General features: G+C 40.9%; 1 protein-coding gene and 1 non-coding gene across 4 annotated transcripts; one reads left to right on the top strand and one right to left on the bottom strand.

Moving 5' to 3' along the window:
* Positions 1-10,201: 10,201 nt before the first annotated feature.
* Positions 10,202-84,536, bottom strand: PPP1R21 (protein phosphatase 1 regulatory subunit 21). Of its 3 annotated transcripts, XM_003822685.4 has the most exons (22): positions 84,405-84,536; positions 74,366-74,434; positions 70,703-70,849; positions 67,216-67,317; positions 65,506-65,670; positions 65,271-65,329; positions 64,181-64,275; positions 60,428-60,480; positions 59,775-59,924; positions 54,303-54,404; positions 54,124-54,212; positions 50,676-50,812; positions 45,481-45,573; positions 38,793-38,920; positions 34,385-34,537; positions 29,819-29,911; positions 26,857-27,099; positions 19,994-20,026; positions 18,204-18,320; positions 15,476-15,574; positions 14,121-14,249; positions 10,202-10,881 (listed from the first exon to the last, which is right to left on the bottom strand). In XM_003822685.4, the coding sequence occupies exons 1-22, from the start codon at positions 84,459-84,461 to the stop codon at positions 10,852-10,854; spliced, it is 2,343 nt and encodes a 780-aa protein (XP_003822733.3). In that variant the 5' UTR covers positions 84,462-84,536; the 3' UTR covers positions 10,202-10,851. The 3 variants fall into 3 exon arrangements, with proteins under 3 accessions (XP_003822733.3, XP_003822734.3, XP_063450681.1); XM_003822686.4 differs by lacking the exon at positions 19,994-20,026; XM_063594611.1 differs by lacking the exons at positions 10,202-10,881; positions 14,121-14,249; positions 15,476-15,574; ... (1 more) ...; positions 19,994-20,026; positions 26,857-27,099 and having other exon boundaries at positions 29,819-31,138.
* On the top strand, positions 23,560-23,662 carry LOC112438929 (U6 spliceosomal RNA). Its single transcript, XR_003027247.1, has one exon. It is a non-coding gene; the product is annotated as a U6 spliceosomal RNA (small nuclear RNA).
* Positions 84,537-144,179: the final 59,643 nt, after the last annotated feature.

A 144,179-nucleotide genomic window follows, 5' to 3' on the forward strand; every position in this document is an offset into this window, starting at 1 on the left:
CAGTTAATTTCCTAATTTGGAGCTAACTACTAAACTGCTTAAAAATTTAAGACAAAGAGGCAACCACTTACTGACAAGCTTTCCATTTATTGCCATGGTATCTGAGGACATGGCTCTTAGCCGAGAACAGAAGCTTCCTCTTCTGTCGTAAAACAAACTATTCCCTTGTTAATATGGCTGTGCCAGATGTTTTCTTAGCCATCATCAACCAAATACGTTGCTATCTTCATATGTAAAAGTAACAGAAGAATTTGAAGACTTTTAAGATCTGAGAGCAACTTCCAGGGTTAATGCTATATAAAACTATAAACTGCACGTTTTTCTTTCTGAATTCATATGTTCTTTATGAATTATAAAGGCTTAAATTCATAGCCATTTGGAGAGAGCCTTTTGTTCCAACTCTTTTAGTGGCTTCCTTAGCTAAGTGGATCTTCAATTTTTTTTTTACACCTTTGTTTAGAAATGGTGTAGCTGAGTTTTGTTTTGTTTTGTTTCAAAGGGTAATGAACTTAGAAAGTGGTCATGTTGTTAAAAAGTATCTGTGTTAGCATGCACACGTATGTTTATTGTGGCACTATTCACAATAGCAAAGACTTGGAACCAAGCCAAATGTCCAACAATGACAGACTAGATTAAGAAAATGTGGCACATATACACCATGGAATACTATGCAGCCATAAAAAATGATGAGTTCATGTCCTTTGTAGGGACATGGATGAAGCTGGAAACCATCATTCTCAGCAAACTATCGCAAGGACCAAAAACCAAACAACGCATGTTCTCACTCATAGGTGGGAACTGAACAATGAGAACACATGGACACAGGAAGGGGAACATCACACACTGGGGCCTGTTGTGGGGTGGGGGGCGGGGGTAGGGATAGCATTAGGAGATATACCTAATGTTAAATGACAAGTTAATGGGTGCAGCACACCAACATGGCACATGTATACATATGTAACTAACCTGCACGTTGTGCACATGTACCCTAAAAGTATTAAAAAAAAAAAAAAGTATCTGTGTTAGTTAAGCCGGGCCTGGTGGCTCATGCCTGTAATCCTACACTTTGGGAGGCCAAGGCGGGTGGATTGGGCAGATTGCCTGAGCTCAGGAGTTCGAGACCAGCCTGGGCAACACGGTGAAACTCCGTCTCTACTAAAATACAAAAAATTAGCCAGGCATGATGGCACCCGCCTGTAGTCCCAGCTACTCGAGAGGCTGAGGCATGAGAATCCTTGAACCCAGAAGGTGGAGGTTGAAGTGAGCTGAGATTGTACCACTGCACTCCAGCCTGGGTGACAGCACAAGACTCTGCCTCCAAAAAAAAAAGTATCTGTGTTAGTTGAACTGATAGTTTCTTACCAAAAACAGTGGAGAATCCAGTTGTATTAGCTTTGCAAATTGAGTAGTATTGCATGTAACAACTAAATGGGGGGGGGGGGGAATGGTGGCCACGAAGGATATGACAAAACAAAGGCTTTTTATCAGTTTCTTAAACTGTGCCTGGAGGCTCTTACCCCTTCAACCCAGGATCGCTGGGTTTGCTACTGAACACAGTGTGAATGGTGCCCTCCAGAGCTGTGCAACCAGGTAATTTACTCCCCCTCTTCCTATTAAATAACTTTTTTCCTCATTTGAAATTTTTCTTTTTTTTGAGATGCAGTCTCCTTCTGTTGCCCAGGCGATCTCGGCTCACTGCAACCTCCGCCTCCTGGGGTCAAGCAATTCTCCTGCCTCAGCCTCCTGAGTAGCTGGGATTACAGGCATGTGCAACCACACCCAGCTAATTTTTGCATTTTTAGTAGAGACAGGGTTTCACCATGTTGGCCAGGCTGGTCTTGAACTCCTGACCTCAAGTGATCCACCTGCCTCAGCCTCCCAAAGTGCTGAGATTACAGGCATGAGCCACTGAGCCAGGCCTCATCTGAAATTTCTTATAACACAATTCCAACTTTTTTCTCACTTGGAATTTGTTGTAACATAAGCCCAACTTTAATTAAAAACACATTTATATATGCATGAAATAAAAAGCAGGAACAAGCAAAAATGTTAATAGCTAAATCTCTGCTCCTGATTCTTTTCCTCATTTTCCAAATTTTTCAAAATTTTAATATATATTTTTTAACAGAGATGGGATCTCCCTATGTTGCCCAGGCTGGTCTCAAACTCCTGGGCTCAAGCGATCCTCCTGCTTCGGCCTCCTAAAGTGCTGGGATTATAGGTGTAAGCTACCGCACCTGACCCAATATTCCAGATTTTCAACAATGGGCATGTAATATATAATCAGGAAAAAGCAGGAAGTTTTGCTTCAGGCAATTTTGAAAATTCCATCTTCTCCAGAAAGCAATGAATGATTTTTTTTTTTTTTTTTTTTTTCAGACATAGTCTCACTCTGTCACCCAGGCTTGAGTGCAGTGGTGTGATCTTGGCTCACTGCAACCTCTGTCTCCTGGGTTCAAGCAATTCTCATACCTCAACCTCCTGAGTAGCTGGGATTACAGGAGTGCACAAGCAAGCCTGGCTAATTTTTATATTTTTAGTAGAGACAGGGTTTCACCATGTTGGCCAGGCTGGTCTTGAACTCCCGACCTCAGGTGATCCACCTGCTTTGGCCTCCCAAAGTGCTGGGATTACAGGCATGAGCCACTGCTCCTGGCCTGCAATGAATGATTAATTAAAAGAAAAGTCCTTCTTTCTTTTTTTTTTTCTGGTTTTCACTCCTATGCAGATTTCAATCCCTACTCTGTGCATGGACTGAGAATCTCCTCTTTTTTAGGGGGTTGGGGGGGACAGAGTCTCACTCTGTCACCTATGCTGGAGTGCAGTGGCATGGTCTCGGCTCACTGCAACCTCCACCTCCCGGGTTCAAACGATTCTCCTGTCTCAGCCTCCCGAGTAGCTGGGACTACAAGTGTGTGCCACCACACCCAGCTAATTTTTGTATTTTTAGTAGAGATAGGGTTTCACTATGTTGGCCAGGCTGGTCTCGAACTCCTGACTTCGTGACCCGCCTGCCTCAGCCTCCCAAATTGCTGGGATTACAGGCGTGAGCCACCACACCCAGTCTCTTGTTTTTGGTTTTTTGGGTTTTTTTGGAACGGAGTTTTGCTCTTGTTGCCCTGGCTGGAGCGCAATGGTGCGATCTCAGCTCACTGTAACCTCCACCTCCCAGGTTCAAGCAATTCTCCTGTCTCAGCCTCCTGAGTAGCTGGGATTACAGGTGCCAGCCACTACGCCAAGCTAATTTTTTGTATTTTTAGTATAGACAGGATTTCACCATGTTGGCCAGGCTGGTCTCGAACTCCTGACCTCAGGTGATACACCCACCTCAGCCTCCCAAAGTGCTGGGATTACAGGCATGCACCACTGCGCCTGGCCAGATCTCCTCTTTCACTTCCCATGTCACAAGAGGCCCAGACAAGAGAGAGAATTCTTTCAAGGGGTAGGCTGTAAACACAAGTAGAGGGACAGGGCAGTCACTAGAAGGACTCATGGAGTTGAGCAAGGGTTGTTTTAAGGATGAGAGACACTTGATGCCCAGAATATTGAGGAAGGCAGATCCCAAGACAACATCAGTGCTGCCAGCCCAGAGATCAAATGAGACAGCCTGGAGCAGGTCAGATGGTTCTGGGAGAGAATTCCTGAAGAAGATGGAAGTTGGCTGAACACCCAACTGAATTTGACCACACTGTAAGGAGCCTTATACACTTGGGAGTGAAGTTAGGAATAAACTAGTGATAAGTACCATAGAAAACATAGCAAATAATTTTTTTTTTTTTTTTTTTTTTTGAGACGGAGTCTCACTCTGTCCCTCAGGCTGGAGTGCAATGGCGCGATCTCAGCTTATTGCAAGCTCCGCCTTCCGGGTTCACCCCATTCTCCTGCCTCAGCCGCCCGAGTACCTGGGACTACAGGCGCCTGCCAGCAGGCCCGGCTAATTTTTTGTATTTTTTTAGTAGAGACGGGGTTTCACCGTGTTAGCCAGGATGGTCTCGATCTCCTGACCTCGTGATCCACCCACCTCAGCCTCCCAAAGTGCTAGGATTACAGGCGTGAGCCACTGCGCCCAGCAGTAAATAATTTTTTAAAAAAAGACTCCAGGGAAAACAGAGTTGTACAAGAAAGGAAAAATAATCACAGTACGTTATATGACTCAACTATCACCAGTATTTGAATACTCATAATGAAGTATATGGTGAATACTGAGCCAGTCCAAATGTTTTTGGCTTTTTGAGATGGAATCTTGCTCTGTTGCCCAGGCTGCAGTGAAGTGGCAAGATCTTGGCCCACTGCAACCTCCGCCTCCCAGATTCAGGTGGCTCTCCTGCCTCAGCCTCCCAAGCAACTGGGATTACAGACACACGCCACCATGCCCGGCTAATTTTTGTATTTTTAGTAGAGACGGGGTTTCACTGTGTTGGCCAGGCTGGTCTTGAACTCCGGACTTCAAGTGATCTGCCCATCTCGGCCTCTCAAAGTGCTGGGATTACAGGTGTGAGCCACCGCACCTGGCCTTTAGTTTTATTTTTTTAGAGACTGGGTCTCACTCTGTTGCACAGGCTGGAGTGCAGTAGCACAATCACGGCTCACTGCAGCCTTCGAACTCCTGGGCTCAGGCAATCATCCCGCCTCAGCCTCCTAAGTACCTAGGAGTACAGGCATGAGCCACAAGGCTAGACCCAAATGTCAATATAACTAGTTTAAACAGTGAGTATATGTATGTGTATGTGAGTGATGCAAAGGGGAGGCAGATGAAACAGACAAATACTCATCTTCCAACTGTAAATTCAATTAATAATGCCTAACAAGAAGAGCAAAGGTAGCATGCCATTTGGAAATATAGATAACAAAATAGTGAATGAAAGTGGTTTTTCTGTGGGGAGCATGAAATGGCGGGAGGATCAGGGGTCTGTTTGGTTTTGCCTTATTTTATCTTAGTAATAACTGTTTAAGAGCAGCCTAACTCAAACTAAGTTCAAAACTTAATTAAAAATACAGATACGGGCTGGACGCAGTGGCTCACGCCTGTAATCCCAGCACGTTGGGAGGTCAAGGCGGGTGGATCACCTGAGGTCGGGAGTTTGAGACCAGTCTGACCAACATGGTGAAACGCCGTCTCTACTAAAAATACAAAAATTAGCCGGGCGTGGTGGTAGGCGCCTGTAATCCCAGCTACTTAGGAAGCTGAGGCACGAGAATCACTTGAACGCAGGAAGCGGGGGTGCCACCAGAGATGGCACCACTGAACTCCAGCCAGGGCGACAGAGTGAGTCCCTGTCAAAACAACAACAACAAAAATACACACACACACATATATTTATACAGATACTACTTTAAAAAGAAAAGCCTCCATTTTTTTTTGTTTGTTTGTTTTTCAGATGGAGGCGCACTCTGTCGCCCAGGCTAGAGTGCAGTGGCATGATTTCGACTCACTGCAACCTCTGCTTCCCAGGTTCAAGCAATTCTCCTGTCTCAGCTTCCCGAGTAGTTGGGACTACAGGCGGCCACCACACCCAGCAAATTTTTGTGTTTTTAGTAGAGACGGGGTTTCACCATATTGGTCAGGCTGGTCTCGAACTCCTGACCAGTGCTCTGCCTGCCTTTGCCTCCCAAAGTTCTGGTATTACAGGCGTGAGCCACCATGCCCTGCCAAAAAGCCTCCATGTATTATCTCTTCCTTATTGCTCTGAAATAATCGCAGGACAGGATGAATAAATGAGTTCGTGGTTCTAATTTGCGTGTTCACTTCCTTGTCTCACTAAAAACAGGCTGTAAGCTCTTCTCAAGGGCAGCCAGCACGTCTGGTGTGCGTGCCACAGTCTGCTCAGCACTAAGCACGCAGCAGGCACTCGGCACACACTTGCCAAATGAATGATGATATGGGTAAGACAGGCTCCCATCTTTACAAACACCCGCAGAACTGAAGTATTTATAGACGAAATGACCCAGTGTCCGAGAATGGCCTTAAAATATGCCAGAAAAAAAGAAGTGTGGAAAAAAGATAAAACAAGATTGGCAAAATGTTCATAAGGAGTGATGGGGACACAGGGCTTGTATGAGTCTACTTTTGTGCATGTTAGAAAATTCTCATAATAAAACAGCAACAACAAGAACGTTTACACAGAAAGAGGACCAGAATGAAGGGATGGCATCATGGCATAAATATATAAAGTTCAGAATCTGGTGTTCCGCAAGGCTGGTGTAACAAGGAATATGTAAATAAAAATGAGGGATCAGGGGAAGAAAAAATTATGTCAAAGGCAAACCATATGCCAGGGACTTTAAATTAGCTCAAGAAGTTCACTAAAAGCTGACTGAAAGGAGGCACAGGGGTACTTAGTGAAGATGTAGAAAGGGGATGTTGAATGAAATACTGCTGGAGTTGCTAAGAAATTTAGTATTTTTTTCCTTGTTTTTTTCTTTTTTTCTTTTTTTGAGACAGGGTCTTGCTCTGTCACTCAGGATGGAGTGCACTGGTGTGAACATGGCTCACTGCAGCCTTGACTTCCTGGGCTCAGAAAATCCTCCTGCCTCAGCCCCTCATGTAGCTGGGACCACAGCTGTGCACCAACACCCCCAGCTAATTTTTAAAAAAAATTTGTAGAGATGAGGTCTCACTCTGTTACCCAGGCTGGTCTCAAACTCCTGGGCTGAAGTGATCCTCCTGACCCAGCCTCTGAAAGTGCTGGGATTACAGGCATGAGCCACTACACCCGGCCAAAATTTAATATTTTGTCTTCCAAATATACAGTACCTGAAGGAGTTGAAAGCCCCCAATTTAAAAGGCTCATAGCACAGTAGTGAATAATCCAAGCTGAGTCAGGCTAGACTGGGTTTGAATCCTGGCTCCAGCAGGTACTGTGTGACTGTGGAAAAGTTACTTAGTCCCTCTAAGCCTTGGCTTTCCATCTGTAAACTGGGGATAGTAATCGTATGTATGAGATATGGTTGCTGGGAAGTCTAAATGAAGTAATACATGTCAAGTCATACCTATACCTAACTTATGGTAAGTGATTAATAAACAGTGGTTATTATATGCCTTGGGAGATGACCGCCAAGAGAGCAAAGATCTAAGTTAAGTCAGAAGAGCACAATTTTGCCAGGGATCCAACTGTGCCCTCTACAGTCCTGCCCTATCCCTCAGCCCTAGGAAAGCTCCCACGGAAACTGTCCCCTACAAAATGGCCAGGCAGTCCACAAGCACTGCCTCAGAACCTATAGGGCCACACACCATGCAAGACAATGGAGGTGGCTGGTCTGGGAGCTCTTTTGACAGCTGTCACAGATGGTGGGAGATACAAGTCTCAGCCACCAAAGCAAAGAGGGAAACAATCCCAAGATTCACATTGTCTCTAAGGGAAAAACAGGCTCATTGCTCAGGAGACATGAAACTTTCCTGATCCAGAGGTCTGAGAGTTTTTACTGTAAGCAGTTAAAGTAGAGGGAGGGTACACTGTGTATATGGAAGAGAATGAGGAGAAAGTGAGCTAAGCAAGTGTCACATACACACTACTACTAGATCTTGCCCAGCAGACAACAAGGAGCCATTGTGAAGGCTTTCCATCTGGAGAATGGCTATGGCAGAGATATGTTTTAGAAAGATGGCCTAGCTGGGTGCGGTGGCTCACGCCTGTAATCCCAGCACTTTGGGAGGCTGAGGCGGGTGGATCACCTGAGGTCAGGAGTTCAACACCAGCCTTGCCAACATGATGAAACCCCATCTCTACTAAAAATACAAAAATTACCCGGGCATGGTGGCGGGAGCCTGTAATCCCAGCTACTTGGGAGGCTGAGGCAGGAGAATCGCTTGAACCTGGGAGGCAGAGGTTGCAGTGAGCTGAGATTGCACCATTGCACTCCAGCCTGGGCAACAAGAGTGAAACTCCGTCTCAAAAAAAAAAGAAAGAAAGAAAGAAAGAAAGACGGCCTCGCAGAAGGGGTGGAAGGACTGGAGTACAGAAAGACAAGCAGTCCAGACAACTGGTATTCAGGGCTCAATTTAAGATACTGAATAAGGAGAGATCAGAAGTGCATGGGATTGCAAAGGCAGGAAGATTCAATAAGATGACCAATGAGATGTGCCAGGTGAGGAGGAATCAAAAGTGATTCCAGGTCTCCGGCTTCCTTTACAAACAGGTGGAAGCTACTTGCTCCTCCCTCAATCCTCCTGCTCAGTCAAGTTTGTTCAGGCCAAAGCCTTTGGCTTCATCTTTGACTCCTCTCTTTCGCTCACACCCCACATCCGGTCCAATCAACATTCATTCAACAAATATTAACTGATGCCAGACAGTATTCTAAGTACAGGGAACGCAGCAAGACAAAAACACCTGCCTTCCTGAAGCTGCATCTAGTGAGAGAAACAGGTAATAAATAAGATAAATAAGCAAAATATATCATATGTTAGATTATAAATACTAAGGAGTAAAATAAAGCAGAGTAGTAATAGAAGTGTAGGGGAAAGCAGTTGCAATCTTAGATAAATCTGTCAGCAAACTGTATCAATGGTGGCACAAACATATAGTCCTAGATACTTGGGAGGCTGAGGCAGGAAGATCGCTTGAGCCCAGGAGGTCGAGGCTGCAGTGAGTGTGAGCACACCACTGCACTCCAGCCTGGGTGACAGAGTGTGACCCTGTCTCAAAAAAATTAAATTGATAAAAAAAGTATGGGCTAAGTTCAGTCTATTTGGAAGCTGAGGGAGAGGACATCAGTAGAATGAGAAATTGAAGATCTAAAAGTGAAAAAACAAGCACCAGAAAAGGTATGGCATTAAAAGCATCAGAAATACCCTACCTTTAAGGGTAGCAGAGATGCCTCTGCCTCTGAAGCAGGGGAGAACGGGAAGCATGGGTAAATATATGAAGCAGTGGGGCAGTTGAGAAGTGTTTTTGATGGTACAGATGGTACAAATCCTAAGAGTGAAGGGGGCAGACCTTAAGGAGAGAAGTGGTGTAGCCATTATTGAAATTTAGAATAAAAATGGACTAAAAATACCCAAGGACTGTCCTAGAACAATGAAAGGCTGGCAGGGGCTCAAAACCCTAAGTTCTTGACAGAGCTAGTTAGAATGGCTCTTTTTTTTTTTTTTTTTTTAAGACAGAGTCTCATTCACTCTGTCGCTCAGGCTGGAGTGCATTGGTGCTATCTCAGCTCACTGCAACCTCCATCTCCCGGGTTCAAGTGATTCTCCTGCCTCAGCCTCCCAAGTAGCCGGGATTACAGGCACATGCCACCACGCCTGGCTAATTTTTTGTAGTCTTAGTAGACATGGGGTTTCACCATGTTGACCAGGCTGGTTTTGAACTCCTGGCCTCAAGTGATCCACCTGCCTCAGCCTCCCAAAGTGCTGGGATTACATGTGTGAGCCACTGTGCCAGGCCCAGCATGGCTCTTTGATGTTTCCCTCGCAGTGTTTGGGGGCCTACTCACAGCTGCAGTGAAAACAACTGGCTGAGTAGATAGAAAACTGACAATGGACAGGGCAGAGAAAACAGAAAGGGCAAGGGGGCTAGGGACTTGAAGGGCTGGGAAAAATGGAACTGAACCAACCAACCCAGAGATCCCCCAACTCAGGATCTGAACGCTTTCACTGTGGTGAGGACTGGGCCTAACAACCAGAGTCTCTCTGTATGGCAGGCAGCTGAGGACTTAGGGCAGAGGCCAAGGAGTTGGCTTTTGTGCTGAGCACAGAGAGAAGCCGGTGATGGGCTCTCAGGTAAACTCCGGAATAAAGCATTTTAGAGGGTGACTCACAACTGTCTAGAGAGTAGACTCGAGAGATGGTGCCACAGGTGGAGAGGTAAGGAGAAGTGGGTTTCAGGAACTCCTCAGCTAATCTGGAGGCCTGGACACGGTTGAAATGGGCCTGTGAAAGCAGTTCAGAAAGGAGTAATATATTTAGTGCCTCGGGAGTAGGGGTGGAGAGTTCTGCCAGAGCCACTCCTGACACTAATACAACACAATGTTTATGATATCAGCCAAGGGGAGCCTTAAAGGGCTCAGGCTCTTTGCTTGAAGTGTGGTTTAAAGTAGCTTTCAAGGCAAAACTCAAGAGCCTTACTAAAGGATTAACTGTAGAATTATTCCAATTTGAGGAATCCGAGGATTACACCTAAGTCAGTTGGCATTTGATATGTTTTGTAAAAGCCCACTTTAATAGGGTTCAGTTTCCTTTATCAAATTTTCATAGAGAGACTGAAAGTGTGATATAAGTATGAATTTATTGACATGAACTTCCTTTAGCTATTACTCTAACACAGGGTATCAAAGAGCTGAAGATAATGATACTAAACCCACAGGATCTGAAGTTTGGAGGGCTCCCTCCCCCTCAGAGAGAAAGAAGAGAGAGAGAGAGAGAGAAATAGAGAGAGAGAGAGAGAAATATGAACAAATCTTTTAAAAAGAATCTGGAGAATGCCTTCAACTATAGTAAGAAGTAATGACAGTTTGACAATTTAAGCATTTTTTTCCAGAAACATATATCTATTCCATAGATACCAAATCGATTACCATATAATTGAGTTTGAAAGTATATAAAATATTTGTTCTTACATACTGAAATTAAAACCTAATTTTAAAAAGTGCACAGTAAAAACAGCATAAGGAAACCTACAATATCCATGACATACGTATTGTTTTCCATTTACTGCCGACATCAACTTCTGTATTTGCCTCACTGGTTACAAATATGTTTTAAATATTTCAAGGCCGTTTCCAACACTGACTAGTTTACTAGGTCCAACAATACTTTAGCTTCCTGAAGGCAGCCAGCATGGACGTGGTCTCAGCCCTGCGGCTCTGTGCAGCAGGAGCAGGTCTGGAAAGAACAGTCGCCAACCAGCTATTTCAAAACTATCGACTCTTGTTCTTTTTAGAATTCCCCTGTGCAAAGAAAAATATCAACAATAAGAACATAAACATAAAAAAAAAATAACTCACATAGTTTATAAACCAAGCTGTCTGAAAGCCATATTTCACTTTGGAACACTAGCTTCCAAAAAGGAGAATAGCTGATAACCTTGCATTGTTAACTTTTATTCAATAATCGCAAAGCAGTTTGTTATACTCTCTCTCCTCTCTGCTTCCACAGGCCCTATCCCTCTCGGGGCTGAGGACAGGAAATAAAGAAAGAAAAGAAAGCTACTATCTTGGATTTATCAAAACTACAAACATTCATTTTGTTCCAAAGACAAGAGAGTCTAAGATTTCAAGAAGCTGAATAAAAAAATGTTAGCCTAAACCCCAGCACTTTGGGAGGCCGAGGCGGGTGGATCACGAGGTCAGGAGATCGAGACCATCCCAGCTAACATGGTGAAACCCCGTCTCTATTAAAAATACAAAAAAATTAGCCGGGCATGGTGGCGGGTGCCTGTAGTCCCAGCTGCTTGGGAGGCTGAGGCAGGAGAATGGCATGAACCCGGGAGGCGGAGCTTGCAGTGAGCCGAGATGGCGCCGGGAGAATGGCATGAACCCGGGAAATGGAGCAAGATTGTCTCAAAAAAAAAAAAAAAAAAAAAAAAAAGAACATGTCTCGTCATTGTTTAAATAAACACCTTTTCTTTTAAAGGTCTTAATAGGTAATAACTCTGAATATGTGCTAACTAACACCCAAACGGCACTGATTATCTGTCAAAAGTCAGCTTGGATACTGGCTGAGAACAAATCAGAGAGAAGATAACTTATTCCATTTCCTCAAATACGGAGATTTGGATTTTCTAGTTTTGTATAATTTTTCTTCTTTCTGGAGAGGCTCCCTTCTTGGGAATACATTTTAATTAAATTCCTGTATTTAACTCTTAGGCATAAATACATTTTCTTCATGGAAGAAATGCTTGCAGAATATAAACACTAAGAGCAAGATCATAGCAAACAAATGGTTGAGGATGTTTACTTTGTATCCAATGGAGACAATGTCAGCCATAAGATGATGCTATAGCAATGTAAATTACTAAATGGGGGAAAAGCAAAATACAGGATTACAGAATGATCAAAGACAGGTTAATGACATAAATTCAAATTGAAGAAGGGTCTCTTAGAGTTTTATTAATGGCTGGTATTTTAAGGAAAAGATCAACAAGCTCTAAGATGCTGTGTGCTGTGATTCACGCCTGTAATCCCAGCACTTTGGGAAGCTGCAGCCAGCTTATCACTTGGGCCTGGGAGTTTGAGACCAGCCTGAGCAACATGGTGAAACCCTGTTGCAAAAATACAAAAAAAAAAAAATTAGCCAGGCATGGTGGTGCATGCCTGTAGTCCCAGTTACTAGGTAGGCTGAGGTGGGAAAATCTCTTGAACCTGGGAGGTGGAGGTTGCAGTGAGCCAAGATCTCACCACTGCACTCCAGCCTGGGTGACAGAGCAAGACTCCAACAAAGAAAAAAAAAAAGTCAGAGGAAACTTGAAAATTCCCTAACTTCTGAAGTAGGTGCAATCCAATTACCTTCAGGACAATGAGCTTTGCTGTACTCAACATGTACCTTTCTCAATTCAAAACCAAATACTTCTGAAGTTCCAGAGATTGAAAAGTTTTCAAAAATTATTGCTACTTCTTTTCAAATTTTAGGTGCTAAAACAGGCTTTCTCATACTACTACACTAAAACAAATTATACATACCATGAGAAAACCCAAAACACGACCTCTTCAATGTGTGTATTTTCTACCACTACTAAGAATATAACTTGTGAATTAGATATTGCTCTGCTGGAATATGGAATAACAAGAAACCAAAAGGTTAAGGGAGGCTTTCCTTAAAAGGACCAGCCCCCGATCGCCAACTCCCTTACCCCCAAGCTCAAGTTTCCTGAACCACAAGTAACTGGAGAACCATAATGAGAACCATATTGGGTGATTACGATAATCACAGAAACAGCCCAGAAAAGCATCAGAGACAGCCTCCAAAGCAGCAAGCAATCAATGAATATCACGCAATTATGTTGATAAACAAAATCATATATAATGCAGATTCCAATGCATTAACATGACATATTTTCCAAGAAGACCCTAAATGAACAGAATCCTGTCCTTAACACCAACAGCAGATGCTAAAATAAAGCCATGGTTTCTTCATCTCTATTTCTCCCCAGTATACACAGCAGGAACTCAATAAATGCCTGCTGAATCACAAAGGGGCAGCAGCAGATCTCAAAGACTGCAGGCTGGAGATGGTAAATCCCAGCTGATGGTGGTATAATACTGAGTTATGAAAATGGGCTAAGCACATGAGATGATGCCAACTAAGTGAGCCCCTGGCCTCCCAAAGTTTACCTTTCATGGCAAAACAGTACATACGTTGTTACAGTAATAAAGACACGGTATGTGGATATGCATTTCAGCCTAAACATATTGCCCAACATCTACTATCTCAGTCTGGGCAAGCAGAAGGATTATGGGAAAGGAAATCTAGTTAAAAGGGTAAGACATTCCAAGGTTATATTAACATTTATGAGAATAAATTTTCTAACGTTTACTCTTCAACAGTACCATTTTAGGTCTTACATAAATAAAGAGCAATCCCTTTCCTAAAGCCCTTTGTGAGTCCCCCTAACTTTTCTGCAACAGTAGGAGAAATGCCAAAAACGCCAAAAAGCAGCTGATACAGTATTAAAGCCTTAGAGGCCAGACTTTCTCAGCTTTTAATTCAGCCAAAGACATTTAATACTTTTGGAAAAAAGGACAAATGATATTAAGGAAAATTATTTATACATGCTTTTTTTTTTCTTTTTTAGAGACAGAGTCTCACTCTGTCGCACAGGCTGGAGTGCCGTGGCACAATCATAGCTTGCTGTAACCTCAAACTCCTAGGTTCAAGCAATCTTCCCACCTCAGCCTCCCAACTAGCTGGGACTACAGGCACAGGCCCTCATGCTTGGCTTATTTTTTCATTTTTTTTTTGTAGAGATGAAGTATCACTATATTGCCCACTCTGCTCTCCAACTCCTGGCCTCAAGGGATCCTCCCACCTCAGCCTCCCAAAGTACTGGGATTACAGGCTTAAGCCACTGCCCCTGGCCCTTACAAACACTTTAAATCTTATGTCCTCTTGCTCCTGAAATGCCTAACAATAAAATACCTCACATTAATTATTATATTGCAGAGAGACTACCTCACCTCACCTCACATACCTTACTGGACATCTTTAGTGTGTCAATCTCTTCTCTCTGTTTAGATAATGTCTCATTCATGCTGCACAGGTGGTCACTCATCATACTTAACTGATCCTCGTAACTCCTCTTGGTAGTTGTCAGCTCATCCTAAATAGCAAAGAAAAAGAGAAAAATCAACATCCCACAAGTCGTACCACTCTGAAGCTTTTTTAACTCACAAAAGAAAAATGTGGAGTAGGGAAATTATAGTTTCCCAATAATTTACTGTATATTTCAAAATAGCTACAAAAGAAGAATTATTATGTTCCCAACACAAAGATAAATGTTTGAGGTGGTGGACCTCCAAATGACCCTGATTTGATCATTACACACTGTACAAAGGTATCAAAATAATCAAAATACCACGTCCCCCCCAAACATGTACAACTATTTACATCAATTTTTTAAAAAAATTCTTTTACTTGTAAAAGCAACCTATAAAGATGGTCTATCTGATCAATTCACATGCAGGTTAAGGCCCAGGCCTAACAAGAGAACAAAGTTAAAAGAAATGGCAACAAGTTTTTCTGAGCCTTCAAAGTAGGTTCATAATTTCTTTGCAAAAATTTAAGGGTTTCTTTCTATGCCAGGTATAAAATTATAAGAAAAGCCATATGGCCTCATTATCTTTCCAAATTCCCTCAGGTTTTGCTGAGCCATAGGTAAGGCCTACAACACATTGCCTCCATCCTATGCCTCGATGGCCTACAGCCCTCCCGGCAGCACCGTCCCTGAAAGAAGCACCCTTCATCTCTCTTCCCATTTCTCATGCTCTCTTCTGCTGCCTAAAATCTAATCCTGTGTGCCTAATTAATCTGATAAATGAATCTAAAGCAAAGAGGAAGTGGGTGTTGCTGTAGTGCTGTGTTTTTTCCTTGCCTGGCATCATGTTTTTATTAGCAGAGGCTTTCTGAAAACAAAGATTTAAAACCAGGCAGTGAGTAAGAAGGAATGTTATAGCCCCACCTTTCAGTTTAGATCCGTTTTATGAAACAGGAAAGAAAAGGAACAGACTAATATGTACAGAACAAGCCTACAGCTCACCATGATGGGTATGTACAAGGAAGGGGAAAGAAAGATTCTGGGTAAATAAGTATTATTTAAGCAAAAGCCGACTATAAAATGATTTACAATTAGAATCAAGTCAGAGAAACAATACAACTACTTTTTGCCTAACATAAGTAAGATGTTATTTTTAAATGAATCAGAAATACAGTGGTTAACTTAAAAAGCATATCTAGAGATCAAATGCCTTTGGAAAAGAAATGCTGCTTTGCTACCAAAGAACTTTCAATGAAAAAACATTAAAACCATTTAGGTAACACTTAACTCACCTGAAGTCTGCTGATGTTCTGACTGGCAAGTTTCATTTCTTCTGTCAATGCTTCCTTAGACTTTTCAGCCAAGGCCAGTCTTTTAGAGAGTGCTCGGCACTGTAAAATCCGAAAACATTCCATTACTAGAGGGAGCATTTTCTAAAACCAAATTTGCTTCGGGAAAGTTTGTTAAAAACACTTCTCAAAGCCAAAGCTACTCATTCATTCCACAAATAATCTGTTGAATACCTATAGGCATTGTGTCACACATTAGAGTACACCTAAGAAAGAAGTGGCCCCCCGCTTTGCCATTTCAGTAAGGGGAAAAAAGTCTACCAACTTAAGATCAATGTTTTTTTCTTCCCTCTAGCCTGATGACCAGTGGTTATATATAATACATAAGAACTTTCTTTTTTTTCTTTTTTTGAGACGGAGTCTTGCTCTGTTGCCCAGGCTGGGGTGCAGTGGCATGATCTTGGCTCACTGCAACCTCCATCTCCCGGGTTCAAGTGATCCTCCTGCCTCAGCTTCCCGAGTAGCTGGGATTACAGGCATGCACCACCACACCCAGCTAAGTTTTGTATTTTTAGTAGAGAAGGGTTTCACTATGTTGTCCAGGCTGGTCTCAAACCCCTGACCTCAAGTGATCTGCCCACCTCAGCCTCCCAAAGTGCTGGGATTACAGGTGTAAGCCACAGTGCCTGTTCTTTACATAAGAACTTTCTAGATTTATGTAGAATTCATTTATATTTATACTAGATAAAAAGAAAAGTGATTATTACAAAAGTTATCAGGAGCTTCTGACCACACACTATGGATCCTAAGGTACTTTTATTGTGTTTTAAGTCCTTCATTAGACACCACATTATAGGAGCAATAAAAGCTTTACCATCCTACCCTACAGATTACGCGCTACTTACAAGGGAAAAAATGAGCACAAGATTGCAAAAATTCCAGGCTGCTTTCTTTAGGGGTTCTACCAATCCTACTCTATCCAGAGAGTGTGTAGATCAAAACGATAAAAGAAAAATCCTATTTCACAATATTGTTCAAAGAGGGTATGAGATTAAAAGGCTCACTAAACTTTCTGATAAGGTTACTGACAACGGGGATCTGTTGAGACACATGCAAATGCTATGTCAACATAAGGCGCTCAGAGCAGTAAAGTCATGTTGGAGGGGGGAGGTCACCACTTCCTGTTTACCAATAAGGAAAAAGTAGGACAATTTAAAAATTCTTGAATCACAATTGCACAGAAGATATTTACTAAAATAACCAAATGTCTTGGAAATCAAACAGCCTAAAAAAAATTCCTCAGCTACTCATTTCATTTCTCACAAAATTTTAGGGCAGTTCAGCCAACCAAGTCAACCGCCTCCTATTAACCAAACATCTACTCTGTGCTCAGCAATGAACCTGACAAAGAGGAATATAGGCATGCAAGGCACAGGTCCTTGTGAAAAGTACAATCAAGTCTGAGACACTAACTCAGAACCAAACAATGAGGATCCATGCCTGCTGGACTGCCGGCTTAGTGATTCAGCATTTCCACTGCTAGCCATTCAGTTTGCTGTCCTCCCCCTTTCCTGCATTCCAACAAGCTGTCACTACTGATCAGCTTATCAAACATGTATTCGATGGCTGCTTGTGAACAACACTGAGCTAAGCACACGATTTATTTTAGCAGGAAAAAGATGCAAAGCCCCTCTTCACTTTTAGCAACTGGCCTCCTATCAACCTCTTCAACTCTAGTATAAGAGAAAATCAAAAAGTCAGGTCTCAATAAAGGGTTTATCTTTCCTTTTACAATTTAACAACTTTAAGCATTATAATCATCTATCTGCCATCCATAACTGACTTTTTAATATAAAGTTTCAAGTCAGAGATCTTGAAGGCATTCTTTTATGTTGAGCAGCATCCATTCTACCTTACCATTTGTTTTTCCTACTCCTTGGTATCTCTACTTTCTCTCTTCATTTGCCCCCTTAATTCTATGAATTGTGTATAATTTTATAGATGATATTGCATAGTGCAATAACTTTTTTTTTTTTTTTTTTTTAAAGGCAGAGTTGTGGCTGGGGGTGGTGGCTCATGCCTGTAATCCCAGCACTTTGGGAGGCTGAGGCAGGCAGATCACCTGAGGTCAGGAGTTCAAGACCAGCCTGGCCAACATGGTGAAACTCCATCTCTACAAAAATACAAAAATTAGCCAGGCATGATGGCGGGTGCCTGTAATCCCAGCTACTCAGGAGGCTGGGGCGGGAGAATCGCTCGAACCCAGGAGGCGGAGGTTGTACTGAGCCAAGACCGTGCCACTGCACTGTAGCCTGAGCAACATAGCAAGACTCCATCTCAAAAAAAAAAAAAAAAAAAAAAAAAAAAGGCAGAGCCTCACTCAAATCAGTCCTATATTTATTGAAATAAAGATTTTTAGTTGGTATACAGACTAGTCAATATGAACTCCGGGCCAGGCGAGGTGGCTCACACCTGTAATCCCAGCACTTTGGGAGGTCGAGGCCAGCGGATCATGAGATCAGAAGATCGAGACCATTCTGGCTAACACGGTGAAACCCCATCTCTACTAAAAATACAAAAAATTAGCTGGGCGTGGTGGTACACACCCATAGTCCCAGCTACTTGGGACACTGACTTCTCTCTTACAGTGAACAGCAGGAAAACAGGACAGTGTCCTAATTCCTGCAGGGGTTAGGAAAAAAACCACCAATCTAATTAAATCTACACTCACCTCGGCATAAAAATGCACTGACTTACTGTCAGCCAGCTGCAACTGAGACGTAAGTTCCACTATCCTTGCCATGTAGTGATTTTTAATTAAGTCTTCACGAGATTCCACATCTGGAACCTAAATAGAACACAAATACACATAAATAAACAAGTACCAGTGAGATGAAGCATTTCTAGAAAAAAAAAAAAAAAGACAACATTTTGTACATTCTCACTTGAACTTTGATGGGGAATCACTGTTTTCCTACCCCCTCAAAGAAACTTCAGACATAGCAGGGAAGTGTATATTCCAAATTTCTTTTATTTAGCATCTTTCTATTTCAGAATGAAGTTATGGCTTCAAGAAAACAGAACTGAAGTAATGGGAAGCCCACTGGAACCATGCCCCTCCATCCAGCTTTTATTAGCCACAAAACTGACTTTCTTTTTTTTTTTTTTTTTTTGAGGCAGAGTCTCACTCCGTCACCAGGCTGGAGTGCAGTGGCGCAGTCTTGGCTCACTGCAAGCTCCGCCTCCCAGGTTCACGCCATTCTCCTGCCTCAGCCTCCTGCGTAGCTGGGACCACAGGCGCCCGCCACCACGCCCAGCTAATTTTTTATATTTGTTAGTAGAGACGGGGTTTCACCGTGTTAGGCAGGATGGTCTCGATCTCCTGATCTTGTGATCCGCCCGCCTCGGCCTCCCAAAGTGCTGGGATTACAGGCGTGAGCCACCACGCCCGCCCAACATACTAATAAATTAAACTATTTCTATATTGAACAGTTTGTGGCCTTTGTCCCAGACTGGTATTTCTACTAGTTACTCAAACAATGACACCCTGTTGAGTTTAGTTTAAAAATACACGCAGAAGTTCATGATTATCTATATTACAAGAATAAATACAGAAATCAAAGAATCTACCAGCTTACTTGAACTATATTAACCAGTTTGCCATACTGAGTGGTAAGTTGGATGACTTCAATGTTTATTTATTTATAAAGTTACATCTTAAAGTGGCCAGTCACAGTGGCTCACGCCTGTAATCCCAGCACTTTGGGAGGCCGAGGCAGGTGGATCACCTGCACTCAGGAGTTTGAGACCAGCCTGGCCAACATGGCGAAACCCTGTCTCTACTAGAAGTACAAAAATTAGCTGGACATGGTGACATGCACCTGAAGTCCCAGCTACCTGCGAGGCTCAGGCAGGAGAATAACTTGTACCCGGAGGCAGAGGTTGCAGTGAGCTGAGATCATGCCACTGCACTTCAGTATGGGCAATATAATGAGACTCTGTCTCTAAATAAATAAATAAATAAAGTTACATCTTAGAATATTTCAAAATTCAAAAGTGCAAACCTATCTGACAGGCCAAATCTGACCTGGGTTCACTTGCTTTGTGGGCAAGAAACAGCTACCAAGTACACTGTACTTGGTCAAGGCCCTAGATAGCCCTTGCTAAGCCCTGCTTTCCTGGCTGCCCACTGCGAGGACTAACACGGCTCTCAGCCTCATGTAGTATGCCAGCAAATGAAGGCCCAAGCAGGAGCCACACCTTGTCAAATCTCCATGGCAAGTCACTCAATAAGGCAATTACAAAAACAGGCTATAATTTGTTGGTGACCATCAAAACAGAACCAGAGAAAAGCTACATGGATCCATACACGAAGGTGGAAAACACTGGCTCCACATTTGCTAGAAGTGTCAGGAAAAAACAACAACAACAATTAGACAAAGATGGCTTTTGCAGGACTTTGTTAACAAACATGCTGCCAGATATTTACTAACAAACAACATGATGACAAGCACATGTTACCTCACTGTCAGATGTCCTGGTTAAAGTCCCAATCTAGAACATAAGGGGAAAAATCTTTTAGAACAGAATGTGTACATTTCAAGCACAATAGATCAAACGCTTGTAATATTTTCTCCTCTCCGTTCACAGAGCATTGAGGGTACAGAACTAGAAGATCATCCTTGGACTGTCTTTTACTACAAGGACATGAAGATAGGTAGCTGCATTTACTATTTCTGCCATGAGGCAGTAACCAATAATGATCATCACCAAATCTTCTATCAAAATGCTGATTAGCCATTCTCACTGAAACCCAACAAATCATCTAGGAGAGAAGGGAAGATCAGCTTTTAACCACAACTTGCCATTTCTACACCTATTCCCAAAGCAGTAGCCAAGAAGGGGTAAAGACGGTTTTACGGTGACCATAATAATTAAACATTCCAAACAGAAAATGCAAATAATAAACACTCTAGTTGAAAGCTCAAAAGGAGAATATACTTTTGATATAGTTATTATGACATGAGTAAGCATAAATTTCAGATTTAAATTAATGAAAACAAAAATGTAATTTTAAACACATTAAAATGCTACTAAATTTTTTTCTTTCTAATTTTTTTTTAGACACAAGGTCTCCCTCTGTCACCCAGGCTGCATTACATTGGTGCAATCATAGCTTACTGCAGCGTCAAATTCCTGGGCTCAAGAGATCCTCCGTCTCCAGCCTCCTGAGTAGCTGAGATTATAGGCATGAGTCACCACGCCTGGCTGCTGCTAGATTTTTTAAAAGTTTGTTTCTACAGTTTAAGATTTCAAAAACAGATGGTCATGATTTCTGAATTCTGGTTATTGTTCAAGGTGGAGGGGCATGTGCTTGGGCACAATGACAAGGAAACTACTGGAAACTCAGTGTCAATGGATTCTGTCAATAAGATATTACACTCAATGAACAGTTTTTGTTTGTTTGTTTGTTTCTGAGACAGAGTCTCACCCTGTTGCCCAGGCTGGAGTGCAATGGTGCGACCTAGGCTCACTGCAACCTCCACCTCCCGGGTTCAAGCAATTCTCCCGCCTCAGCCTCCCGAGTAGTGGGGATTACAGGTGCACGCCACCACGCCCAGCTAATTTTTTGTATCTTTAGTAGAGGCAGGTTTCACCATGTTGGCCAGGCTGGTCTTGAACTCCTGACCTCGTGATCTGCCTGCCTCAGCCCCCCAAAGTGCTGGGATTACAGGCAAGAGCCACCGCGCCCAGTCAATAGACAGTTTTAATGTATTCTAAATAATTTCCTCTGGAGTATTGTTCTGAACACTGAGAGTATATCAGCTGAATGTGTACTAATGAATGTTATGCCCACCTGGCTGTAAAAGAGTCTTTGATAAGAACTTTTAAAATAGAAGAGCCATAATTTTTCTACTTTATGAAGTAGAAGTAGCAATTACTCTCTTTTAGTGAAAACTTGCTTGGAATAATACTCCAATCATTTAATTTTACATATTCAAATATGACTGCAGTTTATAAAATAAACTGCGAGGAAACATCTATTCCACCTGCTCATCCTCACCCCCTTACTCCCGGGTTATGATTTGAAAATGGGTACAGCACCAAGTCCTTCAAAGGAATGGTACTGTATAAATGCAAGGAAAACTTTTTTTTTTTTTTTTTTTGAGACATAGTCTCGCCCTTTCGCCCAGGCTGGAGTACAATGGTGCGATCTTGACTCACTGCAACCTCCGCCTCCTGGGTTCAAGCAATTCTCTTGCCTCAGCCTCCCGAGTAGATGGGATTACAGGTGCCCACCACCACGCCCAGCTAATTTTTTTTTTTTTTAATCTTTAGTAGAGATGGGGTTTCACCATGTTGGCCAGGCTGGTTTCGAACTCTTGACCTCGTGATCCACCCGCCTTGGCCTCCCAAAGTGCTGGGATTACAGGCGTGAGCCACCGCGCCCGACAATGCAAGGAAAGCCTTTAACACAGATTACTTTAACATTTTCTCATATGATACTAACAATAGTATAAACTGATACAGTCCTTTTAAAAAATAATTTGGTAATAAAGATCAAGGAATTTGAAAATATTCATGCCTTCTGAAGTAGTAATTCCAACTCTGAGAATACATCCTGAGGTAATCATTTAACATGAAGAAATAACCTTATACATAAAAATGAGACATTATTTAAAATAGCATAAGTTATAACCAATATCTAATCATAGGTAAACTAAGGTATAATAGATATGGAATACTATGAAATCAGTAAGTTTCTACTGAGTTTCTTATAACAGGATGTTTATGTTTTAACATTATGCTAAAAGATTTGAAATTTTATGTAGTACAGTGTCAACTATATATGAAATTTAGTAGAAAAAAACGATAACATTGGTGGCTTGATTATTCAGGATAATGTCATTTTTATACTTAAAATATATGTTTAAAAATTCTATTAATTTAAGCAATGCTTTTCCATTCCGGCAAAAAACAGAAATGTATATTGTTCTGTGCTTTTACTTTAAGGCTACTGCTATCTTTTTTTATAATATATAATAGGTGGCTGAATATTCAAATTATAATACTAGGTATCTTGCTAAAAATAACAAGCATTTAACTCTTGAAATGTTACAGAGTTAGAAATAAGTTTCTAGGCCGGGCGCGGCAGCTCACGCCTGTAATCCCAGCACTTTGGGAGGCCGAGGTGGGCGGATCACAAGGTCAGGAGATTGAGACCATCCTGGCTAACACAGTGAAACCCCGTCTCTACTAAAAATACAAAAAATTAGCCGGGCGTGGTGGCAGGCGCCTGTAGTCCCAGCTACTTGGGAGCCTGAGGCAGGAGAATGGCGTGGAACCCGGGAAGCAGAGCTTGCAGTGAGTGGAGATCGCACCACTGCACTCCAGCCTGGGCCACAGAGCGAGACTCCGTCTCAAAAAAAAAAAAGAAAAGTTTCTATCTGAGGTTACTTTTTCTGCCTCAAAGTGACTGAATCAAAGTAATCTCCCTGTAGGATGAGCTTCCTTTGTTAATCAATTAACACTGAAATGGGCACATACTTGCTCCCAACACCCAAGAGGAAGAAGACAGAAAAGACACAAAGATACACACACATACACAGCCACACAATTAGTTCCCTTAAGGTCACTTAAAGGGCATGGGGGTAAAAAGAAAGGCTGAAAGTAGAAACATCAAGGAAAGCAGAAAACTCCATCTCTTTTTATTTCTATTGTGCACTGTGTGCAAGGCAAGACTCCAGGTTATTTTCGGCAGAAATCTGCTGTTAGCAGTTAACCTGTCTTTTGTTATAGGAGTGCTGGCTGTGACCCTCATGATGGAGAGAAAAGGTATCAGGTCCTTTCCACCCCTACACTAACTAGTTGATTTAAATAGCAACTTCTAAAGTCACCAAACCCAACTAAGGTCATTATCACTCATGGCCCAATAGTGTTCAGTACTAAAGATTTTTCGTGTCCCTCCCTAGAAATTTTTTTCACTTACATATGTAAGAATAGCGTTTTCCATTGAAAATGTTCAAATAAAAAGATAATCCAAAACTTTCAGCAACTGACATTAACAACTCAAATATACCAGCATTGTGCTTCTTCAGCAGCACATGTACTAAAATTGGAACGATACAGAAATTAGCATGGTCCCTGCTCAAAGATGACATGAAAATTCATGAAGCATTCCACGTTTTAAAATTATTAATTTATAAAGAAATATATATGCCAGTGTTACCAATTCCAGCACCTCAGTAAGGCAAGCAGTAAGCAAATGAGTTTATCTGATTTTTATTTGTTTTTTTTTTTTTACAGTCAAGGCCTCAATCTGTTGTCCAGGCTGGAGTACAGTGGCACAATGATAGCCCACTGCAGCCTCAGACTCCTGGACTCAAAAATCCTCCTGCTTCATCCTCTGGAGTAGCTGGGACAACAGGCGTGGGCTACCACACCTGGCTAACAAATGAGTTTATGTCGGCTAATCTGTTTTCTGACATGGATCAGACACAAGGCCATCTTGGTTAAGAGGGCAGGGCTTGGGATGAGACATCCCATCACTTATCAAGTGTGTGACTTCATGTGAGTTATTTCTCTTTGGTCCTTGGTTTCCTCAACTATGAAATGGAGTTATGACAGTACCTACAATCCTGTGTGAGGACTGACTGACTGACTAATACTTTGGAAAGTCCTTAGACCTGTGTCAGGCACACGATTTCTATAATTACAATGTCATTGTCAGCAGCACCCTCCCTGGTCTAGTCTGGACACCACCAACTCTAAGAAGAAGGAAGGAATGGATACAGGCAATGGAGCTGGGGAGAAGAAATCAGACATAATGAACGGTCTGACCCCATCATTTGAGACAGACACTGAAGGAAAAATCTAAAGGCAAGGGAGTGGGGGCAGTTCTTAAATGCTATTTGGATGGATGTTGGAATTCTTTTGTTTGTTGAATGTCCCTCTCTTTACCTCATTTATACACCGTAGCTAAATGCTAAACCACTGATATGGAGGTAAAAACAGTCATCTTGTCCCATCAGAGGCAACACGCAGGACTTGTGACTGGAACAAAGACTTGCCTTTGGTGAACACTACAGGATTGTCCTGTGAGTGTGGCGACCATTCAAGGTCACCATGACCATTGGTCATGAACATTCATGGTCAACAAACTAGGAAGGTATTCTTTTTGTTTCTTTGGGTTTTTTTTTGTAGAGACAGAGTCTGGCTCTGGTGCCCAGGCTGGCGTGCAGTGGCATGATCTCAGCTCACTGTGACCTCCGCCTCCCAGGTTCAAGCAATTCTCCTGTCTCAGCCTCCCGAGTAGCTGAGACTACAGGCGCAGGCCGCCACGCCTGGCTAATTTCTTCTGTATTTTAGTAGAGATGGAGTTTCACCTTGTTGCCCAGGTCTCGAACTCCTGAGCTCAGGCAATCCACCCGCCTCCGCCTTCCAAAGTGCTAGGATTACAGGCATAAGCCACGCACCCAGCCCAAACTAGGAAGTTTTTATTTATTTATTGCATTTCTAAAAATTTTAATTGTTGTTGTTGTTTTTAGGTTTTATTTTTATTTTTAAATTGTTATTATTTTCTATTTGTTGCTTTTCTAAAAATTTTAATTCTTGGGTTTTTTCCCCCCATACCTCCCAGAACAAACAATGATTCTTTTTTCTCTTCTATATTTTATTATGAAAAATGTCAAACATGCAGAAAGGTTAGCGGTAAAAAGTATAGTAAACATCTGTATATCTAGTATCTAGATTCAATAATTGCTAGCATGCCTATTTTGCTTTATTGATCTGTGCAGATATATTTTTTTGTAAACATGTGAGCGTAAGTTGCAGACATTTTGATACCTTACTCTAAGTACACGGAAATCCATCTCTAAAAAGTAAAGATATTCTCCTAAATAATAATATCATTACCATACCTAGGAAAATTCACAATCATCTGAGGTTCTGACACTGTTTAGATGCAATAAGGTCTGAAGATAAAATCTGGTTTGTATATTTAACTAGCGGGTATGCTCTGAATGAGGTGGAAGAACCATGACTTGCTCTTCAATAGCATCAGTGAGCTTCAGGAGTAAAGTCAGCAGAAAAGCACACACCTTAGGGTCTTCAAGAAGCACCATGGCTTTCAAGCTCATCAAGCTTGTAAAAAAAATGTTTGTTAAAAAAAATACACCTAAAAGACTCCTTTGATTATTAGGGTTTTTCCTTCCTGATTTCTTTTTCTAGATTTTCCTAATTTTTTACAGTGAACAGAATAGTGTAATTAGAAAACATTTTTTAAAGTAACTTTAAATTCTATAACAGCAATATAAATGTTTTTCACTTTCTAAATCACTGTAATTATCAATAAGGCAAGAAATACAAAGTTGCAAGATAATGTGCCAACAATCTGCCTCATAAAAAAGAACCTGATGGGTTTCTACAGTATGTGTATATTATAAAGCTTTATAATACACATATAATTCTCTAGGAATAGATCATAGAAAATTGGGTTAAAATTGTATTTGTGGTTATTTCTTTTTTATTATTACTTGTTTTTGTTTTATTTTACTTTTGGTAGAGACAGGGTCTCACTATGTTGCCCAGGCTGGTCTCAAAGTCCTGGGTTCAAGTGATTCACCCACCTCAGCTTCCCAAAGTGTTGGAGTTACAGGCATAAGCCATCACTCTCGGCTTCCTGTGGTTATTTCTATTAAAGAATTAGGCATTTGGTCCTTTGTTAGAAACATAATAACCCCACATTACAAATGTTTTTATGGAAAAACAGAATCATCTTAAATTTAACTTACTATATCTTTTCCAGGAACATAGTCCTCACCATGAGGAAGTCTCATGTAAAATCACAGGGAATTTAATGGTTACTTTTTGAAGGAGATATCCTGCTTACTAACCAGCTTTCTTCTAGAGTACACGGATCACTCCTGTTATGAACTGATGTATAATTAAGATGGTTACTGTGGCCTGCGTGTTTGTGTCCCCCCCAACCCCCAATATCCTATGTTGAAACTCTAACCCCCAAGGTGATGGTATTAGGAGGTAGGGCTTTTGGGAAATAACCTAATAGGATTAATACCCTTACAAAAGAGACCCCAGAGAGCTCACCTGACCCTTCTGCCATGTGAGAACACCATGAAAATGCTGCTGTCTATGAACCAGGAAACAGACCCTAACCAGACAGTGAATCTCCCAGCACCTTAATCCTGAACGTCCCAGCCTCAAGAACTGGGAGAAATAAATTTCTGTGATTTACAAGATGCTCAGCTTATGGTATTTTGATATAGCAGCCTGAATGAACTAAGACAATGGTTAATGTTGAACATTAGATACTTACCAATTAGCCTTTAAAAAAGAAAACTGAGGACAACCAAGAAGACACTTACTAGACTGGTGCTCTGAATGGGCTCCAACACAGCCTTAGCTGTGGCTTCATCCTGGCCAGCAGTATTTGACACAGCAGCATTTTCCTGGGCCAGCCCAACCAGCTGGGCACTACCTGTATTCTTCAGCTTATCTGCAATTCGCTGGTTTTCTTTCTCTAGCTTGATTTTGGCTAATTGTGCTTCCAACATCCAATGTTCTTTTTCCTGCTCCAGTTTAGAAATCTTTTCCAAACTCTGTTGAACCTTGAAAAGTAACAGAGTGTTGCATCTTAGAGACTAATACAGATAAACCTTAGTGGCCCAAAAACTATTTTACAGAATGTAAACCAAAACTACCCCACAGAGGTAAAAATATAATAATAAAGTTTGACCCTCGAATAGGAAGAGATTTATTAGACATGATACAAAAAGCACAACCATAAATCGAGAAATTAAACTATAGTGAGATAAAAAAAAAAAACTCTACTCATTGAAAAACATCAAGAGTGAAAAGAAAACTCAGAATCGAATTAGAATCTGTAAAGCATTTATCCAACAGAGACCCAATAACTAGAACATACAAGGAATTCTTGCAAACCAATAAGATAGACAACTCAATAGAGAAGAAGGCAAAGAAAAAAAAACCCAACAAAAAACTTGAACAAGACTATAAACAAATTAAAAGGTATGCAATGCCACTAATTATCAAAGCACAGCAACTTAAACCATCCACTTAATTAAAATATAAAAAGCAGAGAATACAAAAATGGACATGTTTGTAAACAATTAGAACTATAGGTTGGTGCAGGCCGGGCACGGTGGCTCATGACTGTAATCCCAGCACTTTAGGAGGCCGAGGCGGGCTGATCACGAGGTCAGGAGATCGAGACCATCCTGGCTAACACAGTGAAACCCCATCTCTATTAAAAATACAAAAAATTAGCCAGGCGTGGTGGCGGGCGCCTGTAGTCCCAGCTACTCGGGAGGCTGAGGCAGAAGAATGGCGTGAACCCAGGAGGCGGAGTTTGCAGTGAGCCAAGATAGCGCCACTGCACTCCAGCCTGGGCGACAGAGTAAGACTCCATCTCCAAAAAAAAAAAAAAAATAGAACTATAGGTTGGTGCAAAAGTAATTTTGTAGTTTTGCCATTTATTTAAAAGTAATATCAACAACCACAATTACTTTTGCACCAACCTAATACCATATACTGTGCTGAACACAAAAAGCCAGACCTGAAAAAGCATAATTGCATTTAATAAAAAGTTCAGTATCAGGGAAAAAAACTAATCTATAGTGCTAGAAGGCAGGAGAATGGTTACCTTTGGGGGAGAGGAGAGCAGTAACTGGAAATGGGCACGAGGAAGGCTTCTAAGGTCCTAATAATTTTTAAGGTAAACCTTTGCTATGAAAAACTCTCAAATCGTTTTTTCTCTGTTCTCACACTTTAACAATCAATACAGAAGACTTCTGTGACCCCAAAATATGTGGGGTATTTCCCCATCAACAAACAAGTAGTCAGTTTTGTTGTGGACATCAGCTGGATGTCCTCCCATTTAATTCCACCACTATCTACATGGAGATAGTGTGAGATCGCACAGATTGTGAGCTCAGTTCCCAAAAATGCCTCCCCTGCAGACGGCAGTCACAAGTCTGGACCTTGAGAACTTGTGACTAACCGGCTTTAAATTGAGGTTCCCATGACTCCCTTTTTGAGTTTGATTAATTTGCTGGAGTGGCTCACAGAAGTCAGGGAAACATGTTTACTGGCTTATTACCAAGGATACAGATGAAGAGATTTAGAGTGAAGCAGAGGAAGGGGTGCAGACTTTCCATGTCCTCCCTGGGCATGCCACCCTCCAAGAGCCTCTATGTGTTCAGCTATTCAGAAGCTCCCAAACCCTGCCCTCTTGGGCTTTTCATGGAGACTGCACTGGATAGGCATGATTGACAACCATGAAGAAATGTGACTGGACCTAAATCCAACAAGCTCCACTGGGCACAATGGCTCACAACTGTAATCCCAGCACTTTGGGAGGCCAAGGCAGGGGGATCACTTGAGGTCAGGAGTTCAAGACCAGCCCGGCCAATGTGGCGAAACCCTGTCTATACTAAAAATACAAAAACTAGCCGGGCATGGTGGTATGCACCTGTAATCCCAGCTACTCTGGAGGCTGAGGCAGGACAATCGCTTGAACCCAGGAGGCAGAGGTTGCAGCAAGCTGAGATCACGACACTGCACTCCAGCCTAGGTGACACAGTGAGACTCCATCTCGGAAAAAAAAAAACCCAAAACCCAATAAGCCCTGTCTTGTTTAGATTCTTCTCTGTACAGCAGCATTTCTTTCTCTAGGGTATGGGGCAACACCTCTAGAATGAGGGTCTTATGCCCTATAATGCTGTGAAGTCAGATTAGAGTCCTGCCTTAGGCAAGTTAAAAGAGGGCAAGAGAAGATCAGAGACAGAGATTCCATTTACTGTAACAAGGACTATGGGAGTTACCAGCCACCAACTGTGGACAAATATATACATATTTTTTTTTCCTTTTTTTCTGAAAAAGACAGTGCCTCCCACTCCCACCCACTCCCTAAACTCAACTGACCACTAAATATTGCACATTTTTCATTCTTGCTCCTTTAAGAAATAAAAATAACTCAGAGTCACTAGCTCTTGCCCCCTCTTATACTTTAGTATTTCAGACATTTAAATCTAGTACCTAAAAAGAAAGAATTAATCATCATGGCCAAAGTGTGTTGATATTACTTTAGTTCCAATTATACCACCAACTGAATCAAGATGACTTAGAGTGTCAACACATGTTTTTCAACAAATTATGTCTATTTGCTTTTTAGTATGTATTAAACAATTCATTTCACATGTTTATTTATGCAGACTTTTGAATCATTCTACGTATCTTAAAAACTTTCTATGGGGGATTTAACATTTCTGTTCTTTAACAATTTCCATAATTTTCCCAGTGCCATACTTGCTGTGCAAGGCCTTCTCGACTTTCAGTAGAGCTGAGAAGGATGCGGCGGTTTGCCAGTGCTTCTTCATAAGGCACAGACTCCAAGAGGGGCTATGATAAAAGCATCATAAGAATTAAAGAAAAAATATTGTATCACCCCTCCCCTGCATCCAACATACACAAAGAATGCTAAATGAGGTGTGACAATAAATTCAGATGTATGTCAAAGCAGACTATTTTCTTTAATACACGTGAAAAGGAAGATAATTTTTTAAAAGAAAAATAATAGCCTGGGCGCGGTGGCTCACACCTATAATCCCAGCACTTTGGGAGGTTGAGGCGAGCGGATCACAAGGTCAGGAATTCAAGACCAGCCTGGCCAATATGGTGAAACCCCATCTCTACTAAAAATACAAAAATTAGCCGGGTATGGTGGCACGCGCCTGTAGTCCCAGCTACTAGGGAAGCTGAGGCACGAGAATCACTTGAACCTGGGAGGCGGAGGTTGCAGTGAGCAGAGATTGTGCCATTGCACTCTAGCCTGGACAACAGAGCGAGACTCCGTCTCAAAAAGAAAAAAAAAAGAAAAACAATAAAGAACTTAAAGCAATTATAAATGGTCACTGACTTACCTTGGTTCGACTGATGACTTTACGATGGTGCAAAAGCAATGCATTCAGTAGAAATCATATTTTTGAGTACTTATACATACAACCATTCTGTTTTTCACTTTCAGTACAGTATTCAGTAAGTTACATGAGATATTCAACACTATTATAAAATTGGCCGGGAGTGGTGGCTCACCCCTGTAATCTTAGCACTTTGGGACACCGAGGTGATGGATTGCTTGAGGTCAGGAGTTCGAGACCAGCCGGGCCAAAATGGTGCTACTAAAAATACAAAAATTAGCCAGGCGTGGTGGCACACACCTGTAATCCAAGCTACTCAGGAGGCTGAGGCAGGAGGCTCCTTTGAACCCCGGAGGCAGAGGTTGCGGTGAGCAGAGATTGCATCACTGCACTCCAGCCTGGGCGACAGAGTGAGTAAGACTCCATCTCAAAAATAAATAAATAAGGCCGGGCACGGTATCTCACGCCTGTAATCCCAGCACTTTGGAAGGCCGAGGCGGGTGGACTTCCTAAGGTCAGGAGTTCGAGACCAGCCTGACCAACATGGTGAAACCCCGTTTCTACTAAAAATACAAAAACAATTAGCCGGGGGAGGTGGCAGGATCCTGTGGGAGGCTGAGGCAGGAGAATCGCTTGAACCCAGGAGGCAGAGGTTGTGGTGAGCCGAGATCGCGCCATTGCACTCCAGCCTGGGCGACAGAGCAAGACTCTGATTCAAAAATAAATAAATAAATAAATAAATAAATAAATAAAATAAAATACGCTTTATGTTAGATGACTTGCCCAAGTGTAGGCTAATGTAAGTGTTTTGAGCACATTTAAGGCAGGCTAGGCTAAGCTATGACGGTTGGTAGGTTAGGCACATTAAATGCATTTTTGACATGACCTTTTTTTTTTTTTTTTGAGACAAGGTCTCACTTTGTCGCCCTGGGCTGGAGTGCAGTAGCGTGATCACGACTCACTGCAGCCTTGACCTCCCAGACTCAAGGGCTCCTCCTGCCTCAGCCCAGCCTCCCATGCATGCACCTGGGACTACAGGCATGCACCACCATGCCAGGCTATTTTTTTTTTTTTTTTTTTGTAGAGACGAGGTCTCCCTATGTTGCCCAGGCTGATCTCGAACTCCTGGACTCAAGTGATCCTCCCACCCTGACATCCCAAAGTGTCGGGATTACAGGCATGAGCCACTGCACCCGGCTGCAATATTTTCAACATACAATGGGCTTATCAGGACGTAATCCCATCATAAGTCAAGGAGCATCAGTATAAACTACACTAACTAAAACCATATGGACTTGCACCAAAATAGATGAAGAACAGAATAAAATATCCAGAAACGAACAAAAGCATACATAAAAATTTATTATGTGGCAAATATTGCATTTCTAACTGAATGGAGAAAAGATGGACTAAATAAACGGTACAAGGACAATCAGCTAATTATTGAAAAAAATAATTATTTAGATCCTTCTTTGACATCTTATATCAGAATAAATTCTGGATGAATTAAAGATCCAAATCTAAAAATTTATTTATTTATGTATTTTTTTCCAGCTACTACAGGCTGCCTGTCCAAATGTAAAACTTTAGACTGTAAAAATGCTGGAAGAAAATACAGGTGAATGTTTCTACCTTGGAAATCAACCCTGGCTAAGAATGATCACCATGAAGAAAAAGACCTATTTGATGATACAAAAATAAAAACTTCTATTTTGAAAAACTATTACAGCAAACTAGGGAAAAATATTTCCCACATAAACACAAAATTAACATTCTTAACATAGAGAGAGCTCTTTCAACCCTAATTAGAAACATTTATTTAAAAGTAGGTAAGGCCGGGCGCAGTGGCTCACGCCTGTAATCCCAGCACTTTGGTAGGCCGAGGCAGGTGGATCAGGAGGTCAGGAGATCAAGACCATCCTGGCTAATATGGTGAAACCCCGTCTCTACTAAAAGTACAAAAAATTAGCCGGGTGTGGTGGCAGGCACCTGTAGTGCCAGCTACTTGGGAGGCTGAGGCAGGAGAATGGTGTGAACCTGGGAGGCGGAGCCGAGATCATGCCACTGCACTCCAGCCTGGGCGATAGTGCAAGACTCCATCTCAAAAAAAAAAGGTAAATGACCTAAAGAGAGAATTTATACAGTAAACACAAGTGGTAACTATGAAAGGATGTTCCACCTCATTAACAAGCAAATATATACATATGAACCAAAACAACAGCAAGAAACCTCTCCTGAGATTGATGAATATTAAATGCCTGGGTTAAATTCATATTTCTACTACTGGCAAACTATAAATAGGTAACCTTCCTGAAGTATAGTCTGGAAAAACATGCCAAAATTTGAAACACTCACAGACTTTGAACCAGCAATTCACATAGGGAGATAGGTAGCTTTTATACCGTGGGAAGTATCCTTCAGAGTGCCCATTTTGAAGGACAACTGGCAACTACTATTAAAACTTAAAATGTACAAGCCACATGGCCTACAACATTCTACTTCTCATATTCCACCCATGTGCCCAAGGAAACATTTACAAGGCTATCCATTGCAGTATTATTGTAACAGTAAAAAAGTGGAATTAACCTAAATGCCTACCAATTAAGGGAAACCTAAACAAACTATGGAACATCCATATTATAGAATTCTATGCCGTATCTAAAAGGAATATAGTGAGTTCCACATGAAATGACATAGACAGTCTCTAAGTCATTATTTTAAATTAAAAAAAGCAAATTGCAAAATGAAACATGCATTTGGGAAGAAAAAAGGACAAGAAAAGAAAAAAGGAGAAAAGAACAAAAGAAAAGTGAAGGAAGGAAGGAAGAAAAATTCTTTGTTTATAGATTGCATGCTTATAAATGCTCAAAGAGCCTGAAAGGTTACACATCAAACTGATAATTATGGTTACCTCTAGAGAGGAACTGGAATTAGGGATTATAATTTACCTGTAATGATCTAATTTAATATAAGAACGTGTTTATGCACTGCATAGTTAAAACGTTTAAAGAAGAGAAAAAAGTAAAATGCACAAATTGCAGGTGCAAGAATATCCACTGTAGCACTCCACTGTAACAGTGAAAAACAGGCAACAACTTAAATATCTACCAGCAATGAATTAAATTATAAATTTACAGAAGCAAACACTATAAATAAATGATGACAGCTGGCAGCTCTGGGTGCACTGTCTATAAGTTAGTCCTGCTCCCCAAGGAGCAGCTAAAATATAAAAAAATAGTAATTTATATTTTATATTTTATTATTCCTATTTCCTTCATTCTTTTTTAATGATGTCCCTTGAGTCACGTATTTTATAGATACAATTTTTGAGATATATATAAATATATCCTCAATGCATTAAGAGAAAAAAATATTCTAAAACAGTACATGCACCTAAATACATTCTGCTTTTTATAGTATGAGTGTGCATGTGCACTCAAACATATAATAACATTTTTTGGATATAAATATATTGTTTTCTAAAAAAGTCAATTATAGCTACATTTGGGTGGTAGGATTACAGGTGACCACAATTTTCTTCTTAATATACTGCAGTATCTTCTCTCTTTTTTTTTCTTTTTTTTTTGCAACAACTGCATATTCTTATTCAGAAAAAAATCATACACATATTTCTTTTTTTTCTGTTTCTACAAGTTTAAGAGTTTCTGAAGTTCAATATTTACTGTTTGGCTGGCTACCTCACCCCAGGCGCTCTATCAGGCACTTGGGACATGAGTCCAACATGGCCTACGAATATAGGCAAAGCTGCTTCTCAGGTAAAGTCTGGGTCCTGTCACCTCCTCTTCCCCACAGCCCTCCCCCAACACCCACCAACAACCTGTACCCCAATATCGTATAAAAAGTCAACAATATAAACTGCAGAAAAACTCTTGCCATTCTCTAGAATGACTCCTGATGTTTCCTCTGATTTAAATATTAACAGCAGCTAACAAACCTTTCTCAAAGACTTCATATAGGCAGCAGCTTTTTTCTTATACTGTAGCATGCATTCAGCTGAAAGAGGACTAATGAATCCACTCGCTGCCTTAGGTCCATAGCTCAGTGAAGCAATGAAGTAGTCCAAATTGTTGCTGAAGAAGGATGCAATCTAAACAAAGTATGACAAGGAAATAGATTTTGTTTTCCAACAATATATCTAAAATATATATCTAATAGTTTTTGCAGCAAAGTTTAAAGATGTTGAGAATGGAAATGGAAATGAAATTTCAACACCTGCCCCAAAGTCCACATTTATTTATTTGAGAATACCTAGGCAATGGTTTATAATAAAAAGAGGACACCAGTATAAATAGTCAGAACAAATTTCTGACATGTCCTTTTCTAGACAATTTCTATTCTTCCTGAAAACCAAGACTGATACTCATTTATTCTGTAGGTGACTTTCATGAGCTCTTTACCTCATTGATTTCTGCCACTGTTCTCAAAATATCCATGTTTGGATTTCTAGATTCCATATTTTAACTTTGAATATTTCATATTCTAACAGAAGATATAACATAGTATCTTGAATATGTAACTTCCATTTAAATTTAATTCTATAAATCTCAATTTAAAAAGTACAAATATAGAAAAAAAAGACTGAAAATTCAGTGGACTGTTATTTACAGATTTAACATTTGTTAACTCTATGTAAGCAGCCACAAAGATCTATCACTTTCAAAGCCATGATTTTGAATCTGTGGCGTTTGGTAATATTTGTGATAATGCTACCTCTGTGGTTTTGTATCTTAACAAGTACTTTAAAGTGACTTCAACATGTGTCTTTTCATTGAAACTTTAATAGTAGGTCATGATCATCTGGATCATTAAATACTTAATTTCACTGCAAACTGACCAAAGTGCAGTTTCTTTTTTTCTTTTCTTTCTTTTTTTTTTTTTTTTTTTTGAGTCGGCGTCTCACTCTGTTGCCCAGGCTGGAGTGGAGTGGCACGATCTCAGCTCACTGCCACCTCTGCCTCCTGGGTTTAACCAATTCTCCTGCCTCAGCCACCTGAGTAGCTGGGATTACAGGTGCCCGCCACCACATCCGGGTAATTTTTGTATTTTTGTTCGTTTGTTTGAAACAGAGTCTTGCTCTGTCACCCAGGCTGGAGGGTGGTGGCACGATCTCGGCTCACTGCAACCTCCGCCTCCTGGGTTCAAGCCACTCTCCTGGCTCAGCTGTCCCAGTAGCTGGGATTACAGTTGTGCACCACCACGCCCAGCTAATTTTTGTACTTTTAGTAGAGACGGGGTTTCACCATGTTGGCCAGGCTGGTCTCAAACTCCTGACCTCATGATCCTCCCGCCTCAGCCTCCCAAAGTGCTGGAATTACAGGTGTGAGCCACCACACCCAGCCTAATTTTTGTATGTTTAGTAGAGACAGGGTTTCAACATGTTGGCCAGGCTGGTCTCAAACTCGTGACCTCAGGTGAGCTACCGTGCCCAGCCCAAAGTGCAGTTTCTTTAAGAATCCTTTGATAAGCCAGGTGCAGTGGCTCACACCTGTAATCCCAACACTTTGAGAGGCTGAGGCAGGGGTACTGCTTGAGCCCAGAGTTCAAGACCAGCCTGGGCGATATGGCAAGACCTCATCTTTTCAAAATTGAAAAATTAGCCAGGCATGGTGGTGTGCGTCTGTGGTCCCAGCTACTTGGGAGACCGAGGTAGGAGGACTCACTGCAGCCTCAACCTCCTGGGCTCAAATAATCCTCTTACCTGAGCCTCCCAAGTAGTTGAGACCACAGACGCACACCACCATGTGTGGCTGATTTTTTAATTTTGTAGAGATGAGGTCCTGCCATGTTGCCCAGGCTGGTCTTGAACTCCTGGGCTCAAGCAATAAATACTCCCACCTCAGCCTCTTCAGTGCTGTATGAAATGCTAATATAAATAAAAATGTCTGGCTAAATGCTTTAGCCAGAAAAGTTACAGTCTTGTATACATTAAAGAATATTGTATTTTGATAAATTTTAAAAAGTAATCTGTAAAACAGAGTATTCTACTTTGGCAAAAATTGGTCAAAAGTTAATCACTAATGGTCTGAAAGGTTATATTTTTCACTGATATTTTACTATATCAAATGAAATTCAATGTTAGGTAGTATTCAATAAAGTAAGGATTCCAAAAATCTTGAGCTATATAGTCCTTGTGAATGACATGGATTCACACAGTGTTTGCATTTGGATCATGGTAGTACACTGTGAGGTTTATTTTCTTTTTTCTAATATTTCTACATTTTCCAAACTTTCCTTAATATGAATATACTACACTTTCCTACTGGGTTCTTAACGGAAATTACAAACTGTAAAATTAGGTTAATCAAATCATATCAGCTAAGTATTTAATATTAAGCTGATACCAACTAACATTAGTTCAAATATTTTGGTTGAAAACCATTTATTAAAATTCCAGAGTGAAGATCAGATATCTTTCCTTGAGATGACATTTTACGGTTTCAGGCAAAGTAAAGCTAAAATAAACTATGATGTATGCAAGTATTTAATTATTTCAGAGTTCTCAGGAGATTGAGACCATCCTGACTAACATGGTGAAATCCCGTCTCTACTAAAAATACAAAAACAAAATTAGCCAGGCATGGTGGCGGGCGCCTTTAGTCCCAGCTACTCGGGAGGCTGAGGTGGCAGAATGGTGTGAACCTGGGAGGTGGAGCTTGCAGTGAGCTGAGATCATGCCACTGCACTCCAACCTGGGCAACAGAGCAAGACTCCGTCTCAAAAAAAAAAAAAAGTTGGCAAATACAGAGACTCATAAAATACCAACATTCTCTCTTTTCAGAATTTTTCTTAACTGAATCAGTTAGGATTATCCTCCAAAAGCATCTGGCATGCCGTGGATGAAGGAGGTGAAAGGGGAGGCAGTGGGGATGGTCCTCTGGCTCAGGAATCCTTTGCACATAGATCTGTAAGCTGACAGAACCTAAAGATAACACGTTTTAATCATGACCCCAAGCTATGGCAAGTGGTCACAAAGCCAGTCCAACTTTGGAAATATGACACTGAAATGTCTAACATGATCTATGATCATTTCTGACTACTGCAAATCACTTGAAGAATATTTGTTCCTATTATGGTTAACCTGTCAGAAGCAGAATAGTATATAAAGACAGACACAGAGATAAGCATTTCCTTTGGAAGTCATGCTGAGTCTGCTGCAATAAATGGGCTAAGATAGTTCTGAATACAGTCCTTTTGGTTTTATACATGTAGGATGTTCTCAGAAAAATCTTAATCATTAAAGTTGTTGATGACAGCCACATGAACGCACACTCTGAGAATATAACTTCTGCTGAAACAGGAATATCCATGATCAAAACATTCTTTTTTTTTTTTTTTTTTTTGAGATAGGGTCTTGCTCTGTCACCCAGGATAGGGTGCAGTGGCTCACACACGGCTCACTGCAGCCTCAACCTCCTGGGCTCAAGCAATCCTCCTACCTCAGCCTCCCAAGTAGCTGGGACCACAGACGCACATCACCATGCCTGGCTAATTTTTTAATTTTGTAGGGATGAGGTCTTGACATGTTGCCGAGGCTGGTCTTGAACTCCTGGGCTCAAGCAATACTCTCGCCTCAGCCTCTCAAAGTGCTGGGATTACAGGTGTGAGCCACAGCACCTGGCTTATCAAAGGATTCTTAAAGAAACTGCACTTTAGTTAGTTTATAGTGAAAATTAAGTATTTAATGATCCAGATGATCATGACCTACTATTAAAGGTTCAACGAAAAGACACATGTTGAAGTCCTTTAAAGTACTTGTTTAGATACAAAAACACAGAGGTAGTATTATCACAAGTATTACCAAAAAAGAAACATACAAAAACACTAGAAGGAAAAAACCCAAAATATTAATGGAACGTATATTGTGGTGGGTTTGTTTTCTTTTTTTGTATGTTCCCAGTGTTCTATATGGCAGACCCTTCATATACACAAGGCTCTATATTGAGACTACCTAGAATCTTCTAATCATCCAATATTGCATTAAAACATAAACAGGGAGTGATATACACATCCAAGACAAATGCTAAACAGTCACTGTCACATTGCTTTAAACATTAGGTAGGAAAGCAGCATGCAGTGCATGTGCCTATAGTCCCCGCCACCCAGGAGACTCCCCTGAGTCCAGGAGTTTGAGTCAAGCCTGGCAACACAGCGAGAGATTCCTCTCTTAAAATAATAAGTCAGAGTAAATACTGGGTAAGAAGCAGAGGAAAGAGAGACAACTTTATTTTACAGTAAACCCTTATATTACAAAAATCCTTTTACAGATCCATTTTCCTATGTCCCTCAGAAAAAAAGCACATATTTAAGAGTTTTAACATCAATATACGCCAGAAGAGAATTACCTTTCCTGCTCCATTTGTTAATGCCACTACTGATGACAGGATACAGTCGTTAGTTGTTATCAGCTTCTGTGTTGCTGTTGGAAGTTCATGCTCTATTGCAGCTTTTTGACTATAATGTTTGGAAATATCTATAAAAGCAATTACATGAAAATTCATTATTATCTATATATAAGTCACATACAGATAACCAGCCCATTCACTTCTCCTATCTATTCTTCTAAATTTATAAAGTAAATTTGACAAAGAATGGTCTCAAGTGTCAGGATTGCACTGAATATCAATTAGGTCACAAATCTACATGGAAAGAACAGAGAGAAGTAAGGATCTCTGAACACCATCTTGGCTATCTTTACTACAGCCACCAAGATTTCCTCATCGGAGTATTAATTCTAACATTGGGTAAATGATCCTGTATTTACCAGTTAAAAACCACTATTTACCAGTTAAAAACCACTATTTTGATAGTGTAACAGGCATTAAGGAGAAATTATCTTGTATTTATATAAACAACCCACCAGGCTGGAAAGGAATAGCCAACACAACCACACTGTCTCACAATCCTTACTGGGCTATAGCTAGTTTTCTAGTGCACACCCTAACTAGCAATGAGAAGTATCTGCACAGCCAAATACGGATTGGACACTCCAGTGCCTGACTTCCTATGCAACTGTCTCCAGTCCAAGAATAGTACAATAAAGGCCTCTGGTTAGGAAAGCATAGAAGAGGTATACATATATACACATATGTATTAATTATATTATATATAATTGTATATATTAATATAATATATAAAACTATATATAATATAATTATATATAGTATATACAATTGTATATATTAGTTAATATATACAATTATATTTATATATGTCAATCACAAAACATGAAAATTTTTATAGCAATTCTGTACAAACAATTTCATTAATTTAGAATCAAGAAATTTTGTTGATTGTTTTAGACTATAGATAATTAATGGAGGAAATAAGACTATTTGAAAAGAAATAGTATTTGAGATTTAACCTGAAGTGATCATGATGTTTTAACTCAAAATTACTATGGTCCATGAATGAGATTATTTTCACTAACATTTTAAAACTAGGGAATTTAAAAATTATTAATATATTCCTATATTTATATACACTTGTAATAAATACGTCTTTGATTTAGGATAGTTTTAGACTTATAGAAAAGGTATGGAGTTTCATTACACCCTTTAGCCAATTTTTCCTACTGTTAACATATTACTATGGTACAGTTGTCACAGAAAAGGAACCAACCAATTGGCAAATTACTATTACATTCAATATATTTTTGAAAAGAAATGATTATGCTCTACATAGTCATAAGATGTCCAAGTGTATAAAAATTCAATTAGGATGCTGAATGCTTTTTGTTTTTTTTTACATTTTATTTTAGAGGCAGGGAGTTTATGTGCAGGTTTGTTATGCGGGCACATTGTGTAATACTGGGGTTTGGGCTTCTATTGAGCCCATCACCCAAATGGTGAACATAGTAGTGGGATTGTTAATACCCAGTAGTGGGTATTGCTGGGTCGAATGGTAATTCTATTTTCAGAACTCTAAAAATGAGAGAAATCTCCATACTGCTTTCCATAGGGGTTGAACTAATTTACATTCCCACCAACAGTCTGTAAGTACTGAATGCTTTTTGTATACTGAACTTGCTCATCCCTAACAGACATTTTCTTTCTACACATCACAGACAGTTTTACTCAATATTTTATTGGAAGTATATACAATGTTATAATAATACAATTTGGTTGGTAAGCAATCTTGGTTGATGGTAATTGACGTACTCATGAAAAAAGTACAATACTAAGAACAATGCTATTGTAGCTTGATTATAGTCATTCTCACAATCAAAATGTTTACTCTTGGCAGGATGCAGTGGCTCATGCCTGTAATCTAGCACTTTGGGAGACCGACGTGGGCAGATCACTGGAGGCCAGGAGTTCAAGACCAGCCTGGCCAACATGGCGAAACCCCGTGTCTACTAAAAATACAAAAATTGCTGGGTGTAGTGGCATGTGCCTGTAATCCCAGCTACTCAGGTGCTAGAGGCATAAGAATTGCTTAAACCCAAGAGTGGGAGGTTGCAGTGAGCCAAGATCATGCCACTGCAGTCCAGCCTGGGCAACAGAGCAAGAATCAGTCCAGAAAAAAAAAAAAAAAAAGTTTATTCTTTATTTAGTCCAAAGATTTTAATTATTTAGAGTGTTTCTTGACATTAAATTTTAACTCCAAAACGTACAAAAGAATCATGTGACTTAGACCATAGATTTATTTTTCCTTTTATGTTTCCCATGAGTCTACCAACTTCAGACCTCTGAGACTAAAGATCAAACAATTCTCACTTAGAATATGTTCCTTGAAAGGGCTGTATTTGCAACACGACCCCCAAATGCTGAAGGAGCCAAGAAATCAAAGAAGGAAGCAGGCAAATCCAGTTTATTGGTATAGGATGATTTATTAGGAGGAACTTACAGACACAAGCATGGTCTTGGGTGGCTGCAAAACAGATCTCTGCATGGCAAACCCCCAAACGCAGGGCTTATATCTTGGGGAAGAAGTATGCGTGTTCTGAAAGGAATGTGTGGGTGGCTACAGGAGTCACAGCCTATGATTTTTGTTATAGCGTCAAAGTTTGTTTTGAAGGAATCTTACAGTGAATAGGTATTCCTATATAAAGAGTAATACATTAGGCTGGGCACGGTAGTTCATGCATGTAATCCCAGCACTTTGGGAGACCGAAGAAGAAGGATCACTTGAGTCCAGGAGTTTGAGACCAGCCTGGGAAATATAGAAGGACCCCACCTCTATAAAATAGAAATTAAAAAAATTAAAAATAAGAAAGAGTAATACACTAAATTGACATTTTGGAGGCATTCCCAGACTCAGGGTTAGTCAGAAGTTACATGGTGGATTAGCATTTAAAATAAAGACACTCTTGGCCAGGCGCGGTACCTCACGCTTGTAATCCCAGCACTCTGGGTTGGAACAATGTGTACTCTGTTCTGTTTCTCATTGTGCATTACAAGGAACAGGGTAGAGAAGGGTAAAATACTATGTGCACTACTTTGCTAAATGAGCTTATAAAGCAGTACAAGTCAGTTAACGTGATGCCTCTAGCTTTATGCTTTGTGCTGTTTGCTTTGGCTATTCAGGCCCCTTTTATGGTTTCCTGTGAATTTTAGGATTTTGACATTGGGCCAGGTGCAGTGGCTCACGCCTATAATCCCAAAACTTTGAGAGGCCGAGGCAGGTGGATCACTTGAGGTCAGGAGTTCGAGACCAGCCTGGCCAACATGGCGAAACCCTGTCTCTATTTAAAATACAAAAAAATTAGCCGGCATGGTGACGCACACCTGTAGTCCCAGCTACTCAGGAGGCTGAGGCAGGAGAATCGCTTGAACCTGGGAGGCAAAGGTTGCACTGCACTCCAGCCTGGGTGACAGAGTGAGACTTGTCTCAAAAAAAAAAAAAAAAAAAAGGAAAAAAAAGTATCTTTATTTTATAGAAAATGTAGTACGTATACGTCATAGAACACTATGCAGCCATAAAAAGGAACGAGATCATGTCCTTTGCAGGTACATGGATGGAGCCAGAAGCCATTATCTTCAGCAAACTAACGCAGAAACAGAAAATCAAATACTGCATGTTCTCACTTGTCAATGGAAGCTGAATGATGAGAACACATGGACACATGCCAAGGAACAAGACACACTGGAGCCTGATGGAGGGTGGGGGATGGGAGGAGGGATAGCATCAGGAAGAATGGCAAATGGATGCTGGGCTTACTATCTAGTTGATGGGATGATCTGTGCAGCTAATCACTATGGCACACATTTAACTATGTAACAAACCTGCACATCCTGCACATTTACCCCTGAACTTAAAAGTTGGGGGGAAAAAAAGTCATCTGATGATGTGCATACACACTAAACTTTGGGAAACGTTGGTCTATATATTTTCATAATTACAACTACAGACTATAGTCACTTTAGAATAAAGTAGACATCCTAAAAAAAAAAAATAACAGTGCCTTTATTTTAAATGCTAATCTGCCATGTAACTTCTGGCTGACCCTGAATCTGGGAATACCTCCAAAATGTCTAGTTGATATATTACTCTTTATATAAAAACATGTATTCACAATAAGTTTCCTTCAAAACAACCCTTGATACTGTTATAAAAAATCATAGGCTGTGATGCTATACCCACTTACACATTCCTTCCAGAGCACATGTACTTTTCCCTCAAGATATAAGCTCTGGGTCTGGGAGGTTGCAGTACTAAGACCTTCCTGTCTTTTGACTGCCCCAAGACCATTCTTCTGTCTATAAGATACCACAACAAATCACCCTATACCAACAAAGTGGATTTGTCTGCCTCCTTCTTTGGTTTCTCAGCTCCTTTAACATTTGGAGGTGACTTTACATATACTCCTCTTTTACAAAACAAAATGCCACTTGTTAAGTAATTGAGTCACTCCCGTTTTAATTCCATGTAGGATACATATTTTTATAAATCCCTCTGTTTACACTGAGACCAACCCATCAACCAATAGATTAAGAATCCTTTATCCAAAAAGCTTAGGACCAGCAGTGTTTTGGACTTCAGATTTCTTCAGATTTTGGAATATTTGCATATACATAAGAAGGTATCTTGGGGACAGGATCCAAGTCTAAATAAGAAATTCATTTATGTTTCATATATACCTTATACATATAGCCTGAAGGTAATTTTGTACGATACTTTTAATAATTTTGTGCATGAAACTAAGTTTTGACTGCAACTTTATCATGTCACGTGAGGGCAAGTGTGGAATTTTCCACTTATGGTGTCATGATGGCACTTGAAAAGCTTAAGATTTTGAAGCATTTTGGATTTCAGATTACCGTATTAAGAATGCTCAACCTGTATTAGCATAAGAAAATTTATTTTTTTTTATTTTATTGTTTCATTTTGTAGAGACAGGGTCTCCCTATGTTGCCCAGGCTAGTCTCAAATTCTTGGGCTCAAGTGATCTTCCCACTCAGCTTCCCAAAATGCTGGGATTATAAGCGTCAGCTATTGCACCCAGCCAGCAGAGGAAAAATTTTAAAACAAAACCAAAAAACTTGTAGCCACAGAGGTACTTGTGGTTTCAAACTGGTTCTAGGTTAAGTAAAGTTCTGGAAGAGAGGACTACGACTAAGTCTTAGCTCCTCAAACCAAAAGCCGCACAGGAAAAAAGCACCATCTCTTGGATTTTTCTATAGACCAAACTAAATTCTGCAGGACTGGAGTTGAATATTGTTAACTGCCACCCATACTGCCTATACAAGTTGTGATTTCTGAAACCAAGGCTAATTCTGTAAGTACAGTGACTTTCAAAGTTCCTTATAATTGGGGCCAGGCCCAGTGGCTCACGCCTGTAGTCCCAGCACTTTGGGAGGCCACGGCAGGTGGGTCACCTGATGTCAGGAGTTCAAGACCAGCCTGGCCAACATGGCGAAACCCCATCTCTACTAAAAATACAAAAATTAGCCAGGCATGGTGGTGTGTACCTGTAATCCCAGCTACTTGGGAGGCTGAGGCAGAAGAATCACTTGAACCCAGGAGGCAAAGGCTGCAGTGAGCGGAGATCACACCACTGCACTCCAGCCTGGGCAATAAAGCGAAACTGAACCTCAGAAAAAATTATAAAGTTCCTTATAATTGAATACAAGCCACAGAAAGGCCCATACTCTAGACTGAATGGTAAACTGGTGCTTGGTAACACTGCTGAGACTAAGAATGAATCCCAGTGCCACAGATTAGGTCCCCCAATATATCCCTCTTATCCATGTTATGAAACACAGCTTTAGGTTTTTAAAAATTATTCTCTGTGCAATTAGTAATTGGTCACTAATTGTTAACTAAAAACAATGAATCATCCAGGCACCTGGACTATTTCCAATAGTCCTTAATAGATTGCTCCTGCCCCTCTCCTCCTTCCCCTGCTTTCCCTACCCCAACAGTCTCTAAAAGGAAAAGAAAGGGAAAAAAAACCTAGAAGCAACTGCAAAGTTGTAGATTAGTCAGGACTCAGAATCACACGCTAAGAAGCATATGAAATGCTTTAAAAGGTTCCCCTCGGCCTTTCAGCAGACTACATTTTTAGGAGCACAGATGCAATTGAAAACTGACCAAAATGCAAAACCAGACTTTCATTTCTTAAGGCTATGCCCAACAAGACAGGACTTTAAAAGGCATTTAAAATATTAAAATGCACAGGATGGTGGAAAGTTAGCGTATTCCTTCTGGGGACTTGAAGCCTTGGTTTCCTCAATTCCTTTGTGCTTGGGCTCTAAGAAGCGCAACGTATTTTGCAAAAGGCCTCTGAATAGCATGTCTGGTTTTGTACAATTCACACACCTGCCTAAAGTCAGTGTAACATATTTCTGGCTAAAGTACTGTACACAAGGACTGTACACAAGGATTTCTCTTCAGCACTTTGTTTACCTCCAGAAATAAAACAGATGGGAAAAGCAGAAGGCAGTGAGCTGTGCACTCAACATAAGCCAAATGCTAATAAGCCTTTATCTGGGGTCTATTACCCTTGGCAGTGTTTGTTTAAATCTTATTCAGGCAGATCGAAGAAAGTGGGGCAAAGGTTTTAAGCTTACGTTCTTTTTCAAGGCCTACCTTTCATAACGTCATGAAATCCATGCAGAGCAGCACCAACATTTGTTAACACAGAACTGTAGTTTGTCCGAAGGAGTCCATCTGGCTCTGTACCTAGGAAATCAAAATCACAAATCTAAGCATTTTCCTGAAAAATGGACTGCCCATTGTATCCCTCTACTTTTGGGAAGATAGAGAATGAAGATTGGTTGTAATGTGCTAGAAATAATGGCTTTTAAAATCTTGGCAGATACATTCACACATAATGGTGATACACATAAGCACATCTAAATGATCTGCATCTCCTATGTCCACAAATATTTTTTAATGGTTGAGAAACAAAATTCAGTTGTTAAGCAGGATTAAGTCTGTCATGATTCTTTGTAAAACGAAAGTCTTTGTGAATGTTTACCTTGTTATTATATAATGCATTTTTCATTCCCTACATATTATTTGCTGAACATCACTAAAACACTCTTACCCAAATATCACAGAGTTCTGCTTCTGCCATGTCACCATGAGGAGCTCTGTGGACCTGCTTGCCCTCTGCAAAACTGGTAAAATTTGCAAAAAGGACAATCACTTAAAGTCTCTGGAGACGGTTCTAAGGGCAACACAGCACATGATTTACTCAAGAAAATCTGTAATAACTCAGTAATAACAGTGAGAGGCTACGGTATTTAAACCAAGAATCACTACCTCCCTCCCACAGCTCAGGGAGACAGAAATTCCATTCCCAATAGGTATAGCCAAGAACACGGGACTTCGTCTCTCCCAACTCCTAAAGAGGTCTGGATTTCTCCTCTTGCTCCCAGCTACCTGTTGCTGAAGCTAAATTCTGAGCAAGTGTGGACAGAGGCGGGGAACGTTCCCCTTCTTTCACCCAGCCCCTACTCCTAAGATGGAGGCTCTACCTTGGGCATGGTGCTGCCAAGAAAAGTGGGGCCCTGATCACCCTTGCCCCAGCTCATCAACAGGAGTTCCACCCTGAAAAAGGCAGACCAAGGAGACCAGGGGCTGCTGCCTACCCCCTCCACTAAGTGCTCAGTTTCTAACAAGGGGGTGTCACTTAGAGAAAAGTATGACCACTGTCCCTAGCCCACAGAGATTTAGCCCAGGAGATAAGCAAGCCTTAAAACAAGAGCTCTTAATCTCTTCTTAAGGAACTGACTTAATTTGTAATACAGTGTGGAGAAGTTCAAGCCTAAGGGTGTACTCTAAAAAATTATGGCTGTGGTAAAAGCAATGAAGAAGAAATTGGTAGATTAGCGATATAAGTTAAACTGTGGGCTGCCTGGTTTACCAGAGAGAACAGGAAACAGAAATAGCTAAGAAGAGCCCTCCTGGGATCAGAATGAAGCCCAAACACTGATCTCAAAAAACTCTACCTGCTAGGTGTACACTAGGTCTATAACTATACCCGTAAAAGAGCCCAAACTAGATTGATTCTCTGAATAGACAATTGATGCCCCACGACATTTTGAAAATGAGAGCAATCAATCAGCAATCAGCGGAGCTTAAACCTGGGTGTGATCAGTGAAAGAGACAGTGAAGAAGAGCTCTGCCACCATCGTCATCTCAGGGTGACTGTATGCATGCCCAAGGCTGAATCCTTGAGAAGCAACATCATGGCACAAAACTTACATGCTAAAAACTAGAAGATGTGTTTAAAGAAATTAAAGAGCTACATAAATGGAAAAACATACTATGTTCATGAATCAGATGACTAAGCTTAGATGGCAATACTCCCTGTATTAATTTCCTAGTGCTGCTGTAATGAAGTACCACAAACAAGGTGGCTTAACACAACAGAAATTTATTTTCTCACAGTTCTAGAGGCCAGAAGTCCAAAATCAAGGTGTTGGCAGGGTCACACTCTCCCCAAAGGCCCTAAGGGAGAATTCTTCCTTGCCTCTTCCAGCTTCTGTTGGCCCTAGGTGTTACTTGCCTGTGGCAGCATAACTCCAATCCCTGCATCTGTCTTCATATGGCCTTCCCCCTTGTGTCTCTGTCTCCAGATTCTGTGTGTCTCTGTCTCGAAATCTCTCTCTCCTTATAAGGATCCCATTCATTGGATTTAGGACTCTCTTTAATCCAGTATGACCTCATCTTAATTTGATGACATCTGCAGAGATCCCATCTCCACAGGAGATCACACATACAGGTACTGACAGTTAGAATTTCACATATTATTTTGGGGGACACAATTCAACTCACAACCCTCTCCAAAATGACCTACAAGTTCAATGCAATCCCTATCAGAATCCCAACTGACTTCTTTGTAGACATCAACACAAGCTGATTCTAAAATTCATACGGGATTGCAAGGGACCTCAAATAACCAAAACAATCTTGAAAAAAAAAAAAAACAAAGTAGGAGGGCTCACGCTTCCTGATCTCGAAATTTGCTATAAAGCAACAATCATCAAGATATTATGGTACTGGTGTGGACAGATCAATGAAATAGACCTGAGAATCCAGAAATAAATCCATATATCTACAGTCAACTGATTCTCCACAAGGGTACCCAGACCATTCAATAAGGAAAGAATAGGCTTTTCAGCAAATGGTGCAGGGACAACTGCATAGGCACAGGCACCATATACAAAAATTAAAATGAGGTTGGGTGTGGTGGCTTATGCCTGTAATCCCAGCATTTTGGGAGGCCGAGATGGGCAGATCACCTGAGGCTAGGAGTTCGAGACCAGCCTGGCCAACATGGTGAGACCCCCATCTCTACTAAAAAATGCAAAAATTAGCCAAGTGCAGTGGCGCACACCCGTAGTCCCAGCTACTCGGGAGGCTGAAGCAGGAGATCACTTAAATCCGGGAGGCAGTTTGCACCGAGCTGAGAGTGTGACACTGCACTCCAGACTGGGTGATAGAGTGAGACTCTAAAAAAAAAAAAAAAAAAAAATTAATTCAAAATTAATCATAAACCTAAGTGTAACTAAGAGTTAAAACTATAAAACGCTTAGAAGAAAACATAGGGTAAGTCTTCATAACCTCAGATTTGACAGCAGATTCTTAGATATGACATCAAAAGCATCAGCAACAACAACAACAAAAATAGGAAACTGGACTTCATCAAAGTTGAACATTTTTGTTCCTCAAAGGACACTATTCAAGAAAGTTAAAAGACAACCTATAAAATGGAAGAAAATATTGCAAATCATATATCCAATAAGTGACTTGTATGTATAATACATAAAGAACTCTTACAACTCAATAATAAACAGACAACCTAACTGAAAAATGGAGAAAAGATCTCAATAAATATTTCTCCAAGAAGATATACAAATGGCCAGTAAGTACATTAAAAGATAGTCAACATCACTCGCAATCAGGAAAATGCAAGTAAAAACTACAATGAGATACCAGTTAATACCCACCAGAATAGCTAAAAATAAAAAAACCAAGTAATAACACTGAAGAGGATGTGGAGAAATTAGAACCCTCATACACTGCTAGTAGGAATGTAAAATGGTACAGCACTTTGTAAAACACTCCAGCAGCTCCTCAAACAGTTAAGCAGAGTTGCCACATGACCCAGGAATTCCATTCCTAGGTATACACCCCAAAGAAATGAAAAGAGATGTCTACAAAGAAACTTGTACATGAATGTCAATAGCATCATTATTCGTAATAGCCAAAAGGTAGAAACAACCCAAATGTCCACTACATGACAAACGGGTAAGTAAAATGTGATACATCCATAAAATATAATATCATTCTGCAATAAAAATTGAGTAATTATACATGCTACAACTTTTATGAATCTTAAAAAGCATGATGCTAAGTGAAAGAAGTCAGAAAAGACCACATACCATATTATTCCATTTAAATGAAATGGGTAGAATTGGCAAATATATAGCCAGAATGTAAATTACTAGGGTTTACGGGCTAGGGAGGGGTGGAACAGGGGAATAGGAGGGCAATAGCTAAAATACACAGGGTTTCTTCTATGGGTGATAAAAGTGTTCCAAAATTTACTGTAGTGACAATGCACATTCCTGTGAATATACTAAAAACCACTGAATTGTAAACTTTTAATTAATACATTGTATGGTATATAAATTATACCACAATAATGCTGTTAAAAAAAACCATAGTACCAGAAAAATTACGGCATTCTTAAAAATGTCATTTAAAATGAGGTCCATTCAGTTACCCAAAAATACTTTTTTTTTTTTTGAGACAGTTTCGCTATTGCTGCCCAGGCTGGAGCGCAATGGCACGATCTCAGCTCACTGCATCCTCTGCCTCCCAGGCTCATGCGATTCTCCTGCCTCACCCTCCCAAGTAGCTGGGATTACAGGCACGCACCACCACACCCAGCTGATTTTGTATTTTTAGTAGAGATGAGGTTTCTCCATGTCAGTCAGGCTGGTCTCGAACTTCCAACCTCAGGTCATCTGCCCACCTCAGCCTCCCAAAGTGCTGGGATTACAGGCGTGAGCCACCGTGCCCGGCCCTGAAAATACTTTTTTTGAAGTTAGGCCAAAGGGGAACAAATGGCATTTTTACTACTAAAGCTCCCCTATGCTACTTGTTGGAAAGCTGCTACAAATTCTTATGATGTGTTCCTTTCCATACAAAAAACAGGAAGGAAGGGAAAGGAATATTTAATGCACGCTCAATGCCTGATATTTTACATAATTTATTTTTATTACTTATTTATTTCAGAAGCAGTGTTGCTTTGTCACCCAGGCTGGAGTGCAGTGGTGTGATCATAGCTCACTGCAGCCTTAACCTCCTTGGCTCAAGTGATCCTCCCACCTCAGCCTCCAGAGTAGCTGGGACTACAGGGAAGTGATGCCACATCTGGATAATTTTTAAATTTTTTGTAGAAATGGGGCCTCCCTGTGCTGCCCAGGATGGTCTTGAACTCCTGACCTCAAGCAATCCTCCCACCTCAGCCTCCCAACGTGCTGGGATGACAGGTGTGAGTCACCCAGCCTGGCCGTACGTTCTTAATTTAACTCAATAATCACAACATTTAACTCCATTATATAAATAGAAAACCAGAAGTCCAGAGAGGTCAAGAGCTTTGCCCAAGGTCATAAATGTATAAGGGGCTAGAGAATTTGAATTCAAGTTTTCCTGATGCCAGATCCTATGCTCCTCTCACTCTACTTAGCTAAACCATCTCCCTTTTCCAGCTTCTTGTACTCTTAAGTCCTTGAAGTTGACCCCTAAGCAACAAACATACTTACTTGGCAAGGCAAGAAGAGCTATGTAAGTCTGCAGCTTCTCAAACACAGCTGTCATTTTTTTCATGTCCTGGGACAGCTCTAGATTCCTGGCTCTTAACGCAGATGTGCAAAGAGAGGATTCACATTCTTCTTCTAAACTAGGAATAGGCAGATTTTTAAGAAGTGAGCATCCCAAACGATTTTCAATTAGCTATTAGCAGCCAACCAAGTTCTCAAATAACTATATCCAAAGAGAGATATTGCAGAAAAAAGAATTTGATCTCATTTGCATGGCTCCATTTTTTTACATCATGATACATACACTGCTTGCTGCAAATACCAATGGAATATAAGATGATTAAATGGAATAACAGATAAAGGCATATGTCCATTATCTTTCCATCCTGAGAGCAACACAAAACATTAGAATATTTCTGATTTTCTTTTTCTTTTTTGTTTGAGACGGAGTCTCTCACTGTCGCCAGGTTCGAGTACAGTGGTGCAATCTCGGCTCACTGTAACCTCCGCATCCCAGGTTCAAGCCATTCTCGTGCCTCAGCCTCCTGAGTTGCTGGGATTACAGGCACCCACCACCACGCCCGGCTAATTTTTGTACTTTCAGTAGAGACAAGGTTTCACTGTGTTGGTCAGGCTGGTCTCGAACTCCTGGCCTCGGGTGATCCGCCTGCCTCAGCTTCCCAAAGTGCTGGGATTACAGGCATGAACCACCACGCCCGGCCATATTTTTAAATATTCTAAATGTTAAAAATCGTTAAAATATTTACAGGAAAAAATTTTCACAGACTAAATTCCTAAAGAAAATGAATTAAACAGGAACTGGTATTATTAACACTGACACCAGCAAGAGAATCTAGAAAATCTTTTCCAGTACACATAGTTTTTCCAAAGCCAAACAGATTTACAATCTAGAGGCTCAAATTTAAAAGTAAACGCTTAACATTCATAAAATGCATTTTAACCATTTTTAATTTTAAATAGTTACTTGGGAAAACTTAATTACAAGGTTTTTTAAAAATGTAGTGTCTTAACTATTCATTTTGAAATGTGGAGGTAATCAAGCAAAAAAAAAGGTTTTTAGACAAAGCCAGAAAAGGTGGCATAGGAATCATAATCATTTCCATTCTCTCTCCATTGCAACTTCTCTTCTACTTTATTTATAGGAGACAGCTTCATTCCATTCTAAGCCCATTTACTACTAAACAACAGGTCATCTTGTCAATTAAAGTGGTATTTAAACCAATGCCCCCAAAATTGCTGAAAAATATTAATAACTCATGAAGCAGGGCTGAAAGCATATGGGACAGAACATTCCAAAAGTAGAAATCTTAGCTTAAGAAAGAATTCATCCAGTGTTTTACAAAACATAATCATGGAAAAAATGAAGCAAGATAAAATTCATAACTCTTTCAAGTAGTAAATACTTGTGCAATGGTTCTTAAACAGATTCTTCTTAAACATAAGCCAAATCAAAGTTACATTCTACTTTAATGTTAAACTTCTAGAGTCGATTTTCAAAAAATCTTTATACAGAACTATAACATATAACGATCTAAAATAAAACTACTAGTTCATAATAATTAGTTTAAGCCATAATTATCTGATTTCCAGTATTTCCTAATATCCTATCATATGCACAAATCACAGAATTTTGTTACTGAAATATCTTGTAAGGATAGAATTAGGAAAGAAGATGTCTCTTAATATATATTAATTTTTTTAATAATAAAATTGTATATTTCTTAAATGTCAAACTTACTACTTTAGTTTTACAAGGACTTATAATTACTTATATATTCTTTTCTTTTTTTTTTTTTTAAGAGACAGGGACTCTATCACCCAGGCTGATATAATTACTTATATATTCTTTTCTTTTTTTTTTTTTTAAGAGACAGGAACTCTATCACCCAGGCTGCAGTAACAGCTCACTGCAGCCTCAAACTCCTGGGCTCAAGTGATTCTTCCATCTCAGCCTCCTAAGTAGCTAGGACTACAGGCACAGGCCACCACCTCCAGCTAGTTTTCTTTTTATTTTCAGTAGAGACAGGTCTCCCTATGCTGCCCAGGCTGTTCTCGAATTCCTGGCCTCAAGTGATCTTCCCGCCTCGACCTCACAAGGTATTGGGATTACAGGCATGTGCCACCATGCCTGGCCTATTTTCAGTATCTGTAAGTAATTAACCTTTTTTTTTTTTGAGACAGAGTCTCACTCTGCTGCCCAGGCTGGAGTGCAGTGATGTGACCTTGGCTCACTGCAACCTCCGCCTCCCAGGTTCAAGTGATTCTCCTGCCTCAGCCTCCCAAGTAGCTGGGACTACAGGCATGCAGCACCACGCCCGGCTAATTTTTGTATTTTTAGTAGAAACAGGGTTTTGCCATGTTGGCAAGGCTGATCTGAAACTCCTGACCTCAGGTGATCCACCCTCTTTGGCCTCCCAAAGTGCTGGGACTACAGGCATGAGCCACCGCACTTGGCCAACCTACTTATTTTCTAATTTTATTTTACTGTAAAATATTATTTCTCTCATGTTCCAGTTGTATTGTTCTTTGATTTTTTTTTTTTTTTTTTTTTTTTTTTTGAGATGGAGTCTCGCTCTGTTGCCTAGGCTGGAGTGCGATGGCGCCATCTTGGCTCACTGCAACCTCCGCCTCCCGGGTTCGAGCGATTCTCCTGCCTCAGCCTCCCAAGTAGCTGGGACTATAGGGATGCACCACAACGCCCGGCTAATTTTTGTATTTTTAGAAGAGGCGGGGTTTCACCAAGTTGGCCAGGCTGGTCTCGAACTCCTGACCTCAAGTGATCCACCCACCTCAGCCTCCCAAAGTGCTGGGATTACAGGCGTGAGCCACTGCGCCCGGCCTTGATTTTTTTAAAAAAGGGCTAAACCTTAGAATGGAAAGATTTAAATGAAATAGGTGTCTTGGTAGTTGTAAACCAAAAGTATCAAAACTTACAAGCAATATTATCAAATTTCTAATAATACGTATTATTTTTTCTGCCCTTCTAGAAATATTTAAAGTAGAATATCAAAGGTTACTAAATGACGTATTCTGTAAGGGCTAGAGTAGATAAGGTTTTTAGTTTATAACAAGTCACTAATAACAAAAATAAGAAAATACACCATTTCAAAGAAACCTAAAATTTATAGATCCTAACGTAGAAGGAAACTATTATGAACACCCATCTAGGTGTTAACTGCAAAGGGATGATAATGGTAACCACAGTACAGAACAACTGAAAATCCGTAACTGACAAACTATAATTCAACTTTCTTAAATTTAAGTTAATGCTGCTCAACCATGCTTTTCCTTTTTCACGGAAGTCCAAATTAACTGTGAAGCAGAAAAGTCAGGCAGATCACAAGAGGCACACGTTAATATTTTATTAACGCCAGCCAGATCAGGTTACACCCACAATTCCCCAAGTTCCCTGGCCTCCGTGGGTAACTACCTTTTTAACTGATAGGGAAGAATCTTCCTAAGAAAACATATGTAGGAGGTTAAGTGTTCTGAAAAAGTTTTCAATTTCACAGTTGTCTCCTGGAAAAGAAAAATAATTTCAAGGTTAAAAGTGCTACTGGACAAAGAGGAGCTCCCAGTTTCCAGAAGTAAAACAAGGAAGAAAATTACCAAGACAGTCACAGTATCCTCAGTGATACTTTCAAATAAATGAAGCATTCCTTCCTCAAGAGGGCGGACATAGGACGCATTTTCATGAAGGTATTGTGAGAACTAAACAGGAGGGAAAGTATTGTGAATTAAATCACTGGAAAATAACAAACATCAACACATTTCTAAATGGACCCACCAAATTATAAACCTAAATTGTAAACCTGATAATGGCTCACTGCAGCCTCAAACTCCTGTGCTCAAGTTTTGGAAACTTTTATTGGAAATTTGGTTTAAAAGCTAAACACAGATGCTCCCCTCTAATAGTCCCAGATGATACCCCCAAGTCCCTATCCCATTCTAAATCGAGGAACTAGAAGAGGGGTGACACAATTAATAACCAGGCATCAGAGGAAATAGGGAGCGAATACTGCATTAGAACCTAGGACCAACAGGTCAGCCTCCCTGAACACCTGCTTCTCCATAGACGTCCCAGTATAAAAACAAACAAACAAAAAAGATTTGAAAATCAAGACTGTACGACAAAAATTTTTGTGTTATATACCCAATTTTTAAAAAACAAGCCTATTGAGGAAAGCTTATTTTTAATGTATATGATATTTGGTGTTAACAAATTCCAAGGATGTAATTATCAAAATGAGGATATAGAAACCTTTTTTTTTTTTTTTTTTTTTGAGACAGAGTTTCACTCTGTCCCCCAAGCTGGAGTGCAGTCGCGGGATCTTGGCTCACTGCAACCTCTGCCTCCCGGGTTCTCAAGCAATTCTCCTGCCTCAGCTTCCCAAGTAGTTGGGACTACAGATGCGCACCACTACACCCAGCTAATTTTTGTATTTTTAGTAGAGACGGGGTTTCACCATGTTGGCCAGGCTGGTCTCGAACTCCTGATCTCAGGTGATCCACCCACCTCAGCCTCCCAAAGTGCTGGGATTACAGGTGTGAGCCAACATGCCCAGCTTAATAACTTTTTATAACTGTCACTGATAACCTTAATATTTACAAGGGACTAATTCAGTATGAAGAAGAGCTTCAGAAAAAAATCCTATAGGCATTTAGAAAATTTATAGGCAAAAAGATTATTTTCATTTATTAAATATCTCAATTATCTAATGTTATATAATAGCTCAAATTTCAATTTCTCAGTATAGAAATGTAAGATCTCATTTTGCAGAAATGTGATTCAACTGACCCCATCCACTACAAACTACACAGACACATGGCTCTGGGTAACTTAATCTCTTTGGGCTTCAATCTTTAGAGCTGTATAATATAATGCACTCTAAGCTTATAAGTCTAAAGGTCTACTTTATGATGCTATGAACAAGTTTAAACACTCCAGTCATCTTTTAACAAATGGTTTCTGAATCTCCTTCAATAACACAGACTTATTAGAAAAATCACATAGGATCTTTTATAGGCCAAAGCACCAAAGGTAAAGTAATGAGAAATACATGAATTATTCGAAGTAATGAAATGACTCAAACAAATTAAGATTAATATATTTGATTCTCACTATGTGGGTATAACATGGCAACAAGCTAAAATAAAATTCCAATAATGGACAAAGAACCAGTATTGGATAGTATATTCTATCCAATACTGGTTAGCATATATATATATATATAGCATATATATATATAGCATATATATATATATAGCATATATATATATAGCATATATATATAGCATATATATATAGCATATATATATATAGCATATATATAGCATATATATAGCATATATATATAGCATATATATATAGCATATATATATAGCATATATATATATATACACACATATATATATGCACACACACACACACACTATTCAAATATATTGATATGGTTTGGCTGTGTCCCCACCCAAATCTCAGCCTGAATTGTATCTCCCAGAATTCCTACATGTTGTGGGAGGTGTCCAGGGGGAGGTAATTGAATCATGGGGGCCAGTCTTTCCTGGGCTAGTCTCATGGTAGTGGATAAGTCTCACAAGATCTGACAGGTTTATCAGGGGTTTCCACTTTTGCTTCTTGCTCATTTTTCTCTTGCCGCTGCCATGTAAAAAGTGTCTTTTGCCTCCCGCCATGATTCTGAGGCCTCCCCAGCCATGTGGAACTACAAGCCCAATTAAATCTCTTTTTCTTCCCAGTCTCAGATACGTCTTTCAAGTCTTTATCAGCAGCGTGAAGACGGACTTATACATATATATACACACATACATATATACATACACACACAGACACACACACACACATATATATATACATACACACACACACACACATACATTTTTTTTCTTGAGACGGGGTCTCACTCTGTTGCCCAAGCTGGAATGAAGTGGCACAGTCTTGGCTCACTGCAACCTCTGCCTCCTGGCCTCAAGGGATCCTCCCACCTCAGCCCACCAAGTAGCTGGGACTACAGGTACAAGCCACCACATCTGGCTAATTTTTGTTTTTTTTTTGGTAGAGACGGGGTTTCACCATGTTGCCCAGGCTGGTCTTGAACTCCTGAGGTCAAGCGATCCACCCGCCTCAGCCTCCCAAAGTACTAGGATTACAGGTGTGAGCTACTGTTTCTGGTCAGAAAATATTTTTTAATATTACAGGAAGTATAAAAGAAAGCATAACTACATTAAAATGTTGCAGTACTGTCTTCCCTATCCAGATCTTCTGAAAGCTTTTTCCCACAGTGATATTAAAGAACATTTCAAAGGGCCAATGTTTAATTTTTACAAACTTCAATAGATGTGTAGAGTCAGACCAAAATTGATGAAAGCCAAGCACCTAATGATGGCTTCCTATGTTTAAGACATAACGATGATGATCCTAAGAGCTAATCTTTATTGGGTGCTAGTATTACATGCCACGCGCTGTTTTTAGTGCTTTACATGTATTATCTTATTGAATCCTCAAATACGCTTACCTGTGAGGTAGGTATTCTATCTCCCATTTTAAAGATGAGAAAACGGAAGCGCAGAGAGAGTAAGTATATTTCCCAAGAGGACATAACTGAGAAAGTGGCAGAAATGGACTGGGAACCCAGGAAGTCTAACTCCTGAGTCCAAGTCTTTGCTGCACTAATAGGCACGTAGGGGACCCACAGACATAGACACTGTTCAGACCCTGAAAATACTACATGATGCACAGAAGAAGCAGGGAATAAGAATCAGGTTATGTAGGACGAATGGCATGACTCATATTTCAGACTGCCACATCATGAGGCACTTACAGCACACATGTATAGCAATTTCCCTCAATTTCCACCCTGTGAGAGTCAGCTTCTAAGATGGTTTCAATTGTCTCCACTTCCTGGTATTTTTGGTTTTGTGTACTACCCTCTCACATTGTTTCAAGGTTGGTCTGGTCTGTGTGACCAATACGATACTGAAGAAGTGATGATATGTGACTACCTAGGCTATGTCAAAAGGCACTGTGGCTTCCACCTTGCTCTTAGATCGCTCGCTATGAGAAATGTAAGCTGCCATTTATGAGGACACTCAAAGAGCCAGGCAATAAGAAACTGAGGTTCCCAGCCAACTACTAGCACTAACTCACCAGGCATGTAAGTCGGCCACCTGGGATGCAAATCCCCCAGCTCCAGTGACATCCTGACTGAAACCTTATGAGAGATCATGAGCCAGCTAACTAGCCCCTCCATTCTTGACCCGCAGCAACTGTGAGACAGTAAATGTTTGTTGTTTTAAACTATGAAGTTTTGGGGTAATTTATTACATAGCAATACATAGCTAATATACTCACAACATTTATTTTATCCTTTTCGGTTAAATGAAATTTTGTAAGCTACCTTAAATTGTTTTTTAGAATTAGCACGGGAGAAAAAAGGGAAAGAAAGAAGCAAAATCTAATGGCCCAAAAAAGGCACATGGATTGAAGAAAGTGACATTTAAACCCTGTTTGAACCTCACAAACCCTGAAAATGCCCCCCAAGCTCAACTGGATAAGCAGTGTGTCTCCCACTCCATAACTCAGCAGGAAGGAAAAAGGTCAACTATACCACACAGGTTGTTTTACTCCTAAACATGCCCAGTGATGAAAGTTACACTGTGAGTACAATCAGGGAGAGAAATGCCAGCAAATTAATTTTTCCGACAATAAAATGGCACTTTTATGTCACCCCCGATCAAAAAGCTATAGAGGCCTCAATCCTACAAACAAAGTGAAGGTCTATGTCTTGGCCTGCCCTTAGGGGCCTTTTAGAACCTGGAGCCATTTTTTCTCTTTCAACCTTCCTTTCCATTCCTCCCCTTCTGAGGACTTCACATTTCAGCCAAGACAGTTTGCTCATTATTCCCTCCCCATGCCTCACCCTGTTCCCAACCCCCACACTCCCTATGCTTTCCTGCTCCATGATTTTGTTCATGTCATTCTCTTCTGGGGGAAAAAGTGTATCCCACTTCTCTCCTCCTATTTAAACCTTGCTAATTTTTCAAGACCCATTCAAATCCCCAAAGAATCTTTCCCAGACATTACCACCTACAGTGACCTCCATTCCCCGGTGATCTCATACCACTTACTGGCCATACCACTCACTTGCTCACACTGAGGTCTTTTAAAAACTCCCCAAGGGCCAGGCACAGTGGCTTACACCTGTAATCCCAGCACTTTGGGAGGCTGAGGCAGGCAGATCACCTGAGGTCAGGAGTTCAAGACCAGCCTGGCCAACATGGCGAAACCCTGGCTCTACTAAAAATAGGGAAAAAAAAGAAAAAAAAAAATTAGCCAGTGTGGTGGTGCACGCCTGTAGTCCCAGCTAGTTGGGAAGCTGAGGTGGGAGGATCACTTGAGCCCAGGAAGCGGAGGCTGCAGTGAACCAAGATCACACCGCTGCACTCCAACCTGGGCAACAGAGCGAGACTCCACCTCAAAAAAAGAAAAAAAAAAAACCTCCCTGATACGGTTTGGTTCTATGTCCCCATGCAAATCTCATCTTCTAGCTCCCACAGTTCCCAAACGTTATGGGAGGGACCCAGTGGGAGATGACTGAATGATGGGGGTGGGTCTTTCCCGTGCTGTTCTCACAATAGTGAAAGGGTCTCACGAGATCTGATGGTTTTAAAAATGGGAGTTTCCCTCCACAAGCTCTCTTTTTGCCTGCCACCATCCACGAAACACATGACTTGCTCCTCTTTGCCTTGATTGTGAGGCCTCCCCAGCCATGTGGAGTCTAATAAACCTCTGTAAGTCTAATAAACCTTTTTCTTTTGGAAATTGCTCAGTCTCCGGTATGTCTTTATCAGCAGTGTGAAAACAGACTAATACACTTCCCTAGAATTTAATTTCTTAAGAATCTCTATTTTTGCCATATTTTATTTTGAGAGTAAAAACTATGATTTTTGGGTTTTTTCCATGTCCTTTGCAGTACTTGGATGGTGTACAGAAGAGGTCTAAAAACAAACAATATCTCCCTATTTTGTTCAGGGCAAATAAAATGTATCCTGAATTAAATTTACCTTCTGATTTAATGGAGATATAGTGTCAATGGCAGAATCAACAGGAAAAATTTGAATCCTCTGTTCTGTGTAGGTATGAAAGTTTAGAAGAGCCGTCACAAGATCCTGAACAAAAGCCAGGGCCTGCCCAGCAATATCTCGCATCTTCAGCTTTAAAATGAAAAATATACAGTTAAGGTCAACTCTCAAATTATTATCCTAAAAGAACTTTATTGAGTCTGATCTGGAGAAAACATTTGAATCCTAGTGTGATTATTCCTTACTTTAAATTCATCTGCTCCCACTTGAATTTTAATATTCCTATCTAAGTAAATTAGAAAGCCACCAGTTTGGCAAATACACCTCCTGCACTTAACCCAGACCACTTAAGTATAAGGTCTACCAACCCACAAAAAAGTATGGCTCAAAACATTAATGCATCTCATAATTTAGTTCTAATGTTATCAGACAAGAGAGATAGCAAAAATCTGTGTTACTTATGAATGCAATAAAAAGCAAGCTACATTTGAATAAATGTATGAGAAACACGTAAAGCAATAGTTAAATGCAATGACTGAATGCACTAAACAGAGGTCCAAACACAACTAATTCTTGTTTCTGGAAAGTTTGATGTATATATAACTGAAAATAAAAACATGTACTTCATCCTTTACCTGGTGTCTCCTATTGTGGAGTGGAACGTTCAGAGCGTTGTACTGGCTATATTCTACAGAAGAAAAATAATGTACATTAAGTCTCTCATTTCACATATACTGGAAAATAACTGAAATGCAAAATAATGAATGCACTGAAGCAAAATCAACTTTACATAAGAATTTAAAATGATCAACAATACAGAATAATGGAATTTACGTAGAATCAGTGGTTTCTCAGATAAAGTAATACTTCCCATCTTTAACTTCAGGCTTAAAAAAAACCCAAACAAATCCAGTGTTTCCATTTCTAAGAAATCATTTCAAATACTGCTTTCAGGCTTATCAAGACTACTTAGAAAGGCTCATGATATTCTTGCTGTTTTCAGTCATTCTCCCTTCTAAAATAACCCTCCACAAAGCCGCCACGCTAATCAGCAAAAAATACCACTGTTTTCCTGACACTACATTACCGGAAAAATCTATCACTGTCTGCCACTGTGGATCCCAATGACTCAATCCTAACTTTCCTGGATGGCATCACTATCTTTCTCAGTCTTCCTCTCTACCCTGTTCTGTTACTAACCTCTGGCAGCTTCCTCCTACCTAGCCATACCTCCTCAAACTCCTCCTTAATGAGCTGCATCTCTCCTCATCTCTATTCATCCCTTCAGCCACTCAAACCTGCCCTTCTCTGCCCAGGTTCTCAGTCAGAATGACCCCAGTGCCAAAATACGATTCAGAATGTTCCTGTGGCATAGTCACCCAGTTCCCTTTTATGTCTCCATTGCTACTCACTGGGCTATACATTACCAGCTTGATCTCCCATCCACCAACACCTCTGGACACTTCTATCAGCCATCTTTCAGCCTTGCTTGTTTTGCTTCCCAGCCTGGTCCATTGTTTCAACAACGCTTTTGCTAACACGAATCCCGAGTAAGGTCCACTACAATTTACTCTGCCTAACTCCAGGGGGCTTCAACTCTACTCAGTAATCCACAATTTCATTGCCGTGTGCCTATTTTATTTCCCATGGCATCTATCCCAAACCTTTTCTGTTTTAAGCTCCTAATACCATTCCTCCTCTCCTCTCCACTACCTAATGGATAGGATGGCCTCTCCCTACTCCACCAAGAAAATCACAGCCAAAGCAAAAGAGTTCTTACACTCCCCACCCTCCACCTCGGTCTACTGCTTGCATATCCTTTCCTCAGCTAACCGTCCTCCTGGGCCCTTCTGCTTCTGACCCCCTCAGGACCTTAGGACATAATCACTCCCTGCTTCTATCTTCAGTATCTCCTCATTACAAATAAAGCATTTGCTGCAGCTCATTTAACTCCTGTGTCCACAGTGAGTCTCTTCCATTACTTAATCACACTTAATTCTCTGCCCTGACTCCTGTCCCCAGCCTTTTCTTTCACTTTGCCCGTCTGTCAGGCTCTCATGCTTCTCCATTTCCTTCATTCCCACTGCTCAAAAAACAGCACTGCTCTGCCTATTTCCTCAGCACCCATTCACCTCAACTCCCTGTGCTGGCAATCTAGTGCCCACCTACACCCTGCACAGAAGCGCTCCTCGCAAAGTATACTAGTCCTCTCGAGGCCACAAAATCCAGTCACCAAACCCAGTCGCCTTGATGCATCACCCTCTGACCTCTCCACAGCAATGCGCAGAACTGACCTGCACCATCAGGTTGAAACTCCCTTCTCCAGCTTCTACCTCACCCCGTTTCCACAGCTCCGCTCTGCCTCCTGATCACTGGGATGGAGAACTCACCAAGGACCCTGCACAGGCCTGACTGCACTGTGCACCCACCACTCCCAACATGAGGGCTCCTCCAGCCCAATAGTGTTGACATCAGTTTCTCTCCCAAAGTCTAGTCTTTCATTTAGAAAGGCATACATCAGCAGTTATATAGATACATATGAACCCATCTGTCAGAACATTAAACAACAACAAAGTTAACCTCGTTGTCTCTCCCATAAACCTGCTCCTGTCTACCTCTTTTCTTTCGGTCAACTGCATCACCATCTTCCCCATGACTGCCTCTTTCTCCCTTGTCTCCTTGAAAGGACCAGTCTGCTCCCTCTCCTTCCACGAGATCTTCCACATCTCCCCAATCCAGGCTAAGCCTCCATAATAGTACGCCAAAACTATCATCACAATAGTCTTTGACTCCCTTGTCCCACTCCTAGGTAATCTACTCTCTGTTGCCAGATTAACCTTGTGAGTACACATATAGCAACATGATGTTCCCTGGCTCAAAAACTTCTCCAACAACCCCATGGCCTTATGAATTAAGTTCCCAGTCCTTAGACCAGAACACTAGGGTCCAGTCCCACCATACCTTTCAGAACTTACATGTCCTTGCCCTGCACATCCCACCCACCCTAAGCCTCCTGTCATACTGGATTACTGCTCCTGAGGGCATGATGACACCTTTTGTCCTATATACCACACTTCACGTAATTCCTTAGATTTTACCCTTATCTCTGCCCAATAAAACCTGCTCACATATCCAGGCTCAGCTCAAAGCACCCTTTTTCTGGGAAGGCTTCCCCACACCATGCCACCAGCAGTAACATGTCCTTCTCTGAAACCCCAGGAGGTTCTTTATGGCACAGTCTAGTTTATATTATTGACATTTCTACATCTATCTCTGCCTTACCAGGCTATAAACTGCTTGAGGTAGAAATTTTGACTTACCAATTTTTGCATCCCCTATGCTACTGACCTGTCTAGGCACTCAGCAAATGATCTTTAAATATTTCAGGACTAAAAGTAATAATCCACATGTGACAAGAAAGGGACCTAAAACAGGGTGACAACTAGTATTAGAAAAGGAAGGATAAATCCATGATTCAGAAGGAAATTATTAAAACCTAATGATTGAGACAAGGCTTAAAGGGAAAATGTAAAGCCACAGTTTCAAATCCAGTGAATCCAGTAGTATTTACATTAATGTAGAAGCTAGAAGCAGGTGTTATTTTCAAAGGGGAATTTAAATTTTTGATACAATAATGACATGGGCTGATTTTAATCTTAAATCAAACTGCTATTTTTCTTTTTTTTTCTTCCTCTTTTTTTAGGTCTTCCCTAAACAAATTTAGGGGAAGTAAAATATTAATTTCAATCATGTGATTACAGAAAAAGGAAATGTGCATCAATTTGAATGTAAGTTTCAAAATCCAAACAAGCAAATATTTTCTTTGCTTTTGAGGTTTTGACTTCTTACCTAAAGATTGCAAATTTGGCACCTATTACACATGTAAAGTAGTATTTTTTAACTTTTTGTTGTTCCTGGGAATGTAAATTATCAAACCATTCCCAGGGTGAATAGGAAGCAAGGCTTAACCAAGTTAGCTTCCTAGCTATTGCTGGGAATTGACCAAGGGGTAAGACATAATTTTAAGAAGATTTAACTCCCACCACCAAGCCTCATTTCCCCCACCCCAATCAACAATTTTTCTTGTACAAATATTCAACTATTTATGTGCAGGTTGTTTTTTACCTTGGAAAATGCTAAATACATGCAATCAAAAAATGTGGATTTGGGCTTCTTCCAAGAAGACCAGCTTTGGAGTAGTTATATGACAATTTAAAATCTTCCTGTTAAATATGATTACCACGGCTGATCAAATGAACAAAAAGAAAGCAATCTTCTGTTGGGCCAATTAAATTTTTTGCCCAAAAGATTAGAAATTACTTTAATTAGTTGGCTACCACAGAGAGATTCAAAGTTACAAATAATGGAAAACTGTACATAATACCTACTTGTATCATTAAAAGGTACTTTTTCATTGATGATTGATAAGGATTCCTCTAATCTACCTGACAAATCTTCATGAAGAGTCTTTAACTGTAATTGACTGCAAAAAAAAAAAAATACAAAACCACATTATCACCAATCATTGAGTGAATCCTCATTTATTTGTTACCTCAACAGCTGGTAGTAGGCTTCCAGAGAACTGCACCTGACATCTGGGATACTCTTGGCAGAGAGTTGTTAAAAGAGGAAGATAACAAAAACGCTAACCTGGCTTCTCAAGTCCCAGGGACTTCTGGAGAATGATGTGGAAGTTTGGAGGAATTTATCATGGTACGAGTGTCTTAGCCAACCTTACATTTATTTCCCCAAGCTCAAAGTAACCTTAGAAATAATATTTCCCCAAGCTCAAAGTAATCACAAATGTTCTCGTTACAACACCTAAGTATTCACTAGTATCACTATAGACTTTTTTTAAGTACATATTATATTAGCCTTCTTTTCCCCTTGAACTCAAAAGCTGATAATTTCTGCGTTTGGTTCAATTATGTACACATCTAAATCATGCATGTAATTCTAACGATGCAACAAAATCGATATGAGAAATTCACTTAGTTGATCCTATTAAAAACTAAAATATTATCAAATAAATGTTGGAGTATACCTTTACCATGCATTACTAATATTTTGATTTTAAGATTTATGTATCTCCAAATTAGATCGCATAACCTCTATTTTATTCAAAATGTATCATTAAAAGATTGGCATGGTGATTATCAGTTTTCCTTCCTGGGACTATCAGAGGCCCCTTCTGTTTAGAGTAGTTTCAAACAGAAAGTCTCCAGTCTTCAGTGCAAGAGCTCCAGAACACGATCTGCCACAGCCCCAAACCCTTGCAGGCTGAGGACTAATACACAGGCCACTCTATCAAGAATGCTTAGGGCCCCGGAGATCCCAGAATTGAAAAGGACCCTGTAGATTACTCCCATTTTCTCCTTTTAAATGTAAGACAATTAAGACAGAGGAGCTGCTACAACCAAAACTCATGTCTTCTGAGTCTTGCTTCAGAACCCTCTTGGAATTCAAGTTTCCACATACCATTCTTCCGTTCGAAGTCGACATTCCTTGGCTTCCTTTTCTAGAGTCTGAGATTTCACCTGAATTTCAGAAGAAAAAGAAACACAGATGGCTCAGGCTACGACAGATAGGAGCACACTTAGTAAGACCCTGCAGGCAAAAGTCTCACCAGAAATGACTAACTCTAAGTGCACAGACAATTTATTAATACAAAAGCTGTAACTATTTTTTAGTGTGCTCTCACAATGGGGCTTACTTCTAGTTTAGCCTTGTCGTTCTGCAGCTTCTCAATGGTTTCCATGTACTTCCGGGTGAGACCGTCAACCACAGCTTGGTGCTGGGCTGCTTCTGTCTCCAGAGTGGCCAGTCGACTCCTCAGCTCTGCTTCCACATGCTTGTGCTGCTCATCAGCTTCAAAAAACTAAAAAGAGAAGACCATTTTCTCTTCTCACAATATCCTAATATACATAAATGAGAAAAATAACAGCAGTGACTATTCACTGAGCAACTTCCACATGGTTCCATATGCTGACTATGTTAAACCCACACAGGCATTATCTCATTAAATCCTCACAGTATATCAGAAGTAGCTACTGTTATTCCTCTTTACAAATATGGAAACTCAAGCTTAAAAGAGTTACATAACTAGTCTAATGTCTCACAGCTAAAATATAGTAGAACTGAGATTTGAACACAGGAAACCTACTCCAAAGCCTGTACCTCCTACCTCTCAGTCTCATGAATTTCTATTTTAAACAATGTCTGGCATACATAGAATTCAATTGATCAGAGTATAACTTTTCTACTAAGCTAACTTTCACATAAAATAATCAAAATTAAAACAGGTGTTATTCTTAAAACAGGTAAAGCTCTTTCCTGTAATTAGAGTCCAATACTAATAAAGAATTGTGAATACTTAGATATAAAATACACTGTGGTCAAAAACAACGTTTTCAAAGACTGAAAAGCGTGTCTGTTTGTGTGTGTGTGTGTGTTTCCTACCATTTGACCAAAAAAAAAATAAGTAAGGAGGTTATAGTTGGATACACTATACTATGAATCTTTTTTTTTTTTTTTTTTTTTTTTTTTGAGACAGAGTCTCACTCTGTCGCCCAGGCTAGAGTGCTGTGGCTTGATCTCGGCTCACTGCAAGCTCCGCCTCCCGGGTTCACGCCTCCCGGGTTCACGCCATTCTCCTGCCTCAGCCTCCCAAGTAGCTGGGACTACAGGTGTCTACCACCACGCCTGGCTAATTTTTTGTATTTTTACTAGAGAAGGGGTTTCACCATGTTAGCCAGGATGGTCTCGATCTCCTGACCTCGTGATCCGCCCACCTTGGCCTCCCAAAGTGCTGGGATTACAGGTATGAGCCACTGCGCCCAGCCCACTATGAATCTTAGAATATGCTCAATGGTTTGGGGGCAGGCACTAACTTTTCAACATTCCATAAATATCTGAGTGCCTGACATAAGTAAGACACTGTCCTGGGACTAGGCATAGAAAACATACATGGTTCATACCCTCAGAGACCTTACAGTTTAACAGGGGTAGGGATAAAAACCAACTAAACATCAGTAAATTAAAAAACTAAACATCAGTTAAAAAAAAGAAAAAGGGAGGGGGAGGGAAAAAAGCAAACACCATTTATTGGTAAGCTCCCATTTAAATGATACATGTAATCACTTCCCATATAAAATGAATAATGCTCAGTATATTTCTGCACTGTTAAGTTATAAAGCTATTCTGCTGTCTTCTGAACAAATGCATATACTTCAAAGCACACATCCGCATTAAGACTGTGTGATATTTAAGAAATGAATAAGTGACAGTGACATATATACTTGAAGACCATAGAAGACATTAAAACACCCACGCAGACACAAAACACTCTATCTGCATTAGCTTTTCCACATTAACAGATCACAGACCCATTTTTTAATTCACATGGAAAAACAGATTTTCTCACTTGTATATGCAACCGTTCATTCTCTTCTATCTTCTTTTGCAGATCTTCATCAAAGACACTCTTCTGCTCTTGACTCAACTGAGAAGAAGATTCTCCACTTTTCTGATGGAAAGAATAAGTTATGTCCACATAACTTTCATCCTTTAGAGAAACATCCTAAGGTACACAGATTCTCTATCACCTTAGAAGCTTGTCTCTTCTACGTGTTCACCATTCTCAAACAATCCTGCAAAAGGTATACAGTTCATCATTTAACTTTTCCTATGTGACACAAGTTGAAACTACAAATATTGTAAGGAGCAGGAAAGCTTTAAAAAGAGAGAGAAAAGAACAGATAAGGCTTACTATTCTTTGCAGATGAATTCAGGAGTAGTTCTGCTGGAGGACGGAGCAGACCTAGAAAGCTCCAGCAATATAAAATAAGCTCATAAATATCATTTCAATTTGATCTTTTGGTTTGGGAAATGAGAGTTATAGCAATTTCATGAATCGGAGTTGTTAAACTCCATAAGAAATTGTAATAAATTCTGTAACAGCATCCACAAAGGTAAGTTTATACAAAAGTTCATATAAATTTCTAAGTTAAAAAAATATAAAATAAAGCTATTATAAATAAATAGGAAAATTCTCAAAGATTATTTAAAAATCCCTTCCTTTAAATTTTTACTAATATGAACTCGTTCTACACAGAAGAATAGCACTATTTAAAACATCTAATAATGAGCATTTGTTTTCATGTAATACATAGAACTGAGAATATTCAAGGAACAGCCTAACAATGAAACTGTGTTCAAACATCAGTCACCACCCTTTCTCTGCTTTTTTTGTAGTCTCACTTCTCACTTAAAATGAACTCACCTACTAATCCAATTTGAATCAGTGATTTAAAAGCCCTTTGAAAATGGAGTAGCCATATAAAAAGAAATTAAATATCCATCATGTTTGGAAAACAAGAGGTGCATATGGAACACTGCAGAACGATGTATTCAGGGTCCTTAGTGCTTCCAAATTTGATGAGCTTTAATTAAAATTAATTCTCAATATTACACCCAAACCTCTGCTCAACAGTCCTAGGCAGGGATATTAAGAACCTGAAGAACATGTTTGAAGTTCAGATGACTATTCTCTCCCCAAGGGTCTTTCAGAATTTCCAGGGCATGTATCTTTTTTTTTTTTTTTTGAGAGGGAGTCTCACTCTGTCGCCCAGGCTGGAGTGCAATGGTGTGATCTCAGCTCACTGCAACCTCGGCTTCCTGGATTCAAGCAATTCTCCTGCCTCAGCCTCCCAAGTAGCTGGGATTACAGGCACATGCCACCATGCTGGGCTAATTTTTTGTATTTTTAGTAGAGACAGGGTTTCACCATGCTGGCCAGGCTGGTCTCCAACTCCTGACCTCCTGATCTGCCCGCCTCGGCCTCCCAAAGTGCTGGGATTACAGGCGTGAGCCACTGTGCCTGGCCTGGTATGTGTATATCTTGAAAAAGTTTCCCAAGTGATTCTAATACATAAGTGTTATATCCTCTCTGTTGCCTCCTTTATTTGAACACTAACACTCTAGCGAATGCTTCTATGTGGGGAAATGCATATGGGAAAACTATTAACATATAATTACGGCAACTACCCATTACATGGGAAATATGGCCCTAGGCACTTTTACATGATACCATAGAATCCTCACAACAAACCTGAAAGGCTCATTGTCACTTTGCTGATGGAGAAACTAAGATTACAAGGTTAAAAATTGTGCCGAAAGTCACAGATTTATTAAAGGCAACCAAAGAATTCAAGCCTGGGCTTAAATCTGAAGCCTGTGCTCTTCTGGCCATACTGCACTCCTTCAGAGTCACTGTGTGCCTTCTCCTTCCCTTCTACCCATTCTACTGTTACTGCCTCAATACATACATTTGTGGAGTGTTAGTCTACATACATACAAGACTTAAAGACTCAATCACTACTACTACCCTTAAAAAAAAAAAAAAAAGAGCAGCAATCTCTTAATCACAATGTTCAAAAGTACCAGATTATCCACCTTAGAGCAATAAGAATCCCGCCTCACCATAAAAAACCATAAGGCAAAAAAACTCATCTCTAAATCTCAAGACAAGAACACCAAACTGGCCTCGTAAGAATAAATGCTAAGAAATTACATCTGCAGTAAACTTACAAACCTAAGGTGTAAGTGTTTCAACTGCTACTTTTTTTTTTTTTTTTTTTGAGACAGTGTCTCACTCTGTCACCCAGGTCGGAGCGCAGTGGCCTGATCTCGGCTCGCTGCAAACTCTGCCTCCCAGGTTCACGCCATTCTCCTGCCTCAGCTCCCCCGAGCAGCTGGAACTACAGGCGCCAGCCACCACGCCCAGCTAATTTTTTCTATTTTTAGTAGAGACAAGGTTTCACCATGTTAGCCAGGATGGTCTCGATCTCCTGACCTCGTGATCTGCCCGCCTCAGCCTCCCAAAGTGCTGGGATTACAGGCGTGAGCCACCGCGCCCGGCCGCTACTTTCATATGAGTAGTAACGCTTTGACAATCTCCCTCATTTTATTTGCTCAACCTTGGATTAATGGCAACCTGGTATAACCAAAAGATGTCAACAATTTTAGCTAATATAAGATATTCCACTGTCTCTTCTCGGCCACTAAACCAACTACATTTGCTCCTAATAAGTTCTTTAAAATTGACTATCATATAAATGTCCCTAACATTTAATATATATTAATAATAAGAGTCTGCTTTCTTGACCTAATATCCAGGTGTAATAACGGAACATTAAAAATTCAGGGCCGGGGCCAGGCACGGTGGCTCAAGCCTGTAATCCCAGCACTTTGGGAGGCTGAGGCGAGCGGACCACCTGAGGTCGGGAGTTCGAGACCAGCCTGACCAACATGGAGAAACCCCTTCTCTATTAAACATACAAAATTAGCTGGGAGTGGCACATGCCCGCAATCACAGCTACGTGGGAGGTTGAGGCAGGAGAATCACTTGAACCTGGGAGGCAGAGGTTGCGGTGAGCTAAGATCGTGCCATTGCACTCTACCCTAGGCAACAAGAGTGAAACTGTCTCAAAAAAAAAAAAAAAAAAAAAATTCAGGGCCGGGAATGATGGCTCATGCCTGTAATCATAGCACTTTGGGAGGCCGAGGCAGGTGGATCGCTTGAGTCCAGGAGTTCAAGACCAGCCTGGGCAACATAGTGAGACCCCATCTCTACAAAAAATACAAAAATTAGCCAGGCATGGTTGTGCACACCTATACTTCCAGCCACTCTGGGGGCGGAGGTGGGAGGATCACTGAGCCTGGGAGCAGAGGTTGCAGTGAGCCAAGATCACACCACAGCACTCCAGCATGGGTGGCAGAGCAAGACCCTGTCTCAAACAAACAAACAAAAAAATAATTCAGCAGTGGGGTCTTCTGTTAAAACCAGGATGCCCTGTAGGTGTCAGTAACTAACGACAAGGTCCCACTAACTTGCCTGTATTTGAACCTACCTTGTTTTTCTTGCCTCGTGGTTCACTTAGAGCTAGTTCATCTTGAAGTAGTTCTACCCTCTTGGCAAGCTGCAGATTTCGAAATGTCAAACTGTCCATTTCCTGTTGTAGTTTTCTCAATGACTGATCCTTCATTTTCAGTTGCTCCTATATCAAAGTGAAAACAGATTGGTCCTCACAGTTTAGCTGTAAGGTTTAGAAATTTTATTAAAAATTATTTCTATTTCACCAAAATATAATCAAAACCTCTTGCTTTAGGAAATTCAGGTTGTATGTGTGTCACTTCAGTTCTTAAGTTTTTAGCACTTTGTGAAAAGATAATCTTTTGGCTAAACCAAGTAAATATAAAAATAAGAGCAACTATACTAAAGTAACAGATCGTGATCAACTAACATCCTATGACAGTGAACAGACACAAAGATTGAGGCTACAAATTTATAAACTTATTTGATTTATTTATTTTTTTTATTTTTATTTTTTTTTGAGACAGAGTCTCGCTCTATTGCCCAGGCTGGAGTGCAGTGGCACAATCTCAGCTCACTGCAATCTCCGCCACCCGAGTTCAAGCATTTCTCATGCCTCAGCCTCCCGAGTGGCTGGGACTTCAGGCGCACACTACCATACTCGGCTAATTTTTTTGTATTTTTAGTAGAGACAGCGTTTCGCCATGTTGGACAGGCTGGTCTCAAACTCCTGACCTCAGGTGATCCATCTGCCTCGGCCTCCCAAAGTGCTGGGTTTACAGGCATGAGCCACCATGCCTGGCCAAACTTAGATATTTAAAAAGAACCTCAGATTTACTGATGATTCCCTTCAGTGAAAAAGAATGGGAAGAAATATACTTGTATTCCATTTTTTCTGTAAATCCTCCCTGAATTTAAATTAGTCAAAATGAAGTCTGCAACACACTTAATTGTTCTTCAACTATTCTGACATATCAAAGATAAAAATCAGTATCACACCAAAAATATTTTCATATGCTGTCCTACAATAATTCACTTTAAAGCTAAATGACAATAGAAACAAAATCTAAAATATTCTGCTAACCTTTTTGACACACCCTCTGCTGACCATTTTGTTCTGTTTATGCCATAATGGGGTAGGAAAATGGAAAACTAAAGAGAAATATTTAGTTTCACTCTTTTTTAAAAGAATTATTCTAACTATATTTTACTTATGATGTTCTGACAACTTTTTATTCACTGATTATCAAACACAGATGGCCATGTAATACTGTATATTTAAAGAACTGGGCTGGCACAGTGGCTCATGCCTGTAATCCCAGCACTTTGGGAAGCCGAGACAGGAGGACTGCTTAAGCCCAAAAGCTGGAGACCAGCCTGAGCAACATAGTGAGACCTCATCTCTATTTAAAAAATTAGAAAATAAAAAAATAACTGTATGTTTACTAATTTCACTGAAACAATTATAAAACATGAAGGTCATGCTTTAACGAACAGATGATTTAACTGTATTGAAACAGCAACCTAGGCCAGGTGCAGTGGCTCACGCCTATAATCCCAGCACTTTGGGAGGCTGAAGAGGGTGGATCACTCGAGATCAGGAGTTTGAAACTGGCCTGGCCAACATGACAAAACTCCGACTCTACTAAAAATACAAAAATTAGCCAGGCAGGGTGGTGCACACCTGTGATCCCAGTGACTCAGGAGGCTGAAGCACAAGAATCACTCAAACCAGGGAGGCAGAGGTTGCAGTAAGCCGAGATTGTGCCACTGCACTCCAGCCTGGGTGACAGAGTACGACTCTGTCTCAAAAAAAAAAAAAAAAAGGAATAGCAACCTAAAAGCCATAGGCTAGTGTCTACACTCTACTGACATTACCTGCATGTTGAGAAAAGTGCTAGAGGGATAGAACAATATGCTCCCATTAAGGAGAAAATAATTTTTTTCCTACATTTGTTTAGTAAAACCTTAATTTTTACTTGTAGTTCAAAGGCAAATTTAGGCCTAGCCCATGTCCAAACTATCATGTCTTTCAAATTTTAAAAATTCAAATCAATGAACACTGATTACACCTAACAGCTCACTGAAGGGGTAAACCCAGTAATAAAACTAAAAGCCTCCTGTAACACAGGACATCCAAATATTCCTGTCTAGCAAACTGGCAAATTGTCACTTGTTGTACTATAATTACAATGACTACTGTAATAAACAGTAAAACAAAAAATAATTTATTTTTCTCATAATTTATAATATATAATTATAATATATAATTATGCTTATAATTCTTAAAATAAACTAATGCTCCAACTCCATTAACCAATCATTAATTTCAGAAAACATCTATCCCAGCCTTTCGCTAAACTCCAGTTTCTGTAATGGGGATGATAATGTTATCTGACCTCATAGGGTTGTTGTGAACACTAAATAAGATAATGGATATAATGGACTTAGCACAATGCCTGGTATGCAGTGAGTGCTCAATCAATAGAACCAGCTGTCACCACGCCTACCACTGTTCCTACCATTGCTGCCATCACAGAGTTAATCAAACACAACCAGCAACAGGAGGGTATGAAACACCAGGGCAGGCTACTAGGAAAAACTAGGACTTTCCCCAGCAATAAGTTTAAATATCATTTGGAGATATAATGATCATTTTTTCAACAATTTTAGTGAAACAATAACTTCACTAATAAATCCTGACTATAAAGCTTCTTTTTTAATCATCTTGGCTTGGGTGCAGACAGCCTGGAAGTATGGGTGGGGTGTTCAGAACCATCTCAACCCTGAGACTGTGCTAACAGCACCTGAGGAGGAGACACTCAGAGACAGATTTCTCTCCTGTAGGATCCAACAACCGACTACGTAAAAGGACAATTTCTGGGGCTTAGTTGCCTAAGTGGAGCCACCTCAGACATATTACTGATCAGGGGCTTATCCAAAAAGAGATAGAAGTAAGAGGAATCCTAATCCCATCTGTCTAAAGAGAGCAGAGGGAGCAAGAAAGGGAAAGAGCAAAAGAGTGAGCTAGAGAGTATATTTAACTGAAACTTGGCCAAGAAGAAATCCAAATCCTAGACTTAATTTATCCATTTAAAAATATCACTAAGCAATATTTACTACATGCCTACTAGAAATGAGGCAGAAACAAATTCCTTCATCTATCATATTTCTCCCCTTAGTTAACAAAAATGCTGATGGTAAAATGTATCACTCAAAGACTGTCCTGATTAACACAGGTTATTACTATTAAATAGCTCAACTAAAGGCAAGATTTAGGAACTAAATGATTCACACAATGGAATCCACTTATTAGAGACCTGCCATCTGCTGAGTGAGAGGGATTCAAATAGGAATATGACATAGCCTCCCTCAGAAAGCTGTCTGTGATGACAACTGATAAGAAGCCTTAATAATCCAGATAAACCGAGCTAAGTAAAGGCCTTGAGGCACAGGAGTAATGCATTAGACAAAGTCACATAATACCTTTTTTTATAATTTTTAGCTAAGGAAATCAAAGTACCTCATAATCTTACCTAAGCAAGTAGGAAAATTAACCACAAAAGACTGTATTACTGTCCCCTATCCCTAGTGAATCAGTGTCAGAGTTGGAACTTTAACCCAGAAAACCCAATGAACCTGCTTTGAGCAACACCAAATGCTAACTTAACCCTCACAACACAAATATCCTGTTGCCCACCTTTAAAGCTGCAGAATTTGCTTGTTCATCCACAACACCTTTCTTCAGAACCTGATTCTGAGCCCGAAGCTGAAAACAGAGAAAGCAAAAATCAATTTCTAATATAAAGCAATTGGTTATATCAAGGAAATCACATCAATTTTACAGGCATCATTACACTGAGTAACTAAGTAGCTTCTCACATATATATGAGAACAAAAAAGTATTAGACCCAAAGAGGGTAGTAGATAACAATAATTCACCATTTTACAGATAAGGACACACAGGCTGAGTTGCCCAATGAAATTAAAAAAAAAATCAATGGCAAAAATGGGACTAAAATCCAGTCTCCTGATTTCTAGTGTGTCACTCTTTCTATAAAACCAAGTCCCATCCCTAAATAAAAACTAATACAATAAATAATAGGGTACTGAATATGCCATGTTCCTTGAAATTCTGACACACCATTCATTTGTAAAATACATACAACTGGACTAATTATAAAGTAACAATTCCACAGAAAATAAAAATGTGGGGCATCAACATCCCAGTAGGACACTGTGCCTAATATTAGACATGCAAATGTCATCATCAACAATGGCCTCGGGCATCAGCTGGGGCAGTGTACAGAAGCAACTAAGAAGCAGGCTCCATTTAAAAGTTAATAATAGTACCCACTTACATATGAATGCTCACTACAAACTAGGCACCGTCCTAAGTACTTTTATGTATTACTTCATCTAATCCTCACAATCCTGTGAAGTGGGTACTCTAATTACCTCCATTTTACAGATGAGGAAACTGAGGCACAGAGAAGTTAAGTAGCAATGCTGAGATTCAGACTCTACCAGTTTGGACTCCAAAGTCATAATGCCAATTAGACAATACTGGCTGCTATTTCACAAAGCTACATTTAAGTGAAAAAAGCAGTGAGCTGGAGAGGTGAGAGATGCCTTTGGAGAAAGAGGTAAAACTTGGGCTTTTTTTCACAGATAATTATTAAATACTGAGAACGCTATTTTAAATAAAGTATACAAATCAGAAATTATGCAGCTAAATGCATTTTTACTTATGTATACATCTATATAACCACCACTGGCAGGGTTTTAAAAGATAAAATTTACTTCTGTAATAAGAGGAAAGTATTCTCAGTGAAGAGAACATAGAGCACTTAAGCATAAATATACAAGCTCATTGTAGCTGAAGCAAAAGGTTTACAGACTAATATTCCCAGGGCTCAGTGCAGATGTCATGAAAGACCAGGTTCTTCTCTGAGAAACTGAAAGAATGAGACATCCTTGTATGTGAGCTTTAAAAAAAAAAAAAATCTATTTCTAAAATTAAAAATAAAAAATTTTTAAAAATCTTTCTAATTCTGCATAGCTCAGATCTGTCTCCTGAGAACAGAGAACAGAAATGACCCTTTTCTGTGCCAAAAGAACAGGCATATTTGAATGCTAAATCTTAAACTATTTAAAACTCAGTGGAAAATTTAGCTAAGATTCTGAGATAAAATACAGGAATACTGCAGGATATTCAACAGTTTGAGCAAAAGACAGACTAAAAAGATGAGATTCTTCTATTTTTAGAAAGTTAGAGATGACAGTTCATTACCACAATAGAAAGCAGACCCAAATATTTGCTCTGCCATTTATTAGACAATATAAACTTGGGAAATTCACTTAACCAGCTATATGGTCTATAGAATGGGAAATTCACTTAACCAGCTATATGGTCTATAGAATGGGTAAATTCATTTACCCTACCTTCCTTCTTCTGAGGCTACCGTGAGAACCAGATAAGAAACCTATGTCAAAGCACTTTCTAAACTATAAAATGCTCCACAAATGGAAACAGAGCTCTTATTATTAGAACAGATTCAAAATGACAACAGATATGTTTATTATAGTTTGCATGGTGTAAGGCATTGTACACCTTGATTGATATGGGTGAGAGATGTAAAAGATATGGTCTCTATTTTCAAAGAACTTACACTTTAAAAGGGAAGATAAAATATTAAAAGATAACTAGCAATACAAGTATTTCCTGCTTGAAAAAAAAAGTAGAAGAGATTAAATTCTCTAGAACACGGGTTGGCTAACTAAGGTCTGAGGGCCAAATTGGCAGGCTATTTTTAAAGTTTTATTGGAACACAGCCATACTCATTCATTTACGTACTGTCCATGGTTGCTTTTGAGGTACAATGGAAGAGACAAGCAGTTGCAACAGAAACCACATAGCCTCAAGCCTAAAATATTTACTGTGTGGCCTCTTACAGAGCTTGGTAACCTCTGCTCTAGAAGTTAAAAAGAGAGAAATACCACTTTAATGTTGACTTCCATGATGTAGTGTTCTACTTTTTAAGCAAATATCAACATATTCTTGAATAATGTGCTACTTCACAGAATTCAATAAATACTTTCAAATCCATATAGCCAAAAAAATAGCAATACTGCTTCAGTCTTTAGATTTTATTTTATAAATCTAAAGACGTTAGATTTTATTTCATACCCCTGTCTTAGCTGTGATCTGTAATCTCTTACATGTCTTCTTTGTGTGGTATTTAGAAGCTCCTAACGACTACTTCAAGGACTAAGAATGAAGCTTGAAGTTCACTGAATTGATAATTTCCTGTAAAACCAGAACCACAGCAATTAATTTTAAGAAAAAAAAACTCATCTTTCATTTCTAAGGCACACTGCAGAGTATTTAAAGCAAATTGAACAGACTGCTTTGTTAAAAAGCAAAATGAAACTTTCAAGCTATTGCTGTTAGGAATTTAATATAACTGATTATAACAAAAAAAATTAGGATTTTCCTTTGCAAAATATTTTTTGCTAAACTGGTAACTCAAACATGGTTTCAATGAAACCATTTAACAGACAATGCAGCTTTTTAAGAAACTGTTATCTGAAAGACCTTTCTATTACTTAGTAGGTAGAAATGGAGGAAGATGATAAGCTTGCATACTCTATTGCCATTTTAACTACTCTTTGCAACATTTGATGTTTTTCTGCATTTCAGCATCACTTCTGCCACTCTTACTGCATTACTGAATGAGAAGCTTATAAAATCCTGAGCTGCTCTTATTAGCCTGATCTTTTTTTTATTTTATTATTTATTTATTTATTTTGAGACTGAGTCTCGCTCTGTTGCCCAGGCTGAAGTGCAGTGGTGCAATCTCAGCTCACTGCAGCCTCCACCTCTCGGGTTCAAGCGATTCTCCTGCCTCAGCCTCCCAAGAAGCTGGGATTATAGGCACGTGCCACCACGCCCGGCTAATTTTTTGTATTTTTAGTAGAGACAGCGTTTCACCATGTTGACTAGGCTGGTCTTGAACTCCTGACCTCAAGTGATCTGCCCGCCTCAGCCTCCCAAAGTGCTGGGATTACAGTCATGAGTCACCACATCCGGCCAGCCTGGTCTTTTAGAATCTATCTTTCTCTGCACCAGTGTTCACCACATAGGGGAGGCAAATGAACACTGTTTTTGTTTTAGATGTAGGTATAAGATTACCGGATGGTCACTACTGCCTCTAGGAGTCCAGAATGGAGACACCAATGCATATGACATAACTGAGAAACAACTGCCCTGAAGTCTCTATTAGTACAGAAAAACTCTCCTGCAGATGATAGAGCTTATTTTCAACAGCTGTGCACCAAGCTCTTCTGTTCCATTCAGTGGGGGAAGAGTACCTCTGAATCCCTCTTAATCCTTTTAAATCTCATTTTTCCTTGTTTTGTAATTTTCTGATTCATTTTACCCTTACTTTGAGAGCACAGCCCTTCTTCACTTTGGCCAACCAAATCCCACCTGTTCTCTAGGATCCTACTTTTTACCTACTGGCCCTACTTCCTCCATAATTTTTCCTAATCACTCCCTGACTCCCTATGGCCCATAGAGAGCCTGTGCTTCAGTTCCTTTGGCACTTACTAACAACAAAACATCTCTTATTAAACTATTCAGTTTTAATTTTGCTTCTAAAAACAGTAAATTTTACATTTTACTAATATATGTATTTCTGTATAGGCTGGGAGCAGTGGCTCATGCCTGTAATCACAGCACTTTAGGAGGCTGAGGCGGCAGATCACCTGAGGTCAGGAGTTCAAAACCAGCCTAGCCAACATGGCAAAACCCCATCTCTACTGAAAATACAAAAATTAGCCGGGCATGGTGGCAGGCGCATGTAATCCCAGCTACTCAGGAGGCTGAGACAGGAGAATTGCTTGAACCCAGGAGACGGACGGAGGTTGCAGTGAGCCAAGATCACACCACGGCACTCCAGCCTAGGAGACAGAGCAAATCAATCAATTAATAAATAAATTTCTGTATTCATTTCCCACCTGCCACCTTAAACTGTTTTCCATGGTAAAGACTACAGTATACTTCCTTGTATTTCCTGCCTGCAATGAAAGATCAATGCTATGGATAGAGAAGGAACTCAATAAATTTTTAGTTAATTAATCAGATCAGTTAATTTGATTAATCAAATTAATCAAATCAAATTAATAAATTATACATACAAAGGTGTTTAAATGTAATACATTATATAAGAGATTGCCATTACTTTAACAGTTCTCTTTTAAGACTCTCCAAATAATTTGAACCTCATGATCCTATTGGACACCAAGAATCCTCAAAAGCCTTGAGCCTAACTCTCTAATGACCAGTGCCCAGACCTGCTCTCTATAACTCTGGTTCTGGAATAGCCCAACTTCAGTGAGGCCTATCACACAGCTGTTTCTCCTAGGACACAGAGTGGTGGTAAGCTCACTATGACTTCTCTCATGCCACTCTCACAATATGTGATAGGCTAAATGGCCCAAGATTGGGGATTTATTACCTTCAATCACAAACTGTTGGAAGAGTTTGTGGGGAAAGTGAGATGAATCACTCATATGCATTTTCTCAGCTAATCCTCAACAATCTTGTGTTAGAACCACTTTTACATGGCTGTCTTCATGCAGTGGACTTTTTTTGACATTTATACATATTTTACAACCCTATAAAATAAACTTTTAAACATACAGTCTTTTCTTCAATACAAAGTGACGTGTGCAAGACAACCCTATGCCACACCAAAACCCTGATTCAAAGCTTCAGAATACTGAAGTCATGTGCAGACCCCAGCTGCAGTATCTGGCCTGGATGACCCCTAAAACTCCTTCCAGTTCTAACATTTTAAGTATTCCAAATTACTGTGAATCCTACTTAGTCTTTCTTTCTGCCTACTTACTTGTTGCTATCCCAGGACAGGGATAAAGTATGTGCAGGCTACATATTATGCAGCAGTAGCTAGGGTTACTTTGTCACTGAGGCAGGAAAAAACTCACATCTGCCTCAAATGGCATCCTTTCTCCTGCTCCTGCTCCCATGCAGGGAAACTCACTACGACAAAACCCCAACCCTTGCAGTTTAGCTGCCCCTAGGTGAATGGGTGAGTAAATCAGTTAAACTAAACAGGAAGAGGAGGCTGCCCCTTGTCTTTCTAGGGCCTTGTCCCAAGTGTGGTCTTTGGACAGCTGCAATAGTTTTACCTGGAGGCAGAATCTCAGGCCCCACCCCAGACCTACTAAACCAGAATCAGCAGTTTAACAAGGTCTTCAAGTGAGTCATTTAGACATTTACATCTGTGATGCACAGACCCAGGGTCTAAGCTAGCACTGTCCAACAGAGTACTCAATAGCTACAAGTGGCTATTTTAATTAAATTATTTAAATTAAATAAAACCTAAAATTCAGTTCCTCAGTCACACACTAGCTACCTTTCAAGCACTTAACAGCCATGCATGGCTAGCGGTTACCCTGCTGGACAGCACAGATACAGAACATTTTCATTCTCATGGAAACTTCCATTGGATAGCACTGAACACAAATCTGTTTTCCAACCCAACTTTACTAGTGAATCCTACCTACACATCAGGGTCAAAAAAAAAAAAAAAGCTCATATTCAATTTTAATCCTATCCAGCTCCTAAGTCTATTTCTCTATAAAAGTAGGTGATAAATCAGGTACTGCCAAATCCTGTTATCTGGAGAGCAAACTTGCTGGAACAAAACTGACCCTTTCTCCATACAAGTAGCTGTGTACTAAGAGTATAAGTCTAAAAAGTTCCCTTTGTATGCAAAGGAAGCACCAATTGCAAAGTAAACTGTAGAGAAATAATGGATGTTTGGCTTTCCTGCTGGCATCCATTGTCCCAAAAAAAAAAAAAAAGATCTTTAAAAAGATTATCTTTATTTCTGCCAAGGCTACTATCCCAATACCATTCCTTGATCAATGATTTTCAAATGTTAGCATGAATCCAATCACTGGAAAGGTTTGTTACAACACAGATTGCTGGGTCTCACTGCTAGTTTCAGATTCAATAGGTGCAGGGTGGACCCAAGAATTTACATTTCTAACCCATTCCCAGATGATGTTGTTTCAGGTTCCACACTTTGAGAATCATTGACCCAAGGTAACACAAACATTGAAAAGACAATTAGAACTTGAAACTTGCTTACACAAACACCACGGTGCCAGGCAAGAGTGCTCCCGCAAAGAAAGCAGGCTAAAATCAAATGAGCCAGAACTCAGCACTTTTTGCCTCTCTTCTCCATAATGAGATACAACAGAGCATCAGAAGCAGAGCAGGTCATGGAAGAAACAGCAAGTCAGAAATGGTCTTTCATCCTTAATCTATAATGTAGCAACTGAGGTCTTGATTAACTTTCCCTCACATCTCAAGGAGGTAGCTTGCATCTGTTATTAACTTCACAAACCTCTGAAAACCAGCCTCTACACACATTCATTCTCCCTCCCCAAACTCTATTGAACCTGAAATATTAAAAACCTCAAATGACCCTCTAATTGCCCAAACCACTGGGTCTTAATCTCCATTTTTACTAACCTTTCCATAACACTTTCTTTTAGCAATCTGTTTGCCTCAGCAATTCTCATCTGCTTTGACCTCCACAGTTCATCTTTTATCTAACTGGACTCTCAGTCTCTTTAATGGGAGCTCCTCAGACCACTGTTTTTTTTTTTTTCTTCCTTTTCAAGAGGAAAGATTATGAGATGGGACCTTTCCTGGAACAAAGGCTGAAATCTGCATTAAAGAAGAATGAGAAGACTCTGCCAATGTCCTTGGCTTAGGGATCATGCTTGCTGCTTTCTTGATGGGCTTCCTTCTACAGATTAAGAGGACACCTTTTTCCTTTGTATCCTAAATAAGGCAGAAAAATTATGCAACTGGATTTCAGTATCAGCCCACGAAACTTGTACCAGGGAAGGTAATAAAAAGGTGGAATACTCTTAGGCATAGGACTGGAGAGAGCATAGATCTTATCTAGAAATTGCCTGCTACTAGAATTGACAAGGAATAAAAAGCACAAGAAATCTTTTGATCAGGATCTGTTCTCCTGTGTTCTGAAATTCCCATCACATTGCAATTAAAAGAATGAAAAATGACCTGGTCCAATAGGGGAGATGACCCCAAGTCTGGCAGGCCTCCTACAGTCTCCTTAGCATCTCTTTCTCCTCCAGGCACATCCTCCCGACGGGTGTTTCCCAATTTCTACCCTGATTAACTCTCAAAGTGCATCGTGATGGGACTTACTCCAAAAGTGCTAGCCTTTGTCCTGACTTTTAGCCAGTCCATGTCCATTAGAAAGTTTCAGCCATTACTTCCAACATTACCTCATACTAATAATATGTGAATAACAAATTTAGTGTGCCTTCCAACCCTAAACTTCCTCAACTGTATCTAACCTCTCCTATAGCCCTTCACTCTGAACGGGCTCTTCTTCCCGCTGGCCCTCATTGTGTCAGTGGCAGTCATGTTCCCTCACCTCAGAACTGCAGGGACAACTCTGAGTCTTCCCACATTCACCAAGTCCCAAAATGAATGAGACACAAGGATGAGTGCCTTGTATGTTTGGTTAGTGCCATGCACACAGCAGGCACTCAAAAAAAGGAAAGCTGAAAAGCATTTTTTAACCATAATTCCTGAATCTAGCCCCTTCTCTATAGCCCCAGAGGTCACTAACTTTATATAATCCTACATTACTCTCCCCAAAACTATTTCAACAGTCTACTCCCTGCTTTTTTCCCACCAATCTTTCCCTATTTCAATCCATCCTTCACGGTTATCAGTGTCCTTCCTAAAAGTAATGTCACTCCCCTGCTTAACTGTTGGCATCTCTCCATTACTCAAAAGGTAAAGTTCACTCTTCTTACTTGACATCCACAACCTTTCATGATAGGGTCCAAATTATCTCTCCTACCTCATTTCACCACTCTCTGCCATGTGAAAGCTCATTAATCTTAATGAGCTTTCATACCAGCAAACATGGACTGTTCCCTTTGCCTGGAAAGCTACTACTCCTTCATTTCCTCTTCTCTAATCCCCAATATAACCTCAACGCTTATCCAATGTCTTCGGTAGTCCCACTGAACTAACACTTGTCATACTATATCATAACTATGTACTACGTTAGAATATTCCATTAAAGGTGACTTGTTAAGCTGAACCCTGCCTCACTCAACAGACCCTGGCAGACTGCTCAAAGGGGGCACATGTTGTCTGCTAAACAAGCTTACATATCCAAAAACTTTTCAGTTTTTATTACTTTGGGAGGCTATACAATTATTTCAGCAATGTAGTCCCTACTCAAAACATTTTGGAACTCCCCTCTTGCCATTTGTAATGGCCTTCTGAGCTTGCTGGCTTTCTGGAGAAGAAAATCAGTCTCCTTGCTTTATACTCAAGAAACATTTTCTTATTTTTTTCTTCTTTTCACAGGTGTTGATCATGAAACATTTTCAACCAAAAATAGTAGAGCCAAATTTGAGCATTGCCAACCTCCACCCACCTCCCTTCATCACATGGATTTGTTCCAAACAACTTCTGGCCCTTCAAGCAAGGAAACACTCCTTCAAAAGATGAACACTTGCCATCACTAACATTGTGCCACAGGCTCTTAAGACAATTTCAAATGGAAATGCAACAAAGTTTTGCTAATGGTAGCATCACTGAAATAAGTGTAGTGTCTCAAAAGACTCCTATTTGATGGTGAAGAATTAAGTGTGTATGTTTAGGCACAAGTTTTATTTTTCAAAGAATATTTCATCTTGCTAATTGTCGAATGAAATCTTAAGGAATAAAATGTGTCTCAGTTTCTCCAAATTGCAAAAAGGAATTACCATCTTCCCACTGACTCCATGAATGCCAAGATCACTGAAAACTAAGCCTAATGACTGTTGGATCAATTTCCAAAGATGTAAAATTCTGCTTTAATAACTTCATTAAAATATTCTTAAACTAGAAACACCCTACCCAGAAACTGCAGCATCCTTTTCCAAGGAAAGGGTTATATCATTTAAAAGACTGATGCCATAAACACGAGAAAGGGGCAGGTCCCCATGTTGCTTAATGTGTGTTGAGCACCTGCTGGGTGTCTGCCCCATTCTAGGTGACCGAGGGACAAGAGAAAGAAAAGGATAGAGCCGTAGCACTCAAGCTTTCAAAATCATTCCTGACAACCTCTTGCCAAAGCAGTGAATACATTCATAACCACCCATCCCTAGTGAAGCAGTTTACCCGAATGTCTCTATTTACCCTCTCGAATTGATTCGGGGGAAGATAAATCTCTTTAACCTCATATCATCCCTGTGGGAGGGGAGAAGGGTTGATCTTCCCCATCCCTAGGCTGAGAAAATTGAGGAAGCAGCGAGGTGAGGAGTGGTCCACACCTTTCCCTTCCCTTCTCAGCCAGCGTTAGAGGCAAGAAGCCAGAATTTCTGACATCCCAGTCCCAAGCCCGCTACTTCAGTGAAAAGGAAGAATCAAACTCCAGCTTCTCCCTGCAAAAACGCTCACGGACGCAGACACCGCCCGGCCCCATCTCCTGGGAGCTGCAGGTGGAGGCACCGTAATGGTGGACGGAGACGGCTGAGGGGAAAGGTGGGGCGCGCTCGCGTGCCCCTCCCGCAGTACCCCTAGGTCCCGACAAGTCGCTGCCACGGCAACCTGAGGCCGCAGGGCGGGGGACCCCCTACTCCCAGACCACGATGGGTACCTTCGAGTACTCCTGAGCCAGCTTCTGGTACTTCCCCTGCAACTCAGCCGAGGCCATGGCCTCCCCCGCCCCGTACAGGCCAGGCCGCCCAGGCGGCTCAGCCTGTCTCCCGCCCCCAAACCCAGACACGCTCCCGGGAACGGCTCAGGCACAATCTGCCTGCTTGGCCACCGCCGCCGCCGCCGCCGCCGCCGCCGCGCCTCCTCCTCCACTTCCGGGTTCGCGGGGTGGGAGGAAGGTGGAGTGGGGCCGGGGGCGGAGCGACCACAGAGGGCGGGGCGACGTCTGGCGTCAGTGCCCCACCCTTCGCGCCCGAATACGTGCGTGCGTAGCCTCGCTAGCGTGCCTGGGCTGTGCCTCTGGGACCAGGGGGCGCCATCTTGACGCATGGTCCAAGATGGCGACCTGGAACGCTGAGCGAGAGAATCAAGACGGGAAGAGACTCATGAGAGCCTATAGAATGGGCGGGGGACCTAGGAGAGGGACGATAATTGCGAAGAGCAGAGGGCCGGAAGAAGAAACATTCTAAGCGCATCAAGAATTCTGGCCGACTCCCTACAGCCCCGGGTTCCCATGGCAACCGCCTGGCGCTTGATGGTTACATCTTTCAGCACAAGCGTGGAAAGATTTGTGTATTCGGCTATTTTGTCATCCGCATATGATAGCACAGGACATGCTCTGCACTGTAAACTGTCAGACCTTCCCGATATTTGTAACTTTGGCTGCTGCCACTGGCCCCGGCTCCAAACCTTCAGTGTCCTGTATTTTGACATTTCTTTGTGTCCGTCTCTACCCACTTCATTCTCCCACTCCTACCGCTTTACACACACCACATCAGAGCTTTTTTGTGGGGACTGAGTAAAAGACCTTTAGGAAATTTCAGGTATCGATTCCTTCTATGCATGCAGAGTAGATATGAACAGCAAAAATAAAAAATAAAAAAATTGAAGCAGAAATAGTCTGCCTGAGAGATTTTATGTGGATACTGCTTGAATTAAAAGCCTGCCTCATTCATTTAAATTTTCTAAAGATATTCTTCTAGGTATTGTATGCATTGCAACATTAAAATGTTCATTAATAGAGAAATGAATAAATACAGGGCATATGTTTGCCATAAATTACAATATGGCAGTTAAAATTAATAACCTAGATCTATATATGTATATATAAACATGGCAAAAACATGTTGAGTGTAAAAAGCAAATTGCACTATGCTATAGTATGAAATGATACATTTTTAAAATATAAAGTAACATTTGTATTGTTCATGGACACATGTACTAAAAATACAGAAACAAGAACTAGGAGGGAATACATCAAATTCTGGATAGTAGTTGCCTTTAGTGAGAAAAAGGGAAAGGAGATGAAACTGGAGAGGACAAAGGGGCATAAACTTTCTCCTTATTTCTTTAATTTTTTACAGTAAGTATAACAAGATTTTAACGTTTATTAGCTAGGTAATAGGTACAGGAATGTTATATTGGCACTTTAAAATGCTTGAAAATTTCCGTGATTAAAAAAGTATTAGTGCTATTTTTATTTGACTATTAGCCAGGAATTTTATAGTGAAGGGCTGAGTCTATGTGCATTTTCAGCCACTGTAGTGTGTAAGAGAATTACAAACTTTTTTTGAATATTCATAGTTTTCAATTTGCTCATAGATCCCACTGTCCAGCAAACTTTCAGAACAATAATTTTTAAAATTATTACTCTTAGTTTTCTATGGGACCACCAAGAGGCAGAATTAAATATTGTAAGTGTATCTCAATGCTATGTAAAATAATGGAATTTTTTATTATTTAAAAAATTGCCGGCCGGGCGCTGTGGCTCATGCCTGTAATCCCAGAACTTTGGGAGGCTGAGGCAGGCGGATCACCTGAGGTCGAGAGTTAAAGACCAGCCTGGCCAACATGGTGAAATCCCGTCTCTACTAAAAATACAAAAAATGAGCCTGGCGTGGTGGCGGGCGCCTGTAATCCCAGCTACTTGGGAGGCTGAGGCAGGAGAATTGTTTGAACCCAGGAGGTGGAGGTTGCTTGAACCCAGGAGGTGGATGGTGCCACTGCACTCCAGCCTGGATGACACAGCAAGACTCTGTTTCAAAAAAAAAAAAAAAATTGCCATCCCAGAAATGACATTCCGAGGAAAGAATGTGCAGTGTTAGCCAGAGAGCCTGTATAAGTTCATTTTACTGAATTTAGAATTTTATTTTGCACTAGTGAATCCAGTTGCTGTATCAGATGCATTGTTTTAAACTCCCAATTGATAAATCTGAATACATTAAAATTAAGAATCTCTTACTGAAAAGACACCACTAAGCGAGTGAAAAGACAAGCCACAGGGTGAAAGATGTTTTCTATATATATATCCAACATAGAAAGGTCTCTTATCCAAATATATAAAGAGCTCTTACAAATCAATACGGAAAAAAGGCAACCAAATAGAAAAATGGCTAAGAGACTTCAACAGGCACTTCACAAAGGGAGGTAGGCAAATGGCCAATAAACAGGCAATAGGATGTTCACTTCCATTAATAATCAGGAGGAAGTGAAATTCAAACCACAGTGATACACCACAGCACACACACAAAAATGGCTAAAATTTAAAAAGACAAGTGTTAGTGGGGATATGAAATGAGAAACTCACATAAAACGCTGATAGGAATGTAAACTGGAACAGTCAATTACAAAAAGTAATCGGTGTTATCTACTCATTTGAAAAGATACGGCTGGGCGTGGTGGCTCACACCTGTAATCCCGGCACTTTGGGAGGCAAAGGCAGGTGGATCACCTGAGGTCAGGAGTTCGAGACCAGCCTGGCCAACACTGTGAAACCCCGTCTGTACTAAAAATACAAAAAATTAGCTGGGCATGGTGCCGAGCACCTGTAATTCCAGCTACTTGGGAGCCTGAGGCAGGAGAATCGCTTGAACTCTGAAGGCGGAGATTGCAGTGAGCCGAGGTGGTGCCATTGCACTCCAGCCTGAGCAACAAGAGTGAGACTACATCTCAAAAAAGAAGAGTAAAGATATATACTCATGACCTAGCAATTCTACTCTTATGTACATGGCCGGTAAAAATGTGCATGTATTCACCAAGAATATTCACAGCAGCATTATCCATAATAGCCAAAAACACACAAAAAACCCTCCAAATGTCTATCAACAGAATGGATAGGTAAATGAGCATTCATGTTATGGAATACTAAACAGCAACAAAAAAAGACTGACCTACAGCTACAGTAAATTTTAGATAAGTCTCAAATAATCCACAGCAAAAGTCTGATCTTTAAAAACAAATTACATTGTATGATTTTGTTTACATAGTGTTCAAAGAATGGTAGAACTCAAGTAAAGGTTCATGTATGCACGCTTGAGTGATAAAACAGAAAAGTAAGGAAGTGATAACCAAAAAGTCAGGAGCATGATTACTTTTAGGGAGGAGGAAATGGTAACTATTCGTATGGGGAATGAGATGGGCTTTAAGGGTATATTCTATTTCTTACCTGTGTGATAATGACACAGCTGTGCTAACTTCATGATAATTCCTTGCAAGTTACATATTTGTTCTGTGTAGTTTTTTGTATCGGTATTACATTTCACAATTTTTTTTTTTTTGAGACAGTGTCTCACTCTGTCGCCCAGGTTAGAGTGCAGTGACGCAGTCTCTGCTCACTGCAACCTCCACCTCTGGGTTCAAGTGATTCTCTTGCCTCAGCCTCCTGAGTAGCTGGGACTACAGGCACCTGCCACCACACCCAGCTAATTTTTGTATTTTTAGTAGAGACGGGTTTCACCATATTGGCCAGGCTGGTCTTGAACTCCTGACCTTGTGATCTGCCTACCTTGGCCTCCCAAAGTGCTGGGATTACAGGCATGAGCCACCACGCCTGGCCAATAAAATTTTTAAAAATCTCAATTGTCTCATGTTTGCCAGCAATAATTTTCAACCTATAAACATAGTATACTTAGGGGAATGATGTAAAGGAAGGTTGATGGGAATTATAAATACACAGGTGTTAGAATGGTCATTAAGTCATTTAAAAACCTACTGCTTGGGTTTTTAAAATTTCAGTTCCAAGTGTCAGCAACTGAACTCAAATTAGCTTGGACTCAGGGAATTTACTAGAAGGATGTGTGGCTATTTCACAGAAAAACAGGAAGAAATTAGGAGATACAGGACCTCAGGCACAACCTAGACCAGAAATCTGAATGCTGCTTCAGCTCTCACATTGTCTGTCTCTTCTTGCAGGTCTACATCAACTTCTACAGGGCAGCAAGCATAGTTGCACACTGCACTGAGCCTTCCATCTCACAGTTTTGCCTCCAGAGAAGAACCAGATTGCTTAGCTCCAGTTTGAAAAAAATTCAGGGAGCGTCTCTGATTGGCCCTGCTTCAGTCAGGTTCCTATCCCTGGGACAGTCAGATCTAGCTTGAGGTTTTAGTTACACAGGACAGGCAGGTCAGCCTGGAGGACCCCTAGGTCCTGACCAAGCCAAGAGAGACTAGATCACTCTTTCCCCAAATGAAGACTTCTGTGGCAGATGCCACCAGGGTAAGCAAGGAACACACCACCACAGAGGCCAGCAAGGGTCAGAAGACAGCATCAGGCCCCGCATGATGCAGATCAAGGTTCCCTGCCCTTCCCTTAAAGGCACACACCTAGAAGCCATCTTGGGAGGCGAGAGGGAGAAGACAACTCAGAACAAACAAGCATTTCCGAAAGAAGGAACTGTTGTAAACCAAAAGAAAACTGTTTTCACTGAAGAGACTAGGATAGTATTAACTGAGTTAGCTGTTGCCCTTCCAATGGAGTACAGACTTTTGAGGAAGACTAGATCTGTCATAAAGGGGAGGCTCCATTTTCTCTGCATACCTAAGCATAATATGAATCAATTGTGGTCACACAGCATGAGCAAGAATAAAGTTTTGCTTGTGTTGTTCGTATATCACCCTGAACAATAGATCCGGCATAAAACAGGACTTGGTGGCTTCCTTGTGCACCATGGAGGGATAGTGACGGAGAATAGAGCTTGCCAGCTCTCATATAGGAGGCTGTGCAAGATTAAGTTGGGCCCTGGGGCAGAAAAGGGGACTAAGACGGGAACCATCCAGGTCCTGTCTGAAAGGCTACCTCACTTTTCTGTGGAGGATGTTCCATACCACAGAGATTGGATACTTTTGGGCCATGTGGCAGGTGGTTGGGTAGACAGAAAACGGCATAGTAGTGGAAGGGTACATACCTATTTTATTATTTTAGATAAGGGCTGATACAAAAAAGAAAAGTGAGATACTGAGTGAAGCTTGGGAACCCATGATTTGGAGGATGGGTATCAAATCTTTAAGATTAAAGAATAGCTCCTGATTTGAGGACTATTTTATTATTTTATTTTATTTTAGACACAGTTTCACTCCATCACCCAGGCTGGAGTGCAGTGATGCAGTCTCGGCTCACTGCAGCCTTCACTTCCTGGGTTCAAGCAATTATCGTGCCTCAGCCTCTGGAGTGGCTGGGATTATGGGCGCGCACCACCAGGCCCAGCAAATTTTTTTGATTTATTTTTTATTTTTAATTTTTTTAGTACAGACGGGGTTTTGCCATGTTGGCCAGGCTGGCCTCGAACTCTTGATTGAGGACTATTTTAAATGTAATGCCGTTTTCTACATAATCTACCCAATCTAACAGCGAGTGACTCATATTTGAATACATTGCACACTTAATCTCTCACATCCCTAAAAATTCACATAATGGGGGCAAAAAATGGGATTTTGCCGACTTACAGCAGGCTCTGGCATGTAGTGTTTACAGTCAATCCTCATTATTTATGGACTCTGTATCTGCGAATTTGCCTACTAGCTAAAATTTATTTGTAACCCCAAAATCAATACTTACAGCACTTTCATGGTCATTTGCAGACATGCACAGAGCAGTGAAAAGATTTGAGTCACTGGAAGCCCACATTCCCAGTTGCAGTCAAACAAGACGATGCTCACTTTCTTGTTTCAGCTCTCATATTGTAAACATGTGATCCTTTTGCTGATCATGTTTTTTGCATTTCTGTTGGTGATTTTGCTGTTTAAAATGGCCTGCAAGCAAAGTGCTGAAGTGCCGTCCAGTATTCCTAAGCACAAAAAGGCTGTGATGTGCCTTATGGAGAAAATACAGATGTATGATAAGTTTTATTCAGGCATGAGTTATAGTGCTGTTTGATGTTAATGAATTAACAATATGTATTAGTAAGGTATCTTTAAACAGAAACACACATAAAACAAAGTTGTATATTGCTCGGCTGATGGAAATGTTGTGACCAGAGGCTCACAGGAACCTAACCCTGTATTTTCCTTAGGAGTAATGTGATTTGCTAATTCAGTGTTCGCTGCAATTTATAGAGCACAACTACTATAAGTAATGAGAACCAATTGTATATAGATCAAGAACAGTGTGGAACTTCCCTTGGTCATACAAACAATGATCGATTATGCCATCAGTAGAGTCATGTGTTTACTATCTTGGCTATGGGATACATTTTCCATGTTTGCACACGCTTGAAAATCAAGAGCTTCTTTCAAGTTTCTCTCTCCACGTCCTTTAAATCATGCATTCTACTTCATAGTAACTTGCTGAATGTGGCAGCTACTACAGTGATATTGGAAGACCAGCTAGCCCCACTAGCACTTCCCCAAACAGTCACTAAGATAACTAAGCAAAGATTTTCTCTGGCCTGGTTTTACAGTCCCCATGGCTGGTTACCATACTTGATTACTGGGCTAACGAACAACTAAGATGTATATACGGATGGACGTAGGGGAAGATTTAAGGAAGGCACCTGGAGGGCTTTTTATTACAACATACTGTCCTTGTTGTTATTTTTGTTTTTAATCCAGTGCAAAAATGCATGTCACTCTACCTTAAATGGAAAGGAAAAGAGGAGAGGGGTGGGCAAGGAAGAAAAGAATTTTCCTTCACATGATTTTCTCTTGAGCAGCTAGCTCCAAAGTTCAGGTTTAATAAGTGCTCACTGAGGCAAAAATCTGAACAAATTCTGATGATTTGCAATTTTGAGGAGTCCTACTAAAAATAGGAATTCAGTACTTTGAAGTTTTGCAACTCTTTTTTTTCTTGGCTTTGCCCCAGTGCTTTTCCTATCTCAGTTACAGCAACACAGAAGACCAACTGAGCGAGCACAGAGTCCTGATGTATCTTGTCCAAAGTCACATGGCGGCACAGCAGAACCGAAACCAGGACCCAAGTCCTCCACCTCTACTGCGGATTGTACTTTCCCTAAGCTAGGCTAAGTGCCCCCATGTGGGAAACCCTTTACTCTTTAGCTTAAAAAGAAGAAGAATGAGTTCTAGACCAGGGTGACATGCCAAAGCAAGCCTTATATTTTTCAGTATTTGTTTGAACTTGTACCTTCACAAAGACATAGCGTTGGAGTTATTTGGAGGGGATTAGGGGATCAGGGTGGGGGCTGATATAAGTATCCAGTACTTTTTTTTGCTCACAAAATCCAAGAGCAGGTTCTCAGGGAGTGGGTGGGAAGCAGACACAGTAACATTTTACAGCTCGAACCTCATCTCTCTCCGCTTCTCCCCTTCTATCTTTGCTTCATTCTTGTTTATTCTCTTCTCCCAAAACTGTTTTTAATTTTTTTCTGCCTCCCTATTTAATGGCAGGAAATAGCCACATACAGCACTCAGATTTATATAAATTAGCATACTAGATTTTTTTAAGTTTATGCCTTTTTATCATGGACAGTTTTAAAAGATGTGCAAAAATAAAAATAAGAGTGTAGTGAACCCCATGTACCCATTACCCAGTCTCAGCAGTTCCCAACTTCAGGTCTATAACTCCATCCATGTTCTCTCACCCCACTTGATTAATCTGAAATAAATCTCAGACATTATTTTATGCTTAAATATTTCAGTATACATCTCTAAGATAAAAGAGCTCCCCCACCCCTTTTTTACTGATGGAATTCTGGCTCTGTTGCCCAGGCTGGAGTGTAGTGGCGCCATCTCAGCTCAGTGCAGCCTTCACCTCCTGGGTTCAAGCGAGTCTCCTGAGTAGCTGGGATTACAGGCGCCCACTACCACACCCAGCTAATTTTTTTTTTTTTTTTTTTTTTTTTTTTTGTACAGACGGGGTTTCACCTGTTGGTCAGGTTGTTCTTGAACTCGTGACCTCAAGTGATCAGCCCACCTCAGCCTCCCAAAGTGCTGGGATTACAGGCATGAGCCACTGTGCCCAACCCGACATCCCCCTTTTTTACATAATTATTAACTAAAGTGCATACTTCATTCATATTCCCTAAGGTGTTTTTGTTGTTGTTTTTTCTGACATCTTTTTTCTCTTCTTGCAGTGGGAAGTTTCTCAGACTTTCCTTATTTTTGCTGACATGGATAGTTTTTAGGAATACTGGTCAGGTATTTTGTACAGCATGCCTCAGCTGGGATTTGGCTAATGTTTCCATATGATTACTGGGGCCGAATTTTTGGGAGGACAAACAGATAAGGTGTAATTTTCAATATATCATATTAAGGGCACATACTAGAAACCTGTTAATCTTGATACTCTTGATAACCTATGTGAATGTTGTCACAATCAAAATGGAGTCGCTAGTACTTAAAAACAAAAACAAAAAAACCTTAGCAAAGAGAGACCGGGGAGACCTTAAAAAGAGGGTTCTCACACTTGTATACCTGGTAGCAAAAGAGACTCTGGAAAAACCACAATCTTACACAAATGCCATCGCAATGTTAAACAAAAAATAGTTCTGCGGGGACAGCTGCCCAGCAACTGCCTGCCCAACCCTGGACTGGCGTTATGGCATTATCCTTGTTACTGATCTTTGTAGCCAAAGATAATTTTTTTGAAACAACTGTGTAATCTTTCTCATTTTCTTCTTTTAAAAAACCTTTGTCTTCCTTTACCTCCGTGAACACACACATAGTTAACTATGGCATTTCTACGTATTCCCACTGCAGTGTTCTATTCCCAAATTGATACCATTTTCTTTTGGAGAGCCACTCTGTTTGTTATATAGTTCAACACCTAATAAATGTTAATCTTGAATTAAAATTAGATATTAAAGAGTTCTGTTTTCTTAAGCATGAGGCCTTCCCTTTTTCCATTGTTAGGCCCTTAAACTCTGATTTTGTTCGTTCTACTTACTGGCTGTAAAACAAAAGATGTGTATTGAGGAGCAATGAGTGACCAGATCACATATAGGGGGGTCAAATGTATTGGATTGTTAAGTTTGGCTCTTGAGGGTGGGGAGGCAGGGGATAGTCCTCAGTTTGTGTGTGTGTGTGGAAGGGGGTTCGAATGTGTATGTTAAAATATATAACATAAATTTTACCATTTTAACAATTTTTAAGTGTATGGTTCCATAGCATCAAGTGCATTCATATTGTAGTGCAATCACCACCACCCATCCAGAACTTTATCTTCCCAAACTGAAACTCCATATCCCTGAAATGAAAACTCGTCATCCTCCTGCCCCCCACCCCTGGCAAACACTCTTCTACTTTCTGTCTCTATGAATTTCATTATTCTAGGACCTCATATAAGTGAACTCATATAATGTTTTGTCCTTTTGTGTCTGGCTTATTTCACTGAGCATAGTGTTTTTAAAGTTCAGCACTGTCATAACATGTGTCAGAATTTCTTTCCTTTTTAAAAAAGCATAATATTCCATTGTATATATATATACCATATTTGTTTATCCATTCATCCATTGATGAACATTTGGTTTTTTTCCAACTTTTGCATATTGGGAATAATGCTCTTATGAACATGGGTGTACAAATATCTGTTCAAGTTCCTGTGTTCAATTGTTTTGGGGATATACCCAGAAGTGAAATTGCAGAGTCATATAGTAATTTTATATTTAATTTTTTTTTTTTTGGAGGAACCATCATGCCATTTCCCACAGTGGCTGCACTCTTATGTTCCCACCAGGAATGTACAAGGGTTCCAGTTTCTCCACATCCTTACTAACACTTGTTACTTTCTTTTGCTATCTTTTTTGTTTGCTTATTTACATTATAGCTAACCAATTGGGTGAGAAGTGTTTTCTCACTGTGGTTTTTGATGTGCATTTCCTTAATGATTAGTGATACTGAAGATGCTTTTTAATTTTTTTAATAATGGCTGAACTAGTGGGTGAGAAGTGCTTTCTCATTGTGGTTTTGATTTGCATTTCCCTGAAAATTAGTAATATTGAACATGCTTTCTTAAAAATTTCAACTTTTATTTTGTATTCAGGCCATACATGTGCAGGTTTGTTACAAGGGTATATTGTGTGATGCTGAGGTTTGAGGTATGATTGAACCCGTCACCCAGTAAGCATAGTACCCAGTAGATAGTTTTTCAACCCTTGCCCCCCTCCCTTCCTCCTCAGTATTTATAATCCCCATCCTCTATTGATCCCATCTTTATGTCCATGTGTACCCAATGTTTAGCTCTCACTCATAAATGAGAATGTGCGGTATTTGGTTTTCTATTTCTGCTTTAATTCGCTTAGGATAATGGCCTCCAGCTGCATGCGTGTTGCTGCAAAGGACAAGATTTTATTCCTTTTTATGGCTGTGTAACATTCCATGGTGTATATGTACCACACTGTCTTTATCCAGCCCACCACTGATGGGCACCTGGGTTGATTCCATTTCGTTGCCAGTGTGAATAATGTTGCAATGAACATGCTAGTGCATGTATTGAACATACTTCCATGTGTGTGTTTATGTCCTCAGTATTGTTTTCTGATTTTTAAAAATTTGTATAAATTTAAGGGATACAAGTGAAATTTTGTGAGATGGATATATTGTGTAGTGATGAAGTCTGAGCTTTCAGTGTGTCTGTCACCCGAATAACATACATTGTACCCACTAAGCAATTTCTCATCACCCACCCACTTGTGTCTTCAGTTTTTAAAGATGCTTTACAATTGTCCATGGTTTATCTTCTTACTCTACTACAAGTGTCACTATTTTATTCCTTGCCAGTATCACATAAAGAGGTAGAGTGAGGGCACAGGTCTTTTGGACCTGACCTTTAGGTGCAGGGTGGTACGGCCTTACTCCATAGCTCTACAAACAGTAGCAATCATGAGCCTCATCTGAGGCTGCTGGTCTACTTAGAAACGGCCTTCTAACCATTCTCCCTGACTCCAGTCCATCCCCTTTCTTGTCACAGGTTACTAGCTTCACAGATTAAAAAGAAGTTTCTATTCCCAGGGAAAAAGACCCAAATTCTTGGACCCCACCATGCTTCCTGCACTCAGCTTCAATAGTTCTGATTTTCAACCAGTTTCTCCAGCACCCCATGTGTCTTTGCACACACCCTCTTCCCTGCTCCCCATCACCTCAACTCCTTCTCAAACATTACCTCCTCCCCTTTTTGGAGAGCCTTTGGCGCTTTAGCACTTTTTTTTTTTTTTTTTTTTTTTTTGAGACAGAGTCCCACTCTGTCGCCCAGGCTGGAGTGCAGTGGCGCTGTCTTGGCTCATTGCAAGCTCTGCCTCCTGGGTTCACGCCATTCTCCTGCCTCAGCCTCCCGAGTAGCTGGGACTACAGGCGCCCACCACCACGCCCGGCTAATTTTTTTGTATTTTTAGTAGAGACAGGGTTTCACCATGTTAGCCAGGATGGTCTCAATCTCCTGACCTCGTGATCCACCCGCCTCGGCGTCCCAAAGTGCCGGGATTACAGGCGTGAGCCACCGCACCCGGCCTGGCACTTTAGCACTTTTAAAATGTGGACCATTATTTACATTTAAGTTCCTATTATACCATGTTTAGTCATGTGCCCTCGACTAAACTTCAAGATTCTTAGCATGAGAAGTAATGAGAAGTATCTTTTTTCTTTTTCTTTTCTTTTCTTTTTTTTTTTTTTAAGACAGTTTTGCTGTGTTGCCCAGGCTGGAGTGCAGTGGTGTGATCTCAGCTCACTGCACCCTTGACTGCCCAGGCTCAAGCAATCCTCCCACCTTAGCCTCCTGTGTAGCTAGGACTACAGGCATGTGTTATCATGCCTGGCTATTTATTTTTGTCTTTTGTTTTTGTAGAGACGAGTTCTCACTATGTTGTCCCACGCTGGTCTCAAACTCCTGGGCTCGAGTGATCCTCCTACCTCGGCCTCCCAGGTGGGATTACAGGCATGAGCCACCGTGCTCATCTAGGACTGCATCTTATTTAGCCCTCTATACTCAGGGATGCCTGAGTAAGCCCCCAGTTATGCCTGCCTGAGTGCAGTGCAGGGCAGTCCATCGTCAGAAAGAAAGCAGCCACATGACACTCCCACAAACACAGAGTGGTTTTCTTACTTTTCCCATTGTGTTTCTGCCCACTTCTGGATGGGTTTCCAGTTTCACCTTCTCCCTCTGATCTCTCTCCTCTTCATCTCCTTCCTCTGTGGTCCCTCCCCCATACTTTCATGCCTTTCACTTCCTAAGGCTCTTGTTTCCCAATCTACTGGGGCAGTGGTCCTGTCCGTGAGCCCATTGGTGTCTTTTGCCTGTCAGATCCTTCAGAGCAAAGCATTTACAAGACAATTGCTTTTTAACTTAATTTATTTTTAACATTTTGTTGGCCAGGAGCAGTGACTCACACCTGTAATCCCAGCACTTTGTTAGGCCAATGCGAGTGGATCACTTGAGATCAGGAGTTTGAGACCAGGCTGGCCAACATGGTGAACCCTCATCTCTATCAAAAATACAAAAATTAGCCAGGAGTGGTGGCGCATGCCTGTAATCCCAGCTACTCGGGAGGCTGAGGCAGGGGAATTGCTTGAACCTAGGAGGCGGAGGTTGCAGTGAGCCGAGATCACACCACTGCACTGCAGCTTGGGTGGCAGAGTGAGACTCTGTCTCAAAAAAAAAAAAAAAAGTTTTTGTTAATGTTGACTGCATCTCAAAACATAACTTCAGTGCTCTTCAGGCTTCCAAGTTTCTGTCTGTTTACTGTCACTTGTCAAGCACTGCCCTGTCCACCAAAGGAAGAAAAGACAATGCAAAGTACATGTTTTATTTATTTATTTGAGACAGGGTCTTGCTCACCCAGGCGGGAGTGCAGTAGTACAATCACAGCACACTACAGCCTCGACCTCCCATGCTGAAGTGATCCTCTTGCCTCAGCCTCTTGAGGAGTAGCTGAGACTACAGGCACACTCCACCACATCTGACAAAATTTTTTTTTTACTTTTTATGGAGACAGGGTCTCACTATGTTGGCCAGGCTGGTCTCAAACTCCTGGGGTCAGGTGATATTCTCACCTTAGGCCTCCCAAAGTGTTGGTATTATAGGCATGAGCCACCATGCCCAGTCCAAAGTGCATTTATTTATATAGCCCTGAATTTCAAAGAAGATCGTTATTCACTATTTCTTTTCTAAGCCAATCCATTAGCAGGACCCAAATCTGTCCACTGTTCTCCATCTCCACTGCCATCATCTCTTGTCTGGATGCCTGAAAAAGCCTTCTGACTTGTCTCCCTACTTCTATTCTTGCTCAACTACAATCCTTTCTCCACACAGCCCTCAGAATAATCTTTTATTTGTTATATTTTTGTTTGTTTTGGTTTTTTGTTTTTTGTTTGTTTTTTTTTTTTTTTGAGACAAAATCTTGCTTTGTCACCCAGGCTAGAGTGCAGTGGTGTAATCTCGGCTCACTGCAGCCTCCACCTCCTAAGTTCAAGCAATTCTCCTGCCTCAGGCTCCCAAGTAGCTGGGACTACAGGCACGTGCAACCATGCCCGACTAATTTTTGTATTTTTAGTAGAGACACAGTTTCACCATGTTGGCCAGGCTGGTCTCGAACTCCTGACCTCAGGTGATCCACTTGCCTTGGTCTCCCAAACTGCTGGGATTACAGGCGTGAGCCACCATGCCTGGCTTTTTTTTTTTTTTTTTTTGTGATGGAGTCTTGCTCTGTCGCCCAGGCTGCAGCGCAGTAGCGCAATCTCAGCTTACTGCAACCTCCACCTCCCAGGTTCAAGCAATTCTCCTGCCTCAGCATCCCAAGCAGCTGCGACTACAGGCACCCATGACCATGCCAGGCTAATTTTTTGTATTTTTAGTAGAGACAGAGTTTTGCCATGTTGGTCAGGTTGGTCTCGAACTCCTGACCTCAAGTGATGAGCCCTCCTTAGCCTTCCAAAGTGCTGGGATAACAGGCATGAGCCACCATGCCCAGCCCAGAATGATCTTTTAAAGCATGTTACTCTCCTTAAAACCCCATGATTCCTCAGAGTACTTAGAATAAAATCCAAGTTCCTTACCATGGCTAATACAGCTTTACATAATCTGGTCCCTCAAAACTCCCTATATCATGTAACAGTTATCTATTGCTGCATAACAAACCTCCCCAAAAACATAGTGATTTAAAACAGCAATGCTTTATTATTTCCTGTGAGTTTGTAGGTTTTTCTGCTGGCCTCACCTAAAAGCACTCACACAGCTACAGCCATCTTGATGGTGCAACTATGGCTGGAAGGTCTAAATAGCCTCATGTGTATGTGAAGCAGTTGGTGTTGGCTGTTGGCTGTGCTCCTCAGTTATCCTCCTTGTGTCCACCTGTCCTCCAGTAAGCTAGACAGAGCTTCTTCATAGCATGGTGGAGTTCGAAGAGGGTGATGATAGCAAAGCCCCAAGGCCACTTAAAGTCTAGGCCCTGGAATTGGACACCACCACTGCCGCTATTTTCTATTGAACAAGCAAGTCACAAGGCCATCCCAGATTTAAGGGGGTGGAAAAACAGATAATGTTTCTTGACAGAAAGAGCAGAATATCAATTGTACAGGGGCATGGACATAGGGAAGCATGATTCTCTGGGTGCCATTATTATAACAAGCTATTAGCCCTCATCTCCACTGCTCTTTTTTCTGTTCTTCAAACATACCAATCTTCAGAAACTTTGTACTCATTTTTCCCCAGAGATTTCTCCACAATCTCTCTTAGGAGGGATTTAGGAAGATAGATCTGGTTGGAAGAGGAAGCTAGGTGGTGGACTTACCTTAAAAGTTGAGTGCATAGTGAACACATTGCTCTACTTATTTGGGATGGTTAAGGCAGTTAAACTCTAGCCCCATCCAGCACTTCCTTGGTGCCGTTATCCTTGGCCTGGCCTTTCCCAGATCTTGGCATGGCAGGTCTTAGCTCACATATCAACACTTCAGAGAGACCTTCCCTTACCATCTACTAAAATACTTCTCTTTTCCACCTCTCTCTCTCTCTCTGCCTGTTATTTATTTTCTTCCTAACACTTATTTCTACTTGCTGATTACCCAAGGCAAATCAGCAGCTTCCATGGGATTCTCATTGTATCTTACCTTCTAGGGCTCCAAGCACCTTCTCCAGAAGGTCCTCCCAGAGTACAGTGTGTGCAGAGCCAGCTGGAGATATCTGTCAGCACCCCTGTGTTAGGAAGAATAATGGCCTCTGAAAGATAGCCACATTCTAGTCCCTGGAACCTAAAAATGTGTTAGGTTACACGGCAAAGGGGAATTAAGTTTGCACATGGAGTTAAGGTTGCTAATCAGCTATCCAAATTGAAAAACCAAAGAGATGGCAATGGGAAAGGACTTGACTAACATTGCTAAGTTTTTGCCAGCATTGAAGACGGAGTAAAGAGGACACAAGCCAAAGACTGTGGGTGGCTTCTGGAAGCTGATAAAGGTAAGGAAAAGGATTCTCCCTCAGAGCCTTCAACACAGCCCTGCAGACACATTAATTCTAGCCCAGTGAGAACCCTTTCTGACTTCTGACCTCCAGAACTGTGAGATAATAAACTTGTATTGTTTTAAAGCACTAAGTTTAGGATAATTTTTATACCAGTAGATGGAAACTAAATAACCCCCACAGAAGAGACAAGGAAATAACCCATATTACTGTACTCAGCTCCTCTCTTCTACCATGCCCTAAGGCCACTGACCATCCCCACGCAGAGTGTCATCCCAGCCACATTGTTCCAAGTCCCCAGCTCCATGAGTATAATACAGTGGCTATCTTGTAATACTGCATGAGTGTAAGCAGTGGTGTGCTGGAGCAGGCTCATACATACTGGCTCTCTAGAGCTGTTAAATTTTCAGAAATTGTGCAAGCCACTTGTTAAACATAGTCATCATTAAAAATTAAATTATATAAACTTACAATTAAGTTATATTACAAAGATAATAAATACTCAAAGCTCATCCCTTCCTTGTTTTACTCTATTTAATCATTATCTATGCTTGTGAAGTTATTTACCTCTATTGTATCTGTATAGTGGAAATACTATATAATGGTGTGCTATGCATATCTTTACAACTCGGCATTCAGTGACATTATTTTGGCAGGTTGAAACAGGCCATGGTGGTTGTATTTGCACCACGGAAATAGGCAAATGTTACCAATCAAACCTTCTCCCTTCCCCCATCCCAGAGCTGGTTATTTGTCACCTGCCTATAGGGCAGGTGATATCTGACCTTAGGGTGTTGCCAAGCGCTTCAGGGTGTTCTTTGTACATACCACAACAAAGACCATAAATATCTGACCAAAGCAAGTCCCAGGAACCAGTGAGACAAAATTCATCTACTAGGCCCCTTGAGGCCTCACAGTGTCTGGGTCTAATTCATCTTTGTTTTACCAGTGAAGTGAATGCTCAGTAAATGTTGACTCAATAAAACGAATCCATGATTTCCTCAAGGGGAAAAGTTAAATCTAACTTGATTAAAGCCCTCTAGACTGCACAATGACTAGTACTTTTATCTTCTCAATAACTTATCATAAACATTAATTTAATTTAATTATTAATTTAAATCGATAAGAAATGTTCCCTAAATGTTAGTAGTTATTATCATTACAATTATAACTGTTTAGCCCAGAGTGGATCCAAGTCCATTGATATGTCAATGTTTTTCTATATTATGTATCTTTTTCTAAAAGCAAGATGAGGGAGCTCTCATACTTACATTTTGAATAATACTTCATTATGAGAGCTTTTCTTGTCTTAGCTTTTAGAAAGTTTCTAACAATCAATCAGCCAGATTAAAAATTTTCACTAGCAACTAAAATTGCTAGTGAATTAAAACTGCTAGTGACACATGCAATTACAGACAAATAGTTACACATTTTCCTGCCTTTGCCAAATGACAATGAGGGAAAGTTGATAAAGGAAGCTTCTTTACAGAAGAATTCCAGATAATAAATGTGGAGAGATGACAGAATTTCAAAAGCCACTATTTTGTAATTCTTAACAAAGGAATTTATTCAAAGCAAGGATCATCTGAAGCCAAAAGATGAGAGGTTGATGAAGGATACAGTGAGGAATCAGGCCTCCACTCCTTAGATCTACTGATCAGTCTTATTGTCTTAACTGCAAGTGGGGCAAGCATGCCACTTACATGCTTTCTGATGAGATGCAGGATAAACAATGTAGCATCACTTCTGAGTCATTCTTGCCATAGTGACTAACATGTGTCTTCTCCAGGTTTTATTTTATTTTTTTATTTTGAGATAGAGTCTCACTCCATCACCCAGGCTAGAATGCAGTGATGCGATCTCAGCTGGCTGCAACCTCTGCCTCCCTCCTCCAGGTTTTAGATCCAACTTGCAGTTTATAAAAACTCCAGCATTTTCCTTCAGAATTTTGACTAGGCTCAGTGGCTCATGCCTGTAATCCAGCACTTTGGAAGGCTGAGGCAGGAGAATCGCTTGAAGCCAGGAGTTCAAGGCCAATCTGGACAACATAGCGAGACCCCATCTCTACAAAAGATAACATTTTCTAATGCTTAGCTGGGCATGGTGGCATACACCTGTAGTTCTAGCTACTTGGGAGGCTAAGGTAGTAGGTTGGCTTGAGCTGAGGAGTTTAAACCTGCCAGTAAGCTATGATTGTACCACTGCATTCCAGCCTGGGTGACGGAGTGAGATCATGTCTCTAAAAAAAAAAAAAAAAAAAAAAAAAACACACAACAAACAAAATCTAGAAATCAGAGCAGGGACCAGGTAAGTGATACCACAAGGAAGCTGATGGGTATGTGCAGAATATTGAACTATTGGACAACTGAACAAAAAGGGAGACCAAGAAGTGCTTTAGATGAGACAAGTTTTTCTCATAAAGCTAAACATAAGTGTACACTCTGAAAACATATGTCCATAAAAAGATTTATGCAAAAATATTTATAGCAGCTTTATTCATAATAGCCTAAATTGGAAACAATCTAGATGCTCAGTAAGAGGAGAGTGCATAAACAAATTGTAGTAAATGCACACAATGGAATGCAACTCAGTAAAGACACAGATGAACCTCAAGAATATCATGCTGAGCACAAAGAGCCATACTCAAAAAGACTACATACTGCAAGTGTGCATTTTATATAAAATTCTAGAACAGGCAAAACTTATCCATGGTGAAAGAAATCAGATAAGTGGTTTGGGGGTGAGGACACAGTTCGCTGCCAAGGCACAGGTGGTAACTTTCTGAGGTGATGGGAATGTTCGCTATCTTGATGAGGGTGTGGGTTACCAGGTGTGAGCATTTGTCAAAACTCATTAAATTGTATGCTTAATCCCTGTGCCTTTCACTATATGTAAGGATAAGTCAATTAGGGAGGAAGGGGAGGACAAGGAATGGGAGGTGGAGAGAGAGAGAGGGGGAGGGAGGGAGGGAGGGAGAGAGAGGAGAGAGAGAGAGAGAGACCTAACAACCAGACAACTGCAATAAGTTTTCAAGAAAGCCTAAATGTAGACTGTTTGTATGGTCATTTAGATCAGGGGTGTCCAATCTTTTGGCTTCCCTGGGCCACATTGGAAGAAGAATTCTTTTACCACACATAAAATACACTAATACTAACGATAGCTGATGAGCTGATAAAGGAAAAATCACACCAAAAAATCTCATGATGTTTTAAGAAAGCTTACGAATTTGCGTTGTGCTGCATTCAAAGCCGTCCTGGGCTGCATGTGGCTCGCAGGCCACGGGTTGAACAAGCTTGATTTAGATGACTCCAAGGAATTATAAAATGTTCTTTTTTTTTTGAGACGGAGTCTTGCACTTTCGCCCAGGCTGGAGTGCAGTGGCCGGTCTCAGCTCACTGCAAGCTCCGCCTCCTGGGTCCTCGCCATTCTCCTGCCTCAGCCTCCCAAGTAACTGGGACTACAGGCGCCCACCACCACGCCCGGCTAATTTTTTGTATTTTTAGTAGAGACGGGGTTTCACCGTGTTAGCCAGGATGGTCTCGATCTCTTGACCTCGTGATCCACCCGCCTCGGCCTCCCGAAGTGCTGGGATTACAGGCGTGAGCCAGGGCGCCCGGCCTATATAATGTTTTTGATGAAATAAGGGCGTGTGGCTATGTAAGAACATGCCAGCCGGGTGCGGTGGTTCACGCCTGTAATCCCAGCGCTTTGGGAGGCCGAGGTGAGCAGATCACTTGAGGTCAGGAGCTCAAGACCAGCCTGGCCAACATGGAGAAACTCTGTCTCTACTAAAAATACAAAAATTAGCCGGGCAGGCACCTGTAATCCCAGCTACTTAGAAGACTGAGGCGGGAGAACCGCTTGAACCTGGGAGGCGGAGGTTGCAGTGAGCCGAGATCGCGCCACTGCACTCCAGCCTGGGGGACAAGAGTGAAACTCCATCTCAAAATAAAATAAAATAAAATCGGATACATAAAGCAAGAGTGACAAAAACTCGATATTCCAGAACTTGGGTGGTAGGTATGTGGGGATTTATAGTTCTTTTCACTGTTTTGTGTATATTTGAAAAATTTCTAAATAAAAAGATAGGCTGCCTTAGGTAAACCAAGACAGTATATAATACCCACAGTGTCAAAGCAGAAAGTATATGGACGCTCTCAAAGTTATTTCTCTTATCAGACCAACTCTCCCTGCTTTCTTCCTGCCTTGGCTGATGATTTACCTTTTATTAAAATTCTCACATTCCAATACCTTGATTACTAATGGTTATATTAATCACTTTTATTTCATATTTCAATCAACAGATCAACATTTATTATTAGCCATGAATATGTGCCGCTGAGAACGTCCGGAAACCTCCTCCTCCTCCCGTTCTCCGTTCCACCCAGAGGAGTCGCTCCCCAGAACGGTCCTTTCTGCCTGGTAGAACCTCGTATCACCACCAGGGGGCGCGCCCTCACTGAATTTGCTCCGCGGCTGCTTCAGGAAAGATAAAATCAGCCCCGCAGTCTGACTAACTGGTTACCAGGGTTTCGGCGCGCCCAGGACCGGTGTTTGTCATTGTTTAGGCACGTCTCTGGTGACCTCATTCCACTATACCCAAGACTTTTTGGGGAAACAATTACACTGTTTGAACAGAACAAGTAAGGCAAATTGGTAACTGGAAGATGACTAGGTGCTTCCACAGGATGTGTTGGGACATCCGGTCTTCCCCTGGGGCTTAGCTTTGGGTGGGGACCCTTCCTTCTCACTTGATGGTTGGGAAAGGAGTCACCCCTCTCTGCAGGGGCACAGCCCCTTCTTTGTCCTGGATAGGCCTGGCTGGCAGAGCAGGAGTGAGCTGGCCCGTGTGGACAGGGGCGTCACTGGGGACAGACGAGGGGCCTCGACCTTCAGAAGCCTCTGTGGCAGGGAAGACCCCGAAGATGGCGGGACCGCTCTAAACTGCCAGGCGCTCTGCAGGCTCGGGCGCCCATTCTCTTGCACAGCCCTGGGCCTCCCGTTCCCTCCGGCCATGCACTGAGTGCCTGCTGGGCTCCAGGCCACCTTCCTGCTCCGTGAGCCAGGGCTTTAGAGGACACAGGGCTTGAGCGGGAGGATGAGAGAGGGAGGGCTTCTCTCAATTGCGGATCTGATCCTGCCACTTCCCGCTCAAGAAAATCCTTTAGAGGGGGCAGCTTCGGATGGCTCCCTGTGGCCTCCAGTAAAAAGCAGAAGCCCTGTCATGGCCTAGGGGCCTGCACAATCAGCCCCTCCCTCCTCAGTGCCACTCTGCGCTGCACATGTTCCCTGCCCTCCAGCCCAGGCGGCCTCTCGGTCCCCACTGCCCTGTGCTCACCGAGATGCTGTTGGCTCTGCCTGAAGTGTTCCTCTCCTGGACCCCTCCGTGCTCCCAGCCAAAGGCCTCCCCTCAGGCATTCTTCCTGCATCCTGAGCTTTTCCTTCGAAGCTTCTGCCACAACCATAACCCCATCTTTCCGACACCCGCACTAGACTCTGAGCAACACAGAAACAACAGCATTTCCATAAAACCTTTTGAAAAACTGAAAATACTCTACGCATCCATCGCGACCTCAAGCAGTGAACTAGGTAGCTGAGGCTTTGCTTTCCAGGAAGACCCCAAGGAAAGTGGCACAAAGAGAAAGAAAGTATTTGGGAATGAGAAACCTTCCTGAAGCCTTGGCATCACACCACAGTCAGCAGTCTTCTTTCCCTGTGTGTAAAGCTGACCCTAGCCAGGGATCAAGGGAGATCAGAGCTTATGAAAGGCAGGAGTAAGGGCTGAGCAGAGAAGTGGCAGGAGCATGATAGTCATAACCAGACTGCTCAGAGCATAGAGTCCAGAAGCACCCCTTTTGCCTCCCTCTATGATATCTCCCAGTCCCTCCCTGTTCTAGGCCTTCCTAGCAGAGCTATCACCAAAGAGGGCCTCTGGAGGAGAAAAGGAATCAATGTGAAAAATTAAATTCTGGCTACTGTTCCTCTATACATTCATATGTTCATTTAACAGACCAATGGGGTGGTGCGTGTGCCAGGCACTGGAATAGGTGCTGGAGATGGCTTTGAAGAGCTCAGACATAGCCAGCTGATGGGGGAGGCAGTTAGTAAGAAAATCATTATGGTGCAACAGAAGCACTTTAGCAGCTTCACGTACAAAGAGGACTCCACTAACATAGAGGGACAAAAGCCTGGACCTTCTGGGGATGGAGAGGAGGAAGGCAGGAAGGTGCTAAGTTTAGGGAAGATATACAGAGCAGGTGGGCATTTGAAGATCAGGTTAGCCGGTCAGCCAATAAATGCTTACTGAGTGCCTTCTGGGTGCCAGGCACCTTATAGGTGCTGGAATGCATCAGGGAAGAAAACAGGCCCTGCCCTCATGGAGGTGGTATTCTAGTGGGGTGGGGGGGGAGGGATGCTGCACATAAATATGAATAAAAAATAGAATAAGTAAGTGCATTCTATAGCGGGTTAGAATGCTGTGGGGAAAATAGAACAGTGTAAGGAGGTCAGGAGAGTTGGAGAGGGGTTTAGCATTTTTGGGGAGGTGGTCAGGTAAGCCTCAAGGAGAAGGTGACATTTGAGCAAGAACTTACCGTAAGAGAAGGAATAAGCAGAGCCCAGGTATGGTTACCTTGGGGAAGTGATCCAGACATGGGGAGCAGCCAGGGCAAAAATCCCTGACGCTACAATGTGCTGGCATGTTTGAAGAGCAGCAAGAAGGTCAGTGTGACTGGAGCAGAGGGCAAGGAAGGAGGAGAGAAGGTCAGATTGCAGAGGGCCTTGTGGGGAGTTTTAAAGACTTGGACTTTGACTCTGAGAGAAATGTACCATCATAGGAGCAGCGGTATGCTGGCCAACTAGGTCTCAAAAAAATAAAAATAAAAAGCCCTGGTTTGTAGCATTTGCCAATTTCTGTGGTGTAAATCTCCCACCTTGGCCTATTTCAAGCCATGAGTGTGGCATTCCTGACCACAGATAGGGGAGAGATGTGCAGGATTGGCCCTCACTAACTAATGCTTGCCATTCCAGCCCACCTCTGCTTTGGAGAATTCTGAGCAGAGATATGACATGATCTGACTGTGTTGCAAGGAGGTCACTCTGGCTGCTGTGTTGAGAGCATACAGGGGGCCAGGGAAGCAAGGGCAGAAGCAGGGAACATTTAGGAAGCTCTTGCAGTGATTCAGGTAAGAGAGGACATGTTCAGAGATTAGGTATTCACTACCAATATGGTGACTCAAAGGCAGATTCTAGGTGTTTTCTGAAGGCAGCATATAGAAGCCCACCTGGATGTCTTGGCAGACAGGATGTGGGTTATGAGAGGAGAGCAATTCAGGGTGGCTCTAAGCTTTGATAGAAGTTTTAGGGGGAATGGGAGGAAAGGCATTCTAGGCATAGGGTACAGCATGTGAAAAGCCACACACATAAGCATACATTCTATTTGGGGACAGAAATGAGGAGTGTGGCTGTTGAACCAGTTATGTGAGCAGAGGGAGCAGATAGGGCTGGTAAAGAGGGTCCTGTTCAGGTGTACCCCAGACAGGAGCCAGAACTTCCAGGCAGTTTTGAAGATATTCCTCCTCCAGGACCGGGAGGAAAATTCTTTTTTTTCTTTTTTCTTTTTTTGAGATAGGGTCTTACTTTGCTGCCCAGACTGGAATGCAATGGCATGATCATGGCTCACTGCAGCCTCCACATCCTGGGCTCAAGTGATCCTCTTACCTCAGCCTTCTGAGTAGGTGGGATGACAGGCATGCACCACGATGTCTGGCTACTTTTTAATTTTTTTGTGGAGATGAGGTTTCGCCATATTTCCCAGGCTGGTCTTGAACTCCTGAGCTCAAGTGATCCACCTGCCTCGGCCTCCCAAAGTGCTGGGATTACAGGCATGAGCCACCGCACCTGGCCCCACAGAGTCTTTCTGCACAGCACTTGCAATTGTATTCCAGGTGGATCTTGAACTTCAAACCCCATCTATGCCACAGAATAGTTATTACTTACTCAGATGCAGTCTTGGGATGTTTTTCCTCCTTAGATGTTTTGTTTTCCCAGTTAGCGTTGTAGTGTGTGTTCAGGGGCTGACCTAGCCAGGGCTGAACTCACAGAGGCTCTCAGGGATATTTATTGTATTCAGATGACCCAGGCTCCAAAAAAGCAAAGAATAGATATTCAATGTTCATGCTCAGGGTCTGAAGGGGGTATCCATCTGTCTCCACCAAAGATGGAATTCCTTTAAAAGGACCGTGTGTGTGTGTGTGTGTGTGTGTGTGTGTGTGTGTGTCTTTGTAGGTATGTCTGTTTTTGAGGATTAAACATATTAATAACAACTCTCATTTATTAGATGCCTACTGGGCACCAAGAACTTGATATTCTTATTGAAGCCTCACAACAACAACAGTGCAGTGAGGAATGTAATTATGGAATCTCTGATTAACAAGCTGGTCATTAGAATGATATGTGACTCCCTGATTCATTTTGTCTTTGGAGATATTTGATGATTCTTACAGCTTATTTATTTGCAAAATAAATTTTATGAATTTATCCCCCTTACAGTTTTTATGAGCTTGCAAGTGTCTGTAATTCAAGCCCAACTATGCATGATAACTAAGATTAATTTAAAAAAATACAAATGCATGTCTGCATTCAAATGTTTGTAATGAATGGTAATATTAATAGATGGATAGCTCTAAGCCAAATGATTTTACTAAAAGAAAATGCTCATTTGAATAACTGCTAGATCATGAAGAATAAATCTTGAGCTAAAAGCAAAATAATGATAATAATGTCAGTTACAAATGTGTATTCTATGTGCTTTGGTAATTTGTCCTAAACTTACCCTTAGGAACACAAGTCACAAAATGCTTCTGTTGCTATGTTGATGCTCAGGATTGTAGAGAGACTTGCTCTGTCCTTGACTCCCTTCATCTACCTCTTGCCACACAGAGAAAGTCACACAAGAAATACAGCTGTCTCCATCCTCCACGTGGCATGAGCTGGGGCCAGGGCTCTTTGCAGTTCAGGTGGAAATCCCCAGGAAACAGCCCTCATAGACCAACTCTAAGCCAGGGGCAAATGAAGATGAGTCCTTCAAAAACAGATGCTATTCCACAGTGCTGCTTGTGTGTACTGAGGGGGTTGTGATTGCATTGCTGACTGACCCTCACTTCCTTTCTGGACCTGAGAGCATTTCACAACAACAGAGGGTTTTCTAAGATAAAGATTCCAAAAAGCTGGAAAAGAGCCTCTGGCAGTCATGGGGTCGGTCATCAGATGAGCACTTCACTCAACGTGTCCTTAGAAATAGTGACACTTCTGTTGATGTTTGGTTTCTGTCACCCTGGCAACAAGTATCTCTAAATAATCCCTCTCCTGGGGGTACTTCTGAAAAAGAATTGGGCAAAGGGCTGGGGGAGGAGGTTTGGCCATATTTTCCAACCTGGCGTGAAAGTGCTGAAGACTTTTCTGGGGAGAAGGTGAAGATTTAAATGGCCCTGCAGTGATTTGTTTATGGTTTATCTTTGTGTTTTACACTCCTCTCACTCCTACAAAGGATCAACAGGAAGTAGGCAGAGCTCCCAGAGCAGCTCTACCCACAGAGTAGGCATTCAAGCAGCATCTGTGGGTTGCATGGGATGGAGTGACATAATCTTAAAGGCGTTATAACATTTCTTTTTCAGTTGTTTTGCAGATGAGGAAACAGACAGAGAGGTTAAATTACATGGCCAAAGTCACAAAGCAGCTGAACCACAGAGCCCACCCCAGGGCTCCTGAGCATCAGCTGCTCCAGCATGCTCCCAGTTCAGCCCAGCCAGCTGAGGTTCCTGAAGGGAGCACCGGCCTGTGGGTTTGCACAGGGCTCTCTGCCCCCACTGCTCTGCCTGGGCCAGGCTCCATAGGAGACACTGCCGCTTTGTGTCACCCTCCTTGGCACAAGATGAAATCAGGTGGTCCCCATTCTTCCTGTCACACTCCGCCAAATCTATCTGAACACATTTCCTGTGCACAAAGCCAGCTTGCCAATTATCTGCTCCAATTAAGGAGAGAGAGATGTGGTTAATTCAGTCACCCCAGCGAGCTGACCAAGGCAAACGGTGAGGTTGGTATCACTGGCCGCAAGTCCTCTCAGTGGCCCTGTGCATGCTGCTTCCCTTGGCACTCCTTCCTACCCCCAGATGGCCAGTGTGGTTTCTTCACCTCCCCCTCTTTCCCTTTCTGAGCCCCTGGAGTTCCAGAGCTGTGTCGGCCCTGCCTCCCCCATATCAACAGAGAGTCCTATCTCAATCTGTGTCCTCTAATAAACTAGTGTGTGCAGAACAGTTCATGGAAGATCCTGGATTAATATTTAACCCTCAGAGAGAATTAGCTCTCAAATGACATTGCATAGGAGGCATCTTTTGCATTTGTGTCCAAACCCAGGCTTGCCATTGATGAATGCAAAAATCATTCCTGTTTTATCTGAAATACAGACCCCAAAGGCTTAGCTCGCTATTGTCAGTCCTTTCTGCCTCTTAGCACTAAAGCAAAGAAGGCAGACAAAGGGCTGAGTGTGTGTTCATTGGTATCAGTTAGAACAACAGGCATGGTCAAGAGCAAAGCTCTCTCCCTGCTAAATTTGTAGGGCAATTATTATGATCCTGAAATTAAATTTATAGATAATATAATCTACCTACACATACCTTCTCAAAAATAGAATCAGCGTAAGGCCTTCCCTGGAAAGATGCAAAGGATAAATAAAAGGGAGGTAATTTATAATAAAGTAATATGTATTTCAATAAGGAAATGCTTAGAACTAGCTACCCCAGAAGATGTGATGAAGGAGTCAAATTCTATACCTATTCATACATCCACCATAAACAGGACAACTATAAACACAGATTAATACAGGTGTGTTATACTGAATACAGCTAGTGTTGCCAATGGTAATATAATTCTGTAAAAGGTGAACAAATCCTAGTAAAGGTCCAAAAAGCAAAGTTCAAGATTTATTTGTTTTATGTAACAGTTAAATTCATGGAAAATTAGGTATGTCTGAATCCACGCAAAAAATATGTTGTTTTTACATGGAAAATATAGTTAGGTTCAAGGCACAGGTAATTGATTATCAATACTTTGTTGTTGTTGCTTTGAACTCACATGAACATCTGGGACGGTACCTCCTAGGCTCTCATCTATTAAATCCAAGTAGTTTTCCCATTCATTGTGACAACCAAAAATGCAATCTCTCTAAAAAAAAATTCCAAAGTGCCCTTAGTACAGTGCCCTTCAACCCATGGAAAGCCATTCATTAGCAATTACCTTTGGTCATTACTACGGAGTCCTCAACTGACAATAGCTTAAACAAGATAGGGGTTTGTTTTTCTCTCAAATAAGATAAACTTGGCAGTTAGCAGTCTCAGGTTGGTTTGTCCAAGCCTCCTATCTTTTCTGCTTTAACACCCCTATTTAGCATTGATTTCCATCTTCAAATCCATGGTAACAGAATGGTTGCTGAAGCTCCAACCATTGCATCTGTGATCTAGGTAGAAAGAAGTAAAAAAGGAGGAAGGCAGGAAGAGCAAAGCCACCTAGTAGATGAATTAACCTCTTTTAGAAGTAACCCTGGAAGTCCCACCCAACAACTCTCTTTATATCTCATTGGCCATCCCAGTCCTCAAAGCAGGCCCGGAAATAGAACTTTTTACTTAGGTGCTTTGCTGTCTCTAATAATATTGGGCTCTATAGTGAGAAAGCCAAAGTGAAGGGATATTGGGTAGGCAGCTAGCCATCTCTACCACATTGTTTCACCCATTGACAATGTCTGGGGAACCTCCTGCAGCCCCCAAACACAGATTCAACTCACAGGTTCTAAAAGAGGTAGGCAATCTTTTGGGTTGCTTGGGTTATGGGCTCAAGTTCCTGTGTGCTTCAATCTTAGGCTGCTATTTTATGCAAGGGAGCAGAGGGAAGGATCTAGTCACCATGATCCATTGTGACCAGATCCTGGTACTAAACTAAATCTTGGGACAGCAGACCCATCTGAGGATAAGGGGCTCAAAACCCCCCAAATTGCTTGAGTCTCTTCTGTGAGAAATCAAGATGGCAGTGTTTTATTTAGCCTCTCACACTTTTGACTTTAGTCATTCAAACGCATATAAGTTTGTGTGTTTTCCAGAGTTTGCACCAATCCTTTTGGAATTCTCCTAGGGTAGTTCTGCTCAGTTTTGCAAACATACAATGCAGTATGCCAGGGATGCAAGATGAAACCAACAAGTTCCCTTTTCTGGAGAGCTTACAGTCCAGGCATGGGGCAAGGGGAGAGAGTGGGAACACAGACAGGCCAGTGCACTCTGAAGTCAGTGCAGAGGGAGGAATGTGTCGAGCAGTGTCTGTCCATGACAGCCACACAGTGCCATACCTAGAAAGTGCTCAATAAATAGTTGTATTTTGACTTGTAATTCTTCTCTGTAATGCCAGGAGAGGACTCTGTTCTTTTCGGAGCTGAGGTTTCTTGGGCTGAGGAGTTACTCACAGCTGCTTCTATTGCTAAATGCTCTGTTTTCCCTTCCATTTTATTCCGTCAACTATGCCTAGAAAAAGTTACTGAAATATGTTTTTATTTTATTTCTGCAAGGATTTTCTTGCAGAAATCCTTTTTGGGCTAAAGCCATCCCAAACTCTTGGAACTGGGAAATATCCAGAGATATGCCAAGATAATAAAAATAATCTCTATACTTAGAAATTTCTATTTCTTCCTTAACCTCAAAATCCCTCTGGAGGACAATTTGGCGACAATTTCCCAAGTTTGAATAAAATGTTCATACCCTTTGACCTAGCAGTTCCTCTGCTAAGAATTTATACCAAGAAAACAATTAAGGATATACACAAAGATGCAAAAGTAAGGATGTTTGTTAGAGTCTGGTTTATAATAACGAAAGATTGGAATCCACTTCGATGTGGTTGTTTCCAACATATTCTAAGCAATAATAACAGATCAATGAATAAATATTGTACATTCCATACAGCACCACATTGCATCCACAACAGTGCCAAGCACTTTTGTAAATAGAAGGATACATTAGTAAATAGAACGGTGTGGAACTCATGTTCTAGTTATCTGCCGTAAGTGTATTTATTGACATAAAAATACATTTAGGGTATATTAAGTGAGAAAAGGCAGATTACAAAACAGTAGTAGTAATAATAATACTAACACTTATGGAGCATTTATTATGTGTCAAACATCATGCCAGGAGTGCTACATACGCTAAGCCATTTTATTTATATAAGAATCCAGTATGGGCCGGGTGCGGTGGCTCACGCCTGTAATCCCAGCACTTTGGGAGGTTGAGGGGGGCGGATCACCTGAAGTCAGAGGATCGAGACCAGCCTGGCTAACATGGTGAAATCCCGTTTCTACTAAAAATACAAAAAATTAGCCAGGCACGGTGGCGGGTGCCTGTAGTCCCAGCTGCTCGGGAGGCTGAGGTAGGAGAATGGTGTGAACCCGGGAGGCGGAGCTTGCAGTGAGCAGAGATCGCGCCACTGTACTCCAGCCTGGGCCACAGAGCGAGACTCTGTCTAAAAAAAAAAAAAAGAAAGAAACCAGTATGATTCAAAACTTGTTTAAAAATATTTTCTAGGCTGGGCATGGTGGATCATGCCTGTAATCCCAGCACTTTGAGAGGCCAAAGCGGGCAGATCACTTTGAGCCCAGAAGTTTGAGACCAGCCTGGGCAACATAGTGAGATCTGTCTCTACTAAAAATATAAAAACTAGCTGGGTGTGGTGGCAGGTGCCTGTAGTCCCAGCTTCTCAGGAGGCGAAGTTGGGAGGATCACCTGAGCCTAGGCGGTCGAGGCTGCAATGAGCTGAGATTGTACCACTACACTCCAGCCTGGGTGACAGAATGACCCTGTCTCAAAAAAAAAAAAAAAAAAAAAAAAAACCAAAAAAAAACCCACCTTTTAAAAATATTTGTTACTACTTTGTTGAACAAGACAAGCACAAATGCAATAATAAAGCAATGATTTCCTTTTTCCTACATTTATTTCAAATTCTCTTGGGATTTGCCCTTTTCCTGCCCCTGAATGAAATCTCAGGCAGATCTCAAAGCCTTCTGGTCCCTTTCAGTCAGCTGGACTGTCTTCAATAATTAAAATGTCCAGCCCAATCTGAACTGCTTTCAACTGAAAGGGACTCTCCTCCTCCAGGCCAACCTACTTCAAGCTTGCAAGCTGAAGAAGTGAGGATTTAGGGTTAGTGGTTGCCATCCTCCCTCTCACAGCTTGTCCTCTTGCCTTCGGTCTCTGGCCCCTCAAGGTGGGTCCCTGAGGATAGGGATGGGGGGGAAGGACGCCATCTTTCCTGGCAGGCACTATCCAGAGCCACCATTAGTTCCTGGAGGTGTGACAGAGGCACCTTTGCAGGCTCTTTCTCTGGCAGATGGTTTTGCAAGTTGCCCCCAAAATCGTTTATGGAGGACGCTGTCTCTCCTCCAGCTGGAAGCTTCCACTTCTCCCTTCAACCCAGGGTTTCCAGCAATCACCTTTACATTAACCCTCTTGTTTTGGCCTTTTACCCCCTCCTCAGGAGTCCTCTTGTGTGGTTCTCCTTTAAAACAACCCAGGCCAGCGCCCTCCCCAGGTCCGCATGACTTCCCAGCAAAACTCATGCATCTTTGTCAGCCACTTCTGTCTCTTTATTGCCACCCCCATTTAGTTCTAGCCACAGTCTCACCTGTAGGCTTCTCTTGGCAAAAGGCAGACACCAGTCCGCAAACTTCAGGGAGCCCATGTGAAACTCTCTAAGGGGGTCTCTGGAAGGCCCTCTCACTGGCTTGGGATGAGGGCATGCACTCCCTCCTCTTCCCCTGGGAGGAAGGTGGGACGCAGCCCACTCACAGGCTTTCCATGAAATCCTCGCTCACTAATGCTTCAGCCCTCACTTTTCATTGACTGCTTATTTCCTGCAGAATCAGTTTCATAATCTCTCAAGTTAGCTCTACATAGGTTACATAGGAGGAATAGGCACCCAATTTGGATATTTAAGATGTGGGAATCCTTGGGTATCTATTGTATTGTTATCAGCCTTTAGAGCTTTCACCAAAAGTAAGCGAGAAGAGCCCAATTTTAACACCCTGTTATATACAACTACATGTTCACATATTTGCAGGTTTCATTTCAAAATGTTCTAGTGGGCTGGGTGCTTGCGCCTGTAATCCCAATGTTTTGGGAGGCCAAGGCAGGAGAATCACTTGAGGCCAGGAATTTCAGACCAGTCTAGGCAACATAGTGAGACTCCATCTCTACAAAAAAAATTAAAAAATTAGCTGGGCATAGTGGTGCACACCTGTAGTCCCAACTATTTGGGAGACTGTGGCAGGAGGATTGCTTGAGCCCAGGAGTTCAAGGCTTCAGAGAGCTATGATTGTGCTACTTCAGCCTGTCTCTTTAAAAAAAGAAAAAGTTGTCAGTGTGCTTACCTTTGGTCATGAAGTTATTTCCTCTTTTTTGTTTATCTGTACTTCATTTCTTTACCTGCATTGTACATATGTTAGAAGAAAAATAATTCCTTTTTTTTAATTTTTATTTTTTGAGATGGAGTCTCACTCTGTCGCCCAGGCTAGAGTGCAGTGGCACCATCTCGGCTCACTGCAAGTTCCGCCCCTCGGGTTCACGCCATTCTCCTGCCTCAGCCTCCCGAGCAGCTGGGACTGGGACTACAGGCGCCCGCCACCACGCCCGGCTAATTTTTAGTATTTTTAGTAGAGACAGGGTTTCACCGTGTTAGCCAGGATGGTCTGGATCTCCTGACCTCGTGATCCGCCGCTTCGGCCTCCCAAAGTGCTGGGATTACAGCCGTGAGCCACCGCGCCCAGCTGAAGAAAAATAATTCTTAAAGGGCAAATACTTTTCCAGAAAAAAAGTTTATGTACACACATTTATTTTTTATCTCTTCGTGAGTTAGTTGCAGTAATTCATATCTTTCTAGGAATGTTTCCCGACGTTAACTAGTTTATTGGCGTACTGTTGTTCACAGTATTCCTCTAGAATTCTTTTAATTTCTTTAAGTTGAGAGTGACGTCTCCACTTTCATTCGTGATTTCAGTAATTTGTGTCCTCTCTCTCTCTCTCTCTTTTAGTCATTGATCAGGCTAGCTAAAGGTTTACCCATTTTCTTGATCTTTTCAAAAAACCAACTTGTGGTTTCATTACTTTTCTCTATTGTTTTTCTATTTTATTTGTTTCCCTTTTTATCATGGTGATTACCCATCTTCTATTTCCTTTGAGTTTAGTTTGCTCTTCTTTTTCTGGTTTCTTAAGATGGAAGATTAGGTTACTGATTTGAGATCTTTTTTTTTTTTCTAATGTAGGCTTTTAGCTATAAATGCCCCCCTCCCCCAAACGCTGCTTTAGCTGCATCCCACACATTTTGGCACATTAGGTTTTGGTTTTATGCATTTATTTTTCTACTTTCCTTATAAGGTTCACTTCTAAGAAATCTTAGTCGACCAGACTCAAATTAATAAACTGAAAAATAGGCCGGGCATGGTGGCTCACACCTGTAATCCCAGCACTTTGGGAGGCCCAGGCAAGTGGATCACCTGAGGTCAGGAGTTCGAGACCAGCCTGGCCAATAACGTGAAACCCTGTCTCTACTAAAAATACAAAAATTAGCTGGTGTGGTGGCAGGTGCCTGTAATCCCAGCTACTTGGGAGGCTGAGGCTGGAGAATCACTCGAACCTGGGAGGCAGAGGTTGCAGTGACCCAAGATTGCGCCACTGCACTCCAGCCTGGGCGACAAGAGCGAGACTCCATCTCAATAAATAAATAAAACTAAAGAATATTTTAGACTTAATCCACCCAAACGTGTCCTTACTATTACCCTACCATGATATTTTCATTGTGAGGCTTTCTCTGGGATTAGTTTGGACAATGAGTGCTATTTTACACATCTATTTGCTGGTTAAAAAAGCTCACAAGACTTCAAACCACCTTTTGTTCACTGGTTCATGTGGCTGTAGCAAATATAGCCAAATACAGGCAAATCTGCCGTGTAACAAAAGCTTTGAGAACTTAAATGTATTTTTGTGTCTATTCTTTAATTTTACCCTTTTGTCCCTTCAACAAACATTTATTGAGCACCTACTATATGTCAAGTCCTGCACCCATCCCCGAAGATGCAAAGGCCACATTCCTCCAAGATATTTTTGTTTGCTTGTTTTTAGCCCTGGGAACCATATTTGAATTACCTCATTTAATGTCATGAACTTTAATAGAATAGCACACGTATCTAAATTTCTACATCTGGTAAGAAAGGCCTCTAACTCTCATTCAGAGGATTCTCAACTAACTCCCCCTGCATATCTGGCATGTCGGGCTGGATTCCCAGCCTTTGCCTTCTCCAGTTTGGCCTACCCCTCCCCTCAACCCCAACCCTGATTCCGGCAGTTCCTGGGCCATCCCTAAAGAGCCTTTTTAACAACAAAAGACCATACAGCATACATCTGAAATAAGGCGGGAGAAGGCCGGGCGCGGTGGCCCACGCCTGTTGTCCCAGCACTTTGGGAGGCCGAGGCGGGCAGATCACAAGGTCAGGAGATCGAGACCATCCTGGCTAACACAGTGAAACCCTGTCTCTACCAAAAGGACAAAAAAATTAGCCAGGCGTGGTGTTGGGCGCCTGTAGTCCCAGCTACTTGGGCGGCTGAGGAAGGAGAATGGCGTGAACCCGGGGGGCGGAGCTTGAAGTGAGCCGAGATCGCGCCACTGCACTCCAGCCTGGGCGACAGAGCGAGAATTTGTCTCTAAATAAATAAATAAACAAATAAATAAGGAGAGAGAGAATAAAGAAAAAATTTCTGTCCCCAGAAATTAGCCAAATCAGGGCACATCTTTAAAACAGGCAAACACTGTCAGCAAATCCCTCTGACCATTCACTTTGCATCAGTATTTCACCTCTAACTGCCTCACCGCAAAGAGCTGGAGCTATGAGGCACCTCTCTGTGCCATACTACCCAGGCTGGCACAATTCAAGTTGCCCACCCTCGCTACCACGTCCCACACCTCCTCCCCAACAAGGCCCCCAATTCCCCCAGTGTACCTGATTCTACCAGTTTCAGGAAGATACTAGTCTGAACTTGGAGCCTCAGTCTTCTAAGAGTCCACCGGTTTGCTAGACTTGGAGCTAGGCGCTGGAGATACAAAGGTCAGCAAGACAAGCATCTGTCCCACAGGGGCTCACGGCAAACAGTGGCTACATTTCACTTGGTAAAATCACTTGATTTCTGGTACACAGTAGCTGGGCAATTCAGGTAGTGAGGAAGCCTTGACTTGGTAGTAGTCATCCCTCTCTGGAGAGTCCATCCCCTCAGCTGGCCTTCCTTTGCACAACTCCGTCTCTCCTTTGACTCCTGAACGCACAGATTCTCTAAAACCTCCCCTGTTTGGCAACAGAGGGCCCAGGTGTGGAGGAGGCCTTGTGCATGATTAAGTAGTTCATTGGTTGTTTGTAAGGCCGAGACTGCTCATGGAGCTAATTAAAATGTCATTCAGCTAGCCTGGAGAATAGACTATTCTGGAGATGTCTTGCTCCAGAAAAAGAAAAAAATAAAATAAACAAAGCTGAACTAGTCTTCGAACAATATCTCTTTTTCATCACTGAGTGCCAACTACTCTCATGAAAGGATCTAATAAATGTGTGCATTTTTGGATTGTAAGAGGCCATAATGCCTGAAAACAGTGCTTCTCAACAACTGTCAAATGACTTTCATGGGACAGTTAGGGTCCCATGTCTTTATCTTCTAGATATAAATAATGACGCATTTATGGACAGAATATAATATCTGGAATTCACTGTAAAATAATCTAGTGTGAGAGAGGGTGGAGATGAGGGGGATTTGTTTGAGATAACATTGGCCGTATGTCAATAATTATTGAAACTGAGTTATAAATATATAAAAATTTATTATCTTTTTGTACCTTACTTTTGCATTCGCTTGAAAACTTTTATTACGAAAAAGTGAAACAGAAAGATAACAGTGCTTCTGAAGCTTCCACTTAAGTGCCCCTAACCACGAAAGGGAGAGAAAGTACACATGCCTCCTTTGGGGCCTGGGGCTGTAGTGTGAAATAGTTCCAGTGCAGTAGAGATTTTTTTTTTTTAATTTCTCGTTTTACTTCAAAAATTGAGATACATTCCATATTCTATGAAATAGACATTTAGTATAAGTGTTAAAAATTTTAAATGACTAAATTACTTGGGTGAGGGAGAAGAACAACTGTTGCAGCAAGCTGACAAAACAAAGTACCCTCAGGAAGAAATGTCTTGTCTTGGAACACCTCTTCTTCAAAAAGTTGTATTAAAAAGATAAGGCTGAGCTGGGTGCAGTGGCTCACATCTGTAATCCCAGCACTTTGGGAGGCTGAGGTGGTTGGGTCACCTGAGGTCGGGAGTTCTAGACCAGCGTGACCAACATGGAGAAACCCCATCTCTACTAAAAATACAAAATTAGCCGGGCATGGTGGCACATGCCTGTAATCCCAGCTACTTGGGAGGCTGAGGCAGGAGAATTGCTTGAACCTGGGAGGCGGAGGCTGTGGCAAGCTGAGATCATGCCATTGCACTCCAGCCTGGGCAACAAGAGCGAGACTCCGTGTCAAAAAAAAAAAAAAAGATAAGGCTGGCCAGGCAAAGTGCCTCATGCCTGTAATCTCAGCACTTTGGGAGGCTAAGGCAGGTGGATCACTTTGAACCCAGAAGTTTGAGACCAGCCTGGGCAACATAGTGAGACCCCATCTCTACTAAATATACAAAAGCTAGCTGTGCATGGTGGTGGGTGCCTGTAGTCTCAGCTGGTCGGGAGAGTGAGGTGGGAGGATTGCTTGAGCCTGGGAGACAGAGGTTGCATTGAGCTGAAATTGTGCCACTGCACTCCAGCCTGGGTGATAGAGCCAGACACTGTCTCAAAAAAATAAATAAATAAAAATGAGGCTCTTGTAAGGTAGCTGGGTGGCCTAAGTTGGGACAGAGATGAAAGTAAACTGCTCTCCCTGAGAAATGAGCAGTAATTTGGGGTTTGGAGAACTTTGAACTAAAGAGGAAAGGGGCAATCAAGGGAAGAAGAGAGAAGACCCAGTATCATAGCAGGAGGCTGGAGCCCAAGTCAAAGTGATGTTGTTCCCCAGTCCTGAAAATGGCCAACACACGTTTAAAAGGAAGGAATTCTAATACACAATGTTAAGTGGTTGTCTGTGTTTTGTGCAGTGCAACCCTCCATTGCTCTAAACGTTTAACAAAGCCTGCTATGGCCATTGCCTTAAGTCATAGTAGTATTTGGGAGAGTGAAGAGATTGGAAAGGAAAATATCTAATCGGGTAACAAGGTATATAAAATGGTGAACAGAGATGAGAGGCAAAATGCAGAGTGGAGATCAAGAAAAATCAGTGGAAATTTGGTCATCAGTATCTCTAGCAAAAATAAAAGCATCTTTGCTCAACCCTGTGGGCTCAGAATCCCTGGAAATATTGGCAATGATGTTGATTTACCATCATATATTCAGGAGAAGTGAAGTCATTTCTACTTTCTACTTCTTTTCTTTTCTTTCTTTTTCTTTTTTTTTTTTTTTTTTTTGAGACAGGGTCTCACTCTGTTGAGTGCAGTGGTGCGATCTCGGCTTACCGCAACCTCCACCTCCCAGGCTCAAATGATTCTCCTGCCTCAGCTTTCCGAGTAGCTGGGATTACAGGCGCACGCCACTACCGCCCGGCTAATTTTTGTATTTTTAGTAAAGACGGGATTTCACCATGTTGGCCAGGCTGGTCTTGAATTCCTGACCTCAGGTGATTCCCGCCAAATGCTGAGGTTACAGACATGAGCCACCGCGCCCGGCCCAATTCTACTTCAATACTAACAATTTCACTTAAAAAAGATGATCCGGCCGGGCGCGGTGGCTCACGCCTGTAATCCCAGCCCTTTGGGAGGCCGAGGCGGGTGGATCATGAGGTCAGGAGATCTAGACCATCCTGACTAACGCTGTGAAACCCCGTCTCTACTAAAAATAAAAAATAAAAAATAATTAGCCCTGCGTGGTGGTGGGCACCTGTAGTCCCAGCTACTCGGGAGGCCGAGGCAGGAGAATGACGTGAACCCGGGAGGCGGAGCTTGCAGTGAGCCGAGATCGCGCCACTGCACTCCAGATTGGGCGACAGAGTGAGACTCCGTCTCATTAAAAAAAAAAAAAAAGATGATCCCTCCAAGACTGGGGAACTTAGGCACATTCAGGCAGCCAGGACCTGGGTTCCAGTTACCACTGGCAAAAGGGGAAGGTTTCAACCTGTGTCATTGGCTGATGCAAAATATTATTAATTTTGGAAAACAGGGAAAAATGAAAAGTTCAACATACAAATAATTTCTTTTGATGGCATAATATCATTTTAAGGCCCCTGAAATAGATGATTACAGATAATATGTGTTTATCTTTTGCATTAACTCTACTGGAAAAATGTTTAGAATACTACTAAAGAAGTGATCCTGTCCCATACTTTCAGGATACCCTTGGAGGAAATCTTAGAAAATGTGTTTTCTTGCTAAGAGATCAAGGCATTTATCGTATTAGTTTCCTATTGCTGCTATAACAAATTACCACAAATTTAATGACTTAAAAACAACATAAATGTATTATTGGGAAGTGAGAAGTCTGAAAGGGGTCTCACTGGGTTGAAATCAAGGTGTTGGTGAGGCTGTTGTGTTCCTCTTGGAGGCTCTAAGTGGGAGTGTGTTTCCTTTCCCTTTTTGGCTTCTAGAGGCTGCGTCGGCTCATCTTCAAGCCAGCAATGCCACGGTGAGTCTTTCTCATATAACACCACTCTGACATTCCCTCTCTTTCCTCCCTGAAGGACCCACAAGGACCTTGTGATTACGTCCGGCCCACCCAGATAATCCAGGATAATTTTCTTAAAGTTCGTTGATTAGCAAACAATTTCATCTGCCACTTTCATTCCTCTTTGCCATATAATGGTAACATATTCATAGATTCTAGGAATTAGAACATGACTTTTTAATGTATAAACACACATATAATCATATTTGTTAGATTTTTGCTAAACAAATAGGTAAGTGCTACACATTCTGTTTATAATCTCCTTTTGCACTTAATAGATCACGGATGTTGCAATGAACTTTTAAAATATTTATATGTTTTTGCACACTTGCCTTATTATTTTCTCAGGATAAACTCCTTTACATTGAATTTCTAGGTTAAATGTGAACACTCGAAATTTCATTGACACAAAGGTTGTACCAATGTGTACACCTGCCAACATGGAGCCAATGTTAAGTTACATCGGCCATGCCAGTTTTATAGGTGAAAAAGGCCAATTCTGGAGATCGATCTGTAGCATTTTTGTGATGGTTTGTTGGTTTTGGTACCAGGTGTTTATAACTTTATAAAATAAACTAAGACACTCTCCTTCCTTCCTTCCTTCCCTATTCTTTGGAACAGCTGAAACAAGAGCGAAACTCCTAGAAAAAACTGGTAGTATTCACTGTGAAACACCTGGACTGGTGTTTTCCTGGGAATGGAAGTAGTAGTGTTTGACAAACTTTTTTCATTTGTCTATGGTAATTGGTCTGTTTGGATTTTCAATTTTTCTATTAAATTTTTCATTTTATCTAAATGTTCAGATTTATCAGCATAAAACTATAAACTTTTTTTTTTTTTTTTTTTTTTGAGACAGAGTCTCGCTCTGTCACCCAGACTGGAGTGCAGTGGCGTGATCTCAGCTCACTGCAAGCTCCGCCTCCCAGGTTCATGCCATTCTGCTGCTTCTGCCTCCCGAGTGAGTAGCTGGGACTACAGGCGCGCGCCACCATGCCCGGCTAATTTTTTTGTATTTTTAGTAGAGATGAGGTTTCACCGTGTTAGCCAGGATGGTCTCGATCTCCTGACCTCGTGATCTGCCCGCCTCAGCCTCCCAAAGTGCTGGGATTACAGGCGTGAGCCACCGCGCCCGGCCATAAACATTCTTATAACAAAACTTCTGTTGTGCCTATCATTACACTCCCTTTCCACTTCTATCATTGTATATTTGCGGTTTCTCATAATCAGACTTGTAAGAAGTTTCTCTATTTCATTGTTCTTCAAACTAACAACTCCTGGTTTTATATATGAAGCCTATTTTTCTCTTTCTAATAAATTAGATTCTGCTTTTATCCTTTCATTAATTCTTAATTTCTCCTTCATATTATTTTGTTGTTCTTTCTACTTTCTTTCAAGTATTTCAACATTTCATGTTCATTAATAAATGCATTTAACTTTATGGATTTTCCCTTGAATATGTTAATATCTTTTACCGTATATTTTCATTTGTTAATGTCTAAATTATCTATAATTTCAGTTTTGATTCCCTCTTTGACTTAAATTTGTATGAATATTGCCAAGTAATGTAATTGGGTGGGAGGGAAAGTTGCCTTTTCTTATTGATTTCCTGTTTTATTTCACTGCAGTCAGAGAATGTGACAGTAAAAAAGGTATAATTTTTACCTTTTCAAATATCTGTTTGACAAGAATATATATTTTCAAGCTTACTAAGTATATCCATAATTCAGACTCTCTTTATCTTAGTTATTTTGCTCTATGTATTCTGTAAATCCAGAGGAAGATTTATTAAAATTTCCATTCTAATTGCGATTTTGTCAAATTTTCTATGTATTTCTAACGATTTTTACTTTAATTGTTATATCTATAAATATTCACAACTATTATAACATCTTCTTCATGGACTATACTTTTGTCAAAATGAAATATCCTTCCTGGCCAGGTGCGGTGGCTCATGCCTGTAATCCAAGCACTTTGGGAGGCCGAGGTGGGCGGATCACCTGAGGTCAGGAGTTCAAGACCAGCCTGGCCAACATGGTGAAACCCTGTCTCTACTAAAAATGCAAAAAATTAGCTGGCGTGGTGGTTGCGCACCTGTAGTCCCAGCTACTCGGGAGGCTGAGGCACCAGAATCGCTTGAACCTGGGAGGCAGAGGTTGCAGTGTACCGAGATCCAGCCTTGGAGACAGAGTGAGACACAGTCTCAAAAAAAAAAAAAAAAAAAGAAATACTCCTTCTTATTTTAACTTTTTGCCTTAGATGCTGTCTTGTCTGATATTAATTTTACCACCTTTATTTTTTGCAGGGGGAGGCTTGTTTGCTATGTTTGTCTAGTCCTTTATTTTTATTTTTAGTGTTTTTAGTTTTGTTTAAATATGTCTTGTTAACGACAGCTAATTTTGTTCTTTAAATAAATCATTTGAAAGGAGTTAGCAGGAACTTTAGCATATTCACATTTACTATGGCCACTGTGTTTCCATCACATTTTAAGTTCCTGCGTGGGGATCTCCCAGCATGCAAGGATCCATTGTCTAACTGGAGAGACAAAGAAGTAATGCAGATGATTTGAGCTCCTAGAATGTTGGCCTTCAGAATTTGTCTAATCCAATCTTCTCTTTGACTTATGAGGAAACAGAAGGATACCAGATCATGCCATTTAATGGCAAAGCTTGAACTAGCAGCTAAATTTGAACATAAGACTGTGATATCTAACATAATTTCATGAAGATCTTGTTAGGGTGAAATTAAATCAGTTATAAGTCAGTACTGGCTTTCGCCCTTTTTGGAAAATTTATGGCATTGTTTGGCACTCAATAATGTTTAATGTCATTGCACATTTAAAAGCACAGTGTAGTCTGCTGTTTCTCAAGGAGTGACCCTGTACTGCTGAAGGCACAAATAAACATTTTTAGATATATTCATGTACGTTAGGACAAATATGTATTTGTTATACACATTAAGGAGTATTATGACTTAGAATAACACTAAGATAAAAGTGCGTCAGTCTAAAGAAAAATATTAAAGAAATAGCACAGGTGACAGTATGAAAAATATGAAGGACAAGTTTGGGAAATATTGGTTTCAGGATAAAAACGTTTTCAGAATAAGAAAACTGGTTTGACATCCTGGATCTGCCCTTTGTGAGGATTAGATAAGATGTAAAATGCCTGGCTTAGTAAATCTTTGGCTGTATTTTCTCTAATTTATCTTGTGTTAGTCCTGTCTCCTTAATTAGATTGTAAAAACTTTCAATGACAGAACAAAATACAGGTTGCAAAGCAATAATCACTATAATATGAGATGTTTATATTCCAGAAGAAAAGTGGTCACAATGAGCCAACCACAGCCTGGTTATTTCTGAACAGGATCCAATTTTTATTTTTGCAAACTCATTATAGTCATCAACTGTATTGGCAGCAACATTGAATAGAGGTTTAATGATACTATAGGTAAGGCATATAGCAACATCAATGGAAATGATCTTTGCTCTCTACATGATTACAATCTAAATTAGTCTCCATATTGTGCTAATTATAGGGACACTTGGCTACGCTTTTAACTAGATGTATGAATTGGTTAGTTATTTGGGTCTCAGTTTCCTCAACTGCATAAAAACTGTTGTACTGGATAACTTGTGAGGTTTCTTGGCCAGGTACAGTGGCTCATGTCTGTAATCCCAACATTTTGGGAGGTTGAGGCAAGAGGAAGGCTTGAGGTGAAGAGTTTGAGACTAGCCTGGACAATATAGTATGACCGCATCTCTACAAAAATTAGCTGGGCATGGTGGCACATGCCTGTAGTCCTAGATGCTTTGGAGGCTAAAGGCAAGGATTGCTCGAGCCCAGGAGTTTAAGGCTGCAGTGGGCTCTGATCATGCCGCTGAACTCCAGCCTAGGTAACAGAATGAGATCCTTTCTCAAAACCAAAAAACAAAAATCCCTGTAGGTTTTCTGACAATTCCAATGTATTATATAACTCTCCTGTTGGATTCCCCTAAGTAAATACTGTTAATTAATTAATCAATTGATTAATGCACTCATGCAAAGAGATATGTGCACTTACTCTGTGCCAGACACTGTTAGAGAAACATGGTACCCACTGTTCTCAAAGAGCCCACTTAATAAATGCCCGTCAATCACTTTTTGATCTGACTAAGAAACAGTAGGGTTTATCTTAAGAAAATCATTATATTGTGTAACTGTTTGGGGGTGGAAAATAATATTAAACAATTAGCTCTCACAAACTGACAAAATATTTGCTTCATGAGAAAAATTTTAGATGACATTTTTTCTGGAAACAAACCAAAACAATCTGAATGAGGCGGTTCTGGAAATCCAGTTTGAAAGCAACACCACCAGTTCACACCTGGGTCTGTCCAGCCTGTGCTAAATTCTACAGCAAGAGTCAAGTGAAAGAGAAGAGACAATCTTGCAGAGCTTTTGACTAGTGGGGGCCACAAGATGTACTTGCAGTGCCCCCCACCTAAGAGCTCACAGAGCAATTCTGTGCAAGTTAGGAAAAAGCGCCTCCTCCAGGCAGACAAATTACAAAATGGCGCCCCATCAGGGCAACCAATTAGATAAAGATACCCTTCTCCAGACTGCCCTAACAAGGGTATATCTTGGCAAGAGGGCACAGGCTGATTTCAGTCCCACTCACCCCCTTCTGTAGTGTAGCTTTGTGCAGAGCACAGACTACAAGACCTGTGCAGCAGCCTGGCTTATGGGGAGCAATTGAATAACAGTTCTAAACACACTGGGGGGATCCTCATGTGGCTTAAACTGTGACCCTGTGAAAAAGCAGTTTTAAAGATTTCTAACTCTACCAATCTTTTCAAATTGAGTAATGTTCTTAGTCTAAGAAGGAAGTTTCCTCACAGTGCCTGAAAAAACATGGCTTCAGAAACAAGCTGCCTATTCACATTAGGCTTTTGTCCAGAGATTACTGCCATTTCAGCAATGAGACACCCAGACAGTGTGAGGGTTAAATGTTTTAAGATTTTCTTCCACTGAAGGCTGGATCTTGTTGCCTAGTGACTGCTGCGTTGCTTGCTGCTGTCACTCACCTTATCTCCGGAGTTATCCTACTCTCATACGGAAGGTTATGATTGGACAAAGGTGACATCATAGCAAATAAAAGAATGGCATCTCTTTGTCAAGACAGCACCAATAAGATGACTCAAGAGTTGGTAGCAAAGTGTTTCGGTTCCTTTGTTTCGTTTCTTTAACATAGAGCTAATAAATGTGATGAAACATTTTCTCCATTTTTTTCGGAACCAATATTGCAGGTATTGGTAGTGAATTTTTGCCCATAAAAATATTTTTTGACAGCATATGGATTGTCTTCTCATCAATTTAATCAATCCTAGCGCAGCCAAAGCCATTCTCTGCCAAGCACTTGGTCAGCACTCGAGAAGCTGAATAGATTACAGGCAGAAAATGACTAGCAGGCAGCTCATTATCACACCATTGGTTACAGAGTGGAATTTCACACAGGGGAGGTTCTGCTTGGTGCTTATCTGAGAAGTACCTAAAGTGGTTCCAAAGCATCAATTTCAAGGACAGCCTTATAATAAGACTTCAGAGTACATACATGAGGCATCGAAAGAGTAAAAGAAAAAGAATCGATTAAAGTTGAAAACATTATCTACTTTTAATATCAAGCAGTTGGCGAAATCTCACACATGTTTAGATAATAAACAAACATAAGTTCTTTGATTACTTTTGAATTGACTTCACACATTTTGCAGTGCTTCAAAAATCAAGCCTGATAGTCTCTTATTTTATTTTTAGATTTATAACATGTACTCTTGAATATTTCAGCCATTGAAGATATTAGTTATGCAACTGCAGTGTTGGTTGCAGGTTCATTATTGCCAAGCTGCTATATTAAATCATCTGTTAACTGCTTTCTTTTCTTGGTAAATATTCAGGATACAGCATAGCCACAGCTGCTATAATTGAATAATTGCTTCCAATTAATGCTCTATTTCAAAAGCTGCAACTCCATATAGAGCTTATAGTTGAGTCGTAACAAAGGCAAACCCCCAAGGGAAACAGAAGAGAGTGAAAATTCCTTTCTGCAATTCTACTAGAAAGCAATTAGAGAGAGAGAGAGAGAATACTAATGAATTATATATGGCCATGCTTTTACCTCCACTGATAAAGAGACTGTAGTATGTCAGCTGAAATGTATCAGTACACCATTGCCTCTTCCAACAGCTGGCTGAAAGTATTTAAACATTGTAATTTCTCATTTGAATAATCAACGATTGTTCTTAAAATGAATTAAAGCTGGCTATGCATTTCCTGGGGAAAATTCATTTAAAAGAAGGGAAAGATAGTATTTACACAGAATCAAATTACAAGGAAACACAGAATTATCATCATATACTTTCATTCAAGAAAAAACAATTTATATATAATTTCCTTTAAAAATTCAGATTGGTGTGCAAGTGAAGGCAGAAAGTGGGTGGCAGTCCTTTAAATTAAATCAATATGATGTCAGGTGAAGTTTTCCTACTGACATGCTTCTTGTTCATTTGACTAGAAAGATACCAAAACATCTGAGTTCTTAAAGTGTGTGCTGGCTGGCAGTTACTTGAAAGATTAGTAAGTGTTTCAGCCAAATTATGTTGTTGTAGAATTGATAGGACTATAATTTGATCAAGATTCAGCTTCTTACTTACTTTTACTCTACTTATTAAGAGATGCAATACTGTAAGCATTCTCTTAAGGGCTTACTTGAGAATGCTTGAATTACTTAATGAAATCTATCAGGTAGGCTAATTGTAAAGTTACTCTTCTCTATTCCCTTAATGTCCTAAAAAACTTGGATGGTTTAGTTCCAATTACATTTAAAAGCAGTAAGTATATATTTTAATATACTTTTCAATAATGTAGGCTGACCTTTAAACAAATGAGAATAGGTAAGATTTTACCATATAAAACCATTTGTTAATAAAGTAAAGTAATCTTTGGGAGGACAGGGCAGGAGGATCGCTTGAGGCTAGGAGTTCAAGACCAGCCTGCACAACACAGTGAGATCCCATCGCTACAAAATAAAAAATAAAATAAAAAGAAATTAGCAGGGCATGGCGATGCATGCCTGTAGGCCTAACTACTCAGGAGACTGAGGTGGGAAGATTACATGAGCTCAGGAGTGTGAGGTTACAGTGAGCTACGATCGTGCCCCTGAACTCCAACCTGGGTGACAGGGCAAGACTCTGTCTCTAAAAAAAAATAAGTAAATCATTAAACAAGGTGCAGTAATATGGATATCAGTTTAGAGAAACAACTCCTTCTTTCTTAATTTCCTGGATTATACGTTTCATGATTTAGGAGTTATTTTGGCTTGAAGGGTAACTATAACAGATTACAGTACATAGGATATACTGTTTTGTCAGAAGGTATTTGACTAAGAATTTGTATTTAAGATTTGCTATGAGCAATCTTCAAATCTCATGACACAATGGTGACTTTTTAAAATGTACATTTGGTTCCCTGCTCCCCTGATCTTAGGTTCTAAGTTCTTACCACAGCACCAGCAGAGCTCCACACATGACATGGTCCTGGAACCTGAATGTTTCTCAGTTGTCATCTCCTACCAGTCTTTCCATCGCAGTTTCCTCCGGGTACAGTAACTCTTACTCTTGCAGTTCCTGTAAACACATCAAAGGGCTGCACTTCCTTTATCTTCCCTGGTTCCTGCCTAGAGGCTCCTCCTGCAGATACCTGCAGTCTCCTGCACATCATTCCATTCCCTGCTCTGCTCAGATGCCCAACTTGTCTAAAATAGCAACCGTCAACCTGATTCTACTTCCTCTTCCTCACCTTATTTTTCTTCATAGCATTTATGACTTCTGATATTTTATTTCAATTTCTTATTTTATCTATTCTCCTCCCACTAGAATATAAGCTCCATGAGGGCAGAGGCTTGTCGTTTTGTTCACTACCAACAAGGCCCAATACAGTGGTGGGGCTTTGATAAGTGCTTCATGTGCTGGGCGCGGTGGCTCACACCTGTAATCCCAGCACTTTGGGAGCCGAGGCAGGCGGATCACATGAGGTCAGGAATTCGAGACCAGTCTGACCAACATGGAGAAACCCCATCTCTACTAAAAATACAAGAAAACTAGCTGGGTGTGGTGGTGCATGTCTGTAATTCCAGCTACTCGGGAGGCAGAGGCTGGAGAATTGCTTGAACCTGGGAGGCAGGAGGTTGTTGTGAGCTGAGATTGCGCCATCACACTCCAGCCTGGGCAACAAGAGTGAAACTCCATCTAAAAAAAAAAAAGTGCTTCGTGTTGTGGCCGGGTGTGGTAGCTCATGCCTATAATCCCAGTGCTTTGGGAGGCCGAGGCAGCTGGATCACTTGAGGCCAGGAGTTCGAGACCAGCCTGGCCAATATGGAGGAACCCTGTCTATACTAAAAATACAAAAAAAAAAAAAAAAAAAAAAAATAGCCGGGCATGGTGGTATGTGACTGTAGTCTCAGCTACTTGGGAGGCTGAGGCATGAGAATTGCGTGAATGTGGGAGGTGGAGGTTGCAGTGAGCCAACATTGTACCACTGCACTCCAGCCTGGAAATCCCATTTCAAAAAAAAAAAAAGTGCTTCATGCTGATTTGTTTAGCAAATGAATCAGTGGCCAAACATGTTCTTGTGCTTGCATATTCCTATAATCTAGAGGCAGTAAAGCCTAGTAATTAAGGCACAAATTCTGGAATCAGACTTGGTTTTTTTAATCATTTACTAACTAGTGCAACCATGGGCAATTTAAACTCCTCAAGTCTGAGTTTCTTCATCTATAAATGGTAACATTTACCTCATTAACTTCATAGTGTTGATGTGAGGATTAAATGAAATAACAAACAATATATAAATGCTTGGCTTGGTGATTGCCATGCTTGGCAAATAGTAAATACTCAATAGGTAGTAGTTATTCCATTCCATTCCATGTATTCTCTTTCTTTCTTTTTTTTTTTTTTTTTTTTTGGAGATGGAGTCTCTATCACCCAGGTTGGAGTGCTGTGGCGTGATCTTGGCTCACTGCAACCTCCATCTCTCAGGTTCAAGCGATTCTCCTGCAACAGCCTCCTGAGTAGCTGGGATTACAGGTGCCCACCACCATGCCTGGCTAATTTTTGTATTTTTGGTAGAGATGGGGTTTCACCATGCTGGCAGGGCTGGTTTCAAACTCCTGACTTCAGGTGATCCTTCTGCCTCGACCTTTCAAAGTGCTGGAATTACAAGCATGAGCCGCTGCACCCGGCCTACATTCCATTAATATTCTTAATGAAGTTTTTTTCAAAAAGGCCATTGAACTTCTAGTGACTGATTCCCCACATCCACCCAACCCTCCTCAGAAACCTTTTAATATTTCTTTCTTTTTCTTATTTATTTATTTATTTATTTATTTATTTATTTATTGAGACAGAGTCTCACTCTGTCACCCAGGCTGGAGTGCAGTGGCGTGATCTTGGCTCACCACAACCTCTGCTTCGCAGGTTCAAGCAATTCTCCTGCCTCAGCCTCCCAAGTAGCTGGGATTACAGATGCACACCACCACGCCCAGCTAGTTTTTGTATTTTTCGTAGAGACGGAGTATCACCATGTTGGCCAGGCTGGTCTTCAACTCCTGACCTCAGGAGATCCACCCGCCTTGGCCTCCCAAAGTGCCGGGATTACAGGTATGAGCCACCGCACGCAGCCGCCTTTTAATACTTCTCTCTAATCCATCTCATATTCTACATGGGAGTCATTAGTATGAGTTGAAGGTTTTTTTATTCAGCCATCAGCTATGGAAGTAATAGAAATTGTCCAATTTATTTCAGTTTTTCATGTTAATAACAAATTTGTATTATTTCTCTTACTCTGCAGGTCAAGCAGGACAAATTATTTTTGTTTTGCAAACACTGACTTAGAATACCAAGAAGCTCTTCTCCCTTCTGCTATATATGCATGATTCTTAACGCTCCCCACCCAAGCCCGTGTCCTAGGCAATCACTGATCTGCTTTCTGTCACTATAGAGAGGATTAGATTAGTCTTTTTAAAAATTTCATGTTAACGGAATCACATATGTGTATTCTTTTGAGATTGGTTTCATACACATTGTATCAGCAGTTTGTTTCTTTTTATTTCTGAAAAAAATTAAAGGTTTTTTGCCCCATTGTAGGAATTCAGCATAATGTGTTTATTCACCTGTTTTTATTTTTTAATTTTAATTTTGTTTTGTTTTGAGATAGGGTCTCAGTCTGTCGCCCAGGCTGCAGTGCAGTGGTGTGATCACGGCTCACTACATCCTTTGCCTCCTGAGTAGCTGGTACTACAGGTACACAACCACCATGTCTGGCTAATTTTTAATTTTTAATTTTTTGTGTGTGTGCTATCTAATAAATCTTTGCCTGCCTCAAAATCATAAGGATTTTCTCTAATGTTTTCTTCTAAAAGTGTTACACTGTCAGCTTTTTTTTACATTTACGTCTGTGATTGATTTCAAAAAAACATTTATGTGTGATGAGAGGTAGGGGTCAAGGCTCATTGTTGATATATATCTAATTGTTCTAGCACCATTTGTTGAAAAAAATTATCTTTAATCCTTTGAGTTAACTTGGTACTTGTCAAAAAACAGTTGCTTATATATATGTGAGTTTTTATTTTCTGAACTATTCTGTTCCATTGATCTATATATATAGATTTATGCCAATACCATACTGTTTAGTTATTGTAGCCTTATAGCAAATTTTAAAGTCAGGTAGTATAAGTCATCCAGTTTTGTTTTTCTTTTTTTCAAAAATCTTTTGGCTATTCTAAGTCATTTGCATTTCTATACAAATTTTAAAATCAGCTTGCCAATTTCTTTAAAAAAAAAAAAGCCAGCTAGGATTTTGATTGAGATTGAAATAAATGCATAGATCAATTTGGAAAGAATTGACATCTTGACAATATTTAAGTCTTTGAATCCATGGACACAGTGTTTATCTGTCCATTTATTTAGATCTTTTAAAGTTTTGTCAGCAATGTTTTCTGGTTTTCATTTATTGTACATGTGTTGCGCATATTTTGTTAAATTTACCCCTTTGTATTTCATTTTTTGTATGCTACTGTTAATTGTATTGCTTTTTAAAATTTAATTTTCCAATACTGTGTTGCTAATATAAATACAATTGATTTTTAAAATACTGACCTAGTATCTTGTGGCGTTGCTAAATGTACTTATTAGTTCTAATAGCCTTTTATAGATTCCTTAGGAATTTTTACATACATAATCCTGGTGTCTGTAAATAAAGATGGTTCTATCTCTTCCTTTCCATGCTGTATGCCTTTTATTTTCTCTCTTGCTCCTCTTTTTCCTCCTCTTCCTCCTTCTTTTTTTAGTTTGTGACCTTATTGCAATGACAAAGACCCTCAGTACAATATTGAATAGAAGGGGTGAGTGTGGACATACTTGGCTTGTTCATTACTGGGAGAAGGAGGAGTCAGTCTCTCACCATTCAGTGTAATGTTTACTGTAGATTTTCAATAGATGGCTTTTATCAGGCAGAAGAATGTCCAGAACTGTGAAGAGTGTGAGCTTTTATATTACTTTCAAGCTAACAGGCTAGCCTGCAATAGTTTCATGGATGCTGGCAAGAGACATCAGACTTCTGGGTCAAAGACCAAAGAATTTATTATAGCTCAGCAAGCAACATCAGCTTTATGATCACATTGGCTCTCATCACTCCTTTGGGGTTATGCTGAGTAGCCCAGGGGGATGCTGCTTAGGAAATCTAAATATTTTATAAAGGGTACAAGCAAACTTGTCCAACCTTTGCCCCAGAGTAAGCCATTATCTTTATGATACTGGACAGCAAACAAACTTGTCCTCTTCTCTGATGAGAGATACTATATCTACTTTTCATGGCCGCTCACTATACAAACATCCTTGAAAAGATAGTCTGGAAAAAAACACTGTCAGTGCCTCTGTTTGCAAGACATGCAAAAATGAATGACACTCTCCTTTGCACTCATTAGGATGATTATTATGAAAATAAAACACATAAAAACAGAAATTAAGTGTTAGAGAGGATACGGAGAAAGTAGAACACTTGTGCATTGCTGGTGGGAATATAAAGCGTCTAACTGCTGTGGAAAGCAGTTTGGTGGGTCCTCAGAAAGTTGGACACAGAATTCCCATATGATTCAGCAATTCTACTTCTAGGTATCCCTAACAAATTGAAAGCAGGGACTCCAGCAGTCACTTATACATCAATGTTAATAGCAGCATTAGAGACAAAAGGTGAAAACAACCCAAATATTCATCAACAGAAGAATGGATGAACAAAATATATTGTATACAAACAATGGTGTTTTATTTAGCCTAAAAAGAAATAAAATTTTGACACATGCTACCACATGGATGAAACCTGAAAACTTTATGCCAAGTGAAAATAAGCCAGACACAAAAGGGAAGTTATTGTATGATTGATTGCATGTATAATGAGGTACCTAGAATAGGCAAACTCATGGAGACAAACAATAAAAAGAGGTTACGGGAGTGGGGCAGGGAATGGAGAGTTATTGTTTAATGAATACAGTTTCTGTTTGGGATGATGAAAATGTTCTGGAAATGGGTATTTGTGATGGTTGCATTACATCATGAATGTACTTAATGTTGCTGAAGTGTACACTTCAAGATGATTAAAATTTTATGTTACATATTTTGCTAGAATTAAAAAATTGCAAAAAAAATACATCCATAGAAAATTGTCTTCCAATAAAAGCACCTCCTTTAATTTCTGGTTTGGTTAGAATTTTTATTATGAATGATACTGAATTTTGTTAAAAGCTTTTCTATCTATTGAAATGGTCGTATTTTTTCTTCTGCCGACACCAGCTCAGTTGTGGAGACCCTAACCCAGAGGCGCTAGAGGAATTAAAGACACACACACAGAAATCCAGCATGTGGGGTGGGAAATCAGGGGTCTCACAGCCTTCAGAACTGACAGCCCCAAACAGAGATTTGCCCACATATTTATTGACAGCAAGCCAGTGATAAGCATTGTTTCTATAGATTACAGATTAACTAAAAGCATTTCTTAGGGGAAATAAAGGGATGGGCCAAAACAAAGGGATGGGTCTGGCTAGACCCATCTGCAGCAGGAACATATCCTTAAGGCACAGATCACTCATTCTATTCTTTGTGGTTCAGGAATGCCTTTAAGTGGTTTTCTGCCCTGGGTGGCCCAGGTTTTCCTTGCCCTCATTCTGGTAAACCCACAACCTTCAGTGTGGGCGTCATGGCCATCACAAACATGTCACAGTGCTGCAGAGATTTTGTTTATGGCCAGTTTTGGGGCCAGTTTATGGCCAGATTTGGGGGCCTGTTCCCAACAGGTCTCCCTTTTTTGTTTTGCAAAGCAATAAAAGCAAAGGCAGCTTTGTCAAGGTGAGCTGCTTCTCACAGGAGTCAGGATCTGCATCTGCAGACTATACAAAGACAAACAACACAGATTAAAAGCACAGTCATCATTGAAATCACAGACCTTCCAAGTGTTTTTATCCATTTCCTTTAAGCACTCCAGTTCCTGGCATTAAGGTCAGGTGTGCCTGGGATGCTTTAAATATTAGTTTTTTAAAATTTTGCAATATCCAAAGACAAGTCTGTAGAGTGTCCTTCTAGATGCTTTTTTATTCTTTCCCAAATTTTGATCTTATTAAGAGCCATTAAGAGTTTCCACAAATCCTTATGTTTAGCTCCTACAGCAGGCCATATTATTTGAGGTTGAGGTGCCACTATACTGCCATGTTTCCACAAAATAGGAACTCTTGCCATACTTCTTATCATTTCTACCATCTGACCGTTTTGTTCAGACCAGCTGAACATAGTGTGGCCATGGCATGCAGACTGAATGGTGCAATTTAAGCTAAATATCCCCTTAGGGGACCAATCAAAAATGATTCCATAGGAATCATTGAGCAGAACCTCTGCCTGTTCTGCAATGCAGTCTTCCTAAACAAGTATGTTCATTTTTTCTGGCCAGGTCCAATTCTGTTTACAAATAGGTTTTTGAGGGCAGTATGCCTCAATTATAGGAGCAGATTTATTATGGTAAATGCTGAGATCAGAAAGCATGTGTAAATGTGTCATAGAGTGATTATATCCAGGCATTATTGCCAGCCAAGATTGATAAATATGCCCAATAAGTATAATTGTTCTCTGTGTCAGCCTTTGCGGAAGGAATACTCTCAGCAATGGTGATCATCGCTATCATAGCTATCATTAAATTACTCATTGTGACTGGTTGTCTCGCTTTCCTCAGGTTTTCTTCCACCATCTGTGACAGCTTCTTGATCTGTCCCCAAGTAGGTGGCTGTGTTCAATGGGTGTTGCTCGTGACAGTTGGGGTCCTCCTCAGCATCAGTCTCAACATGGCTGCAACCAACCGGGGGGTCCTCAGGATCCTCCTGGAATCTCTTCCTCGGCATCTGGCTCATGATAAGGTTTCAGGCGTCTTGATGGTATCCAAATCAGCTGTTGATTCGGTCCTGGAGAAACACAAGCATAACCTCTATCCCAAGTTATTATTTTACCTATTTCCCAACTTTTTGTTATTGGATCTCTCCACCAAACAAGTTGTTCTGCTTCTGTCTTTGCAGCTGGTTTCTGTAGATGTTGTTCAGCTGCTGACAACATCTGGCCTTTAGGCAGGCTCAAAAAATTTAAAGTTAATAATGCTAGATTCAATTGTATATGGGCTGTCCCGTAATCCCTGTTTCCCCCTTTCTGTTTTTGTAACTGCTGTTTCAGGGAGAGATTCATTTGTTCTACAATGGCTTGTCCTTGAGAATTATATGGGATGCCAGTAATGTGTTTACTGTTCTTTACCATTAATAGACCCATCTGTAAAAACATTCTCAGCACCTTCAATTGGTTTAAATTTAGTTATTCTAGGGAGGATCCAATCAGTTAATTTCGAAAATTGAAACGGTTTCATTTTAGGAAAATGATTATCAAGAATATCCACAAAGTCAGCTAAATGGGTTTGCCAAGTAAGACTGTTTATAAAAGCTTACTGTATTTGTGCCCTTGTGAGAGGGACAATAATTTTTCCAGGATCATATCCATGTCATTTAACAATCCTAGTTCTCCCATTACCTATCATAGTAGCAATTTGATCCAAATAAGGAGTTAGAGTCCATGAATTAGTATGTGGAAGAAAAAGCCATTCTACTAAGTCCTGCTCTTGGACAATAACACCAGTAGGTGAATGGTGAGTTGGAAAAATTAGCAAATCTAGAGTCTTCTCTGGATCTATTCTATTTATTTGAGCCTTATGGATTTGCTTTTAAATCAGCTGTAACTCTGCCTTAGCTTCTTTTGTTAATTGCCGAGGGCTAGTGAGACTAGTATCTCCTCTAAGAATAGAAAATAGATTACTCATGGCATAGGTAGGAATGCCTACAGCAGGTTGTATCCAATTAATGTCCCCTAGTAATTTTTTAAAGTCATTTAATGTTTTCAATTGATCCCTATGTACGGTTACTTTCTGTGGCACAATGGTAGTGTCATTTACTAAGGTCCCCAAGTAGGAGTAAGGAGTAGTAGTCTGAATTTTGTCAGGAGCTATAATTAAATCAGTGCAAGAAATTGAATTTCGCAAGTGATCATAACATTGGAGTAATATTTCTAGAGTGGGGGCAGCACAAAGTATATTGTCCACATAATGAATAATGTAACACTGTGAAAATTTTTTACAAGTAGGTTCAATTGCTTGTCCTACATAAGTCTGGCAAATTGTTGGACTGTTTAACATGCCTTGTGGGACACTTTCCAATGAAAACACTTAGCAGGCTGCAGGTCGTTTACTGCAGGAATTGTAAATGCAAACCATTGACAGTCTTGCTCAGCTAAGGGGATAGTAAAGAAACAGTGTTTTAAATCTATGATGATTAAAGGCCAATTTTTTGGAATCATAGCAGGGGAAGGCAATCCTGGCTGTAATGTTCCCATAGGTTGTATAGCTGAGTTAATGGCTCTAAGATCTGTCAACATTCTCCATTTACCTGATTTTTTCTTAATTACGAAAACTGGAGAATTCCAAGAGGAAAATGTTGTAGCTATGTGTCCTTTTTCTAACTGTTCAGTAATTAAGTCTTCTAAAGCCTCCAGTTTCTCTTTACTTAGTGGCCATTGTTCTATCCAAATTGGCTTATCTGTTAACCATTTTAAAGGTATAGGTTCTGGAGGCTTAACAATGGCCACCATCAAAAATGATAACATAAACCTTAGTGGGAACTTTGTCTTTCTGCCTGAAGCAGTTCCTTCAAACCTTGCAAATTTTTTCCTAGTCCCATACCAGGGACATACCCCATTTCATGTCGTATGTTGACTTTGAGGGCTGTATAATTGTTCAGGAATTAGACCTTGTGCTCCCCATTGTTGTAATAAATCTCTCCCCCATAAATTTATAGGTACAGAAGTTATAATTGGTTGAATAGTCCCAGATTGTCCATCGGGCCTTTCACAACACAAAATATAACTACTTTGATATACTTCAGGGGCTTTACCAACTCCAACCATGTTAAATTGAGTGGGTTGAATTGGCCACGTGGACAGCCAGTGCTGTAGAGAAATGATTGAAATGTCTGCTCCTGTATCTACCAAACCTTTTAATTTCTTTCCATAAATAGTTATTTCACAGGTAGGACGTTTATCAGTAATTTGATTTACCCAGTAAGCTGCTTTGCCTCGTTTATTTGTGCTTCCAAATCCTCCTGTTCATTTAATTTCACTGTTCCCCATTCCCACATATGGCACAATCAGGAGCTGTGCTATGCGCTCTCCTGGCTCTGCTTTCCAGGGAACAGAAGTAGATATCACAATTTGAATTTCCCCATTGTAATCTGAATAAATGACTCCTGTATGTATTTGTACTCCTTTTAAATTCAAACTAGACCTTCCTAGAAGTAATCCTATCGTCCCCACTGGCAAGGGTCCACAGACTCCTGGTGGGACCTTTTGTGGGGGTTCCCCAGGCAGAAGGCTCACTGCTTTTGTGTAGCATAAATCTACTGCAGCACTACCGGCTGTGTCAGGGGACAGACATTGTACAGGGGTGAGGGAATGGCCTGAGCCGGAAATGCCCCGGTTTGGAACAGGGCATGGGACGGGCCCCTCATGGCATTTCCCAAAATCAGGTTCCCTTCTTTATCAAACTTAGAATGACACTGACTAGCCCAATGTTTTCCTTTTTTACATTTTGGACATATTTCAGGCTTAGCAGTTTTCTTTTTTCCCCTATCTGGTGGCCTGACTTGCTGATTTTTTCTACATTCTTTTTTAGCATGACCATGCTTCCCACAGTTAAAACAAGCTCCAGGAAATGGAGTATTTCCTTTGTCCACTCTCAGTCCTGCCATTGCCTGGGCTAGCAGAGTGGCCTTATGCAGATTACCTCCGATACCGTCACAGGCCTTGATATAATCAACTAAATGTGCTTTCCGTCTAATAGGTCACACAGCAGCCTGGCAATCAGGATTAGCATTGTCGAAAGCTAATAACCACAACACTATATCCTGAGCAGCCAAATCTACAATCACCTTTTTTTTATTTTATTTTTTTGAGACGGAGTCTCACTCTGTTCCCCAGGCTGGAGTGCAGTGGCATGATCCCAGCTCACTGCAAGCTCCTGGTTTCACACCATTCTCCTGTCTCAGCCTCCCCAGTAGCTGGGACTACAGGCGCCTGCCACCACATCCGGCTAATTTTTTTGGATATTTAGTAGAGATGGGCTTTCACCATGTTAGCCAGGATGGTCTTGATCTCCTGACCTCGTGATCCGCCCATCTCGGCCTCCCAAAGTGCTGGGATTACGGGCGTGAGCCACTGAGCCCCTGCAATCACCTTTTTAAGAGACTCCTGTAACCGAGCTAATTTAAAAGGAAAAGGCTCAAATGTAGCTGTAATATTTCCCTGTTTATCTGTGGGGTGTATTCTAACAGGGAACTGCCAAACCTCTAAATCACCCTCTCTTCTAGCTTGCTGGATTCCTGCCTGAATAGAACTGAGAGTGGTCGCTCAAGGTGCTGCTCGAACAGTCACTGGGGCAACTACTTTTCGCCCAGTGTCCTCTGGAAAAGAAAGATCTGGAGGGTCAGGCCACTCTTTTTCTTCAAAATAAGGAGGGGGTGCAGAAGGGTAGGGATGAACCTCTCCCTCCTTTGCCACTTTAGCTTTAGCTGGCAAACAAACCTGCTCTGTTACTTCATTATACTCTCCTTCCTCCTCATCATCAGTGTGAAAAGGTTCCAAGGTGGAACGAACCAGAGCCCACACTTGTCCCATTGTTACCCTGATGCTTCCGAGCTCCCCTTGATGCTTCCGAGCTCCCCTTCTTACTCACCACGGGAATTGCTTTAAGAGTACTCGAGTGTCCTCCAGCTTAGTTCCACATTCTCCAACTGTCGCTCTGGCGACCCTTCAACCTGGGTTCGAGCCCTACGTATGGGCGCCACTTGCCGAGACCAGCTCAGTCAGGGAGACCCTAACCCAGCAGCACTAGAGGAATTAAAGACACACACACAGAAATATAGCATGTGGAGTGGGAAATCAGGGGTCTCACAGCCTTCAGAGCTGACAGCCCCAAACAAAGATTTGCCCACATATTTATTGACAGCAAGCCAGTGATAAGCATTGTTTCTATAGATTAACTAAAAGCATTTCTTAGGGGAAATAAAGGGATGGGCCAAAACAAAGGGATGGGTCTGGCTAGTTATCTGCAGCAGGAACATGTCCTTAAGGCACAGATCGCTCATTCTGTTCTTTGTGGTTCAGGAACGCCTTTAAGTGGTTTTCCGCCCTGGATGGGACAGGTGTTCCTTGCCCTCATTCCAGTAAACCCACAACCTTCAGTGTGGGCGTCATGGCCATCACGAACATGTCACAGTGCTGCAGAGATTTTGTTTATGGCCAGTTTTGGGGGCCTGTTCCCAACATTCTTCTTCTTGCCTCTGTTGATATGATGAATTATAATGATGATTTTTAGTATTGAACCAACTTGCACTCCTAGGGCCGGCCCCATTGGTTATTGTCTCTTTTTTACACTACTGAATTTTATTTGATGATATTTTGTTAAGAATTTTTGTGTCTATATTCATGACGAATATTGGTCTGTAGTTTTTTGGTAATGTCTTTTTTTTTTTCCTGTGAGACTGTCTCACTCTATCACCCAGGCTAGAGTGCAGTGGTGCGATCTCGGCTCACTGCAGCCTCTGCCTCCCAGGTTCAAATGATTCTCCTGCCTCAGCCTCCCAAGTACCTAGGATTACAGGCACGTGCCACCACTCCCGGCTAATATTTGTATTTTTAGTAGAGACGGGGTTTCGCCATATTTGTCAGGCTAGTCTTGAACTCCTGACCTCAAGTAATCCACCCGCCTCGACTTCCCAAAGTGCTGGGATTACAGGCATGAGCCACTGCACCCAGCAGGTAATGTCTTTACTCAGTTTTAATATTAGGTTAATGCTAAACCTATAGCCTCATAAAGCAAGTTATGAAATATTTTCTTGTCTTCTTTTTTTTATTGCTTTTAAGGAGTTTGGGTATAATGGTATTATTTCTTCCTTAAATAATAAATGTAATTCATGTGAAGCCATGTGAACTTGGAGTTTGCTTTCAGTTTTTTTTTTTTTTTTTTTTTTACTGGACTTTTTAAAGAGTCATTTTAGAGTTAAAAAAATTGAGCAAATAATACAGATACTTTCCATATACCCTCTGCCCTCCACAGTTTTCCCTGCTGCTAACCTCTTATACTAGTATGGTACATTTGTTACAATTAATGAACTGCTGTTGATACATTATTATTAACACAAGTTTGTACTTTATTTAGGTATTCTTAGTTTTTAAACTAATACCATTTTTTCTATTCCAGGACCCCATTCAGGATGCATCCCATTAAGTTGCTGTGTCTCTTTAGGGTCCTTTTGGTTATGAAATTTCTCAGACTTTGATTGTTTTCAGTGATCTTGACAGCTTTGAGGAATACTGGTCAGGCTTGTTGTAGGATGCCAAACTACTAGAATTTGTCTGATTTCTTTTTAAAAATTAGGCTATGAGTTTTGGGAGGCAGATCACAGAGGGAAAGTCCATTTCTATGCAATATCAAGAACACGTGCTATCAACGTCAGTCATGACTGCTGATGTTGACCTAGGATGCCTGACTGAAGTAGTGTCTGTCAGGTTTCTCCACCATGAAGGTACTACCCGCATCACTGTCCCTTCCACACTAAACTCTGGAAGGAAGCCCTTAAGCAAGCCCACATTTAAGAAATGGGAAGTTATGCTTCCTCCTTTAGGGTGGAGTAGCTGCATAATTTATGTGGAATTCTTCTGCATGGGAGATTTGTCTCTTTTCCCTCATGTATTAACATATTCAATCATTTATTTGTATCAGTATGGACTCATAGATATTTACTTTATACATTAAGATATAAGACTACAATTGTTTTGTTTTGTTTTGTTTTGTTTTGAGATGGAATCTCGCTCTGGAAGGTGGAATTTAGCCCAGGCTGGAGTGCAGTGGCGTGATCTCGGCTCACTGCAACCCCTAGTTCAAGCAATTCTCCTGCCTCAGCCTCCTGAGTAGCTGGGATTACAGGCACGCGCCACCATGCCCAGCTAATTTTTGTGTTTTTAGTAGAGACGGGGTTTCACCATGTTGGCCAGGATGGTCTTGAACTCCTGACCTCGTGATCTGCCCTCCTCAGCCTCCCAAAGTGCTGGGATTACAGGTGTGAGCCACCGCACCTGGCCAAGACTACATTTTTATTTTGGTGCTCATATTGTTCTAGCTTTGGCCATTGGAAGTATTTTCAAGTGCCAGTTGTTTTAGGTTTTGTTTTTTAATTAATAGACTTTATTTTTTTAGAGGAGTTTTAGGTTTACAGAAAAATTGGGTGGAAAGTACCAAGAGGTCTCTTATACCCTCCTTTGTGCCCCCACCACAGCCCCAGTTTCTCCTATTATTAATGTCTTGCATTAGTGTGGTACACTTATTACAATGGATGAGCCAATATTAATACATCACTAGTAACTAAAATCCATAGTTTACATTAGGTTTCACTCTGTCTGGTTTTAATTTCTGTGGGTTTTGACAAATGTATAATGATATATATACACCATTACAGTATCATGAAGGATACTTTTACTGCCCTAAAAAGCCCATGCTCCCCCACAACCCCTGGTAACTACTGATCTTTTTACTGTCTCCATAGTTTTGTTTTTTCTAGAATGTCATATACAGCCATGAGCTGCATAATGATGTTTCAGTCAAAGGCCAGGACAGACCACATAGACAACAGCAGTCCCATAAGATCATAATGAAGATGAAAAATTCCTATCACCTAGTGATGCCTTAGCCCTCATATTATCATATTATATATATTGTGTTTATGGTGATGCTGGTATAAACAAACCTACTGCACTACCAGGCATATAAAAGTATAGCACATACAATAAGGTACAGTACAGGATACTTGAAAATAAATGACTATGCTATTGGTTTATATATTTACTATACTTTTTACCATTATTTTACAGTATACTCCTATTAAAAAAAAAGAAAAGCTAACTGTAAAACAAACTCAGGTCCTTCAGGAGATATTCCAGAAAAAGGCATTGCTATCATTGGAGATAATAGCGCCATACATATTATTGCCCCTGAAGACCTTCCAGTGGGACAAGATGTGGAGGTGGAAGACAGTAATACTGATGATCTTGACCCTGTGTGGGCCTAGGATAATGTGTGTGTTTGTGTCTTAGTTTTTAAGAAAAATGTTTAAAAAGTAAAAAGAAAAATTTGAATAGAACAAAGCTTATAAGATATGAAGAAAAAATATTTTGGTACAGCTGTACAATGTGTTTGTGTTTTAAGCTGTGAAAGAGTCAAAAAGTTTAAAAAAATTAAAGTTTATAAAGTTACAGTAAGCTAATGTTTATTGTTGAAGAAAAAATTTTAAAATGAATTTAGTATAGCCTAAGAGTACAGTGTTTAAAAAGTCTACAGTAGTGTACAGTAATGTCCTAGGCCTTCACATTCACTCACCACTCACACTCACTGACTCACCCAGAGCAACTTCCAGTCCTGCAAGCTCCATTCATGGTAAGTGCCCTATACAGGTGGAGCATTTTTTATCTTTTATACTGTTTTTACTGTACCTTTTCTATGTTTAGATATGGTTAAGATACACAAATACCATTGCATTACCA

This window comes from Pan paniscus, chromosome 12, assembly GCF_029289425.2.
Source record: "Pan paniscus chromosome 12, NHGRI_mPanPan1-v2.0_pri, whole genome shotgun sequence".
Classification (NCBI taxonomy): Eukaryota; Metazoa; Chordata; class Mammalia; order Primates; family Hominidae; genus Pan; species Pan paniscus.

What these genes read in the sequence shown, in the direction of transcription:
- PPP1R21 (XM_003822685.4), bottom strand. Translation starts at nt 84,461, where the DNA reads ATGGCCTCGGCTGAGTTGCAGGGGAAGTACCAGAAGCTGGCTCAGGAG. An exon ending in CTTCCCTATCAGTTAAAAAG is followed by an intron (nt 50,813 to 54,123) that starts GTAGTTACCCAC and finishes GCCTATTCCTAG; the next exon opens with TTTAGAAGAAGAATGTGAAT. An exon ending in CCAGGACATCTGACAGTGAG is followed by an intron (nt 18,321 to 19,993) that starts GTAACATGTGCT and finishes TGTTCTATTTAG; the next exon opens with GTTCCAGATGTGGAATCTCG.